Source organism: Loxodonta africana, chromosome 2 (genome assembly GCF_030014295.1).
Source record: "Loxodonta africana isolate mLoxAfr1 chromosome 2, mLoxAfr1.hap2, whole genome shotgun sequence".
Classification (NCBI taxonomy): domain Eukaryota; kingdom Metazoa; phylum Chordata; class Mammalia; order Proboscidea; family Elephantidae; genus Loxodonta; species Loxodonta africana.
This window is the reverse complement of record NC_087343.1, coordinates 12238581-12382759: the sequence shown is the minus strand read 5'-3', so window position 1 is coordinate 12382759 and position 144179 is coordinate 12238581. Positions and strand designations below refer to the sequence as shown.

At 46.7% G+C, this 144179-nt stretch overlaps 2 protein-coding genes and 1 pseudogene across 3 annotated transcripts in view; all 3 read right to left on the bottom strand.

Annotated features, from left to right (window-relative positions):
- CLPTM1L (CLPTM1 like) overlaps positions 1-17550 on the bottom strand; it is a 24853-nt gene extending 7303 nt beyond the window's left edge. Inside the window, exons 1-12 of the mRNA XM_010588069.3 lie at positions 17359-17550; positions 16327-16427; positions 14140-14329; positions 12881-13026; positions 11369-11447; positions 9184-9301; positions 8644-8738; positions 7515-7599; positions 4980-5083; positions 3450-3515; positions 2012-2062; positions 900-982 (exon numbers count right to left, since the gene is read on the bottom strand). Coding sequence (XP_010586371.3) covers positions 900-982; positions 2012-2062; positions 3450-3515; positions 4980-5083; positions 7515-7599; positions 8644-8738; positions 9184-9301; positions 11369-11447; positions 12881-13026; positions 14140-14329; positions 16327-16427; positions 17359-17520 — 1280 coding nt within the window. The 5' untranslated portion in view covers positions 17521-17550. The remainder of the gene's footprint in view (positions 1-899; positions 983-2011; positions 2063-3449; positions 3516-4979; positions 5084-7514; positions 7600-8643; positions 8739-9183; positions 9302-11368; positions 11448-12880; positions 13027-14139; positions 14330-16326; positions 16428-17358) is intronic.
- On the bottom strand, positions 10511-10629 carry LOC111750020 (5S ribosomal RNA; annotated as a pseudogene).
- A 67321-nt stretch (positions 17551-84871) lies between the features above and the next one.
- Positions 84872-141542, bottom strand: SLC6A3 (solute carrier family 6 member 3). 2 transcript variants are annotated; one of them, XM_064270569.1, is made up of 14 exons: positions 141197-141542; positions 139452-139583; positions 131580-131811; positions 114206-114344; positions 112660-112794; positions 110122-110225; positions 106257-106381; positions 100658-100770; positions 99119-99247; positions 98384-98483; positions 95282-95382; positions 90575-90742; positions 88573-88644; positions 84872-84895 (listed from the first exon to the last, which is right to left on the bottom strand). In XM_064270569.1, exons 1-14 carry the CDS (start codon positions 141480-141482, stop codon positions 84872-84874), a joined length of 1860 nt encoding a protein of 619 aa, XP_064126639.1. In that variant the 5' UTR covers positions 141483-141542. The 2 variants fall into 2 exon arrangements, with proteins under 2 accessions (XP_064126639.1, XP_064126633.1); XM_064270563.1 differs by lacking the exon at positions 84872-84895 and having other exon boundaries at positions 88469-88644.
- Between the last annotated feature and the right edge of the window lie 2637 nt (positions 141543-144179).

The following is a 144179-nucleotide window of genomic DNA, read 5'->3' as shown; positions in this document are numbered from 1 at the left end:
ACATCCAAGAACTCTAGCACAGCCAGGGAAGCAAAGAACATCCTGTTTAACAAGAGGGGTGGTGTCTGAACACTGGGGAAACACCAGGGACTGCCAGTGAAATGCTGGGGGAGCAAGCCCTCCCTCGTTTAGTTCTGCCCGCTGCCACAATGGCACCCCCAGGAGGCCTGGCAGGATCAAGGTAACCCTGGACAGACAACCATGCCACCAGGAAGGGCCGGCCCCAGGACAGCCCACTTTGCAGGGCACTGCTTTCTCTACAACAAGGTCAGCAGACTCCAGAGCAGCAGCTGAATGTGCCCAGCCATCAAAGCCGGACTCCCTGACTTAACCGAGACCATGCTGCCAGCACTGCACCCTCGTCCCTGTCCAAGTTCACTCCCTTGCTGGTGCCCTGGAACAAGGCAGCTGCACTGTTAGTTACCAACCTTTTCCCTTTTCAAGGTCTATCTGACCCCACCCTGCAAACTCGTCCTGTAGTAGGAGAAAGCCTGCAGCACCCAGGCTGGATGATGTGACCACATGCTCACTGCATGGGGAGCAGCAGGCAAAGGGAGGTAGACCTCGGCCGAGCTCAAGGTCGTCAGTTAGCATAACTGCGTCCTCAGCTCAGAGCTGGGCTACTGCAGAGACCACGCCTCTGACTACCCACCATCCTCACGACCACGGCGAACTGCTATTACAGAGACTGCCTTACCCAAAGCCCGATGGGCAGCCGCAGGTGGCAGGGCCAAGACCGAAACCGGCGCAGCGGGAGCACGGCACCGCCGGGCCCAGCCTCCCCTCGAGGTGTGGCCTGCTTCACGCCCACACACTAAACTTCACCGGCCGGTCAGTAACTCCGAACATATTCTTCCAAGGAAAAGCATAACAGGCGTTATGTCTTCACAGCCTCCTACCTTTTATACTTGATGTTTAGGAGTGAATAGACGGCGCCACCGATGCAGAGAGGGTACAGCAGGTAAGACAGGTATTTCATGGCCTGCAGGAAACAAAATTAATTTCCAGTTAAATATTCCAAGCATCACAACTCTGTAAGTAAGTGTACTTCAGGGAACCCATCTCAATGGAAAACAAACAAAAAGGACACAGAACCTACGACTCATCAATGAATGAACAAACTGGAAAGAGACTCCCCAAGAATCATATATTCAGACAGCCTTCCAAGTGATGCACTAATATCCCTGTTTTATCCTGATGTCAAGTTCTGCATAATTTCAATAAACGCTGGAGTGTATACTGGTGCCTTGTTGTTGTTGCTGTAAGGTGCTGTTGAGTCGATATGCCTACTCGGCTATAAAACAGACCATTCCTTTGTAGGAAATGCCATATTAAATCCAACTCAAAATTCCAGCCCCCCCAAAACAGAGTGCTTTGCACAGCACACCGTGAAGCCTGGCTGGTCCACAGCCCTGCCCACAAGGTGAGACCCTGCACAGTGACCGTCACAGTGGACACACTGCGAGGAGCGGCCCGGGTGGAGAGAATCTGTTACAGGGAAAACGAATGCTTCCCAACCATGATGGATGGCGCAGCCTGGTTTACCGGCAAGGACTGGAAAACCAGGGAGAATCTTTCACTACCCCTTTCCCAGGCCTGAAATTCACGTTCGACGTGCTCATACACTTGGAATCACTGCCGAGACAGTGCCAGTCACCATGCCACGGAAGCAATTATTTTCCCCCACACTGTACAGTTAAAGTAGTCCCTGGGTGGTGCAAAAGACTAAGTGCTCAGCTGCTAACCAAAAGGCTGGCTGTTTAAGTCCGCCCTGAGGCATCTTGGAACAAAAAAAATCAGCCACTGAAAACCCTACGGAGGACAGTTCTACTCTGACACACCTGGGGGCGCCCTGAGTCAGAATCAACAGCACAGCAACTGGTTTGTTCGTTGTTGTTTTTTATAGTTACAGTAAAAAAAAAAAAAAAACAACAGGATGTTATTTCCCAGGATATTAGACTATCTTTGTTTGCATAACATGCACACTCCGCCCTGAATGACCCAGGCTTACCTGAGTATCGTATTCCTCAGTTTTCCTTTCCGATTCACTGTAAGTGCCAAACTGTTTTAAAATTCAACAAGACGATTTTAATTAATTAATTTAAGGAAGGAATACGACACAGCTTAGTTATGTTACAGACCTAGTAATACTTATGACAGAAGAAACGAAGGGTTTCATGCACGGCTGCGAAGCTAACGAACATAACTGCCCAGTGCCCGTCTGCGATCAGGAACTGCCGATGAAGGCAGAACCACAGGGACTCTCCTCCTTTGAGCCTCCACCAGAGCCTTCGTGTCGCCAATGGAAGCACCTTCCCTCGGTCCCTTCACGGAGCCACGGAGGACCTCTCAGGCTGGACAAAACATGTCTCCTACCCTGGACAGCAGAGTGACCCTGGCGGGAAGCATTCTGGCTGCCCTTTCGTACAGGGTCATCCAGCCTTCACTCTGGCACCTGGGTTTCCACCAAGCCACACCACGTGTTACGTGTGGGTAGGATCATGGCCCACTAGTGTGTGTTTTACTGACCTGAGCTGCTTGGCTTTCCAAAGTCTGTTAGTTTCCTACAGTGGCAAGACTTCCTTTCTACAGATGGATTGTTGACACTGCTCTGAATTACAGACAGCACTACAAACCACTGCACGTGAATTCACTGGGCTGTTGCTGGAACTGAATAGACTATGTCGTACTTTCTGAACTTTCTGTCCTTGGTCTACTCAGTAACTGCAACACCTGGAACACCATGAAGTTGCGAGGTTCTAACTCAATGAACGCACATCGCAGAAAGTAGACTGTTTCATGACTGTAAATCTCAAACTGACGTCTTACTCTCAGCCTTTAACGACCTAGGAAATCAATCGACACTTAGTCACTGGAACAACTACAGCCTTAAAAGCCGGAACTGTCTTTTTGGGAACTGGGCCTGAGCTTTATTGCTCAATAGTATTATTCCACCTACAGAAGCGTTGGGTAAGTGAAGGCTTGGATGCACAACAGGGACCAGCTTTCAGCAGGTTCTGTCAGAACGGCTAACTCTCGCTTTGAGTGGGGTCAAAAACAGATTGTGTGCCTGGAGAATCTATAGTGACCAGAGAAGAGCTAGCTGGGACAAGAAAGCCAACATGAACCCTACAGTGGAGCTCCGTCAGCAAGAGAACTAAAGAGCGACTGCACGGCCTGGCCAGACTCTGCTCTAGCTCTCCACGGAGGCCTCTGGTATCTTCATCAACTCGTCCGCTAATAGGAAACACTGCTCTGCATGCCATGAGCTAAACGGACAAGATTACCAACCACCCTCAGTGACTGTATTACCTACTAGGAGCGCAAAAGTGACACATAAAGACTCTGTACATATGAAGAGAAGGGCAGGATGGATGCAGGCAGGATAGAAAAGGTCATAGACCCTTCGGAGAGGACATGGGGTTAGTCATCTTAACAGAAAAGCTTACCTGAAATTCAGGCCTGAGACCTCTCCAAACAATAGTCATTTTCAATGCCTTTTTCACTTTCCATAGCTAAGAAAAAAAAATGAAAAAATTATGAATCTAAGACACCAAGACTCAAGACAGGCCAAAATTAAATGCTTGAGCAAGAGATGGAGGACTCCAACTGTGAGACCCGGTTCCTTCACGGCAGGCCCCCCAGCCTGGCCACTGTTGCCTTCTGTACTACTCCTGCAGTTTAGACACTGCCCTGGGCCTCGGGCCCCCAGCCTGACCACTCCTGCCTTCTGTACTACTCCTGCAGTTTAGACACTGCCCTGGGCCTCGGGCTCCCAGCCTGACCACTCTTGCCTTCTGTACTACTCCTGCAGTTCGGACACTGCCCTGGGCCTCGGGCCCTGGCTCTCCACGTGCGTGCTCAGTGAGCTTATCTGCTCACGTGGACTGTGCAATCATCTCTCTGGGAATCTCAGGCCTGCCCGCTCTCACTTCCAGCTCTCCTGCAGACAGGCGCACTCAGATAACTCACTTGCCCCCACCGGCCTCCAGGTCAGCCTTCCCCACCACTCCGTGGGGAAGACTAGGATGAGACCCTTGACCCCGGGCTCCAAGTCCTGCCAGTTCTCATTCTCTCTGGGATTCACGCCTCACTCACTGTCCTCATGGCCGCGCTCCGGCCCACATCACTGACGTTGGCATCACTATGACTGCCTTCCAGATCGGTTTTCACACGGTGACTTTCAACCCACAGGCTGCCACAGCATCACTTAGCGCCTGCTCTCCCTTGGCAGGCACTGCAGCTGTGGTCCTTGTCTGACAGCACACCCCCAGCACCGCTGGCAGGCCTGAAGGAAGCGCTGCCTGTCCCAGCATGCAGGGTGTCCCATGCCTGCTCACTGTCAAAGGGGCAGTGCACAGACAGCCGCCCTCATCCGCCCTCTGCCTCCTCATTCCCAGACCCCATTACCTCCTTCAAGCTTGCCCCCTAGCCTGGCCTGTCCCATGGAGTTCCCCCTTTTCTGAGCCCCCACAGCCAGGGCTACATCACGTGGTGCCTAGTGACTTCAACTACTGTCATGAAACCGTCTCAAATCTCCACTCACACTGTACGTGCTCTGAGTGCAGAGCCACGTCCTGTATGTGCTTCGCTACGGTGCCCAGTGCAGCGCACACAGGGGGGGTTTGTCAAGCATGTTACACACACCCAGCCTGACCACTGCAATCTCACTCAGCTTACACTTATAAGAAACAAAAAGGCCCATCAACAACCACCTTTTCCTGCTCTCAATTTGTTGACTCTTTATAGTAGCTGCCTACCTTTCCTGATGATCTTTTAAGACCCGCACCATCGGCACGGACACAACTGCTCAGATGAGAGCGTGGCTATTCCTCAGGTGAAAGCATGCATGTTTCAATTAAGGGTCTCGTATTTTAGGATTCAGAGAGCTTCAGTGAATGCCTCGAGGTCCCCGAGACTGCAGCAAACAAAATGTGAGCTCTCTGCCCGTGGCCTCTGGGGCTCTCTGGGACACTCACTTCAATGGCTGCTCCGATGCCCGCTGGGATCAGCACTAGTAGACTGGTCTGCTCATCCAGAAGGAAAAGGAATATCACCACGGTGCTGAAGCAGCGCCAGAGCACTGGGGGGAAAGACGGTAGCGTGTCACAATTCGCGGGAGCCTCGGAAAGAGCCACTGCATTTTGGAGTCTGGCATTTCTGTCTCCTAGTTCATCCGGGTGCCTCACTCATCGCTAAGTTATAACTCAAGCCACAGCTGACGTGTAGAGAACAGCAGGGCTTTTAAACCCACGGAGTCTGAGGGTGGTGCAGACAGTTAACGCGCTCAGCTGCTAACCGAAAGGGTAGAGGTTCGAGTCCACCCAGAGGCGTCTCAGAAGAGAGGCCTGGTGATCTGCTTTTGAAAAATCAGCCACTGAGAGCCTCACGAGCATAGTTCTGCTCTGACACACACGGAGTGTCATTAGTCAGATGCGACTACTTTGAACCTAGGTAGGCAACTTTAAGAGGAAAAAAAAAACGCAAAATGAGCCACAGAAATACCTTTCCTCATGAAATACACTCAACAAAGGAAAGAAAAAACCTAAGTAGACTATAGAGAACATGTTTTGAGACAAAACACATTGTAACTCTTCAGGAAAAAAGCCAATTTGAGTCAAAGGGCACATACTTTACGGAACCACTTTCATTAGGGTTCTAACTTTATCCATTTTCATTTTTTTCGACGTATGCTGTGAAATGCACACTCACCAAGGAACCACTAAAGCGCCGTGTGCTTCCACCGGGGCTGGGCCTGGGGTGAGGGAGGGAAGCACTCATCTCCCAAAAGAGGAGGAATACTGTGCTGCAAAGGTCAAACCCTGCCCCTGACCAGCCCGTCTGAGCTCAGCCCGCCATGAACTAACTTGCCCTTGCGTTTGGCCTCAGGCCCCCGCCTCCCCAACCCAGCTATAAAGTACTCACGGCAGCAAAGACCCCAAGGATCCCTGAGGCTACCTCCTGCTCTAAAACTCCCGGCACTACAACACTATGTCACAGGCTCCCCTAGGAGAACACACACAGGCACATACAGCCCTCCTCCCCCTCCGGTGTCCCCCAAACTCCCGTCTTCCCAAAATCTCAAAACGTGACCTTATTTGGCAATAGGGTCTTTGCAGTCATAATGAGCTAAGAGGAGGCCATACTGGAGTGGGGTGGACCCTGATGCAGAGTGCACGTGTTCTCGCGAGGAGGAGAGACACAGACATGTGAAGACGGACGCAGGTGGAGTCAAGGAGGCCAAGAACTGCTGCAAACCAGTGGAAGCCAGGAAAGGGGCAAGGAATGGACTCTGCCTCATAGCCTCCAGGAGGAATCAACTCTGCCAACACCTTGATCCTGGACTTCCAGCCCCCAGAACTGTTATTTTAAGCCACCCAGTTTGTGGTACTGTTACAACAGCCCTAGGAAACTCATACACATGGTAACACTGTACTTACATAAACACGTGTGTAACTTATCTTTGTAAATATTTGTACACAGATAAATGCGCATAAGAAAAAACACCGAGAAAAATCATTCTTGACTATGGGGTTAGAATGATTTTTGTTTTCCCTGTAATCTTTCTGCACTCACACCACTTCTACGGTAAATGTCTATTTCTTTCAAAAAAGGTGTAATTTAAAAACCCACCCTCTAGCGTATTCGTGCCTCTCTGCCACCATCGCTGCTGCTGTAGCTGCACTCCGTACAAGACCTGAGCAGCGCACGTGGTGTGCTCACTGAGCGGGAACACGGAGCACCACAGGACACGTGCAGCAAAGTCCCAGGGAGCCTCGGCAGGGGGTGGAGGGACTCACGACTCCTTTCACGGATGCAGAATGGTCTGGCCCCCGTGGCCAGTCTCCCTTTGCCGGGAACATGGGTCCCCAGGTCTCGATGTGACCCCCATATCCCTTTCTCTGGAGACGCCTTCCTGACCGCCCTAAAGGGGTGCCATTCACTCTTTGGTAGACCTTGCTCAGCTTCACCTTCCCACACACAACAGGTACTGCCTGCTGGTGTCTGATCTGCCTCCCCCACCATGCAGATGTGGCCTAGGCTCTGAGGGTTGGCTGCTGCGGCCCTGGTGCCTAGGACAGTGGCCCCGTGGACACCCAGGTGTTTCTGGAAGAATGCCACGACGCATGCAGTAACATACACACACAATGCCTTTTATGTTATTTCCTTTGATTCTTTAAAATGCACTATGACAAAAAATTATCACTTCCATTTTATGGAGATAGTTTTAGAATCCTAAATAAATGTCCAGGACACAAGGTCAGTGGGGTTGGAATTCCACCTCAGGCCACCTGTCTCCAGCAACGGAGCCTCCCTCCACCAGGAGGCCCTCCCAGTAGGTGCTGTTGATGCAAAGGATCAAAGAGCATTTGGAGGACAGCTTCCTGGCACCCACCTCAGGGTTCCTCGACTTCCTCCTAAGCTTTCCTGTGACCCAATGCACAGGCTGGCTACCCGGTACAGCTAAAAATCTCCGGAGTTTGGCACTAATAGTAACAGCCAACAGTACCTACCTGCTTTGGTGGACATTCCAATCATGCTCTTCTTTTTCTTCCAGAAACTGATGTCGTTTTTAAATGCCAGGAAATCAAAGAGGAGCTGGAAATAACAAACAGGCCCGCAGTTTACGTCTCGGGTTGGTTCTCTCGCCTGTGTTCCCCAAATGAAATGTAGCCTGAACCCAAATCCCAAGGACATCCCAGAACCTGCCAGACCCTTCAGCTGGGCTTTTCTGCCCACATCAGAATGATGGTGTTCAGAGGTGTATTTTAGCAGGGGCACTTTTTAAAATAAGCACTTTTGACTCAGCACGTAGGGAAAACGCCCACAGGAACGCTGGATGCCTTCTTTTCCCACTGTGAATTCCCCTCAAGCTTGCACTGCTCTGGGAGATCAAATGGCTGGGTGCTCGGCTTCTGCTGAAGCACAAAGACCTGCTCCCTGGGGCCACTGCTTCCTCAGCATGGACAGCTTCACCCTCACTACCTTAACAAATGCATGAGCTAGTTCTCATCGACACTGGCCTTTTAATAAAAAACATCGTTTAACTTCCCAGGACAGTTCTGGAAAGCTGTAGCTTGGTAAGGAGCCCTGGAAGCGCAGTGGTTACGTGCTTGGCTGCTAACTGAAACATCAGCAGTTCAAACCCACCAGTCTCGTCATAAGAAAAAAGACCAAGCAATCTGCTCCTGTAAAGATCAGAGCCTTTACAGGAAACCCTATCCGGGCAGTTCTGTTCTGTCTATAGGGTCGCTTAGTGAGAACTAACTCAACGGCACACAACAGTAGCACTGTGACTGGTGGCCACATGCAAAGGCACTCAGCACTGGCTTTAATACTAGTTCCACACATCTTCCCAACCAGCAGACAAAGCACAAGGCATGCAGGTTGTGGCACAGTGTTCCTGGGTCCACACTGTCACGCCTCCCTGGTCTGGGTTAGGAGAAAGCAGAGGAGGAAGGCCACAGTTTCAGGGCCACTGGCTACTGAAGAGCTAGAAGGGACACCAAGAAACCACATGGCCGAGCGGCACCACACTAACCGCCCCAAGTAAGCTGACCTCAGCTGAGGAGAGCTGGGAGCCCAGGATGCTCCCCAGGCCTGCAACTACTGTTCCCCGACAACAGGCCGTGACCCACTCACGTGAAATGCTGCAACAAAGAAGGTCAAAGCTAGGAAATACAAGTTGGTGTCTACAAAAATTCCTTTCACTTCATCAGCATCTTTCTCTGAAAACCCTGCAAAGGGAAAAGAAAACACACTGTAGTGTGAAACAGGCAATTTTACCTATTACCACAAAAACACGTTAGCATGTAAAAATTATTTAAATCTGGTCAAAAGTCCATTCGACCAAGACCGTGGCATTCCAACTATTACGTTCCGAATAAAAACAAATTTCAGATAATCGCCAAGCATATGTTCCAAGAGGAAAACGGAAGCCAGATCCTACTGGTCTCTTTGATTAGAATCACGTGGAGGATGCTGCACTGACATACACAGGCCACTCCAGTGTGTGGAGAAGTAAATACAGGTCGGGCCTGGATGAATTCTCAGTAAATAAAATGAAACTAAAGGACAGCTTTCATCTGTCAGTGTCCGGTTTAAACAAAGGTTCCCCATAAAGCCGACCCTGAAGCAGCCGACTCAGGCTGGGAGGCCGTGCCAGGCACGCGGTGGACGCACCAAACTGCTGCAGGGAGTAGACAGCGTCCTGCATGTGGATCCAGAAGCGCAGCTTGCCCAGTGAGATCTTGTCGTAGGACACCGTGAGCGGCAGCTCCGTGGTCGAGCGGTTTATAACCTCAAGTGAAGAAAAACAAACATCAGGAAATGCAACTGCCAGTCCTAAAACCACCACTGAAGCCTCTCGGGGGACAGCACGTGTCCCCTGCGGTCACCCTCAACAGCCCTCACCCTGAGAGTTTGACAGACGGCGGTCACCACCTCAGGGGCTTCACCACGGCTCTGCCTGGCTCACAGAAAGTCTGCTCATGGGTCACGTTTACGTTCCAGGCCCTTCACAGTCAGACCTCAGAGGGCATTTCCTTCCCACCCCCAGGCACTCAGTGTCACCTCAGAGGGGCAGATGTCAGTCACCTCCATAAACACTCATAGCTTTTCTCCTAAAGGAAACACTCTCCCTCCTCCTCCCCACTTCCCTGAACCCTACGCGTCTCTTCAGGCCCATAGCCCCCTTTGAGCTCATCATTCCTCTGCCAGTTCTTCCTGGTGTCACTCCTGGCACCAACGGCGAGCCCTGCATGGCCAGGAGATGTGCTCATCAGCCGGCATTTGCTAAGAACCTGCTGTGTGCAATGTGCCGAGCTGCAGGGCAGGAGCTGAGCTCGAGCTCACAGGAGAGGCTGCACCTTTCCTGAAAGAGCTACAGCCTGAACGGGGGTGGTGGTGGCTGAGGAGAACAATTCTTGCTCTCTACAAGGGAGACCCAGGCTCGACTCTGGGCCTCCGTACCTCATGCACGGCAACGTCTGTCAGAAGAGGCTTGTATGTTGTTATGATGCTGAACAGGTTTCAGTGGCATTTCTAGACTAAGAAAGATTAGGAAGAAAGGCCTGGAGGCCTCCAAAAATCAGCCAGTGAAAACCCTATGGATCACAACGGTCCAATCCACAACTGATCATGGGCATCCCACAGGACCAGGCCTATTTTGTTCTACTGTGCACGGGGGTCACCGTGAGTCGGGGCAGACTTGAAGGCAGCTACCATCAACAACAAAACCTGAACAATCACACTTGTCAAAAAAGGGCAATAATGACACCATGACACCACAGGACCGGTAGCAGGACTTTCAAAAAATGTTTGTAAGGTACTTAGTATAGGAAAAAACAAAAAAACCCACTGCTATTGAGTTGATTTGGACTCATAGTGAACCCATAGACAGAGCAGAACTACCCACAGGGTTTCCAAGGAGTGGCTGGTGGATTCAAAGTGCCAACCTCTTGGTTGGCGGCCGTAGCTCTTAACAACTATGCCAGCAGGGTTTCCAAAAAGCCTACAGCACCTGGTATTCTGAGGTGGTCTCCAATCCAAGTATTAACCACACCCGACCCTGCTTAGCTTCCAAGATCAGATGTGATCTGGTGCATTCACAGTGGTGTGGCCACAGACTAGTACACGTATAAGTGATTACTATATGTTAACCAGTATTATCATTACTACTCATTTCATTTACCCTCCAACAACCCTGGGGAGAGCTGGGGCTGTTGCACCACTGCAGAAACAAGAACAGCAGAGCCTATAGCAGGGCTGCAGCTGTGAGCCAGGAATGGTGCCCTCCGTCCCCAGCACATCCCGGCCACGCCCAGGGGCCACACTCAGGAGTCACGGGCCTGCCAGGCTCCAGCGCTGCACTCTGCATGCTTCGGGCAGGGCCAGTGACTCTATTCTGGCCCCTGGGGGGAAGCAGACACTTGCTCAAGATATTGCTGAATTAATCTGTGCCTTTTGTCCAGGGATGGAAGATTAAATCAGATAAATATTCATAAGCTGTTTCTAACAGTACACTGCCCCTTCCGTGAGATCTCTGTGTCCAGCTGCCCAAATAATAAAGTATTTTTCAGGTACATTTTATCCCCGAGGATGCTGAGGCTGACGGGGGAGGGGGTTAGTGGCTGGTCAAGCTAGACCACAACGAGGTCCTCCAATAGCCCACCCAGCACAGCCCTCTCACATTCTAAAAGCAGCACGTTCCACCCTATGGAAAAGACATGTACTAAATTTTAGAAACAATCATACGAATCATTCATGCCAGGACAAAGGCAAAGGCCACACACCCAAGTCAATATTATCACTGATACACTGCAGACCACAGTATTTTAAAATGACCTAAAATGGGAGACTCACTTACCATCAAATCCTTCACTCGGTTGCTCAGCTGATCGATGAACAGGATGGGGAGGTAGTGGACAGTCTTTCCTAACTGGATCCTATGGTATTAAACAATTTAAGTCAATATGAATACTGTTACCTTGGATGAACAAATGTCCCCAAGGGGATGGCTTCACCTAGGAGAAATCCGCCCCGCCCCCCCCACCCCCATCATTATCTTGAATTGCCTCTCAGTCACAATCATCCCAGTCATAACCTTTCCATACTGAGGAAGGAGAATCTAATAACACACCCTGGTCAGAAACATCCCTCGTTCGCTAGAACAGCTGCAGCAAAAGATACAGGAATAACCTAAATGGCCACGAGGAGGTGAGAGGGTAAATCAACTGTGAGACAGTTTTACAATGGAAAATCATTAAGGCTGTTAAAAACAAACATAAAAATAAACAAGGAACCTATTTGTGTACCAATATGGAATGATCACCTGTGGAAATGGCAGTCAAGAAATCAAATGACATATTGTGTTGGGCAAATCTGCTGCAAAAGACCTCTTTAAAGTGTTCAAAGTCAAAGATGTCACCTTGAGGACTAAAGTGTGCCTGACTCAAGCCATGGTCTTTTCAGTCATCTCATAGGCATGCAAAAGCTGGACAATGAAAAAGGAAGACAGAAAAAGAACCGACGCATTTGAGCTGTAGTGCTGGCAAGGACATTGAATAAACTTGTACTGCCAGAAGAACAAACAAATCAGTCTCAGAAGAAATATAAACAGAACGTTCCTTAAACGCAAGGATGGCGAGTCTCCGGCTCACTTACTTTAGGCAGATCATCAGGAGAGACCCACGAATATAATTCAGCCTAAGGCTACCCCACAAGTATGGAAAACAAAGGGTAATTTAAGCTGGTCAAACGTTTTAATCTTAATAGTTATTTTAAACGATGACAAGTGATACTAAAGTCATGATCTAAAGATAAACTTTTAAGTACATTTAAATGAGTCAAGTTCAAAAAGAAAACATCATGCTCATACACAGAACTGTTTGCACAAGCGGGGTCTGAAGTGATTCAAGTTTGCAAAACTATGATCTACTCAGTACTTTCCATTTTCACCGCCATGGAAACTTTTACCAAGAGCAAAGGGTAAAGTTTATCAGTTTCAAATTTCATTCTCTTTCCCCTCCCAATTCTTTGGTGGCAATCTTTACTAGGTCACCTGCCAAGAAGAGGTTTCAAACAGAGGCAGGGGGGAAAAGAGCTGTGAGCACTCTGTGCACCCGCCTTCGGCCCTCTGCCTTAGAACCTGAACCACAGTTCCAAATGACTGATACAGATGTGACCCAACCACCTCTGACTTTTGGCCAGGTGTAATTCCAGCTGGCTTCCCGCTCCGATCCAGGGGAGGGGTCACCTCCCTGTGCTATCAGTTCAGGGAATTATTGCAATGATGCTTGAGGCTTGGCAGCCAACCCTTTCTCCAGAATCTCGTTTCCACAGTGCTGGTCGGTCATGGCCCATGACAGGCGACACTTACATCTTCATGTATCGATGCACATCAGCAGGGAGAGAGGACCCGTCAAAGACAAAGTCATCCACCATCACGTTCAGCGTCAGCCGTGGCCGCCAGTGAGAAACGGGCTCATCCAAGGCATTGGTCTGCTTCTTTTCAGCTTCGATTTGCTGTCATATGAAGTGAATGACTTATTAGGAACAATACAGAAACCGTATGAAAGGGCAGCAGGTCAGCACCTTTACTGTGGACCAGGCTGAGTGCCCTGACCAGCATTAACTAGGGAAAGGGGGCGGGGGGGTGGTGACACAGGCAGCCCTGTGGCTGCCAGTTACCCCCAGACTCTTACCACACACACCCGTCATTTCCTTCTCTGCACAGGAAATAGAAGTGGTGCTGTTCCTGTCACAGAGTCCCTTTTCCGAATCCTCCCCCGAAGCAGGCCCACTTCTCAGGAATCCTGACGGGGCCCAAGAGCTCTGTGACGTTTAGTGACTTCACAAGTCTGGACTTAAAACACCACTGTGATTTGTAACGTCACCGGGAAGACTGCTTCTAAACCAAGTACGTTGTCTATAAGGAAATGAGTCAATGCCTGGGCACCGACTCTCAATAAAATTAAATCCAAAAAAGAACACCCTAGTTTATTTTAGATCTAGTTATGGTATCTGTGAAATGGTCTCGTTTTAACGATCTCCTACTGACAACTCAGTAGGTACAACTCAGCTACAATAATTCTCAGGATGTGAACACCGCAATTCCCTTCTCTGACCCATGGCCCCATAAAAATCACTTACGTGATTTCCAGTTTTGCTTTGTACATACAGCTTTTTCATAATTTGAAATTCTATTCTCAGGGTAAACATTCAAGAACTGTCCAGCCCTCTACATAACTCACTGTGAGCCCACCAACTCTAAGAGACAACTCTGACGAGAAGAAGTAGGTGACCTGCACAGACAGAGCTGCCCCGAGCACCCACAGCGCTCCCCTGGGGTAGGGAGCGACTGTGGGGGTGAGAATGAATGTGGTAAAGAACACTAGTTGATTTCCTCAACTGCACGTCACTGCTGAAGTTACTAATTTGACACAAAAATTACCTGTAAAGACACTGAAACTAGTTAACTGAAAGGTAAACATCTATGCCAATAACATTCAAATGCTTTACTTCCCAATAAAGTCCCAACGGCCCGGAACTGGGTGATGCACTCACAGACACACATGTACACTTAAAGTGCAAGCAAAGAAACTTCACTCTGGTCAGGAATCTACCTGAGGCACTCACCTGCGTAGCAGATTCCCCGGTGAGGAGATTGATCTCTTCGGGTTTGGGGACCATGTAGGTGGTGAGAGGACTTACTAGGTGCACCTGCTTCCCATCGTGCCAAGGCAGAATCCCAGCATGATGGAGGAAGATGTAGGCATACAGTGTCCCATTATTCCTTGTTTTCTTTGGTACAGAAACATTAACTGTCCTAAAACCACACGAATTACAATGTCAGCCACATACATATTACAGTCTAATCGGAGCAGACAACAGAAACCATGCAAATGGTTTACACCCAATGCTGTTTCAAACCAACCAAGTTTAGCTCAGAAGTACTAAGAATGAAACTCACCTGCCTATGACTTCCTGAAGTACTAACATTGTGTTCACGGGGCAGGTGGTTTCTATGGCACACTAAGTCACACAATTGAAGATGCACAGAGACAAAGCTCAGACCCAGACATCTGGTGCAGTAAAGCCACAACCTCTGGGCCCTGCTTTTACACTAGTGGAAATGCTCAGAAATAGTGAGGGTAGGTTTTTGGTGTTTTGCTGGTTAAAAAAAAACAGATAGACTTCCAGGTCTCAGATGACTCCTGCCTGTGTGAGCATCACAGGGTCAAACCGAGCAGAGGCCCGGCAGGCCAGTGCTGCCCTCCGGCCTCAGATCACGAACGGACAGTCCATGCACCAGCTCTGTGCTAGATCCCCGCAGAAAAGCAACACATTCCACCTATTAATGATTGTATCAGGTCTTCCTCCTCCCTTTTTAAAAAATGTTAAGGCCAAAGTTCCAAGTAATTGCTGCTATCATGAGAGACAAAAGGAAATACATGACTCCTCAGCATCAAACAGAAACACTGTCTCTCTACCCCGAGTATCTGGGCAGCCCTCCTCGCTCTCCACACGCAGCGTTTGTAGAGCGTGGCGGTGGCACCTGTGGCCTGTGCTGTACAGTAGCATTCCTGCTACTGTGAAGAGAGACCACTGAAGGAAGATGGTATCAGGAGCGCTCCTTCTACTCTTTCCCTCTTGTCTCAGCAAGATACAGCCAGAAGAAACAAAAACCTCCTTATCTCTCCTTGGTAACTAGTTCAGTGCCTGGCATAGACGAGGCAGTGCTCAGGTCTGTGAAATTAAACTGAACATTTTCTAAAAGTGTGGACAGCTATACCAAAAAGCTGAAACAGCCTCCGTTTCCTGGAAGCTCAGAGAGGTCAGCTACTTGTTCCAGGTCACAGAGCTAAGATGGCCAAGCAGAAACTGGCCCCTGGGCCTGGTCAGTGTTAAGCCTGTGTGCTTCCCCCACCCCCGTGCTGCCTCTCTGGTACCCAACAGGGGCCAGCTGATGGAGTACATTTACTCCAGGCACAATATCACATATTGTAATTACTGCCTTTTCTGATACCTCCCAGATAATATAGAGAAGGTAAAATCTTGAAAAGCAAATCATTTTTTTAATTACTTGTTGACTGCTTTGTAGTTGGACCATGTTAAACATTACTTTAAAAAGTTATGCTACATACTTACATGTATTCTATATTGTCTGACCTGCTCTAACGTCACATTTCACTCGATTATGATTTTCTGTCAATATCCTTCCCTCCATCCCCCATCTCTCTTCCCTTACAGGTAACTTAAGCAAACTACATCCACTAAGGAGAAACAACTTCCTCACTGTTACGAGTACCAGAAGCTACCTGTTCTCTCCCAGGTCATCCCCACCACGATGCCTGCTCTTTTAAAACTCTCCGGCTGCTGTTTGTCACGCTGCGATCAAATCCTCCACTTCTGAAAGGAGCCCTGGTGGCACAGTGGTTAAGAGCTCGGCTGCTCACCAAAAGCTCAGCAGTTCAAATCCTCCAGCTGCTCCTTGGAAATCCTATGGGGCAGTTCTACTCTGTCTTATAGGGTCAGTATGAGTTGGAATCGACTGGATGGCAACAGGCTTTTTTCAAGCTTGAACAGTATATTCTAGTTACAGCCATTTCCTAAATGACAAATTCATAGTCTGCTACTTGGAAGTAAAACAAAAGTTTGATTGTTTACACATCACACACAGGTCTCTAGTTAAATAAAATATGCTACCATTTACAAGAGAACAGTACCCTTATCCTGAACATGTAAACAACATTTCTCAAGGGTTCTTCATCTAAACACTAGTAACACTGCTTCTATCATTGGCACTTTGACTCATAACCATACCTTTCAAATTTGGACTCCACATCAAAGTCTTCCACATTTAACACCAGGTCGATGTTGTTCTCAGCACCGAGGTTGGACCGTGTGGTGGTATACACACTCAGCTACAAAGGGACGTAAAGGGAGTCAGTTCTGCAAGGCCCCTGGCAGAAGGCACATACCAAAGGGCTACCCCAGAGGACAAAATGACCACCAAGTAAATGGGAAATGGTTTCCTTTCAACTCCCAAAGGGAAAGCAGATGATGATTAGATCTGCTGAAGTCTGTAGCTAACAGGGGCACAGGGTGAACTGTCTAGGGGGCCTCCTGGTCGGGGTGACAAGGGGTAGCACCTGGAGCCCTTGACGGGTCATGATTCAAACACAGCTTTTAAGAAATGAGGTTTGCAGAGGAGAGCCCTCACCACAGTCCTGGGGTCCTTGCTCTCTTGAAGGGAGCCCTAATCCAGCCATGGAGTCACAGCTAAGGGGAGGAGGGCCCCAGCCTAGCCAGGTGGTCACAGCTCAGGAGGAGAGTCCCCCAGCCCAGACCAGCCCAAGGTGTCTGCTCCCGAGAACCAGAACCAGACCCAAAACCAAACCCAGTGCCGTCGAGTCGATTCCGACGCATAGGACAAGGGTAGCACCTGGAGCCTGTGCCGGGTCATGATTCAAACACAACCTTTAAGAAATGAGGTCTGCAGAGGAGAGCCCTCATCCCAGTCCTGGGGTCCCTGCTCCGGAGATGGGAGCCCTAATCCAGCCCTCTGGTCATGGCTCAGGGGAGTGGAGTCCCAGTCCCAGGCTTATGGCTCAGTAGGGGGTTGCTCTAACCCAGTTCCGGGTTCATGGCTCAGGCTGAGGCAAGGGGTGCCCCGGCCCAGTTCAGGGGTCACGGCTTAGGGGAGGAAAGTCCCAGCCCAGGCCAAGCGTCACAGCTCACGAAACAGAGGCCCCGAGGAGAGCCCGAGGGGACCAAGCTCGGGCGTCAGGCGACGAAGGGCGCCGAGGGTCCCCGGGAACCGCGGGCGGCTCGCAGGCCCCGCCCGGCGCTCACCTGCAGCTTGGGCCTCCGCGCCAGGTAGGGCTGGATGCAGTGGCCGTCGTCGGCGCACGGGCGGGTGTACACGATGCCGTACATGACCCAGCAGGTGTGCACCACATACACCACGAACACGCCCACCACCAGGCTCGTGAAGGAGCTGCGGCCGCTCCACATGGTGCCGCCGCCCCCCGCCCGGCTCAGGGAGGCGCCGACCCCGGCCCGCCGCGCTGCCGCGGGCCCCCGCCCGCCCGGCGCCCTCGGGGACGCTCCGGCCGCCGCCGCTCACGCGAGAGCCGCCGCGCGCCGCCGCCAGCGCCGCGGGGGAACGAAAGCGCCGCGCGCCGCGGGTCGCGGGCCGCACTGCATGCTCCCGGCTGGCTGCCAACCTCCGACCTGTCGCCGCCGGATTCGCCCGGCGCCCCCGCTGCCGCTTCCGGGGCCGGCACAGCCGGCCGGAAGTGACTGCCGCCGCGCTGCCTCCTGGGAAGCGTAGTCTCGGCCGCCGGCGCACCCGCTCGCGTCAGGGGTGCGGCGCCCGGCAGTGACGTCTTCTGTCCTCGCCCCGCGCTTCCGGCGTTCACGAAGCGGTTGTAGGTGCTGCTGCTGGTTGGGGTCACCTGGGCGCAATCTTTGACTTGCGAGTCTCGGAGGCGCCAGCCTTCCATGATTGGGTCCTCACCGCTTTCTCCGTACCCCCACCTAGAGCGGGAGGGAGAGAAGTAAATGTAAATGTTTAGCATTTGAGGAATGGGGTTGAAGGGAAATCTGAAATTGTGTAAAAATAGAGTTAAAAGAAAAAAATACTCAATAAACTCACAAATGTTAAAGACATGATTTCATGTCTTCCCCTCTTCCCCGCCCTGTATAAACCCCATTGGAGGCACTTTTAAAGAAAAACAAAATTACTAGAATAACGTTGCCCCTTTCAGAGCCCTAGGAGGAGCCAGGGTTAGTGAGGACTTTCGAAACTAGTCCTCGTTTGCTTCATGTTAAAGCCACCGTTGCCCACATGTCCTCCAGGAAGGCGGGGAGTGAGAAGTGGTAGTGTAGCCAATTTCCAATACTGGACAGCACGTTACAGTTGTCAATGGAGAGCCACACAGTTTAGCTCTTTAGTGTGTGTGTGTGCTTCTGTCGGAGGACAGCCCCAGCAAGGGAAAGACCCTCGCTGTGTGTCGTGGCAGATAATCCGAAGAACTGACACATAGTCCTTTCCAGATTCATAGTTCAGGGAAACTGACTGACACGGGCAAGCAGCTGCTCTTTGCAGTGGCGGCTGGCTGGAGTGTTTTCCACAACCACCTAGCAAGGGACCCAAGCTTATATACCATCCTGGTTGGGACCAAGGCTCATTGCTTTTCTCCCACATCCCTGGGTAATCAGTTTTCCCAGGGACTTCACATCCAGGCCCAAATGTTTTCCTTCTTGTTGCTAAGACATTCTTCGGCCTTGGCCACTGGCCCTGACATGCCACTCCTGGCCTTGTACCTTAGCCCGAGTCCATCCTGAATTCATCTCCAGCATGCTTCGGGGAAGAGCAAAGCTGGCTCCATTAGGGAGAGGATGTGTATAGCTGAATACCATTACGCTGACCAGAACCAGAACAGCTCCCTTTTTCCATCAAAAGGAAAACAAACCTACTGCTGCAGAGTCAATTCTGACTCACAGCAACACTAAAGGACAGAGGATAACCGCCCCATAGGGTTTCCAAGGCTATGATCTTTAAAGAAGCAAACTGACACATCTTTCTCCAGAGGAGTGGCTATTGGTTTTGAACTGTTGACTTTTCAGTTAGCAGCCAAGTGCTTAACCACTGCATCACTAGTGCTCCTTTTTTCTATCAAAAGATTTCATTTTATTAAGACTCTTAATTAGAGCTTTTCTTGCTGTTGAAGTCCCTGGGTGGTGCAAACTGTTAATGAGCTCAGCTGTTAACCCAAAGATTGGAGGTTCCAGTCCACCCAGAGGTGCCTTGGCAGAAAGGCCTATGATTCTACTTTCAAAAAATCAGCACAGTTCTACTCTGACACACGTGGGGTTGCCATGAGTTGGAATGGTCTCAGGGGCAACTGGTAGTCTTGCCTTTGGCTCCCTTTCTGTAATGGCATTCTGCCATATTTATTCTGAGTGTGTATGTGTGTCTGACACGTACACACAATCCAAAAAAATTTTTTTAACTTTTTTAAATTGTACTTTAGATGAAGGTTTATAGAACAAACCAGTTTCTCATCGAACAGTTAGTACACACATTGTTGTACAACATTGGTTAACAACCCCACCACGCATCAACACTCTCCCTTCTCAACCCTGAGTTCCTTATTACCAGCTTTCCTTTTCCCTCCTACCTTCCAGTCCCTGCTCCAGGGGTGATGCTCCCCTTTAGTCTTGTCTTGTTCAATGGGCCTGTTCAGTCTTTGGCTGAAGGGTGAACCTCAGAAGTGGCCTCTTTACTGAGCTGAAAGGGTGTCTGGGGGCCATACTCTCAGGGTTTCTCCAGTCTCTGTCAGGCCAGGAAGTCTGGTCTTTCTTTTTGAGTTAGAATTTTGTTGTACATTTTTCTTCAGCTCTGTTCAGGAACCTCTATTGTGATCCCTGTCAGAGCAGTCAGTGGTGGTAGCTGGGCACGATCTAGTTGTACTGGACTCAGTCTGGCGGAGACTATGGTAGCTATGGTCCATTAGTCCTTTGGACTAATCTTTCCCTTTTATCTTTAGTTTTCTTCATTCTTCCTTGCTCCCGAAAGGGTAAGACCAGTGGAGTATCCTAGATGGCCGCTCACAGGCTTTTAAGACCCCAGACGCTACTCACCAAAGTAGAATGTAGAACATTTTCTTCATAAGCTATGTTATGCTGATTGAGCTAGATGCTCCCTGAGACCATGGTTCCCTCAGCCCCCAGCCTAGCAATTTGGTGCCTCAGGGAGTTTGGCTGTGTCTGCGGAGCTACCATGACCTTGCCTTGCACAGGTTGTGCTGGCTTCCCCAGTATTGTGTACTCTCTTACCCTTCACCAAAGTTACCCCTTATCTATTGTTTACTTACTGTTTTTCCATCTCCATCTCTCCCCTCTCTCATAACCGTCAAAGATTGTTTCTTTTTGTGCATAAAACTTCTCGTGAGTTTTTACAGTAGTGGTCTCATACAATGTTTGTCCCTTTGTGACACAATCAAAAATATTGTTAGGCATTTATAGAAATGTTATTAAAGACACCAATAAGTTGCTGAGGTTTTTCAAAGGTGGGCCCAATTGCTTCAGGATGGGGAGCTCAAGGAGGAGCTCACAGAGGAACTGGCTCTCCATGAGTAGGTGGGACAGAGAGTCTGATTTGTTGTCGCAGAAACCTCAGGGGAAGGGGCCCTGCCAGGAGCAAGACACCTGGAAGCAGAGTACAGGGGCGATTCTGTCACTAACCCCCAGGAGCTGGGGCAGAAACTTTGGGTCCCCCTCACTTTTCCTTGACCCTTATCTGCTTAGTTACCCTCATCCATAGAACCTACACATTACCTTGTTTGGCCCTGGTCATCTCTTGCTTGAGCCATTATAATGGTGTCTAACTGCGTCTGTCCGCATCCTTCACACTCCAGTCTGTTCTTCCTGCTTAGCAGACCTGGGCTCCTTCCCTGAGTAAAAAGTCCATCCTCCTCAGCAGGCTTACAAAGCCCTTCGGAGGTGGCCCTGCCTATGTCTGCAGGGTCGTCTTTGGCCATCCAGTCACTCACGCCCTGACCTGCAGCCACACCTGGAGAGCCTTGGCAGGGCCAGGTGTTCCACACCACGCAGCTTTGCTCTTGCTGTTCCAATCTGTGGAGAATGTATGAATGAAGGCTATTAGGCCCTGAGTTTGCCAGAAACAGAGAACTCCAGCCACTTAAGCATAAGAGGAGATAGCAGGATACGGGGGTGGGGTGAGGGGGGTGGGTGGTTGGGTTGGTACCCAAAGACAGAGATGCAGCCAGGCCTCAGAAAGGACTGCATGACTTCAGCTCTCTCACTCTCACCAGCCCCCCTCTTCTACCCGTCTATCAATTCATCTCTTGCTCTCTCTCTATGTATGTGTGTCTCTTCCTGTCTATGTATCTGTCTGTCTTGCTCCCTATCTTGATCTCTATCTCTATATATCTCTCTAACTTTATGTATCTACCTTTCCGTGTATCTCTCTCTCCATATCTTTGTGTATCTGTCTCTCTCTCTGTGTAGCTGTCTTTCCCTATCTCTCTGTGTATCTTTTTCTCTCCATGTCTCTTATATCTCTCTATCTCTATGTATCTGTCTCTCCCTGTCTAGATCTCTCTCCCTATATCTGTCTCTGTCTGTCTCTCTGTCCTTGTCTCTTTTTCTCTCTGCCCCTGTCTCTACCTCTGTCTCTATGTATCTCTCCCCATCTGTATCTCTATGTGTCTCTCTCTCCCTGTCTCTGTCTCTCTGCTCCAGACCTCTCCTGAACGGGAGAATGTGGCTTCCATGCAGCTGGGCACTCCTCATTTTCCTGTCCAGTACCAGTCCAGTTCGGGGAGCTGGCTTCGGAGCGTGTGGTTGGATCAGTGTCCTCTCCTAATGTCACCCACGGTGATAGGGCAATTCCCAGAGAAAGGAAGAGAACCTCACTGAGGAGACCTCTTGCTAGATGCCTGCTACAACGAGTCTCAGTTCTGAAAGCACTGGCCTGGGCAATATCTCACCTGCACTTCAGCCTCTGCTCACCCAGGGACCATGTTCAAGTGCCAGCTGACAAAAAGGGCACCCTGCATTTATCTCTGCATGACTCTGTGTGACCTGCTGAGGCCAGGCTGCTGCTGAGCCACCCAGCACATGGCAGCATTTGAAAGAAGGATCACTGAAAAGAATGACTTCTTAGAAAACCAATTGTCTTTGAATGGATGATAACTCATGGCACCCTGCTATGTGTCAGAGTAGAACTGCACTCCATAGGGTTTTCAATTTCTGGTTTTTCAGAAGTAGATGGCCAGGGGAGCCCTGGTAGTACAGTGGTTAAGAGCTCAGCTCCTAACCAAAAGGTTGGCAGTTCAAATTCACCAGCTGCTCCTTGCAAACCCTCTGGGGCAGTTATACTCTGTCCTATAGGGTCTATTTGAGTCAGAATCGACTCGACAGCAATGGGTTTGGGGTTTTTTGTTTGTTTAGATTGCTAAGTCTTTCTTCTAGGTGTCTCTGAGTGGACTTGAACTACCAACCTCTTGATTAACAGCCAAGCACATTAACTGTTTGCATCAACCAGGAACTCTGACTCCTCTCAAAAATTCCTTGAAACACCTTCAAAAGTAGTCTTATTTAGTGTCCAGCAGAATTCCTTCAAAATGCCCTCTTCACCACTCTCAAGACTTCCCCAGCATAGCAGTTGCTTCCCACTGGAGCTCTGTAAAACCTCTCCTCAAGCTTAGCTACCCTGGTCCTGTTTCCTCCCCTCCCGCCTCTCTGAACACATTCTCTTCTCACCCAGCTGTGTAATGCAGGTCAGCCCACCAGCCCAGGTGCCATTAGCTCTCCTGTCCAGGGGCCAGATAGATTGATGCATTACGGCCAGGTCAGGTAGCTGTGAGTGCTCAGGGACTGGGAACACTGGGTCCTCGTTATCTGCAAGGTTTGCCCTGCTTCTGTGCGTACGTGGTGTGAGTTGACACTGGCCTCTCTCCAACAGCTCTTGGAGGGATCCAAGGATCAACCCATCTCTGTGGCAGAGACTAAGAATCTGGCTGTCTAGGAAGAGGGGACCTATATCTTGCATTTGTCATCACTTATAAGGAGCCCCGGTGGTGCATTGCTTAAGTGCTTGGCTGTTAACCAAAAGGTTGGCGGTTTGAACCCACCCAGCGGCTCCTCCAGGAGAAAGGCATGTTGAGCTACTTCTGTAAAGATTAAAAACCTACTGCTGTCAAGTCGATTCTAACTCATAGTTCCCTATAGGACAGAGTAGAACTGCCCCCATATGGTTTCCAAAGCTGCTGTCTTTACAGAATCAGGCTGCGACATCTTTTCCCCTCAGAGCCACTGGTGGATTCGAACTGCCGACCTTTTGGTTAGCAGTCAAATGCTTAAGCGCTGCCCCACCGGGGCTCCTTATAAGTGATTACAAATGCAAAATATGTATCCCCTAGGCCTAAAGAAGAAGTCGTTGGTCTTGCAAAATTCTGTCTTGTGATCCCTGGCATTGTTTCTATCACCAAGGCCATATTTTCCAAATACCAATCCTTCTTTGTTCCCAACTTTCACTTTCCAATGACCAATAATTACCAGTGCATCTTGACTGCATGTTCAATCAATTTCAGACTGCAGAAGCTGATAAAAATCTTTAGTTTCCTCATCTTTGGCATTAGCGGTTGGTGCATAAATTTCAATAACAGTCGTATCAACTGATCTTTCTTGTAGGCATATGTATATTATCGTATCACTGACAGCATTGTACTTCAGGGTAGATCTTGAAATGTTCTTTTTGATGATGAATGCAATGCCATTCCTGTTCAAGTTGTGATTCCCAGCATAGGAGACCATATGATTGTCCAATTCAAAATGGCCAATGCCAGTTCATTTCAGCTCACAAATGTCTAGGATATCGCTGTTTATGCATTCCATTTCATTTCTGATGACTTCCAATTTTCCTAGATTCATACTTTGTACATTCCATGTTCTGATTATTAATGGATGTTTGCAGCTGTTTCTTCTCATTTTGAGTTGTGCCACATCAGCAAACGAAGGTTCTGAAAGCTTGACTCCATCACATCATTAAGGTTGACTCTACTTTGAGAAGACAGCTCTTTCCCAGTCATATTTTTGAAGTCTCTGCTGAGGCTTCCTCCTCTTCTGCCATGGTTCCCCATCCCCGCTCACAGCCCACCAAGCCATAGCTTCTAACTGTGGTTTGGCCCAACCATGCTGTGACCATAACCACAGTTTGAATTTGGTGCCAGAATCCTGTGCATGTGCAAACCAAGATTTTGGCACATGCGTAGGACCTGAAGAGCTGTGTCCTCAGTCTGTCCTTGGACCTGAACATCACTGACATGATTCAACATCCGGACCCCCAAATGTGGACATGGGAGGGCTAACGGTGGAGAGTTCTGGGCACCAAATCCAACCCCCAGACACCACTGGAAATAAAATCTCCCCAACCCCCTCAGACAGCGAGCACATGGCCTTAGGGTCACTAGACCCCGCGTTGCTCCTTGTCTGCGTAGACAATAAATTTCCACTTTCTGTTTCCCTTATAACTGGTGGTGTGGTGTCCATCTTATTTCGATCGGCTAGTAAGACAGGACAAGAACCCTCGTTTGGTTACATTTTGAGTGACTTCCAACCTGTGGATCTCGCCAAATGGAATATACATGAATCAAATTGACTACATCTGTGGAAACGAATGTTGGAAAAGCTCAATATCATCAGTCAGAACAAGGCCGGGGGCCGACTGTGGAAGAGGCCCCAAGTTTAAATTGAAGCTGAAGAAAATTAGAACAAGTCCATGAGAGCCAAAGTATGACCTTGAATATATTCCACCTGAATTTAGAAGCCATCTCAAAAAATAGATTTGACTCCTTAAACACTAATGACGGAAGACCAGATGCGTCATGGAATGATGTCAAGGACATGAAGAAAGCAAGAGGTCATTAAAAAGGCAGGAAAAAAAAAAAAAGAAAAGACCAATATGGATGTCAGAAGAAACTTGGAAACTTGCTTTTGAAAGTCAAATAACTAAAGTGAACAGAGGGAATAATGAAGTAAAAGAGCTGAACAGAATATTTCAAAGGGCAGCTTAAGAAGACAAAGAATTGTAATGATATGTATAAAGACCTAGACTTAGAAAACCAAAAGGGAAGAATACAGACAGCATTTCTCAAGCTAAAAGAACTGAAGAGAAAATTCAAGAGTCATTTTGCAACACTGAAGGATACAAAGATGTTTACCTGCCTTATTGACTATGGTAAGACATTTGACTGTGTGGATCATAACAAATTATGGATAACATTTCAAAGAACGGGAATTTCAGAACACTTAATTGTGCTCATGAGGAACCTGTACAAAGACCAAGAGGTAATCGTTCAAACAGAACAAGGGGATACTGCCTGGTTTAAAGTCAGGAAAAGTGTGTGTCAGGGTTGTATCCTTTCACAATACCTATTTGGTCTGTATGCTGAGCAAATAATCTGGGAAGCTGGACTATATGAAGAAGAACAGGGCACCAGGATTGGCGGAGGACTCATTAACAGCCTGTGTTATCCAGATGGCACAACCTTGCTTGCTGAAAGTGAAGAGGACTTGAAGTACTTACTGATGAAGATCAAACATCACAGCCTTCAGTACAGATTACACCTCAACATAAAGAAAACGAGAATCCTCACAAGTGGACCAATAAGCAATATCATGATAAATGGAGAAAACGTTGAGGTTGTCAAGAATTTCATTTTACTTGGATTCACAATCAACACCCGTGGAAGCAGCAGTCAAGAAATTAGAAAATGCATTTCCTTGGCAAATCTGCTGCAAAAGACCTCTTTAAAGTGTTGAAAAGCGAAGGTGTCACTTTGAGGACTAAGGTGTGTCTGACCCAAGCGATGATATTTTCAATCATCTCATGTGCATGCGAAAGCTGGACAATGGAATAAGGAAGACCAAAGAAGAATTAATGCCTTTGAATTATGGTGTTGGCGGAGAATACTGAATTTACCAGGGACTGCCAGAAGAATGAACAAGCCTGTCTTGGAAGAAATACAGCCAGAGTGCTCCTTGGAAGGGAGTATGGCGAGACTTCTTGCATAGTTTGGACATGTTATCAGGAGGCACCAGTCCCTGGAGCAGGATATCATGTTTGGTAGAGGGTCACCAAAAAGGAGGAAGACCCTTGATGAACTGGATTGACACAGTGGCCATAACAACAGGCTCCAACATGGCAGGAATTGTAAGGATGGCTCAGACTGGCCAGTATTTCTTTCTATTGTACATAGGGTCACTATGAGTTGGCACCACCTCAACGGCACCTAAGAACAGGCCTAGAGAGACAGATTCTTACTCTCTGCCACAGAGATGGGTTGATCCTCAGGTCCCCCCAGGAGCCGTTGGAGAGAGGCCAGTGTCGACTCACCAGGCACATGGAAGAGCAGAGCAGAGCTTGCAGGTAACGAGGACCCAGTGTTCACAATCCCTAGCACTCATGGCTACCTGGCCTGGCCGTAATGTATCAATCTACCTGGCCCCTGGACAGGAGAGCTAATGACATCTGGGCTGGCAGGCTGACATGCATTACACAGCTGGGTGAGAAGAGAATGTGTTCAGAGAGGTGGGAGGAGAGGAAACAGTACCAGGGTAGCTAAGCTTGAGGAGAGGTTTTACAGAGCTCCAACAGGAAGCAGCTGCAATGTTGGGGGAAGTCTTGAGAGTGGCGAAGAGGGCACTTTGAAGGAATTCTGCTGTACACTAAATGAGACTACTTCTGAAGGTGTTTCAAGGGATTTTTGAGAAGCGTCAGAGTCCCTGGTTGATGCAAACAGTTAACGTGCTTGGCTGTTAACCAAGAGGTTGGCAGTTCAAGTCCACTCAGAGGCACCTCTACCTCTGAAAAATCACCCGCCGAAAACTCCATGGAGTGTATTTCTACTCTGACACATGGGGGGTGCCATGACTCAACGTTTACTCAATGACAACTGGCTTTTTGTGAAAAGTCACACTCTTCAGTGATCCTTCTTCCGAATGCAGCCATGTGCTGGGTGGCCCAGCAGTAGCTCGGCCTCAGCAGGTCACACAGAGTCATGCAGAGACAGATGCAGGGTGCCCCTTTCATCAGCTGGTACGGGGACAGCCTAGAAAACCCTAAGGGGCAGCTCTACTCTGCACCCAGCAACAATAGCACCACACTAATAACTGAATACTATATGAATGTTTTCAATGGTCTCCCCATTGCAAACTTTGAAGGCCCTTGGGGAAAGCAGTGTCTTCGCATGTGGGACACTCAGAATGTGTTTCTGTAGCTCTGTGTCAGGGAGCTGGTGGCGTAGTCTTCTAGTGCTGCTGTAACACAAGTACCACAAGTGGGTGGCTTTAGTGGACAGAAATTTATTTTTTCATAGTTAGGAGGCGGGAAGTCAGAATTCAGGACACCAGCTCTAGGGGAAGGCTCTCTCTGTTGGCTCTGGGGGAAGGTCTTTGTCTGTTTTCAGCTTCTGTTTCCCAGTTCCTTGGCAATATTTATGTGGTGTGGCATCTATCTTTCCTGTTTGTCCTCGCTTCTGTGCCTAATCTCTTCCTTTTTATCTCAAAAGTCATTAGGTTTAAGACACACCCTACACCAATATGACCTTATTAACATAACAAAAACCCTATTCCCTAATGGGATTACCTGCACTGGTATGTTGTTGTGTGCCAATTTTGACTCACAGTGACCCTATAGAACAGAGTAGAACTGCCTCTATAGGGTTTCCTAGGCTCTAATCTTTTTTTTGTTTTCTTCTTTTAATCTTTGCAGAAGTAGATCATTGGGTCTTTGTCCCAAGAATCCGCTTCGACTCACCCCCCTTTTGGTTAGCAGCTGATTGCTTAACATTGTGCCACCAGGGCTCCTTTCCACAAGTATGTCATTGTTGTTAGGTACCATCCAGTCGGTTCTGACTCATGGTGACCCTATCTATGTACAATAGAACGAAACACTGTCTGGTCCTGTGCCATCCTTACAATCGTTGTGCTTGAGCCCATTGTTGCAGGCACTGTGTCAATCCATCTCAATGAGGGTCTTCCTCTTTTTCGCTGACCCTCTACCAAGCATGATATCCTTCTCCAGGAGCTGATCCCTCCTGATAAAAAAAACGTGAGACGAAATCTCGCCATCCTCGCTTTCTAAGGAGCTTCCACAGAAATATGGGTTAGGATTCCCACACGTTTTCTGGGGGACACAATGTAATCCATAGCAGCTGGTAACTCAGGATAACTGGGGAATGCAGACTCCAGGAGAATCAGTTCCGTGGTCAAATCCCATGGGTCAGAACATTAGGGAGTAGGAAAAGTACCACAAAACATGCCTCTCCCTATGGGTTGCAGCTGCCTGTCCATTCAGCCCTGGAAAGGAACGAGGAGCTAGGAAGGGGAAAAGGAAGACAGGCAAAGAGAAGGAAGAGCATGAAGGGCAGTGTGGATCATGCAAACATGTCTGAAAGCTAGCGGGACCTTTGAGGGCTGGAGCCCAGTCCCTCAAGCCAGCCAGCCCTGGGGGCTTCCAGGATCTTGTGCTGCGTGTGGGAAGCTGCTGGAACTTCTGTTTCTCTTTGTTCTCATCTCATGATTGGATTTCTCCCTCTTGCATGCTTCCTGGAATCTTCAGGATTTATGGACTCAGCAGCACAGGTCCATCTTCTGTCATGTTCTAGGGCGGTGGTACCCTGCCCTGGCCAATTGGCTCTGACCATCACTGGGCAGTTGACTGGCTCTGAATTATGGGCTGTGGGAGCTCCTGTCTCCTCCCATCCAATCCTTCACCCAGGGGTTATATTTCAAAAAAAGCAAGTCTCAGACTGAAGTTTAATCCATTTTGAGTTCTGCACCAGGTACAAATGTTTATTGGCAAGTAGGGACAAGATCTGTCATGCCAAGCCGGGTGTCCCTGATCCTTGTACATTTAGAAACTATAGTGCCTTGGCACGAGAGCATCACCTTGAGGCAGAGGGAGCAGCACTCAGATGCAACTCAGCTGACATTCTAGCTGATTGGGCGACACAGCCTCAGGGAGCCAGCACTTGGAATCTACTTGATTTCAGACCCCAGCTGCTTCCCCAGGTGTTGGATGGCTGGACCTGCCGGATGCTGGCCCCTCATCTTGGAAGGACAAGCTTCCCCTGAGGTTTTCTAGCCAACCAAAGTTATTCCACCAATGAACAATTACTGTTAACACCTGTTATGTTTTTAAGCAATCCACCTAGTGCTGGTTTGTAAAGTGATGTTTGTGGAAATTACCTTTTGAAGGTGGGCATCTGGTTACCCATTGCCTTCGAGTCAATTCTGACTCATAGTGACCCTATAAGACAGAGTAGAACTGCCCCGTAGGGCTTCCAAGGAGTGCCTGGTGGATTCGAACTGCTGACCTTTTGGTTAGCAGCCGTAGCTCTTAACTACTGTGCCACCAGGATTTCCTGGTTTCCAGGGCATCTGGTTAAAAAAAAAAAAAATGCATCTGGTTAGGGTCCCTCAAATGAGAGCTATCCACCCAAAGTGAGGATACGATTCTTATCTGTTGCCCTCGAGTCGGCTCCAACTCATAATGACCCTTTGTACAACAAAATGAAATGTTGCCCAGGACTGTGCCACCTTCATGATCACTGGTACGCTCGAGTCCATTGTTGCGGCCCCTGTGTATTTTGAGTGACTTCCAACCTAGGGGGCTCATCTTTAAGCACTGTATCTGACAAAATTCTGTTGTGACCCACAGAGTTTTCATGAGCTAATTTTCAGAAGCAGATTACCAGGGCTTTCTTCATAGTCTGTATTAGTCTGGAAGCTCTGCTGAAACCTGTCCACCATGGGTGACCCTGCTGGTATTCGAAATACCAGTGGCATGGCTCCCAGCATCATAACAACATGCAAGCCACAACACTACAACAAACTGACATTTTGTCAAAGACATTGAGGGCCCCTGAAACGTTAGTTGGCTGATGCTTGATGGTGCACTACACAGACCATATGCCAGAGCTGAGAGCTTGACATCATTTCCTGGGGGCAGGGGGTGGGGAGGGACCTAGAAAAGGGTGGACACTGCTGTCCAGGGCCCAAGGGAATCCAGGACACTTTGTCCTGTGCCTCCCCCAGCCGCTCCCTTTCTCCTTCTCCGTACTTCATCTGTGATAAGCTGCAGGCCAAAAGGACTCTTTGTTGGATCCCAAGTTTAGTATCTACATTTTTGGCCTTTTCCTAGGGCTTCTGTAACAAAGTATCACAAACTACGTGGCTTAAAACAACAGAAATTTATTCTCTCATAATTCTGGAGGCAGAAGTCTGGAGTCAAGGCATCAGTAGGGTTGGTTCCTTCTTGGGAGATTACAGAGAGAATCTTTACTGTGCCTCTCCCTTAGCTTCTGGTCCTGTCAGCAATCCTTGGCGTTCCTTGTCTTGTGACAGCGAAACTCCAATATCCACCTCCAACTTCACATGGCTTTTGCTCCCTATGTGTCTCTGTTTCCAAATTTCCTTCTTATAGGTACTTCAGGTTTTGGATTAGGGTCCATCCTAATCCGGCATGACCTCATCTTGATCACACCTGCAAAGGTCCTGTTTCCAAGTAAGGTCATATTCACAGGTTCTGGAGGGTAGGACTTCAAGAAATCTTTTGAGTGCACACGATTCAACCCATAACGGCCTCCAAGACAAAGAACTACTCACCATCTTGTGTTTGCACGGCCTCTGTGGAACTCACCACCTTGTGTTTGCACAATCTTTGTGGAACTCACCACCTTGTGTTTCCATGGCCCCTGTGGAAGAAAAGCTATGGGCTGCTCTGAATGAACATTGTGAATCTGGGCATTCAAGAGAAGAAATAGAACCTTGGTTCTCTGAGTGTGATGCTTACAAAAAACGAGGAGAATAATGATTCTCTGAGTGGTTTGGTATCCCGTATTTATTTACAATGATATTTGGTTGTTAGCTTTCTTCTTTTAAATAAAATTTGCTGAGGCATAATTTATATACAACAAAATCCATTCTAAGTGTGCACTTGGATGACTTTTAACAAATGTCAAACCCCTGTTACAATGAAAATGTAGAACATTTCCGTCACTTAAAAAAAACTTAAAACAAAAACAAAAACTTCTTCATGCCACTTTGTAATCAATGCCTACCTCCACCCATAACCCCAGGTTACACTCATCTGTTTTCTGTTACTGCAGATTACTGTTGATGTGTGCTGTCAAGTTGATTCAGACTCACAGTGACCCTACAGCACAAAGTAGAACTGCCCCATAGGGTTTCCTACACTGTAATCTTTACAGGCACAGATTGCTAGGTCTTTTCTCCCATGAAGTTGCTGGTGGGTTTGAACCACAGACTTTTTGGTTGGCAGCCAAGGGCTTAATCACTGCAGTGAGAGAGTTACTGTGGGTTAGTTGAGCCTATTCTAGAACTTTACATGAATAGAATCATTCAGTCTTTTGTGTCTGGCTTTTTAACTTAGCACAGTGTTTGTGAAACTTACCTTTGTTGTTGCATTCAACAGTAGTTTGTTTCTTTTAATTGATTCGTAGAATCTCACAGCTAACCATTTAACTGTTTATGGACGTTTGAGATGTTCTTGTTTTTAGATTCTCTGAATAAACCTGCCATGAACGTATTTGAGTACAATTCTTTTGTGGTCACATATTTTTATTTCTTTTGAGTAAATACTAAGGAGTAGAATTGCTGGGTCATATGCTAAGTGTATATTTAACATCTTAAGAAACTGCCAAAAAATTTCTACAACATAGTTGTATCAATCTGTATTGCTGTTAGCAACTTTTGAGAGTTTGGATTGCTCTAAATCCAACATTTGTTATTTTCTGTCTTTTAAATTTTACCACTGCTAGTGGGTGTATCATGATATCTCATTTTCATTTTAATTAGCCTGTTTCTGCTGCCTAATGATATTGACTATGCAAAGGCATTTGACTGTGTGGATCATAAGATGTTATGGATAACATTGTGAAGAGTGGGAATCCCAGAACATTTAATTGTGCTCATGAGGAGCCTATACATAGATCAAGAGGCAGTTGTTCAGAGAGAACAAGGGGATACTGATTGGTGTAAAATCAGGGTTGTATCCTTTCACCATACCTATTCAATCTGTGTGCTGAGCAAATAATCCGAGAAGCTGGACTGTATCAAGAAGAATGGGGCATCAGGATTGGAGGAAGACTCATTAACAACCTGTGTTATGCAGATGACACAGTCTTCCTTGCTGAAAGTGAAGAGGGCTTGAAGCACTTACTGATGAAGATCAAAGACCACAGCCTTCTGCATGGATTACACCTCAACATAAAGAAAACAAAAATCCTCACCACTGGACCAATAAGGAACATCATGATAAATGGAGAAAAGTTGTTCAGGATTTCATTTTACTTGGATCCAAAATCAATATCCATGGAAGCGGCAGTCAAGAAATCAAAATACGCATTCCATTGGCAAATCTGCTGCAAAAGACCTCTTTAAAGTGTTAAAAAGCAAAGATGTCACCTTGAAGACTAAGGTGTGCCTGACCCAAGCCGTGGTGTTTTCAATCGTCTTACAGCCATGCGAAAGCTGTACAATGAATAACCAACTCAATGCAACCCTATAGAACAGAGTAGAACTGCCCCACTGAGTTTCTAAGGAGTGCCTGGCAGATTCAAACCGCTGACCTTTTGGTTAGCAGCCATAGCACTTAACCACTACACCACCAGGGTTTCCACGATAAATAAAGAAGACCAAAAGAGAATTGATGCCTTTGAATTATGGTGTTGGCAAGGAATATTGAATATACTATGGACTGCCAAAAGAATGAACAAACCTGTCATGGAAGAAGTACAGCCAGAACACTTTTTAGAAGCACAGATGGTGAGACTATCTCACATACTTTGGACAAGTTATCAGGAAGGATCAGTTCCTGAAAAAGGGCATCATGCTTGGTGAAGTAGAAGGTCAGCAAAAATGAGGAAGACTGTCAACGAGATGGATTGACACAGCCGCTGCAACAATGAGCTCAAGCATAGCAACGACTGTGAAATGGCGCAGGACCAGGTGATGATTAATTGGGTTGTACATAGGGTCGCGATGAGTCGGAACCAAGTCAACAGCACCTAACAAAGACATTGAAGTGCTTGTTGGTCCTATTTTCTTTTCAAATCTTTTGCCATCTTTTATTGATTGTATGCTTTCGTATTATTAAGTTGTGGGAGCTCATTATATATTCTGGATATCAGTGCTGTGTTTGATGTGTGTATTGTGAATATTTTCTTCCACTTTGTTGCTTGTCATTTCATAGTCTTAACAGTGTCTTTTGACGAACAAAAGTTTTAAAAAATTTTGAAGTCCAATTTGTCACATTTTTATGAGAGCGCTCTTTGTGTTCTCTCCTTTGTCAATTTCAGTTGGTGAGTTTTGAAAATGTTATTAGGTGTATACTCATTTAGGGCTGTTATGTCTCTTGATGAACTGACCCCTTTGTCATTATGAAACATCCTTTATCTTTGTTCTGAAGCCTCCTTTGTCTGATAGTTATATAGCTACTTTAGCCTTCCCTTGATTGGTATTTCCCTGGCATATCTTTTTCTGCCCTTTCATTATTAACCTCTCTACATCTTTATATTTAAAAATGGCTTCTTGTGGGCATCATAGAGTTAAGTCTTCCTTTTTTATCCAGTCTGACAGTCTCTGACATTTAATTGGGTGTTAGATTATTTAAAATTTATGTAATTATCAATATGGTTGTTTGGGTTTAAGACTGTTGTTGTTGCCGTTGAGTTGATTGTGACTCGTAGTGACCCCATATGACAGAGCAGAACTGCCCCATAGCATTTCCTAGGCTGTAATCTTTGCTGAAAGTGAAGAGGACTTAAAACACTTGCTGAAGAATATCAAAGACACACAGGGCCTTCAGTACGAATTACACCTAAACATAAAGAAAACAAAAATCCTCACAACTGGACCAATAAGCAACGTCATGATAAATGGAGAAAGTATTGGAGCTGTCAAGGATTTAATTTTACATGGATCCATAATCAACATCCATGGAAACAGAAGTCAATAAATCAAGTGACGCATTGCTTGGGCAAATCTGCTGCAAAAGACCTCTTTAACGTGTTAGAAAGCAAAGATGTCACTTTGAGGACTAAGGTGCACCTGACCCAAGCTGTAGTATTTTCAGTCTTCTCATATGCATGGGAAAGCTGAACAATGAATAAGGAAGACTGAAGAAGAATTAATGCCTTTGATACAATGGCGGACACATTGACCAATGGAACAGAATTGAGAACTAAGATGTAAATCCATCCACCCCTGGTCACCTGATCTTCTACAAAGGCACAAAGCCCATTAAATAGGGAAAAGACAGTCTTTTTAACAAATAGTGCTGGCAAAACTGGGTGTCCATCTGCAAAAAAATGAAACAGGATCCATACTTCACATCATATACAAAAACTAATTAAAAATGGATCAAAGATCTAAATATAAAACCAAGAACGATAAAGATCATAGAAGAAAAAATAGGGTCAATGCTAGAGGCCCTAATATACAGCACAAACAGGATACAAATCTTAACTAACAATAAGCAAACACCAGAATATAAGCTGGATAAATTGGATCTTGTAAGAATTAAATACTTACGCTCATCAAAAGACTTCAACAAAAGGGCAAAAAGAGAACCTACAGACTGGGAAAAAATTTTTGACTATGACAGATTTGACAAAGGTCTTATCTCTAAAATTTATAGGAAAATCCAACACCTGTACTACAAAAAGACAAATAATCCAGTTAAAAAATGAGCAAAGGGTATGGACAGACACTTCACTGAAGAAGACATTCAGGTGGCTAACAGACACATGAGGAAATGCTCTTGATTACTAGTCACTAGAGAAATTCAAATTAAAACTACTTTGAGGTAGCTGTTGTTGTTAGGTACGTTGAGTCAGTTCTGACTCACAGTGACTCATACTACAGAACGAAACACTGTCTGACCCTATGCCATCCTCACCATAGTTGTTATACTTGAGTCCATTGTTGCAGCCACTGTGTCAATCCATCTTGTGGGTCTTCCTCTTTTTCACTTATCCCTTACTTTACCAAGCATGATGTCCTTCTCCAGGGACTGGTCCCTCATGATAACATATACAAAGTATGTGAGATGTAGTCTCACTGTCCTTGCTTCTAATGAACATTCTGGTTGTACTTCTTCCAAGACAGATTTGTTCATTCTTTTGGCAGTCCATGGTATATTCAATATTCTTCACCAACACCACAATTCAAAAGTGTCGATTCTTCTTCAGTCTTCCTTATTTATTGTCTAGCTTTCACATGCGTATGTCTTCTTCAGTCTTCCTTATTCATTGCCTAGCTTTCACATGCATATGAGGCGATTGAAAACACTGTGGCTTCGGCCAGGCACACCTTAGTTTTCAAGGTGACTTTTACTTTTCAACACTTTAAAGAGGTCTTTTGCAGCAGATTTGCCTGCTTGATTTCTTGACTGCTGCTTCCATGGGTGTTGATTGTGGATCCAAGTAAAATGAAATCCCTGACAGCTTCAATCTTTTCTCCATTTATCATGATGTTGCTTATTGGTCCAGTTGTGAGGATTTTTGTTTTCTTTGTGTTGAGGTGTAATCCATACTGAAGGCTGTGATCTTTGATTTTCATGAGTAAGTGCTTCAAGTACTCTCCAGTTTCAATAAGCAAGATTGTGTCATCTGCATAACACGGGTTGTTAATGAGTCTTCCTCCAAACCTGATGCCCTGTTTTTCTTCATATAGTCCAGCTCCTTGGATTATTTGCTCAACATGCAGATTGAATAGATATGGTGAAAGGATACAATCCTGACACACATCATTCCTGACTTTAAAGCACACATTATCCCCTCATTCTATTTGAACAACCTCTTGGTCTGTATGCAAGTTCCTCATGAGCACAATTAGGTGTTCTGGAATTCCCATTTTTCTCAATGTTCTCCATAATTTGTTATGATCCACACAGTCGAATGCCTTTGCATAGTCGATAAAACACAGGTAAACGTCTTTTTGGTATTCTCTGCTATCAACTGGGATCTATTTAACATCAACAATGATATCCCCAGTTCCACATCCTCTTCTGAATTCATCTTGTATTTCTGGAAGTTCCCTGTTGATACACTGCTACAGCCACTTTTGAATGATCTTCAGCAAAATTTTACATGTGTGTGATATTAATAATATTGTTTGATAATTTCCACATTCAGTTGGATCACCTTTCTTGGAAATAGGCATAAATATGGATCTCTTCCAGTTGGTTGCCCATGTAGCTGTCTTCCAAATATCTTGGCATAGATGAGTAAGCATTTCCAGTGCTGCATCCTTTTGTTGAAACATCTAAACTGGTATTCCGTCAGTTCCTGGAGCCTTGTTTTTCTCCTCTGCCTTCAGTGAAACTTGGACTTCTTCCTTCAGTACCGTTGGTTCCTCATCATATACTACCTCCTGAAATGGTTGAACATCGACCAATTATTTTTGGTGTGGTGATTCTCTATCCTTTCCGTATTCCTTTAATGTTTCCTGCATCATTTAATATTTTCCCCCTAAGGACCAGGCAGTGTTTTGTTCTGTTGTGCATAGGGTCACTATGAGTGGGAACTGCCTCAATGGCACCTAACAGCAACAACAAGGAGTAAAAAAAACCCAGAAAATAACAAATTTTGGAGCGGCTGTGGGGAGATTGGAACCCTTATGCACTTCTGGTGGGAATGTAGAACGGTACAGCCACTTCGGAAAATGATACGGTGCTTCCTTAAAAAGCTAGAAATAGAAATACCATATAATTCAGCAACCCCACTCCTAGGAGTATATCCAAGAGAAATAAGAGCCATCACACAAATAAACATATACACACCCACGTTCATTGCAGCATTTTTCACAATAGCAAAACAATCTAAGTGCCGTCCACAGATGAATGGATAAACAAACTTTGGTACGTATACTCAATGGAATACTACACAACGATAAAGAACAATGATGAGTCTGTGAAATATCTCACAACGTGGATGAATCTGGAGGGCATTATGCTGAGCAAAATAAGTCAATCACAAAAGGATAAACATTGTATGAGACTGCTATTATAAAAATGCATGAAAAGGTTTGTACACATAAAGAAACAATCTTTGATGGTTATGAGGAAAGAGAGGGGTGGGGAGGGAAAAACACTAAATAGACAATAGGTAAGTGGTAACTTTGGTGTCGGATACTGCATTGCACTTGGTGTTATTCATGAGTTCAAGGGATAATGGCAACCATAGTTGATTCATCTGTGGTTGTCAGCACTGGAGACAAGCTCTGCAGAATTCATAAAAAGCCCTGGCGGTGCGGTGGTAAAGAGCTCAGCTACTAACCAAAAAAGGTCAGCAGTTTGAATCCACCAGCCGTTCCTCGGAAACCCTGTGGGCGGTCCTACTCTGTTCTATAGGGTCGCTATGAGTCAGAATCAACTTGACAGCAACGGTTTTTTTTATGTGGTGGTGCGGTGGTTAAAACGGTTGGCCACTAACTGGAGGGTCAACAGTTCGAACCCACCAGCTGCTCCATGGGAGAAAAATGTGGCAGTCTGCTTCCATAAAAATTTCATCCTTGGAAACCCTATGAGGCAGTTCTACTCTGTCCTGCAGGGTCACTATGAGTTGGAATCAGCTCAAGGGCAATAGGTTTTTGTTTTGTTTTGTTTTTGGTTAACGAGAATTTAAGTTTGGGAAGCTGCGTGAAAGATGCAGTTTGGGCGCCACCTAGGTAAAAATACACAAAACAACAACAACAGGCACCAGAGGCAATTAGGAGTGAGAGCCTAGCAGCTTTGTATCTTACTTCTGTTTCTTGTAATGGAGCCTACGCTGTGTTTCTAAACGTTGCAAAAGAGTGAAGGAAGCAGCAGTTACTAAGGAGTCAATAAGTGGTCAGACCCCCTTGCTGTACTAAGTTTCCAGATGAGATACTGTTAACAGATAGAACAGTGTTTCCTCAAAATGATAGGTTCAAGTCCTAATCCCTTGTCATGGATTGAATTGTGTCCCACAAAAATTTGTGTATGAATCTGGGTAGGCCATGATTCCCAGTATTGTATGATTGTCCACCATTGTGTCATCAGATGTGATTTTCCCATACGTTGTAAATCCTACCTCTATGATGTTAATGGGGTGGGATAGGTGGCAGTTATGTTAATGACAAAAACCAAAACCAAACCCCCTGCCCTCCAGTTGATTCTGACTCTGTGTCCCTAGAGGATGGAGTAGAACTGCCCCACAGGGTTTCCAAGGAGCACCTGGTGGATTTGAACTGCTGACCTTTTGGTTAGCAGCCATAGCTCTTAACCATTATGCCGCCAGGATTTACTATGTTAATGACTCAGGACTCAGTCTACAAGGTTGGAGCCAATCTCTTTTGAGACGTAAAAGAGAGAATCGAGGAGAGAGATAGGGAGACCTCATACCACCAAGAAAGCAGAGCCAGGAGCAGAGTGTGTCCTTCGGACTTGGGGTTCCTGCACCAAGAAGCTCCTAATCCACCAGAAGGTTGATGACAAGGACCTTCCTCCAGAGCCAACAGAGAGAGAAAGCCTTCCCCTGGAGCTAATGCCCTGAACTTGGACTTTTAGGCTACTAGACTGTGAGAAAATTAATTTCTGTTTGTTAAAGTCATCCACTTGTGGTATTTCTGTTATAGCAGCACTAGATAACCAAGATAGCCCTGTACTTGTGAGAGTGACCTTGTTTGGATATAGAGGTTGTCAGTTAGGCTAACATGAGGTCACACTGGGGTAGGGTGGATCCTAATTCTATGGGACTGGTAACTTTGTAAAGGAGGAGTCGTGACACAGAGACAGGGATACAGAGGAATGATGCCACGTGTTGCTGCAGCTGTAAGCCAAGGACAGGCCAGAAGCTAGGTGAGAGCCTCGGACCAGATTTCTCTCAGAGCTCTCAGAAGATATCAACACAGTCGATACCAGGATTTGGGCTTCTAGTTGCCAGAATGGAGACAATAATGATTTGTCCTTATAAGCAATGAAATTCGTGATATTTTATTACGGCAGCCCTAGGAAACTAATACAGATATGTGCTGTCTTAACATCACATTCTGTGAAATCAGGAAAATGTGCCAATTCATAGAGTCTTCGTGAAGAGTATAATGATGTAAAAACCCATTGAACAGTGTCTGCACAGAAGAGCCATACGATTAGCCATTGTTTTGCTATTTGTTAGTATGACTGGTGTTGGCAAGGTGTCCAGGTGGGCTGGAGGTAAAGAATAAAGAAAGGCCTAGCACTGGTCACCCTCCTCCAATTTCTTTGCGAATACTCCCCAAAGTGTCACCATAATCTCTGCTTTTTTAAATTTATTGTGATTTAGATGAAAACCTCTGCTATTTTGAGCTTCAGGGGAGATGAGGAGTAGAGGGGATGAAGAGGAAGAGAAAGAAGAGAACAGAGAGGAAGAAGAGGGAGGGTGCTGTAGACAAGCAAAGGAAGTGGGCAGCTATCATCTGCTCAGTTAGGAACTGTCCTTTGCTTCTCTGGCTATTCGCTCAGCACCAGCCCAGAAGATGATCTCTATTTCCTCAGGAAGGAGTACAGGGAGGAGCCCACAGGGAGGAGCCTGCTGGGAGGAGCCCACAGGGAGGAGCCTGCTGGGAGGAGCATGCAGGAAGGAGCCCACAGGGAGGAGTCTGCTGGGAGGAGCCCACAGGGAGGAGCCTGCTGGGAGGAGCATGCAGGAAGGAGCCCACAGGGAGGAAGAAGAGGAGCCTGCATGAAGAAGCCTGCTGGGAGGAGAACAGGGAGGAGCCCATGGGGAGAAGCCTGCACAAAGGAGCCTGCTGGGAGAAGCAGTGTGTGTCAGCCTTGGCTGATTTTAAGAGTCCCTGGGTGGTGCAGATGGTTAACAAGTTCTGCTGCTAACCTAAAAGTTGGAGGTTTGGGTCCACCCAGAGGTGCCTTGGAAGAGGGGTCTGGCAATCTACTTCCAAAAAAGTCAGCCATCGAAAGCCTTACTGAACAAAGTCCTACTCTGACACACGTGGGGTTGCATAAGTTTGAATTGACTCAACGGCAACAGGTTTCTGGAGTTAGCGAGATAGGGAGTCTAGCTTCTCCCCTATAGGGTGATGGTGCTGGGTAGAGGTGGGGTCAGCATGGGAGGTGAGGGGGTGAGTGCTCACAGCTGGGGTACTTGTGGCTTCTCCAAGGTCACATTTGGATCCGTTCTGATTCCATTGCTTAAGCATTAAGTGCGGCGGGGATGCGGCCAATCCACAAGGGCCATTGCCATAATCAGCAGCTCAGTTTCCCTGGAGGGAAACCGATGAGATTCCAGGTCCCAGCCTTAGCATACAAGCCCTGTTATTATCTTACAAAAGGCCAGGCTGGCCTTCCACAGAGCTTTTAATATGGCTTAGTGTCAATATGGTGGGGGGGGGAGGGGGTTGGTAGTTACCTCAGGAAACCTTTTTCTTTTTTTTAACAAATAACAGATTATATTCCCTGAAACACACGAGGAGCTAAACAGCCTTTGGAAGCGAACAAGCTTGTGGAAACAGCCTTTTTATTGACAGGAAGACATCATTTGATGTGGCCACGGCTGATGTTTTATCAAACCTCCCTCGTGTCTGTACTGATGTTTTCCCTGAGTTCCAGCCCTCGGCTCTGGCTGTGGGAATAACTGACCCCTTGACTGAGCAGTAATGACAGTTCTGGGTTCACCACGTTGAAATCCGAGTGCAAGCGCAGGGAGACTTCACAGCAGTAAGAAAACCCCAGCCGCGGGCTCAGGGAGGACCCACGCCACTGGGGGGCGCCCTCGGGGCTTCATAGACACCAGGTATGTGTGCAGGCTCGGAGCCTCCAAGACACAGAACAAGCTGCTCCAATAACAAGTACCCCCAAGAGGCACTTGACAAGACGCCTTGTCAGATGATTGAAAAAGAATAAATGTCACATGGCTGGTACTGTTCTAGACCAGTCCACATATTAACTCGACCCAATGCTCACCCCGAGGTAGCTGATATCATCACAACCATTTCACAGATGAGGAAACTGAGGCACAGAGAGGATTTTCCGCCCAGACATCTGGGGCTGGGGTCAGTGTTCATGATCATTCCACTGAGCTGCCCCACTTGGCCCAGCATGGTCCCATAGCTTTTGGGCTCACCCACAGCAAGGGTATGTAAGCGTTGGGTGGCAAGATGGACGGAGGTTTGGGTAGAGGTTTTCTCGGGAGAACTCTTGATGTGCTACGGGTCTCATCTCCATCCAAGGGGAAGGGGGGTGGGGAGCGGCATTGCTGGGAGTGGGGAGCGGACAGCGCCCAGTGACGCTATCAGAGGCGGGGAACCGAAGGGACTGTCTATAAAATTTTTGTGTATGTTTCAGCAGAAATTTATTATTTTTAATAAAAATATCCCTGGAGTTAGCTGTAACAACAAAAACATTTTTTGTAAGCCCAGCTTAGGTGTATCAATATACCACAAGGTAAAACTCTATGCTAATTTACTTTTTCAACCTTCTAGTGCGCTCTGGTCAGAGTTGTCTTTATTACCCAACTACAGTGACGCGTTGAAGCACGTGGTTTCATCCTCACGAGCTACAAGCAGGCACTGTGGTTTTCATTACTGCAGGTGTTTTTATAGTCTCAGATATTATCCAATTTTCAGGTGTTTTGGCTACAATATTGTGGTAAGTAGTATCTGTGAACCTATACCGATAATTTTTCTTTGAGAATGAAGTAGTAACTAAAGGAAAAGGAGAAAAAATTTTTAAAAGCTTCCGCTAAGTTACCAATAATGTTGTAATTCAATGTAGAAAGATTTTATAAAACAATTTTGTTGTTAGTATTCATATAATCTAAAAAATAATATATTTAATCAATTTACAATTATATTTATCACATATTATTTTAGGATTAAAATTGATAAACTAAATAGAGACACTGACAATTTAAAACATTAAGTGGGGGAAATGCTGTGTTTTGTGATACATGTTTAGCAATATAAATTAAATCTTAAATTCATTTTTTTAAAAAAATTTTTAAGTCTTTTTAAAATTTTCTTTAAAAATATCACTGTCTTGCAAATGTATATCTGATTCTAATGAAATTTTCAGATACATATTTGACCCTCTACTTTACCAAGCATGATGTCCTTCTCCAGGGACTGATCCCTCCTGACAACATGCCCAAAGTATGAGAGACGTAGTCTCTCCATCCTTGCCTCTAAGGAGCACGCTGGTTGTACTTGTTCTAAGACAGATTTGTTCGTTCTTTTGGCAGTCCACAGTATATTCAATATTCTTCACCAACACCACAATTCAAAGCTGTCAATTCTTCTTGGTCTTCCTTATTCATCATCTTGCTTTTGCATAAATGAGAGACGATTGAAAATACCATGGCTTGGGTCAGGCGCACCTTAGTCTTCGAGGTGACATCTTTGCTTTTAAACACTTAAAAGAGGTGTTTTGCAGCAGATTTTCCCAATGCAATGCATCTTTTGATTTCTTGACTGCTCCTTCCATGGATGTTGATGGTGGATCCAAGTAAAATGAAACCCTTGACAACATCAGTATTTTCTCCATTTATCATAATTTTCTTATTGGTCCAGTTGTGAGGATTTTTGTTTTCTTCATGTGGAGGTGTAATCCGTACTGAAGGCTGTGGTCTTTGATCTTCATCAGTAAGTGCTTCAAGTCCTCTTCACTTTCAGCAAGCAAGGTTGTGTCATCTGCATAACGCAGGTTGTTAATGAGTCTTCCTCCAATCCTGATGCCCGGTTCTTCTTCATGTAGTCCAGCACCTTGGATTATTTGCTCAGCATACAGTTTGAATAGGTATGGTGAAAAGATACAACCCTGACACACATCTTTCCTGACTTTAAACCAGGCTGTATCCCCTCGTTCTGTTCAAATGACTGCCTCTTGATCCATGTACAGATTCCTCATGAGCATGGTGTTCCAGTGTTCTCATTCTCCACAATGTTATCCATAATTAGTTATGATCCTCACAGTTGTATGCATTAGCATAGTCAATAAAACACAGATAAATATCTTTTCGGTATTCTCTGCTTTCACCTAGGATCCATCTGACACCAGCAATGATATCCTTGGTTCCATGTCCTCTTCTAAATCTGGCTTGAATTTTTGGAAGTTCCCTGTCAATATACTGCTGCAGTCACTTTTGAATGCTCTTCAGCAAAGTTTAACTTGCATGTGATATTAATGATATTGTTCAATCATTTCCACACTTGGTTAGATCACCTTTCTTGGGAATAGGCATAAATATGGATCTCTTCCAGTAGGTTGGCCAGGTAACTGTCTTCCAAATTTCTTGGCATAGACAAGTGAACACTTCCAGTGCTGCAACCATTTGTTGAAACACCTCAGTTGATGTTCTATCAAATCCCGGAGCCTTGTTTTTTGCCAATAGCTTCAGTGCAGCTTGGACTTCTTCCTTCAGTACTATCAGTTCCCGATCATATGCTAGCTCTTGAAATGGCCGAACATTGACCAATTCTTTTTGGTATAGTGACTCTGCGTATTCCTTCCATCTTTTTTTGATGTTTCTTGTGTCGTTTAATATTTTCCCCACAGAATCCTTCAGTATTGCAACTCAAGGCTTAAATTTTTCCTTCGGTTCTTTTGGCTTGAGAAATGCTGAATGTGTTATTCCCTTTTAGTTTTCTATCTCTAGGTCTTTGCACATGTCATCATAACACTTTGTCTTCTCCAGCTGCCCTTTGAAGTCTGTTCAGCTCTTTTACTTCATCTTTTTTCCTTTTGCTTTAGCTACTCAACGTTCAAGGACAACTTCCAGAGTCTCTTCTGACATCCATTTAGGTCTTTTTTTCTCTCTTGTCTTTTTAATGACTTCTTGTTTTCTTCATGTATGATGTCCTTGACGTCATTCCACGACTGGTCTGGTCTTCGGTCATTAGTGTTCAACAGGTCAAACCTATTCTTGAGATGGTCTCTAAATTCAGGTGGGATATGTTCAAGGTTTCGTACTTTGGTTCTCGTGGACTTGTTCTAATATTCTTCGGTTTTAACCTGAACTTGCATATAAGTAACTTATGTTTTGGTCCATAGTTGGCCCCTGGCCTTGTTCTGACTGATGATATTGAGCTTTTCTATCATCTCTTTCCACAGATGTAGTCGATTTTTTCCCAGTGTATTCCATCTAGTGAGGACCATGTGTATAGTCGCCATTTATGTTGGTGAAAAAAGATATTTGCAATGAAGAAGTGGTTGATCTTGCAAAATTCTATCAGGCGATCTCTGGCATCATTTCTATCACCAAGGCCATGTTTTCTAATTACCGATCCTCCTTCTTTGCTTCCAACTTTCACATTCCAATCACCCATAATTATCAGTGAATCCTGATTGCACGTTTGATCAATTCCAGACTGCAGAAGTTAGTAAAAATCTTCAAATTCTTCATCTTTGGCCTTAGTGGTTGGTGGGTAAATTTGAATAGTTGTCATATTAACTGGTCTTGCTTGTAAGTGTATGGATATTATCCTATAACTGACAGTATTGTACTTCAGAATAGATCTTGAAATGTTCCTTTTAACAATGAATGCACTGCCATTCTTCTTCAAGTTGTCATTCCTAGCATAGTAGACTATACGATTGTCTGATTCAAAATGATCAACACCAGTGCATTTCAGCTTACTAATGCCTAGGATATCGATGTTTATGCACTCCGTTTCATTTTTAACGATTTCCAGTTTTCTTAGATTCCTACTCCGTACATTCCAGGTTCTGATTTTTAATGGATGTTTGCAGCTGTTTCTTCTCATTTTGAATCATGCCACATAAGCAAATGAAGGTCCCGAAAGCTCGACTCCATCCATGTCATTAAGGTCAACTCTACTTTGAGGAGGCCACTCTTCCCCAGTCATCTTTTGAGTGCCTCCCAGCCTGAGGGGCTCATCTTCCAGCACTATCGGACAATGTTCCATTGGTATTCATAAGGTTTTCACTGGCTAAAGCTTTTCAGAAGTAGACTGCCAGGTCCTTCTTCCTAGTCACGGACAGCCTTACCACTCACATGGGCAGTACCACCTGCATCGTCTGCGATGATTCTGTGTGACATGGATGGTACCACCTGTATCATCTGTGATGATTCTATGTGTTCAGCAGGACTCTGGTCCCATCATCATGTTTTCCAGCATAGGTCTATTGGTTTATTTGGATATCAAAGTGTGTATTGAGTATTAATGAAATTAATCACTGTAGCCTTTTACGTCTCCTTTGGTGATAGGCCATTAAATTGATTTGTTAGCAAGTACATGTACAGATAAACAAACAAAAACCACACCAAACCCATTGCCATCAAGTTGATTCTGACTCATAGCGACCCTATAGGACAGAGTAGAATTACCCTATATGGTTTCCAAGGAGCGACTGGTGGAATCAAACTGCTGGTCTTTTGGTTGGCAGCTTGAGGTCTTAAACACTGTGCCACCAGGGCTCCAACAAGGTAAGTAATATTATCCATGAATTTCATTTCAGGGGAATAAAATGGAATTAGAAGATATTTGTTATAAAAGGTGGGTAGAGGGGAGCATTGAGTTTGATGAGATGGAGAATCACTGTTACCCAGTAAAAAAAAAAAAATCAATGGATAGTTTTTGTGTGGACTTTTTTGATATGGTCCTGTAACTCCCACTCATGTGATTGGATGAGACTATATGAATAAGGTAATTGTGGCCTACCAAGGGGATTGGTAGGTTTGCCATTCTTCTAGTCTTAAAAAGAGCCATCCCAGAGGCAGGGAAGAGAGGATCTCACCATCACCAAGAAAGAAGAGCCAAGAGCAGAGCATGTCCTTTGGACTTGGGGTCCCTGCTCTGAGAAGCTCCTGGAACCAGGAGGCTGAGAAAGAGAGACAGAGAGAGAATAGAAGAGAGAAAGAGCTGTAGCACTGAAGACAGCAAGAAGCGGTGGCAGGAGATAGCACATTGGGCTTCACAGCCCACAGAGAAAGAAAGCTGAGTGCCTTTGGGTAGAGGGCTTGCTGAAGGAGTAGGATGCCTCTGGGGACTTGATGGAGCTAAGTTTGCTGAGCCACGGAGCTCAAGCTGAGTGCTTACAGGCCGAGGCTTACTGGCCAAGTGGGGTGCCTGGACACTTATCAGTGGAGCTAAAAGAACTTTGCCTGAGTAGGGCAGAGGCCGGGGGCAGGCGGGCACAGCTGAGAAGAACTGTATCCTAAGCATTCCTGAACCTGAATTGTAACCTGTTACTTCCCTAATAAACCCGATAATTGTGAGTATGGTCTGTGAGTTTCTGTGTGGCCGCTGCAATAAATTATTGAACTCAGCCGAGAGGTAGAAAGTGCCATGGCAGGGATGATTGGTGTCAGAATTGGTAAAGATGGCAGAGGGAGGAGGCACATCTGACCTCTGCCTCATAGGAGTCAGGCTTGGGCTGTTGATCTTGGTTCTCCCTCCCCCTTTGTGAAGTTAGAGGTCAGATGCCTCCCCTACACCATTTTTATATCTGGCTGCCAGCTGACAAAAAAGGTATTACTCTATTGACAGGCCCGTATACCACACCCCAAAAGGAATGCCCTAAAGGCAGCACTTGGCTCCTTCTCACCGCATTATTTAACTCAGGGAAACCAGAGGGAGAAACTGCTGTTAGAAGAAAAGTGCCTGGAGTGAAAGTCAGAAAATTTTGTTAGAATTCTTCTCTCTTCCAACCAGGGCATTACTACCTTCCCTAGAATGTTGTGGTTGTTGTTAACTACTGTGGAGTCAATTCCAATGCATGGCGACTCCATGTGTGCAGAGTAGAGCTGTGCTCCACAGGGCTTTCAAGGCTGTGATCTTTTGGAAGCAGATTGCCAGGCCTGTTTTCTGAGGCATTTCTGGGTGGGTTTGAAATAACCAAAACCCAAAAACCAAACCTGTTGCCATTGAGTCAATTCTGACTCATAGTGACCCTATAAGACAGGGTAGAACTGCCCCATATGGTTTCCAAGGAGCAGCTGGTAGATCCAAACTGCTGACCTTTTGGTTAGCAGCTGAACCCTTAACCACTGTGCCACCCAAAAACCAAACTTGTTACCACTGAGTCAATTCTGACTCCTAGTGACTCTCTAGGATGGAGCAGAACTGCCCCATAGAGTTTCCAAAGAGCACCTGGCAGATTTGAACTGCCAACACTTTGGTCAGCAGCTGTAGCACTTAACCACTATGCCACCAGGGTTTCCACTGTGCCAACAGGGGTAAATAAAGCATATCTTGAACCTGAACTTTTGTTGGAGGTCTAATCCATTCAAGTTTAATGGAGTCAGGTTAACTGTAAAGATAATCTCCTTGGAGAAGAGAAGCAGTGGCCTGGGTGACACTTGGCAAAAGTGACAAATCTAAAATAATGACTTAAAAGAGGTTCAGGGAGTCTGTTTAGTGCTGACCCCATGCAAAATAAGGGCTTTGTTGATTACCACTGATGAGATTTGCTAGTTGGGCTTGGGAAGCAATGGAGTTCCCATTTTCTAAATTGCATCCTTGACTTTGAACATATTCATTATGTCTGGTGCATTCGGCTCTGTCTGTGTCTTCATTTTCTGTTCAGTAGAGAAAGAAGGTGGTGCAGATGGCAGAGTCCATTTCACAGGATACTTTGTACCAACCGAATGACAAGAGAAATATGCTAGAGATTAAATCTTTCTTCATCTTCTTTTTTTTTTCCCAAAAAACTTTTTGAAAACTCATCTATGGGTCTAAACTTTAAAAATTTTATTTCTAAACAAACAAAACCAACTCATTGCCATCGAGCCGATTCCAACTCATAACAACCCCATAGGATGGAGTAGAACTGCCCCCACAGGGTTTCCAAAGAGTGCCTGGATGGATTTGAACTGCTGACCTTTTGGTTAGCAGCCAAACGCTTAACCACTGCACCACCAGGAGACTCACTAGTTCTAAACAGGGCAATGCAATAGAATAGAAAGTCCAGACATAGAATTAAATACATATCACAATTTTGATAAGTGGGAAAAGACAGACTTTTGATAATTTTTTGAGACAACTAAATAGCCATTTGGAAAAAGATAAAATTGAATCCTGACTTCATACTCTACACCAGAATAAACTCCCAAGGACCAGGGCTCTACAGGTAAAATTGAAGCAAGTGAGCTCTAGACGGAAACGTGAGTGAATTCTTTTAAATCACAGGAATGGGAAAAAGCCCTTCTAATTATAATTTACAATTCATAGGCAGTAAATAAAAGGTTGGTAAATTTTATCACTTAAAATGAAATAAAAGCTTTTGCAAGGAAAAAAGTACCATGCACAAAATCAGACAAGTGTCTGTAACTGTATCACGAAGGGCTAATCTACCTTATTTATGATGATCTAAATGTCACAATGAAATGACCAGCTATCTATTGGGAAAATGGGCAACAGGTAGTGAAGGGCTGGAGAAAGAAAGGCAAAGGGCCCTTTCTAGATGAAAACTGCCCAACCTCAAGTACAGTAAGAGAAATGCACTTGGAACTCCCCCTGAGGTACCATTTCTCACCTATCAAATCAGCAGAAACCCACAGGCTTGACGACATACCCTGTGGCACCCTGTGAGAAAACGGGAAAGTCCCTAGGGAAGGGGGATGGTGAGAGCTACACGTTGCATAGATGATTACCCAACAATGTCACTGAGGGCAATCTATCCTGTTGTTGCTGTTGTTATGTGCCATCAAGCTGATTCCGACTCATAGCAACCCTATAGGACAGAGTAGAACGGCCCCATGGGGCTTCCTAGGCTGTAATCCATATGGGAGCAGATAGCCAGGTCTTTTCTCCCACAGAGCCACTGCGTAGGTTTGAACCACCTACCTTTCTGTTAGCAGCTGAGCACCTAACCATTGAGCCACCAGGGCTCCCGACAATATATCTTAGAGACAGAAAATACACAACAAGGTGTATCCCTTCACCTGTTTAAGGTGATTTTCTGTGGCAGTATTTTCAGAAGCAAAAGATTAGAAACAGCCCAAATACCAAAGAGTAGGAGACTTGACTAAACTGAGATACATTCACCAAACGCAGCTGCAAAAGTGGATGAAAAAGCTGTCTTTGTGCTAATATGCAGTTATTTCTGGATATGATATCAGGTGAAAAGAGAAAGGGACAGAAAAGGATCTAAAGTATGTTACCATGTGTCTGAGTCACCTAGTGCTGCTGTAGCCCAAATACCACAAGTGGGTGGCTTTATAGAACAGAAAGTTATTCTCTCACAGTTCTGGAGGCTGAAGTCCTAATCAAGGTCTCCGCTGTGTGGACTCCTTCCTTGTGGGTAGCCTCAGACTTTCCTTGGTTCCTTGACTTGTAGCAATCCTCACCTGGCGTCTGTCTTCCCACTGTATGTCTCTCTGTGTCTATTCTGTTCTTTTTATAACTCAGAAGTGATTGGATTTAGAACCCATCCTGCTCAGGTAAGACCTTATTAACATAACAAAGAAAAACCCTTTCCCCAAACAGGGCCACATTTGCAGGTTTGTTATTAGCTGTTGTGGAGCACAGGCTTCATCCACCACGTATGTGGCCCAGCTGCCTACTCCATGCTCAGGGCAAGCCCATCCGCTGCTTCCTTAGTGATTCTACCCAAGAAAAAGTGGGGCACCAGCCCTTGAAACCCTACTTGGCACAGAGATTTCCATCCCAACTATGAGACGTGCACCTGGCCCCAAGCTTGCTGTGCTACATCAATTACGACAACACAGAGCCATCATCATTAACACCGTCTGTACGACACTGACCTTTATTTCATCTTTTGGCACATCCTTTAAAAAGTCCTACTGTGGGGTGGTTTATCCTATCCTCACACGCTGTGGCGGTGGAGAGTACTTGTGTGCGCTCTAGACCTAAACATGCGATGCTGCGTGGAGGACTGTGGTCCCATTTCTCCTCCTAGGGCACTATCATGGAAGTCCTGGAGTGCCATGCAGGAGGATGTGAATGTTGGATTTGCTCTTTGACGCTGGAGGGAAGGGGAAGTGAAGAAAATTTAGCCCAGAGCCAGGGTAAGCTCCTGGTCTCATAGAAGTCCTGGCTTGCCTGGCTCGTGTGGGGCCTCAGCAAAGGTGGTCTTGACACCCAGGCCTTGGGGGCATGTGGCACCATCCTTGGTGGAGGCTCCTGGGTGGGAGCAGAAGGCTGTATGAGCTGCCAGGAGGGTATGGCCTTTTCTTTGTGTTTTAAGTGTGCCTTCTTGCATCCAGCCTCTTAGTTGCACCATGGCCCTGTCCATCTCTAATTGCTATGCTCCCTGGTGCGTAATCATGCTGATTTAGCCTTCAGCCAACTCTGGTTTTCCTCCAGATTTCACATGCTAAATGATGGTTAAATTTCCACTGTGGACAGCTCCGTGGACTTCTCTCTCCCTGGCTTCTATTCCCCAGTCCCTTGTGGAGAGTAGAAAGGACTCTAGGCAGGAGTTTCAGGAGACTTTCGCCCTAACTAGGTACCAAACATGTTGCCATCCAGGAGATTTCGAGTTAGAGTGACCCTGTAGGACAGAGTAGAACTGCCCCATAGGGTTTACAAGGATGCAATCCTTATGGAAGCAGACTGCCACATCTTTCTCCAGCAGATGGGCTAGTGGGTTCAAACTGCAGACCTTACGGATAACAGCCAAGTGCTTAACAACTGTGCCACTAGGACCCTTTTAACCAAGTGCAGGATACTGCAATAACACACATGCATGTGCACACACGTGTGAACACACACACACATGCACACACTTAAACCACTCCCTTGCCTCTGTTGCGGGAAGCTGTCCTGTGTATTGCAGGATATTCCTGGAAGCTACTAGAAGCTGAAAGAGACAAGGACCCAGCCCTAGAGCTAATGCCCTGATTTGGACTTCTAGCCTCCGAAACTATGAGAAAGTCAATGTCTGTTCTGTAAAGCCACCCATATGTGGTACTTCTACTATGGCAGCCCTAGGAAACTAAGACACCTTGACAATGGAGACCATGGGGGCTCTAAGCTCCACCTGGTTCCTCAACTGAGCTTCAGAGGTAACCGGAGCTCACTAGCAGCCACGAGAAGATGGCAATCTCAGCCTCACCTCTCTTACCAAGGAGTGTTGAAAGTCAATGATGTATTTTATGCTGACACTTGTCGCTCCTGGGGGCTCCCAGCTGGGGTTTGCTCCTGTCCACAGATGTGCCCTGGAATTCAATGCTGACTTCATTAAGGGGCAGATGAGGTTTTATTTCCCAAGGCGTCATTTCTATTGAAGGCACTTCTATCTCTTGATTCAACTGTCATCGTGTTGCTTTTGCATTCCTTTTAGAAGCACAAATGACAACAACACAAATCTTCCCCACCAGCTCTCCGTGCTCCTGCCATTGGGCTGGCAGGAGAGAGACAGCACTGTCCCCATGTTGTTGTTGTTAGGTGCCGTCGAGTCGGTTCCGACTCATAGCGACCCTATGCACAACAGAACGAAACATTGCCTGGTCCTGCACCATCCTTACAACCGTTGTTGTGCTTGAGCTCATTGTTGCAGCCACTGTGTCACTCCACCTCATTGAGGGTCTTCCTCTTTTCCGCTGACGCTGTACTCTGCCAACCATGATGTCCTTCTCCAGGGACTGATCCCTTCTGACGACACGTCCAAAGTTTGTAAGACACAGTCTCGCCATCCTTGCTTCTAAGGAGCATTCTGGTTGTGCTTCTTCCAAGACAGATTTGTTCGTTCTTTTGGCAGTCCATGGTATATTCAATATTCTTTGCCAACACCTCAATTCAAAGGCATCAACTCTCTTCGGTCTTCCTTATTCATCGTCTAGCTTTCACATGCATATGATGCAGTTGAAAATACCATGGCTTGGGTCAGGTGCACCTTAGTCTTCAAGGTAACATCTTTGCTCTTCAACACTTTGAAGAGGTACTTTGCAGCAGATTTGCCCAATGCAATGCGTCTTTTGATTTCTTGACTGCTGCTTCCATGGCTGTTGATTGTGGATCCAAGTAAAATGAAATCCTTGACAACTTCAATCTTTTCTCAGTTTATCATGATGTTGCTCATTGGTCCAGTTGTGAGGATTTTTGTTTTCTTTATGTTGGGGTGTAATCCATACTGAAGGCTGTGGTCTTTGATCTTCATTAGCAAGTGCTTCAAGTCCTCTTCACTTTCAGCAAGCAAGGTTGTGTCATCTGCATAATGCAGGTTGTTAATGAGTCTTCCTCCAATCCTGATGCCACATTCTTCTTCATATAGTCCAGCCTCTCGTATTATTTGTTCAGCATACTTTTTTTTTTTACAGATTAAATAGGTATGGTAAAAGAATACAACCCTAATGCACACCTTTCCTGACTTTAAACCAATCAGTATCCCCTTGTTCTGTCCGAACAACTGCCTCTTGATCTATGTAAAGGTTCCTCATGAGCACAATTAAGTGTTCTGGAATTCCCATTCTTTGCAGTGTTATCCATAGTTTGTTATGATCCACACAGTTGAATGCCTTTGCATAATCAATAAAACACAGGTAAACATCCTTCTGGTATTCTCTGCTTTCAGCCAGGATCCATCTGACATCAGCAATGATATCCCTGGTTCCATGTCCTCTTCTGAAACCGGCCTGAATTTCTGGCAGTTCCCTGTCAATATACTGCTGCAGCCGTTTTTGAATGATCTTCAGCAGAATTTTGCTTGCGTGTGATATTAATGATATTGTTCTGTAATTTCCACATTCAGTTGGATCACCTTTCTTGGGAATAGGCATAAATATGGATCTCTTCCAGTCAGTTGGCCAGGAAGCTGTCTTCCATATTTCTTGGCATAGACGAGTGAGCACCTCCAGCACTGCATCGGTTTGTTGAAACATCTCAATTGATATTCCATCAATTCCTGGAGCCTTGTTTTTCGCCAATGCCTTCAGAGCAGCTTGGACTTCTTCCTTTAGTACCATCGGTTCCTGATCATATACCACCTCTTGAAATGGTTGAACATTGACTAATTCTTTTTGGTATAATGACTCTGTGTATTCCTTCCATCTTCTTTTGATGCTTCCTGTCCCCACGTTAGCACAGTTGAATCTCAATATGCCGACCCAGTGGCATTTGCACAGGTCCATGAGCCCCAAGTAAATGCTCCCTACCGAGGCCTGAGGCATTCTGAATTCCTGTCAGAATCTGAAAACTATATTTACAATAATAAGGGAGTCAGTTTCCAATAAGAAGGGAGCAAAGGAACAATCTAGAGTGCTTGGACAGGCAACAATGCCTTGCAAACAGCAACAGCAGAGCCAACTTACCATTTGCCTAAGTTTGCTTTCTAAGTAGAAAACCGGACAAAAATTCATTAAAAAAACTAAACTGGATTAAAAAACAACTTTCCTATGTACGAGAAATGATCAGTTACTAAGTATTAAGTGTATTATTTCATTAATAAGAATTAGCACAAAGCTGGTTCCTGAGGTGGAGGTTAAACATGTCTCAGGCTTCCAATTTCTCCACCTGCTGTACCACCTCATCATCTCTGACATCGACAGTTCTCCCTCCCCTCAGCTCTTTCCTTCTCTCTCTGTTGGATTTGGTAATTTGCTGCCGCATCTCACAGAACTCATGAACTGTACTTACAGTGACATGGTTTATTAGGGAAGTAACAGGCTACCACTCGGGATCAGGATCAAGTTGGAAGTGACAAGAACAGGGTCAACTTGGAAGTAACAGGTTAAAATTCAGGATGAGCATCAGGAAACACACAGCAGTGCTGGATTACCCAACAAGTAAGGTAAGCACAGGTTTACTTGTGCTTATTACTTACTAATCTGTGGTGAACAATTTCACATTTTTTCACCACATCAAAGATTCTCCTTCTAGGTATGGCTGGCATCTGTCTCTCTCCCAACCCCACAGCACCTTCCTGCACAATCAAAGCCTCTTCAAATTTACAATCCCTGACAGGGGTGGAGTATCCAGTAAGCAAGGTGTCCTAGTTATCTACTGATGCTATAACAGAAATACCACAAGTGGATGGCTTTAAGAAACAGAAGTTTATTCTCTCACAGTTTAGGAGGCTGGAATTCCAAATTCAGGGCATCAGCTCCAGGGGAAGTCTTTCTCTCTTTTTCAGCTCTGGAGGAAGGTCCTTGTCATCAATCCTCCCCTGGACTAGGAGCTTTTCAGTGCAGGGACTCTGGGTCCAAAAGATGTGATCCTGGTTCTGCTTTCTTGGTGGTATGAGGCCCCCATATCTCTCTGCTCACTTCTCTTTTTCATGTCTCAAGAGACATTGACTTAAGATACAACCTAATCTTGCAGATTGAGTCCTGCCTCATTAACATAACTGCCTGGAATCCTGCCTCATTAACATTACAGAGGTAGGATTTACCACACATAGGAAAATCACATCAGATGTCAAAATGGTGGACAACCACACAATACTGGGAATCATGGCCTAGCCAAGTTGACACACATTTTCGGAGGACACAATTCAATCCATAACATTCCGTCTTTTGGTCCCCCAAAGTTCATGTCCGTATCACATGTAAAACCTATTCACCCCCATCATATTACAGCAAAGCCTTAATTCAACTCCAAGCCCAAAATCCAAAACTTCCTCTTCATCTGTGAAATCTAGAATACAAGTTATCTGCTTCTGAAGTACAATGGTGGAACAGGCACAAGCTAGACATTTCCATTAGAAATGGGAGAAATTGGAGGGAAAGAAGAGATAACAGGCACCAAGAAAGTCAGCAGAACACATTACATTAGCCCTCAAGGCTTGAAAATAACCCTCTGTTCTCTGAGACCATTTTATACAACGGCTCTGCCCTTTCTACCCTCTAGACTCTAGGTACTGGCCACACTCTCCGGATTCTGAGTGGAGGCCCCTTGCTCCTGGGCTTCAGCTCTGCCTTCCAGACCCACTGGAACAGCAACTCTGCTCCCTCAAATTTGGGGAGACCCATTCTCCTAGTCCATCTGAGTGGCGACTCCACCCTTTGAGACCCTAGAGGACATGGCCCTCCCCTTTAAGACTGAGGTAGCTCTGCTTCCTGTGTTCCTTGTCCCTTCAGCTTCTGATTCTTGGTTCCTTGGTCCCTCTGCCATTTGGGACTCACCATCCACATCTGCCCTGCTGGGGCAAGTGTTCCAAAGCTCTTTATCTCTACTGATAAGTGCCTGGAGGCACCCTACTCCACCAGGAAGCCTCCTGACAAAGGCACTCATCTCTCTTATCCTGTGGGTCGGCTCCAGTGCTGCTGTCTCTTGCTGGTCTCCTGGTTCTGCTACTGGTGTTTCTCTGCTGCTGCCTTTTGCCATCTGGGTCATCTCCAGTGTAACAGCTCTCCTCACTTTCTCTTGAGTCCTCACCAGAATTGTCTTTGATGTCCATAATCCCACCAACAGTCTCTTCAAGGCAATCTAGGCTTTTACTCTTAGGCACAAAGAGAAATTTGTTCTCTCACAGTCTAGGAGGCTAGAAATCTGAATTCAGGATACTAGCTCCAGGGGAAGAAGGCTTTCTCTGTTGGCTCCGGAGGAAAGTCCTTGTCATCAGCCTTTCCCTGGTCTAGGAGCTTCTCCATGCAGGAACTCTGGGTCCAAAGGACACACTCTGCTCCTGGCACTGCTTTCTTGGTGGTATGAGGTCCCCATGTCTCTCTGCTCACTTCTCTTTTATATCTCAAAAGACATTGACTTAAGACACAACCTAATCTTGTAGTTTGAGTCCTGCCTCAATAACATAATTGCTTCTAATCCTGTGTCATTAATGTCACAGAGGTAGACTTACAACATATAGGAAACTCACATCAGATGACAAAATGGTGAACAATCATACAATACTGAGTATCATGGCCTAGCCAAGTTGACACATATTTTGGGGGGACACAATTTAATCCATAACACCAGGTAAGCACAGGCTTAGTTGTACTTAATAACCTGTAGTGAAGAGCTTTACACGTACCAAACATGTGAAACTGTTCACTATAGATTAATAAATAAGCACAAATAAGCCCATGCTTACCTTGCTTATTGGATAATCTGCCCTGCACACAGTCAAGGTCTAGAAGTCTCTTCCAAAGTGAAGAGTACATCCCTCCCTTCTTCAGTGTAGGACAGCTCTGTCTCACCCTTGCACACCCACTCTTGGCCACACACGCCACTTGACTCTGTCTTGGGCCTCTGGCAGTCCTCAGTGTTACAGCCGGTGACTCACATTATGGTACTTTTAGCTCCACTGTCAAGCCTTCTGTCCGAAGGTGCTCAGCTCTCTCTTTCCCTCTCTGCTTCTTCTCTCTCCTCTCTTTACCTCTGAACATCTCTGTGGGGTTGGCTTCTTATATAGGCAAGTGGCTCAATCATATTATTCACGTTTTCAAGCCATTATTTTCATAATAACTGACCAAACCCTTCACTGGACCACAGTGATTCCATCTATTTGCATGATATCTGACATTTTCTGCCAGCAAGGACTGACTTCTTCTCTGGGGAAAAGTAACAAGTTTCTCCAAAGAACTAGGGCAACTGAAGCAAGGGCAACTGGAACAACTCCTCAGGGACCAGGAGGAAAATCTCCCAAACTGTTTTTTATTTTCCTACAGAACAATGGCAAAAGGCCACATAAGGGAGCTAATTTCATTGCAGTAAACTAAAAAATTATATTCTATTAAACAAAATATTGGCAAGAAAATATTGGCAAGAGCTGATAAAAATAGTAAAATACCAACTCATTCATATTCATAACAGGAAATGTAGAGACCTATATAAAGGAAAACTTTAATAAAAACAAACAAAAAAAACCCCATTGCTGTCGATTACAATTCATAGCAACCCTATAGGACAAAATAGAACTGCCCCCGTAGGTTTCCAAGGAGTGGCTGGTGGATTCAAACTACTGACCTTTTGTTTAGCAGCCAAGCTCTTAACCACTGTGCAACCAGGTCTCCAGATCTTTGATAGTACCTTTAAAAGAATGGAATAAATGGAGATAATTATAAATGCTTTGCACTGGTGGGTCAAGCCTACCCAGCAGTGCCATGGAAAAAAGGCCTAGAAATCTGCTTTCATAAAGATTACAGTCAAGAAAACCCTATGGAGCAGTTCTACTCTGTAACACATGGGGTCGCTGTGAGTTGGAATCGACTTGACACCATCAGGCTTTTTTCCGGTTATGGTTAGAGAAATGAAATATTGTAAAGATATCAATTCTTTATTTTATATTTGGAAAGCAATTGCATGCAAAATACCTATATAACTAAATTTGGAACTTGGCAAATCAATTCTGAACTTTGCAGAAATTTAAATACTTTGATTAGAAAAATCATTCTGAAAAAGAATAATAATGGGGTAGGATTAATCCAGCAGTATGCTGGATAGAGCTGGTTTGAGCTGGCTCATATTAGTCCATGAGAGCTGATTATTACATTTTCAGGAGTTTTGAGAGCCGATTATTAAACACGGCCATTATTAAAAATTAAATTTTCTAAACATGCAATTAGTTTATATTACAAATAAAGATAATAAATACGCAAAACACTTCATGTCCTAATTATTTTGCTACATTTTAGTATCATCTATGCTCTTGTCTGCTGGGTCTGTGTGGTGAATAACCTATGGACTGGTGTGCTGCTGTGCACCTCTTCCCATCTCTGATCTGGTGACATCACAATGGCAGCTTGGAATTGTCTACAGTGGGAGTGTTTACACCACAAAAATTGGCAGATGCTATGGGCTTATTTATTATTCTGTTGTTTACTTAGAGTTAAGAAAGCAGTGGAGAAAATATAATGATGCAGATTAAGCATAAAATATTGTTATGGATTAAATTGTATCCCCCCAAAAATGTGTGTCAGCTTGGCTAGTCCATGATTCCCAGTACCATGTGATTGTTCACCATTGTGTCATCTGACGTGAGTTTGCTATGTGTTGTAAATCCCACCTCTCTGATGTTAATGAGGTGGGATTCGTGGCAGTTACGTTAATGGGACAGGACTCAATCTACACAGTTAGGTTGTGTCTTAAGTCAATCTCTTTTGAGATGTAAATGAGAGAAGCAAGCAGAGAGACAGGAGGACTTTATACCACCAAGAAACAAGAGCCAGGAGACTAGCTCTTCCTTTGGACCTGGGGCCATTGCACTGAGAAGATCCCAGACCAGGAGAAGACTGATGACAAGGACCTTCCCCCAAAGCCAACAGAGAGAAAGCCTTGCCCTGTTTATTGTTTTAATGTTGTCTACTTTTACACACTAACATTGCTGTTACTCTAAGTGTTTTTTTTTTTTTAATCTTGATTTATTTTTGTGATTTCCCTGTCTGGGTTGACTTCTGATTGCTCTGCCCAGTGTTCTAGTCTTGGGTTGATACCTGATATTATTGATTTTCTAACCAAAGAACTCCCTTTAGTATTTCTTGTAGTTTTGGTTTGGTTTCTACAAATTCCGTAAATTTCTGTTTATCTGGAAATGTCCTAATTTCACCTTTGTATTTGAGAGACAGTTCTGCTGGATGTATGATTCTTGGCAGGCAATTTTTTTCCTTCAGTTTTTTATATATGTCATCTGTTGCCTTCTTGCCTGCATGGTTTCTGCCAAGTACTCCAAGTTTATTTATTTATTTTTTATATATTAACTTTTATTGAGCTTCAAGTGAACGTTTACAAATCAAGTCAAATTGTCACATATAAGTTTATATACATCTTACTCAGTACTCCCACTTGCTCTCCCCCTAATGAGTCAGCCCTTCCAGTCTCTCGTGACAATTTTGCCAGCTTCCAACTCTCTCTATCCTCCCATCCTTCTTCCAGACAGGAGATGCCAACACAGTCTCAAGTGTCCACCTGATACAAATAGCTCACTCTTCATCAGCATCTCTCTCCTACCCACTGTCCAGTCCCTTCCATGTCTGATGAGTTATCTTCAGGAATGATTCCTCTCCTGGGCCAACAGAAGGTTTGGGGACCATGATCACCGGGGTCCTTCTAGTCTCAGTCAGACCATTAAGTATGGTCTTTTTGTGAGAATTTGGGGTCTGCATCCCACTGATCTCCTGCTCCCTCAGGGGTTCTCTGTTGAGCTCCCTGTCAGGGCAGTCATCGGTTGTGGCTGGGCACCAACTAGCTCTTCTGGTCTCTGGATGATGTAGGTCTCTGGTTCATGTGGCCCTTTCTGTCTCTTGGGCTCTTAGTTATCGTGTGACCTTGGTGTTCTTCATTCTCGTTTGATCCTGGTGGGTTGAGACCAATTGACGCCTCTTAGATGGCCGCTTGTTAGCATTTAAGACCCCAGACGCCACATTTCAAAGTGGGATGCAGAATGTTTTCATAATAGAATTTTTTTGCCAATTGACTTAGAAGTCCCCGCAAACCATAGTCCCCAAACCCCCGCCCTTGCTCCGCTGACCTTTGAAGCATTCAGTTTATCCCAGAAACTTCTTTGCCTTTGGTCCAGTCCAGTTGAGCTGACCTTCCATGTATTGAGTATTATCCTTCCATTCACCTAAAGCAGGTCTCATCTACTAACTAATCAGTAAAAAACCCTCTCCCACCCTCTCTTCCTCCCCGCCTCGTAACCACAAAAGTATGAGTTCTTCTCAGTTTATACTATTTCTCAAGATCTTATAATAGTGGTCTTATACAATATTTGTCATTTTGCCTCTGACTAATTTCACTCAGCATAATGCCTTCCAGGTTCCTCCATGTTATGAAATGTTTCACGGATTCGTCACTGTTCTTTATCGATGCATAGTATTCCAGTGTGTGAATATACCACAATTTATTTAACCATTCATCCATTGATGGACACCTTGGTTGCTTCCAGCTTTTTGCTATTGTAAACAGAGCTGCAATAAACATGGGTGTGCATATATCTGTTTGTATGAAGGCTCTTGTATCTCTAGGGTATATTCCTAGGAGTGGGATTTCTGGGTTGCATGGTAGTTCTATTTCTAACTGTTTAAGATAACGCCAGATAGATTTCCAAAGTGGTTGTACCATTTTACATTCCCACCAGCAGTGTCTAAGAGTTCCAATCTCTCCGCAGCTTCTCCAACATTTATTATTTTGTGTTTTTTGGATTAATGCCAGCCTTGTTGGAGTGAGATGGAATCTCTTCGTAGTTTTAATTTGCATTTCTCTAATGGCTAATGATCAAGAGCATTTTCTCATGTATCTGTTAGCTGCCTGAATATCTTCTTTAGTGAAGTGCGTGTTCATATCCTTTGCCCACTTCTTGATTGGGTTGTTTGTCTGTTTGTGGTTGAGTTTTGACAGAATCATATAGATTTTAGAGATCAAGAACTGGTCGAAGATGTCATAGCTGAAAATTCTTTCCCAGTCTGTCGGTGGTCTTTTTACTCTTTTGGTGAAGTCTTTAGATGAGCATAGGTGTTTGATTTTTAGGAGCTCCCAGTTATCTGGTTTCTCTTTGTCATTTTTGGTAATGTTTTGTATTCTGTTTATGCCCTGTATTAGGGCTCCTAGGGTTGTCCCTATTTTTTCTTCCATGATCTTTATCGTTTTAGTCTTTATGTTTAGGTCTTTGATCCACTTGGAGTTAGTTTTTGTGCATGGTGTGAGGTATGGGTCCTGTTTCATTTTTTTTGCAAATGGATATCCAGTTATGCCAGCACCATGTGTTAAAAAGACTATCTTTTCCCCAAATAACTGACACTGGGCCTTTGTCAAATATCAGCTGCTCATATGTGGATGGATTTATATCTGGGTTCTCAATTGTGTTCCATTGGTCTATGTGCCTGTTGTTGTACCAGTACCAGGCTGTTTTGACTACTGTGGCTGAATAATAGGTTCTGAAATCAGGTAAAGTGAGGCCTCTCACTTTCTTCTCCTTTTTCAGTAATGCTTTGCTTATCCGAGGATTCTTTCCCTTCCATATGAAGTTGGTGATTTGTTTCTCCATCACATTAAAAAATGACATTGGAATTTGGATCGGAAGTGCATTGTATGTATAGATGGCGTTTGGTAGAATAGACATTTTTACTATGTTAAGTCTTCCTATCCATGAGCAAGGTATGTTTTTCCACTTAAGTAGGTCCTTTTTAGTTTCTTGTAGTAGAGCTTCGTAGTTTTCTTTGTATAGGTCTTTTACATCTTTGGTGAGATTTATTCCTAAGTATTTTATCTTCTTGGGGGCTACTGTGAATGGTGCTGATTTGGTTATTTCCTCTTCGATGTTCTTTTTGTTGATGTAGAGGAATCCAAGTGATTTTTGTATGTTTACCTTATAACCTGAGACTCTGCCAAACTCTTCTATTAGTTTCAGTAGTTTTCTGGAGGATTCCTTAGGGTTTTCTGTGTATAAGATCATGTCATCTGCAAATAGAGATAATTTTACTTCCTCCTTGCCAATCCGGATGCCCTTTATTTCTTTGTTTAGCCTAATTGCTCTGGCTAGGACCTCTAGCACAATGTTGAATAAGAGCAGTGATAAAGGGCATCCTTGTCTGGTTCCCGTTCTTAAGGGAAATGCTTTCAGGCTCTCTCCATTTAGAGTGATGTTGGCTGTTGGCTTTGTATAGATGCCCTTTATTATGTTGAGGAATTTTCCTTCAATTCCTATTTTGGTAAGAGTTTTTATCATAAATGGGTGTTGCACTTTGTCAAATGCTTTTTCTGCATCAATTGATAAGATTATGTGGTTTTTGTCTTTTGTTTTATTTATATGGTAGATTACATTAATGGTTTTTCTAATATTAAACCAGCCTTGCATGCCTGGTATAAATCCCACTTGGTCATGGAGGATTAATTTTTTGATATGTTGTTGATTTCTATTGGCTAGAATTTTGTTGAGGATTTTTGCGTCTATGTTCATGAGGGATATAGGTCTGTAATTTTCTTTTTTTGTGATGTCTTTACTTGGTTTTGGTACCAGGGAAACGGTGGCTTCATAGAATGAGTTAGGTAGTATTCCGTCATTTTCTATGCTTTGAAATACCTTTAGTAGTAGTGGTGTTAACTCTTCTCTGAAAGTTTGGTAGAACTCTGCAGTAAAGCCATCCAGGCCAGGGCTTTTTTTGTTGGGAGTTTTTTGATTACCGTTTCAATCTCTTTTTTTGTTATGGGTCTATTTAGTTGTTCTACTTCTGATGTGTTAGTTTAGGTAGGTAGTGTTTTTCTAGGAATTCATGCATTTCTTCCAAGTTTGCAAATTTGTTAGAGTACAATTTTTCGTAATAATCTGATATGATTCCTTTGATTTCAGTTGGGTCTGTTGTGATGTGGTCCTTCTCGTTTCTTATTCGGGTTATTTGTTTCCTTTCCTGTATTTCTTTAGTCAGTCTAGCCAATGGTTTATCAATTTTGTTAATTTTTTCAAGGAACCAGCTTTTGGCTTTGTTAATTCTTTCAATTGTTTTTCTGTTCTCTAATTCATTTAGTTCAGCTCTAATTTTTATTATTTGTTTTCTTCTGGTGCCTGATGGATTCTTTTGTTGCTCACTTTCTATTTGTTCAAGTTGTAGGGACAGTTCTCTGATTTTGGTTCTTTCTTCTTTTTGTATGTGTGCGTTTATCGATATAAATTGGCCTCTGAGCACTGCTTTTGCTGTGTCCCAGAGGTTTTGATAGGAAGTATTTTCATTCTCATTGCATTCTATGAATTTCCTTATTCCCTCCTTAACGTCTTCTATAACCCAGTCTTTTTTCAGGAGGGTATTGTTCATTTTCCAAGTATTTGATTTCTTTTCCCTAGTTTTTCTGTTATTGATTTCTAGTTTCATTGCCTTGTGGTCTGAGAAGATGCTTTGTAATATTTCGATGTTTTGGACTCTGCAAAGGTTTGTTTTATGACCTAATATGTGGTCTATTCTAGAGAATGTTCCATGTGCGCTAGAAAAAAAAGTATATTTTGCAGCAGTTGGGTGGAGAGTTCTGTAAAAGTCAATGAGGTCAAGTTGGTTGATTGTTGTAATTAGATCTTCCGTGTCTCTGTTGAGCTTCTTACTGGATGTCCTGTCCTTCTCCGAAAGTGGTGTGTTGAAGTCTCCTACTATAGTTGTGGAGGTGTCTATCTCACTTTTCAGTTCTGTTAAAATTTGATTTATGTGTCTTGCAGCCCTGTCATTGGGTGCATAAATATTTAATATGGTTATATCTTCCTGGTCAATTGTCCCTTTTATCATTATGTAGTGTCCTTCTTTATCCTTTGTGGTGGATTTAAGTTTAAAGTCTATTTTGTCAGAAATTAATATTGCTACTCCTGCTCTTTTTTGCTTATTGTTTGCTTGATATATTTTTTTCCATCCTTTGAGTTTTAGTTTGTTTGTGTCTCTAAGTCTAAGGTGTGTCTCTTGTAGTTAGCATATAGACAGATCGTGTTTCTTTATCCAGACTGAGACTCTCTGTCTCTTTATTAGTGCATTTAGTCCATTTACATTCAGCGTAATTATAGATAAGTTATAGGACAGAATACAAGTCAAGATTAGAACCTTGAGAATCAACATCAAAGGTTCCAGATGAGGAAGAAGAGTCAGAGAATGAGGCAAGAGAACAAACAAGGACAGAAGGTTACCATAGTAGTCAAATGAGGGCAGGTTTTAAAAAGGGAGTGATTAATAGTTCGCATACTGCAAATTGTTGCAAGAAGTGGGACGAAAAGTATCCACTGGTCTGGAAACATGGATGGATATCGCTGATGACCTTAGTTAGGATGGTATCTGCACTTGATCACACCACATTGAGGAAGATATAGAGAGTGAGGAAGCAGAGGCAGCCAGGTTAGAAGCTTAGGTGAAACAGGAAGAAAAGAAAGAAGAATAACCTATAGGGACCATGGTTACAATTTGTATAAGATGAGAGAGGCTGAACTAGTACAAGAAAGTATTGTTCTATTAGACGTGTTGTAGAAGATATTTTTTTGTATGTGCTTAGTGTTGTCATTTTGATTCCTTTTTATGTGTGTTGTAGACAATTTCAATTTTCCACTTACTTTTTTGTGCTGAGACGTTTTTCTTCGTAAATTGTGTGTTCCTCATTTTCATAGTATTTGACTTTATGCTTGCTGAGTCGTTACTTTTTTCTTGGTTCTTATTTTGAGTTATGGAGTTGTTATACCTCTTTGTGGTTACCTTAATATTTACCCCTATTTTTCTAAGTAAAAACCTAACTTGTATTGTCCTATATCGCCTTGTATCCCTCTCCATATGGCAGTTCTATGCCACCTGTATTTAGTCCCTCTTTTTGATTATTGTGATCTTTTACATATTGACTTCAATGATTCCCTGTTTTGAGCATTTTTTTTTTAATTAATCTTAATTTGTTTTTGTGATTTCCCTATTTGAGTTGATATCAGGATGTTCTGTTCTGTGACCTTGTGTTGTGCTGGTATCTGATATTATTGGTTTTCTGACCAAACAATTTCCTTTAGTATTTCTTGTAGCTTTGGTTTGGTTTTTGCAACTTCTCTAAGCTTGTGTTTATCTGTAAATATCTTAATTTCCCCTTCATATTTCAGAGAGAGTTTTGCTGTTTATATGATCCTTGGCTGGCAGTTTTTCTCCTTCAGTGCTCTGTGTATGTCAATTCTGTTCCATTGTTCCATGTGTCTGTTGTTGTACCAGTACCAGGCTGTTTTGACTACTGCGGTGGTGTAATAGGTACTAAAATCAGGTAAAGTAAGGCCTCCCACTTTGTTCTTCTTTTTCAGTAATGCTTTATTTATCCTGGGCCTCTTTCCCTTCCATATGAAGTTCGTGATTTGTTTCTCCATTCTCATTAAAGAATGTCATTGGGATTTGGATCGGAATTGCATTAAATGTATAGATCGCTTTTGGTAGAATAGACATTTTTATAATGTTAAGTCTTCCTATCCATGAGCAAGGTATGTTCTTCCACTTATGTAAGTCTCTTTTGGCTTCTTGCAGGAGTGTACTGTAGTTTTCTTTGTATAAGTCTTTTACATCTCTGGTGAGATTTATTCCTAAGTATTTTATCTTCTTGGAGGCTACTGTCAATGGCGTTGATTTGGTGATTTCCTCTTCAATGTTCTTTTTGTTGGTGTAGAGGAATTCAACTGAATTTGTATGTTTATCTTGTATCCTGATACTCTGCTGAACTCTTCTACTAGTTTCTGGAGGATTCCTTAGGGTTTTCTGTGTATAAGATCATGTCAACTGCAAATAGAAATACTTTTACTTCTTCCTTTCCAATCTGTGTGCCCTTTATTTCTTTATCTAGCCTAATTGCTCTGGCTAGGACCTCCAACACAATGTTGAATAAGAGAGGTGATAAAGGGCATCTTTGTCTGGTTCCCGATCTCAAACGGAATGCTTTCAAACTCTCCATTTAGGGTGATGTTGGCGGTTGGCTTTGTGTAAATGCCCTTGATTATGTTGAGGAATTTTCCTTCTATTCCTATTTTGCTGAGAGCTCTTATCATGAATGAGTGTTGAGCTTTGTCAAATGCCTTTTCTGCATCAATAGATAAAATCGTGTGATTCTTGTCTTTTATTTATGTAGTGGATTACATTAATTGTTTTTCTGATGTTGAACCATCCCTGCATACCTGGTATGAATCCCACTTGGTCATGGTGAATTATTTTTTTGAAAAGTTGTTGAATTCTATTGGCTAGAATTTTTTGAGGATTTTTGCATCTACATTCATAAGGGATATAGGTCTATAATTTTCTTTTCTTGTGGTGTCTTTACCTGGTTTTGGTATCAGGGATATGGTGGCTTCATAGAAAGAGTTAGGTAGTATTCCGTCCTTTTCTTTGCTCTGAAATACCTTTAGTAGTAGTGGTGTTAACTCTTCTCTGAAAGTTTGGTAGAACTCTGCAGTGAAGCTGTATGCACCGGGGCTTTTTTTGTTGGGAGTTTTTTCATTACCTTTTCAATCTCTTCTTTTGTTATGGGTCTATTTAGTTCTACCTCTGTTTGTGTTAGTTTAGGTAGGTAGTGTGTTTCTAGGAATTCATCCATTTCTTCTAGGTTTTCAAATGTGTTTGAGTATAGTTTTTTAATCTAATATGATTCTTTTAATTTCAGTTGAGTCTGTTGTAATATCGCCCCTCTCATTTCTTATTCAGGTTATTTGCTTGCTATCCTGTTTTTCTTTGTGAGTTTGGCCAGTGGTTTATCAATTTTTTTGAGTTTTTTTAAAAAAACAGCTTTTGGTCTTGTTAATTCTTTCAATTGTTTTTCTGTTTTCTATTTCATTTAGTTCAGCTCTAATTTTAATTATTTGTTGTCTTCTGGTGCCTGAGGGTTTCTTTTGTTGCTCTCTTTCTATTTGTTCAAGTTGTAGGGATAATTCTTTGATTTTGGCCCTTTCTTCTTTTTGGATGTGTGTGTTTATTGATATAAATTGGCCTCTGAGCACCGCTTTTGCTGTGTCCCAAAGGTTCTGATACGAAGTGTTTTGATTCTCATTGGATTCTCTGAATTTCTTTATTCCACCCGTAATGTCTTCTATAATCCAGTCTTTTTTGAGCAGGGTATTGCTCAGTTTCCAAGTGTTTGATTTCTTTTCCCTGCTTTTCCTGTCATTGATTTCCAGTTTTATGGCCTTAGGGTAAGAGAAGATGCTTTGTAATATTTCACTGTTTTGGGTTCTGCTAAGGCTTGCTTTATGACTTAATATGTGGCCTATTCTAGAGAATGTTCCATGTGCACTAGAAAAGAAAGCATACATGGTTGCTGTTGGGTGGCATGTTCTGTGTATGTCTACGAGGTCAAGTTGGTTGATTGTGGCATTTAGATCTTCTGTGTCTTTATTGAGCTTCTTTCTGGATGTCCTGTCCTTCACCGAAAGTGGTGTGTTGAAGTCTCCTACTATTATTGTGGAGCTGTCTATCTCACTTTTCAATGCTGATAGAGTTGGTTTTACGTATCTTGCAGCCCTGTCACTGGGTGCATAAATATTTAATATGGTTATATCTTCTTGGTGTGTTGTCCCTTTAATCATTATATAGTGTCCTTCCTTATCCTTTTGATGGATTTAACTTTAAAGTCTATTTTGTCAGAGATTAATATTGCCACTCCTGCTCTTTTTTGATTGTTGTTTTCTTGGTATATTTTTTTCCGTCCTTTGAGTTTTAGTTTGTTTGTGTCTCTAAGTCTAAGGTGTTTCTCTTGTAGGCAGCATATAGACAGATCTTGTTTTTGAATCCATTCTGCCACTCTCTGTCTCTCTATTGGTGCATTTAGTCCATTTACGTTCAGGGTAATTATGGATAGGTATGAATTTAGTGCTATCATTGTGATGTCTTTTTTTGTGTGTTGACAGTTTCTTTTTCCCACTTGATATTATGTGGTGAGTAGATTTTCTTTATATATTGTCCTTTCCTCATATTTGTTGTTGTTGATTTTGTTTCTGGTGAGTCTATTTTTCCCTTGTTTTTTATTTTGATGAGTAGGATAGTTTGTCTCCTTTGTGGTTACCTTATTATTTATCCCTATTTTTCTAAATTTAAAACTAACTTTTATCTCTTTGTATCACCGTATCTTCCTCTCCATATGGAAGGTGTATGGTTACATTTCTTAGTCCCTCTTTATTATTTTAATGTTGCCCTTTTTGGGGCTTTTTTTTTTAATAATCTTGCTTTGTTGTTTTTTTTTTTTGGATTTCCCTGTCTGGGTTGACTTCCGATTGCTCTGCCCAGTGTTCTAGTCTTGGGTTGATACCTGATATTATTGATTTTCTAACCAAAGAACTCCCTTTAGTATTTCTTGTAGTTTTGGTTTGGTTTTTATGAATCCCCTCAACTTGTGTTTATCTGGAAATGTCTTAATTTCACCTTCATATTTAAGAGACAGTTTTGCTGGATATATGATTCTTGGCAGGCAATTTTTTTCCTTTAGTTTTTTAAATATGTCATTCCATTGTCTTCTTGCCTACATGGTTTCTGCCGAGCATTCCGAGGTTATTCTTATTGGCTCTACTTTGTAGGTGACTTTTTGTTTATCCCTCGCTGCTCTTATAATTCTCTCTTTATCTTTGGTTTTGGCAAGTTTGATTATAATATGTCTCGGTGGCTTTCTTTTAACATCTACCTTATGTGGAGTTCGATGAGCATCTTGGATAGATATCTCCTCATCTTTCACCGTATCAGGGAAGTTTTCTGCCAATAAATCATCAACAATTTCTCTGTATTTTCTGTTATCTCTCCCTCTTCTGGTACTCCAATCACTAATAGGTTATTTCTCTTGATAGAGTCCTACATGATTCTTAAGGTTTCTTCATTTTTTTAAATTCTTTTATCTGATTTTTCTTCAAATATATTAGTGCCAAGTGATTTATCTTTACGTTCAGAAATTCTAGCTTCTACTTGCTCAATTCTGCTCCTCTGACTTTCTATCGAGTTGTCTAATTCTGTAATTTTATTGTTAATCTTCTGAATTTCTGATTGCTGTCTATCTATGGATTTTTCCAGCTTATTAAACTTTTCATTATGTTCCTGAATAATCTTTCTAATTTCTTCAGTTGCTTTATCTGTGTGTTCCTTGGCTTGTTCTGCATATTGTCTCATTTCCTTCCTGATGTCTTGAAGGGTTCCGTATATTAAACTTTTGTATTCTGCATCTGGTAATTCCAGAAATGCACTTTCATCTAGAAGATCCCTGGATTCTTTGTTTTGAGAGCCTGTTGAGGTGATCATGGTCTGTTTCTTTATATGACTTGATATTGACTGTTGTCTCCAAGCCATCTATAAGTTATTGTATTAGTTTATGCTTGGTGACTGTGTCATAGCTGCTTGCTTTGTTTTGTTTTGGTATATCCCTATGGGTTGCTTGAGTGAGCTAGCTTGATTATTTTTGCCTTTGGAGCTCTGGTGTCCTGTCCCCACCTGGCTAGAGCTGTTATCAGGTGTATCAGTCTAGGAGTCCATTCAGTTTTCTTGTATGAATTCAGCTCAGGTTTCCAGATAGGTGATATCAAGTGTGTGGTACGGGCTCTGTCCTACAGTCTTAGAGGGGCAGGGGTGATTGGCATATATACCAGTATCTGATTGCAGCAGGGGGTCATGCTCTGAACAAGGCAGGGGGCTGAGAACCGACCCCCAAGTATCTCTGAGGAAAACGCATCTCTGTTCCCTAGAGCGTGCTGGTGGGTGGGCTCTGCAGAGGGACCATGGGCACCCAAAGTTTTTATTGTAAGGACTGGGAGGTACCAGTTATCCCTGGACCCCTGTCGCAGGTGGTTGGGTGACCCAAGTGGAGCAACTAGTCCTTAGGTACCTGTTGTGGGTAGGTGAGGACCTTGTTTAATAGGCAAAGCAATGTCAAATGTCAAACACCCACCTCTCCACCTCACTGCTGAAATGGTTGGAGTTTGCCAACAAGGACCTATTCTCCCGAAATAGGCCCATACAGGTCCATGCAGAAGGGAAATGTACTCAAGGACCATGGACAGTTTATGCCTGCACAGGAGCTGCTTCTGTCCTGAGCTCCCCCAGTTAATGGAGCTAGCAAATTATCTTTTCCCCCCAGTTGCAAATTTTTTCCTTCCCCAAGGCTGGGAGGATGGCTCCAGGTGTTCACCAGGGTCTATCTCAGGCCCAGGGACTCAGCCTCTGAAGCTGGGTTGAGGGGGGTGGGGCGCTGCAAAATATACGCAAGTACTTAGCTTTTGCTGAGAGCGCCCTTCTCCTCAGGTTCCGGAGGTGTGAGTGGGCTGTGTGGCTGCTGCTTCTCTCTGAGGAAACTGTGGCCGAATGCTAGGACCAGCCCGCCGCCGCCGCTCCGGGAATGGTGCCTGAGGCCTCCCCACGATTCAGGTCCGGTAACTCCTCTCCACTTCTGAATGGTCTCTTCCTCCCCCTGCCCCTCAGTTCATTTTCTAAGCTTGCCTTTGATGCTCAGAGATCCCAGCTTGTCACAAATATACTCCTTCCACTTGTTTTTTCAGGTCTTTTTTGTAAAGAGGGCTCACCGGATGCATCTGTCTATTCCGCCATCTTGGCTCTGCCCCCTCGGGAAAGCCTTTCCCTGGAGCTGACACCCTGAATTAGGACTTCTAGCCTCCTAGTCTGTGAGAGAATAATTTTTTTTTTTGTTAAAGCTGTGCACTTGTGGTATTTCTGTTATAGTAGCACTAGATAACTCAGACATATGTCATGTGTGTAGTTGTTACATTGTAAATAATAAACTTATGTACACACACACACTTTTTTTAGAGAGCCAGTTGTTAAATATTTACCAGCACACCACTGCCTTAGCCGTTCAAGATAATCAAATGTATCTAAAGTTGTAGTTGCATAAGGATAGTTATGAACCCAGGAGTAGGTACATCAGTTATGTGAAATAAATAGCACAGACACAAACCCTAGTATATTTAAGAATTTAATATATGTTAAAGGAGATACACAAGTCAAGCTTGAAAGGCAAACTATTCAATAGCTGTTTCCAGGATAATTCGCTCTTTGGGGAAAACATACAAACAAACAAAAACAGTTCACACCTTTATTAGTTTCCTAGAGCCCTGGAAGGAATACACAGAGTCATTATACTAAAGGGAATTGGTTGACGTTTAACCACTTCGAGAGGTAGCCTATGATCAGGAGCTGATGATACTGAAGGAAGAAGTCCAAGCTGCACTGAAGGCATTGGAAAAAAAAAAAAAAAAACAAAACAAGGCTCCAGGAATTGATGGAATATTGATTGAGATGTTTAACAAATGGACGCAGTGCTGAAAGTGCTCCCTCATCTACGCCAAGAAATTTGGAAGACAGCTACCTGGCCAAGTGACTGGAAGAAATCCGTATTTATGTGGATCTTAAGAAAGGTGATCCAACTGAAGGTGGAAATTATCAAACAATATCATTAATATCACATGCAAGTAAAATTTTGCTGAAGATCATTCAAAATGGCTGCAGCAGTGTATCGACAGGGAACTGCCAGAAATTCAGGCCAGATTCAGAAGAGGACGTGGAACCAGGGATATCATTGCTGATGCCAGATGGATCCCAGCTGAAAACAGAGAATACCAGAAGGATGTTTACCTGTGTTTTTTTGACTATGAAAAGGCATTCGACTACGGGAATCATAACAAATTATGGATAACATTGGGAAGGATGGGAATTCCAGAACACTTAATTGTGCTTGTGAGGAACCTTTACATAGATCAAGAAGCAGTTGTTCAAACAGAACAAGGGGATGCTGCATGGTTTAAAGTCAGGGAAGATGTGCATCAGGGATTAGTGGCAGTTACGTTAATGGGGCAGGACTCAATCACCATACTTATTCAATCTGTATGCTGAGCAAATAATACAACAAGCTGGATTGTATGAAGAAGAACGGGGCATCAAGATTGGAGGAAGACCCATTAACAGCCTGCAATATGCAGATGACACAACCTTGCTTGCTGAAAGTGAAGAGGACTTGAAGCACTTAATGATGAAGATCAAAGACCACAGCCTTCAGTATGGATTACACCTCAACATAAAGAAAACAAAACTCCTCACAACTGGACCAATAAGCAACACCATGAAAATTCAGAAAAGATTGAAATTGTCAAGGATTTCATTTACTTGGATCCACAATCAACACCCATGGAAGCAGCAGTCAAGAAATCAAAAGACGCATTGCATTGGGTAAATCTGCTGCAAAGGACCTCTTTAAGGTGTTGGAAAGCAAAGATGTCACCTTGAAGACTAAGGTGCGCCTGACCCAAGCCATGGTACTTTCAGTTGCATCATATGCATGCGAAAGCTGGACAATGTACAAGGAGACAGAAGAAGAATTGATGCCTTTGAACTGTGGTGTTGAGAGAACAACCAAATCTGTCTCGGAAGAAGTACAATCAGAATGCTCCTTAGAAGCAAGGCTGGCAAGACTACATCTAACATACTTTGGACATGTTATCAGGAGGAATCAGTCCCTGGAGAAGAACATCATGCTTGGTCAAGTAGAGGGTCAGCAAAAAAGGAAAGACCCTCAATGAGATGGATTGACACAGTGGCTGCAACAATGGGCTCAAGCATATTAACGATTGAGAGCATGGTGCAGGACCAGGCAGTGTTTCATTTTGTAGTACCTAGGGTCAGTATGGGTTGGAACCAACACAACAGCACATAACAACAGCAAGAGTCCTGGTGGTGTGGTGATTAAGAGCTAGGGTGGTAAGCAAAAGGGTGGCAGTTTGAATCCTCTAGCTAGTCCTTGGGAACCCTATGGGGCAGTTATAGCCTATCTGGCAATGGGCTTGGTTTTTTGGTTTGGCTGGCTTAAAGAAACAGAAATTTATTTTCTCAAAGTTCTGGAGGCTAGAAGTTTGAAATCAAGGTGTTAGAAGAGACAATCCCTCTGGAGGCTCTGGGAAAGCATCCTTCTTCGTCTCTTCTGGCTCCTGGTGGCCCCTGGCATTCCTTGGCTTGTGGCAGCATTACTTCATCTCTGCCTCCGTCTTCACATGGCCGTCTTCTGTGTCCTCTCTACTAAAGATACCAGCCATTGGGTTTAGGGTCCATCCTAAATCCAGGATGATCTCCTCATGTCAGAATCCTTAACTACATCTCCAAAGATTCTTTTTCCAAATAAGATCTCATTTTGAGGTTCCAGGTAGACATGAATTTTGGGGGGACACTACTCAACCTACTGTAGTACCTTAAGCCAAAATAAATAGCAGGAAGATTAAAAAGTTAAGTTAAAAAAACAAATCAAATCCCAGGAACCTGGGTAAATACAGAAGTGGAGAAGTCGCACAATGGAATGTGACACAGCAGAGACGATGAGCAGTCCACAGCCAAACCCATAGCACAGAGGAGTCCTGTGTCTCCTGCTGGGTGGGAAAAGCAGGCCCCAGAGACTTTGTGTAGACTCAACATCGATGAAAGCAGTGAAAACGTACACTTTGGGCTGGTGTATATCTGTGGAGGGACTTCTTACCAATATATCTAAGGTGTCTGCATGAGTGATACCTGCAAGAGAGAGGAGGCAGGTAGGGAAGGGCACAGGTGAGTCAATGTGCTAGTGCTCTGAGGGGGTGTGGGTTCCCCAAGGGCTCCCTATGAATATGTCTGCAGTGATCATGTTGCTGTCATGAAGCAAGGGATTTGTTCCACCTAATCTGAGCACTTGAGTTCACTGAAAAGCAAAATAGGAAGGAAGGAAGAGAGGGAGAGAGGGAGGGACAGAAGAGGGAGGAAGGGGGAGGGAGAGAGGAGCGAAGGGAAGGAGAGGGGGAGGAAGAAAGGGAAGGAGGGAAGGAGAGAAGGAGGCAAGGACAGAGGGAAGGAGGCAGGGAGGGGGAAGGAAAGGAGGGAGGGAGGGAGGCAGAGAGGAAACAAATGCATGGACAAAAGGAGGGGGGAAGAAAGGAAAGACCAAGTGGATGATAGAGCAAAAATACATTGTGATGTACAGCTTTGGGGCGCTCCAATCCAGATGGGATGAACCTTGCCCATTTCCTTGGCCAAGGGACAGTGAAGGTTCAGCTGGAGCTCTGGGGCGGAAGATGAAGCCACCTCGCTCAAGTCCTGGGATGGGACTGGGAATACCGAGGGGCTCCGGAGGGTTCCTGGAACCTAGGGTGAGCATGAGGGCCACCCAACATTTCCCTTGGGAGCACATGCTCCAAAATTAGCATTGGGTTCTGGGGAGATTCCTTGCTGTACTTGTCTAATAAACAAGGACTAAAAACAGGGCAGGGACAGGGGAGGCCGGAGGGGAGAACATTTGCTGACCTTCCACAGGGCATTGTGGATCCACAGGCTTCCAGACTCCTCTCACCTGCACTTGCCCAGGGCTCAGCATCACGCTGCAGAAAAAGTCTCCCAATGAAAGGACCCTAAAGAAGTCCAAAGTGTGTGCAGAGGAAGCTTTGTGCCTGCCATGGGCACCATAGCACCATGCTTATGACCAAGTGGTCTATCGATAGGTACATTAATCCAGGCCTCACCCACAGCCAGGCGCACTACCACGCACTTCACCTATTTTAATTCATTTACTCCTTTCAACAGCCTTAAAATGTGGGCAGGATTACATGTCTCCCCCATTTACAGATGGGTAAAATGAGGTGCAGGGCAGTTAGAAGCCTCGAAGCCTTCACTAGCAAAGGCTCGGGATGTATGTGAAGGGCGAACATGTCACTTGCTGTCCTTAGCTAATGGGTCAACAGGTAATTTTCCTCCTTTTCCTTCTAAAAAGGAGCTGGGGTGGCACAGTGGTTAAGTGCTCGGCTGCCAACCAAAAGGTCAGCAGTTCAAACACCGGATTTGTGGAACTGGAATGGGCGGCCGACACCCCAGCAGTTGCTAGAGCACAATTTACAGGGGGTGTTTTTGTCTCCTTGACACAGTGTGACTACGTATACCACGCAAATCCTAATCAAATAAAATGCCGTCTGATGGAACCCTTCGACCAGATGACAAATAGCTTTAAGGAAAGAACAGCTTAGCTCCCGGAAGAAAGTTATAAGGAGAAGCAAAATTATTTAAATTCTAGACAAATACCTCCAATACTGGCTTGGTTTCTAAAGTTCAGTTATATAAACGAAAATTTTGCGTTCAATTTGGAAGAACGACTTTTTTAAGCAAACAGGGTGTGAGCTATTTTCTTTTCATGTACTCTGTTTTCTAGCCCGTAGGGAACCGCTGGTGTTTTATCGTCCCCAGTACTCAGAGGACGTCTGTGGGCTGGTCTTCTCGAAGAAGCAGCCTCCCCGGAGTACCCCTCCTATCCCAAGAGGCGGAATATTCTAGTATCATGAGGCTCCTCCTTTACTAATTTAAACCCTCCAAGACAATAAAGGAGTCCCTAGGTGACGAAATGGTTCTTGTGCTTGCCTGCTAACCAAAAGGTTGGTTGTTCGAGCCCACCCAGAGGTGCCTCAAAAGAAAGGCCTGGCATTCTACTTCCAAAAAATCAGCCATTGAAAACCCTATGGAGCACAGTTATATTCTGACACAATGGGTTTGCCCTGAGTCAGCGCCAACTCGATGGCAGCTGGGTTTTGTGTTAAGACGGTAGGGAGATGAGGTAGGGAAAAGGAGACGAATGTGCATTGCTTTAGTTGGATGTTGAGTGGGCATTTTGTGGCTTGGAGATGGTCTGAGCATCTGAGAGTCACGATATCGATCACGTTCTTCTTGCCAATTCCTCTGGGTCTCAGATTCAAAACCTATGCAACAAACAGCTCTGTGTTTCCAGGGTGGCCCTTTACCTGGAAGATACTAGAAAGTGAAGCCGTGACTGCTGGGTCTACGAACCCCCCCGTTGTGACCCCCCCGACCCCGACCCTCAGCACCAGCGCCCAGCTAGCCTCTGTTTGTCCCTGGTCAGCACTTCCCAAAGTGTGTCCTGCAGAGCCCTGCCCAGGACCGGAGCTGTGGCCAGTAAGTTTGTTTGGATAGCGCTGCCTCTGGCTGCACAAAAGACATCACGGAGTGGCTGCTGTGTGGACATTCGAGTCCTTCTAACACTTGCCTGTGTTTACTGTCCAGGCTGGCTAGGCGGCAGCGCCACTGCTGGCAGCAATGATGACACATGGCCTCCCCTGCAGTGAGGGTGGTAACACGTTGCTGAGGGCCCACCAACCCTCAGTGCAGGACAGGTCTCAGTGGTGGTGGCTGCTGGGGAAGGATGCCTGGGGACCAGGGCAGAAGCAGTCCTGACAAGGCTGCCAGCCGCTTCCGCTGTGGTTGGCATGCAGGACCAGCAGGGCACACGCTGCCTTGGCCAAGCTGGTGCCTACGCTCCTGCGCAGCCTCCGAGCCGGCCCTGGTACCTCCTGCGAGCGTCCCTTGGGACCTTCCAGCCATGACCTCCTCTGCTTTAACCAGGGAGAGTCGGCTGCTGCTGTTGCCACCAAGAATCCTGAGGGATACCATGCCGATACCTAAACATTGGAATATTTCATCTAAAGATATAAGTCTACTTTTTGGCTTCTCAAAAAATAAACAATTTTATTTATCTGTCCAATGCTAGGCTTGCATCCCACGTGATTTAACAGTTGTTTAAACTAGCAGCTCCGCTGCTGGGCCCCACCTGTGCCAGTCCACTGGATTACCTGTTCATACCTTCACAGTCTGCACTGGTTTACCTGTCCACACCTGTGAGGTCTGCACTGGTTTGTTACCTGTCCTCACCTCTGTAGTCTGCAGTAGTCTACCTGTTCACACCTGTGTGGTTTGCACTGGTCTACCTGTCCACACCTGCAAGGCCTGCACGGGTTTCTGTTACCTGTCCACACCTGTGTGGTCTGCACTGGTTTACCTGTCCACACCTGTGTGGTCTGCACTGGTTTACCTGTCCACACCTGTGTGGTCTGCAGTGGTTTCTGTTACTGGTCCACACCTGCATGGTCTCCAGTGGTTTCTGTTACCTGGCCATACCTGCGTGGTCTGCACTCGTTTATGTTACTCCCTGGTTGTGGCCCATGGTCTCCCGCTAGGGAGATGGATACACCTTAGCACATTCACACCATGGGGCATCCTGCATAGGGAAAGGGGGTGACTTAGCATCCCAGCGTTTCCCAAGCTCAGTCCACAGGGCAACACTGTTGCTCTTCTGTTTTATGTACAAACAGCTACTGGTGTCTCTGATGGGGGCAGTGGTGGTTCAGTGGCAGAATTCTCGCCTTCCAGGTTCGACTCCTGGCTGATGCACCTCACACGCAGCCACCACCCCTCCGTCAGTGGAGGCCTGCATGTTGCTATGATGCTGAACAGGTTTTAGCAGAGCTTCCAGACTAAGAAGAAAGGCCTGGAGATCTACTTCTGAGAATTAGCCAACAAAAATCCCGTGGATCACCACAGTCTGATCTGCGACCAATTATGGGGATGGTGCAGGATCAGGCAGTGTTTTGGTCCATTGTGCATGGGGTCGCTATGAGTTGGGGCTGACTTGATGGCAGCTAACAACTCCCTCTAGCTCCCAGAAGCATTGTTTAAGTGCTCCCTGCTCCCCTCAAATTCCCATCTCTGCCGCCCTGCTACCCATGTGACAACTCCTCTGTTTAGCTGCCCTGGGGCTCCCTCCTTCAAACCTGGGCCCCATCCCATCCACCTGCGCAGGGACCTCAGCTTTCTGCCACCTTCTCCTTCTTCTGTGCAGTTTCTTTCCTGTCCATTTTTAAAGGGTTGAAATCCCTCCCGTCTGAACAGGAGCCTCTTCATACCACCTGGCCTCATTGCCCTGCCACCACCCCCAAACAAACAAACGTGGCTGGTGGAGTCAGTGATGGCCTCAGCCACTCATTTAACAGCCCGACAGGAGCCCCACACAGGAGCCCCATGAGGAAGGCGCTGAATGGTCAGGACAGACAGCCCGGCGCCACAAGGAGCATTGGAGAGGGATACCCATTAAGCTGCTGATTTGGGCAGAAACAGCATGGGGTCTGACTTCAGCCTGTTGAAGGACAGTGGGCTCCCTGAGGCAGCTAGGATACGGAAGGCTGCCCCTTCTTAGGACCCTCAGCCATGCCTTCACGTGGGGAGAGGCCAGCCCAGGTTCAGCAGGGGCACACAGCACTGTCCTGGCTGGATGGTCAGCCTCCTGGGGCACCACAGGGGCATGTCACAGCTGGGAATCAGCCACAAGGGTTGGGATGGGATAGGACCTCAACTTTCCAAGATGCTGCCAGGAGTGAGGGGCCAGAGATCACACTGTCTGGGATTCACAGGGTGGGGGCTACTCCAGGGACCAGAGACCCCAGTGAGAGCTGAAGGAGGTGGGCAGAGCAGGGTTAGCCAGGAAAAGTCCTGCATCCCAGGAGACCCCTCAGCCCTGGGCAAGCCAGGATGGCTGGTCACCTTGCCAAGGGCAAGCCATCCTTGACCTTGATCCACATAACCCGTCGTTACCCAGTTCCCTCTGTCTGTTTGCCTGCCTCTGTCTCTCTCACACTCACACATACACTGAAGCATGGGTTTTACAAAACAGACCTTGCTCTTCTCTGTCGGGCAGGCTGTCCTCTGATATTTTCCACTTTGTTAAATTAAAAGCACATTCGAGCCAGATCCACTGAACTGACGTCTGCTGACATTTCCCGTTCTATTTAATATCATTAAAAACTGCCAGTCCTGACCCTCGGTGCAGGGGTCTCGTCCTTGGCTGCACTGGAATCCCCTGGGAGGCATAGAAAAGATAGCCAAGTCTGCCCTCACCCAGACCCATTCAATAATGGGGTGGCGGGGGTGGAGAATGGGGGAAGAGCCAGCATGACCATTGACTTTTTCTCGGTCCTCTGTGCAGCCCAAGTTAAGGACATGCAACATTGGGTTTGCTCGTGCCATGCTGATCTGAAGAAAGGCGCAGGCAGGGTTCCTTAGCTCCTTTCCCCCTGGGGATCTGAGGATCCTTGGTGTTGCCTGTGTCTGCAGGCTCTGGCTGGGAACACTGGCTGGTTGTTGGGGAGGAGGATGTGGGCACTCAGGTCACCTGGGGTTGGCCATTGCTCCAAGAACTTGCTGATTAACTCTCTCTCTCCTTTTTTCTCTTGTCAGTAATCAGGAGGCAGGTGAAGGTCATGACCTTTGGGCTGGCCAGGTGAGTGTACAGAGATTAAAGGAGGATTCCAGAGTAAAAATAAGAAAAGCTGAACACACAGGAATCCATTTACCCTTTAAGCCACCTATTTCACTGTTGCCAAACCATTATTAAAATGGCTTCTCTCAAAGGAAATATCACCCGGCTCTCGGGTTTTTAACACCCAGACTGCGTGTCTAAAGGTCACTCGGCTGAGAGCGCTAAACCCCGGGGCAAAGTGCAGCGTGGTGGGAGGGACGGAGACCCTCCACCCACAGAGTGCAGGGGACCAGGCCAGCTCTCCCCACAGACTGAATTTGTTTCTGCACCAGGCTTAGTGAGAAAAGAAAACACTTTTCCAGGTGTTTTGAAATAAACATGTTTCATTTATGTTGGAGAGCAAGTGCAGCCTTCACGTGTCTAGCTCCAGAGGGTATTTTGAGATTGGACCAGAAGGACAGACTGAGATGTAGCACAGGCCTTTCAAACCATCCATCCACCCACCTGTCTGTCCCTTCATTCTTCCCTCTCTCTTTCCATTCTTTCTTCCTCCCTCTATCTGTTCACCAACCCATCCATCCATCCACCCATCCATCCATCCATCCTTTCTTCTCTCCATCCTCCCATCCCTTCATCCTTCCCTCTCTCTCCATTATTTTCTTCTTCCCTCTATCTGTCCACCCATCCATTCATCCACCCACCCACCCCACCACCCAACTATCCCTCTATCATCCATCCATCCACTTAACCACCCACCCACCCACCCATCCAACCATCCATCCATCCATCCATCCATCCATCCATCCATCCATCCATCCATCCATCCATCCATCCATCCATCCATCCATCCATCCATCTATCCCTCTACCCATGCATTCATTCATCCATTTGTAAATATGTATTAAGTGCCACTGTCTACCATTGTCTATTCAAGACACTGGCTGAAGTGAATGAGACCAACCCAGTCCCTGCTCCCAGCCAAACTGGGAGAGGAGATAATGAGCAATGTCCCTTCCACAAGACACGTGCTGGGGGGAGAATGGAGGGTTCAAGGAGCACTGACCAGGGCTCGGAATTTAGAAGTTGGGAGTAAGGAAATTCTTCCAAAGCGATGTTCAAGGGCAGCTGGGAGGAGGTTAGGAATCATCAGATAAGGGAGGAAAGAAGGGTCTGGGCAGAGAGGGAAGAGAGCCTAGACAGAGCGAAAGAAGCAGTAGGTGCCGTAGAAGCAGTAGGAAGGAGGGTGCAAAATCCTGACAGGTGTGCACTTTGGCTGTAGCTCAGAGTGTGGTCCGAGGAACCTGAATTCCCATGTAAGGTCGACCAGCTCTCTCTAACATCCGAGGGAAGCTCACCACCCCAATGCCATGTGCTAAAAGGATCTTCCTCCTCTTGTGCTGAAATGGATTTACGGTAAAGTTGATGAACAAGACTGTGGTTTCCCAGCTTGGGCTTTTAGGAATCGTGTTGCTATGAACACTCTGGCAAATACGTGTGTCAGTACACACATGCACACATTTCTGTTGGACATACATTTAGTGGTAGGATTGCTGCATTTGGGAATTTACAGATATCTCAGGTTAAACTGCCTGAACAGCAGAGCCCTGGCACTGTCAGTCTGAAAGGCCTTATATGAGCATGGCCCTGCCCCTGTCAGGCTCCCCAGGGCTGCGGCAGAGAGGGTGAGAGGGTGGAAGGTGGGTGGGCACAGGGACAGAGTGGAAATGGTGTGCAGTTTCCCAGAAGGAGACCACAGAACAGCCACAGGGAAGCAGCACATGGCAGAGGACGGGGGAGGGACGTGGGCATGGCCATGGTCAGGTTGTGGAGGCGGCTACAAGCCTGAGGCTCTAGTGGACACTGTGCTCTCTGCCCAGCTGCCCACTGTTTTGCACCTGCCGGCCACTCCTCCCACCTCCCCCCCCCACCCCAGTTTCTAGTGCCCATACCTGGGACTTTCTTTGGAGCCATCTGTGGTTGATTGAGGAGCCCTGGTGACACAGTGGCTGAAGCGCTTGGCTGCTAACTGAAAAGTCAGTGGTTGCAACCCACCAGCTGCTACATGGGAGAAAGGTGTGGCAGTCTGCTTCTGTAAAGATTTACAGCCTTGGAAACCCTCTGGGGCAGTTCTACTCTGTCCTAGAAGGTTGCTATGAGTAGAATCGACTCGACAGCAGTGGATTTTTTGGTCGGTGGACGACTGAGCTGCTTTGCACACCTGGGCAGTGCTGGACATTCCTGGGAGTGTGTGGTATCCATCTGGACTGGCAACACAGGTGGAGCTCTGCTCTTTGTCTTGAGCTGGGACAAACTCTGGGGTTTAAGCTCCACCCTGGGGCTTCTAGCTGGCTCAGGCTCAGGCTCAGGATAGGACTTTGCATCCTTACTTGGCTTCCTACCTGTCTCCCGTTCTGCTCCCCCCATTCCCACCCACTCCCTTGCTGACTCCTCCTGGTGTGTTGCCAGGACCAAGGGTCCCGTGTCTACCTTGGACCCACAGCTGGGGGCAATGCTGTTTTGCACCCTCTTCCTATTTTTGGTTGTCTCTAGAACTGGTGAGCAGCCAGCACAAGTGGGATCTGGCACCCTGTGGGGATATGCAATAGCCGCCTTCGCCCTGGGGGCTGGGGGTCTGAGGCTGGCACATGGCCTGTGACTTCTGTGTCCTTCTGGGTGCAGGCTCCACCTCTCACTTCTCAGAGTTTAGAGCCCATGCCATGGTTGGGCCTTTGCTCCCATTCTCTGCTTGTCCCTTTTGATGTTCAGGGATTGGTCTGCCTTTTGTTTGCTGGGGGACCAAGACGAGGGGCCCTTGTGGTTTTAGCTAGTTCTTTCCCAGTCCAGTGTCCAGCCTGTCTCTATGACTTTCTCACCCACTTTCATGTAAGGGGACGGTGTGGCGGGTATTCTTGGGACTGTGATTCCCTAGGCAAAGCACTGTCGTCTCTTGGCTGCTGGCCTTCCTGTCCTCCCTGCTGCGGGCCGCTGGGGCTACAGGCGGAGGAGGCCTCTGTGGCCAGCGGCTGCCCAGGTGAGTTGCTGTGCAGCCAGCTCCAGGGGCAGCAGGAAAGGCGCCTAGGAGCTGCCGGGGGCCCAAGCCCTGGGGATGTTAGGAAGTGGGCTCAGTCAGATCCCTGCTCACTGTTGTGGGTCTGGGGTCAGGAAAGGTGCCGAGACAAGGTGTCCCCTGTTGAGGCTTGGAGGAAGTAGGGTGAGTATCTTTGGGAGACGTGGGGTCAGGAGGCAGGAAGCCCTGACATGGGGTGCCGTGAGATATATGCCCAGCACGTGCGGTACGCTGGGACACGTGCTCAGCAAGTGGGGCATCCTGGGATGAATGCTTAGCATGTGGGGTGCCCTGGGATGCATGTTCAGTGTGGAATCCCACTGCCAGGGAGTGGGGCTGAGGCAGAGCCTGGTGGAGGGACCCACTGTCCAGTGGCACAGTCATGTATAGGTATTAGCATTTATTCCAAGCCTGGGGGTATACCAGAAATCCTGGTGGTGTAATGGTTAAGTGCTATGGCTGCTAACCAAAAGGCTGGCAGTTTGAATCTACCAGGCACTCTGTAGAAACCCTATGGGGCAGTTCTACTCTGCCCTATAGGGTTGCTCTGAGTCAAAATCGACTCGATGACAATGAGTTTGGGTTTTTTGGGGGGATATACCAGGGGGCATCCTCTGGGTTGTGACCTGACCAACTGATGTCCACAAGGATCCCTTTGGCCACAGCATGGACAAGCAACCCTCAGGGACCAAGGGCTAGAGCAGGAGCCACTTAGGGGCTCTGTGGCATGTTCCAGGAACAGACTCTGGGGTTGGGCAGTGGCGGTGGTCAGGTGGTATTGCTGGAGTCAGGGCACGTGGAGAGGACCCAGGCTGGTGAGGGACTCAGGAAACACAGGCATCCAGGATGGCACTAGAGTTCGGCCTGACCAGGAGGGCATAGGCAGGTGCCACTGAGTCTGAGGGCGATATTTGCAGGAAGGTGGGCCTGGGGTGAGGTCAAGTGTTAGCTGAGGAGACCTGTATGATAGCCCTGGGATGCACTCACTCTTGGGGTTTGGGAGAGGCGAGGATGGAGAGCTCAGCTGGGGTGGTGTTGGTGTTAATGAGGACCAATGACTCAGCTGGGCATGAGCGCAGACAGGAAGGACAGCTGTGAGTCACGAGGCAGCTGACCCTCGGTGTAGGCACGTGTAAGGGCTAATTTCATGTGTCGACTTGGATGGGCTATGGTTCCCAGTGGCTTAGCCAAACATTAGTTGTTGTCACGGAGTAGTTACATGCGATTAAATCAATTGACCTTGGGTAGAGCAGGTTGCCTTCCATGCCATTATTATTGTTTGGTGCCATCGAGTTTGTTCTGACTCATAGGGACCCCATGTACAATAGAACAAACACTGTCCAGTCCTGTGCCATCCTCACAATTGTTGCTATTTTTGAGCCCATTGTTGTAGCCACTGTGTCAGTCCATCTTGTTGAGGGACCTTATACTTTACCAAGCATGATGTCCTTCTCCAGGGATTCATCCCTCCTGATAACATGTCCAAAGTATGTGAGACAAAGCCTGGCCAACCTCGCTTCCATAATATAACCTTCCGTAATGTAATGTAGTCTGCAATTAACTTACATCTAATGTAACATAATGTAATCATCTTTATATGTAAGGTAAGGTAATGTGATCATCTTTCATAAAGTAATCTGATATAATGTAATCACCTTCCACCCATCAGTTGAGGTTATACGAGTATAAGGTGGATTCTAAACCTAATCACTTCTGAGTTATATAAAAAGCAGATTAGACACAGGGACAGACACACAGGGAGGATAAACAGTCCCTAATTCAGACTTCTAGTTTCTAGAACTGTGAGAAAATAGGTTTGCTCTTTAAAGCCCTCCACTTGTGGTACTCGTGTCACGGCAGCACTAGGAAATGAGACAGCAAGTGGCCCAGAGCCCAGGGAAAATGACAGGGCCATGCACACAGAGGCACTGTGTCAGGTCATTTTTACAACATTTTTTTTTTAATTGTTTCTGCTGATTCACACAAGATACTGACTCTGGAGACATGGACACACAGTGATGGTGCTTGGATTTCTACGTGCAGTGCACAGGCGCAGCTCTGAAAGCAGTACACACACTGGTGCCTCTCAGCCATGACTGCAAATCAACTCGTGCGTCCCACTGAGCAGCAAATCCACCTTCACTGCGGTGAGACAAGGGGCCTGCAGGCGCAGAGCACATGGCTCTACGCGGCTGCAACTGCGCCTAAGACTCGGTGTATTTCCTCGACCGGGCTCACCTGCTCTGTGGCGGTGGCCCACAGCAGGGCTCAGAAGCCCCAGGCTTGCATTTCAATGATGACATACACTTTTCCCTTTGGGCTGATGCTGAGTGTGCTGTGGAAAAGCAGTCCTTGCCAACACGCTTATAAGTAAAATCCAGAACATCAGCAAATGCATTTTCAGAAACCAACCTTACATTCTGAGTCTGAACTTTGATTCACAGGCAAATATAATTTTGGAAGCCCATTCCCTAACATAAAAAAGTATTGTTATTGATGTATGTAGAAGAGAAATACTACTCTGGGGTGGTCTTCTTCCTGTGGTGCAAGGCCCTGCAGGATGGGGTCCCTAAACATGTCTGCCTCTGGGGGCTCAGGACATTCCAGGTGTCCACAGGGATGGGGACGGCATGCCTGCCTGTGGGACCAGCACTGAGCTGACTGGGCCCACAGCACACAGGGGGGTGGTAGCCCAAACTGACTCCCTGGAGTCTTATTTTCCCCAGAAAACAAATGAAACCCCCCAATCACACATCCTGGGAGCCCGCCACCTCCAATAGACACCATGTGTGATATAGAAACATGATGCTCACATTGTGACCTTTGCTGGGACTAGGTATTTGGAAAGGGCTTTGCAATTGTGAGCAGTCTCTCCAGCTCCACGTTCTGCACAACCAGATGCAATATGACACTTGGCTTTTTAATACGAACAAATATGGCCGAGGAAGCTCACGTAAGCCCTAAATTTTTAGCACAGTGTGTCTGTAGTGACCATATTTCTTCTCCTCAAAGCACACAAATGACAATTGGACAGTCACTGGAAGTCAGGGACAGTTGGGGAGGCAACCAGTTTTACATGAATACAACATGGAGTTAGATGTTTTCTACCCTATGGGGTCTGGGGCTGGGGCCTGAATCTCACCACCCAGATCTATGCTAAGTTACTCTACCAACACACGACAAACACAGTGAGTAATGTCTCCCTTGGCACAGTGTGTAAACATTCAAGGTAAAAGCCTTTTTCCCCCCAGAAATGTAGCATTAAATGGTAAAAGTATTCTTCCTCTCTCTTGAAACTTCCCCGTGCCTTCTCTACTGGCATCTCACTCGTAGTTGGAGATGAGCTCCTCGTGGGCTCTCCTTTCTCTGTCCACTCTACACCATCAGCCAGTGGCGGAGCTGGAATTAAAACAGGGGTTATTCAGGAGTGAAGGGAGGAGTTCCTTGGATAAAGGGGGCCCCTAGGCTGACAATCTGCACCCCTCTCTGGTCCAGACACCTTGGCCAGGCAGATGGCCATGGACCTGATTGTGGCTAGTCCCTGGGGGATGCCCATCGGGACCAACGATGCTCTTGAGGCAGCACCCAAGACCCAACAACTTTTTAAAATATATGTAAATAAGTTATTACTTGATAAAGAAAAGTCAGAGTACAGCTTCCCATGGACCAGAGGCCTTTGGGGTCTTGAGGACAGCTGCTGGGCTGGACAGACAACTGGGTACCCACCCACTTGCTGTGTGACTTAGTGATGCCCTCTCCTTCCACTTTCTTGGGGTCCCTGGTCCCCCGTCCAGAAAAAGAGGACATTGTGCTTTTCTGTCTTGCTTTCCGTGACCCCAGAACAGGTGTGAGAGCAGGCCTCAGACAATCCCCCTGCTCATTCTCCGCCTCATTACCGCTCAGGAATCGAAGAGATAGACGGGGACTGCTATTTAGACTTTCCATAGAATGTCATCATCTGTGATTATGCAGCTGTTAGTTCAGCCCAATTCTGAGCATAAGTCATTATGCATAACTGCAAGAGCCATGGTGTAAACATTTCCACAAGAGCATGCGGAGTTTGCTTTTGATACAGCCACATTTTGGGTGGAAGATGCTAAGCAACTGCAGATGACATGTCAGGGATCTTCTGTTGTTCCATTGGGAGAACTCTGGAGGGTGCTACCTCAGCAGCCTCGTTAGGTTCCAGGGGAGCTCTAGGGTGCCTGGAGGAATCAGCAGGTAAGGCCAGTGTAGCAAAGCCCAGGTGTGGTAGGGAGCCTGGAGGAATCAGCAGGTAAGGTCAGTGTAGCAAAGTCCAGGTGTGATGGGGAGCCTGGAGGGGCCAGAAGGTAAGGCCAGTGTAGCAGAGCCCAGGTATAGTATGGGACTCAGTGATGGGTCCCAGTGTGGCTAGGAGCCACCCTGACCAGGGATGCAATCAGGAGGGGACCTGCAGCCAGACTCCTAGAGAAGCAGCTCTGGTGATGACTCCACTTCAGACCAGAAGTGAGGGTGGGGAGCTGTGCCTGGGACTCCAGCTCTGAGGCCCAACCCTGAAAGTGAAGCGTGCCTCTGTCCTGGCTACTGGCAAAAGTAGAAGGTGGCAGAGTAGGAAGACGTGCTGCGGGGGGGGGGGGGATGTCTTTTAGAATCCTCACAGATTAAATCAAGTTATAAGTTCACAAACAATAAAGAAGACCAGAAGCACAAGACAGCAACCTATTATGAGTGTGAGTTAGCACAAACCAGAAACCTCAGACTGAGATCCCCAAAATGAGGGATGTTAGACTCATCAAATACAGACTATAGGGCAGCTATGTATGAAATGTTTTTTAAAATTTTGTACACAATTACCACCACAAACATTTCACAAGAAACAAACAGACCAAATGTGACTTCTGGAAACGAAATATAACTCTGAACTAGAATACAATAAAGGGAGATGTGAGGTGGAAAATTGATAACTAAATTGAGGTATATCTACATAATGGAATATTATGCCATAGTCAAAATGAATGAACCATAGCTATATACAAAGATACTACTTCTGGCCAAAATGAAGTTGAACGGACAAAATTTACCCTCCCACCTTAAACAATGAGCAAAATATATGTAGCAGTGGTTTTCCAGACCCTGGGCATCAGACACAAAAGACAGTGATCCCTAAGAAACAGGAAGCAATCACAGTGAGCCTTCCAATGCCTCAGCTCACTGTCCTGAAGGAATTTCCAGATGTAGCAGAAGGGAGGGGAAACCCAGGAGGAGACCAAAAGACCCCCTGAGGAGATGGAGCTGAGAGTCTGTGATGACCAAGAGGACAGAATGTGTAGAAGCAAGTGCAAGACAGGAGAGAGCTTTCCAGAGACAGAACCCTGGAGATCAAGTACTAGGGCACAGAGAAGTCTCACTCCTTTCAAAGACTAGGTATTACCACGCCTGAGCACAATGCAATTTATTTAGAAATTAATAAAAAGATAAAACATCTCCATATATTTGAGAATTAAAAGAAAAGACTTCTAAACAACTTACAGGTTGAAAAAAAATCTTAGTGGAAATTAAAATATACTTAGAACTAAATAATAAACAAAATATGTTAAAAATTGTGAAATGCAGCCAATGGGGTATTTTGAGGCAGATTCATAGCCTTAAAATGGTTCTATCAGAAAAGAATGTTGAAAACTAATGATTAAAGGCCCAAATTAAGGAGTTAGAAAAATATAGCTGAGTAAGCCCAAAGAAAGTAGGAAAAAAAACAAACAAACCATTGTCATCAAGTCGATTCCAACTCATAACAACTCTATAGGACAGAATAGAACTGCCCCATAGCGTTTCCAAGGAGCACCTGGTGAATCTGAACTGCTGACCTTTTGGTTAGCAGTTAACAACTATACCACCAGGGTTTCCAAAGAGAGTGGAAGGAAGAAATAATAAACACAAGAGTTGAAATTAATGGGGTAGACAGCAAAGCTACAGTAGAGTATCTCCAATAAAGTCAACTTCGTTATTTGAAAAGACCATAACATACCATGCAAAGAGTTAAACCCTGTGTGAGGAACACTCTGAAGAGAGAGGCTCTGACTGGGCAGGAGGCTAGTGGGGAAGGCAGAGGACACCCAAGTAGAGAAGGTCAAGAACCAAGGTGCCCAGGCCTGGATGTTTTTCTTGTGTTTAGATCAGGTGAGTAAATTTGAAGACAGAGAAAAAGGGGCCCAAGGGAGTGAGGAAAGAGGGAAGCTGGGGCTATGGGATCAGACCAATTTGCAACCAGAACCTGGACTGGGAAGGAAGAACAAAGAAATGAAATGCAAGTGTGGGGAGGGGATCAGAAATGGTTGAGTCTCATAAAAAATTGCAGCTTCTCAACCCTTGCCTTACTGCTCCTGTCTACCATAGAGCAGGGACAGAAAAATAATAGCTCATGGTTTCAAATGAGTTCCTGAATGGTACAAATGGTTAAGCACTTGACCGCTAACTAAAAGGTTGGCAATTTGAACCTACCCAGAGGTGCTTTGGAAGAAAAGCCTGGTGATCTGCTTCTGAAAGGTCACATCCATGAAAACCCTATGGAAGAGTTCTACTCTGTACACACGGGATTGCCATGAGTTGGAATGGACTCAACAGTGACTAACAACAGTTTTGAGAGCCCAGAGTAAACATTTGGCACATTTTAACTCTATGTTAGTATCTGTACACAAAAGAGGTCCCTGAAGCACAGAGAGGTTCAGTAACTTGGCCACAGTCACACAGCTGGTTTGCGGGAATTGGACCTGGGTGGGTGCTCTTGATGCCTCTCTTTTAGCACATCTCTTCCACAGCTCGATGAAACTTCCTTACTTAGAGCGAGCGGCTGGATTTTTAGGACACCAACATCCACTGCGACTACTGGATGTCCTTCTCTTAGTCCTCCAGGGCCAGGGGCACAGCGACTCAAAGACCATGTAACGGCACGGTTTTAGGCAGAGGTGGGTTGGGGTAGGGGAGTGCTCATTTGGACAGAGAACTTTCTCTTAAAGCTTGAAGTCCAGTGCTGAACAAAAGGGCAGGTCATTCTGGATCCTCTGCTGGAGGGGCCCAAGAGCATTGGTGGCACTTACCGTGAACTGGCGGACTTCCCCTCTGACTATCAGCTCATGCTCCTTCTCGGGTGTGATGGCGTAAGCCAGTTTCTGCAAGAAAACACAAGACCATCAGTCCCAGCACATCCTCACCAAGGGAGACAGGCTCCCTTCCATCTGTCACATGGTCAGTTTCCTGAGTTGATGGTCCCCTCTGGTCTCCTTAATCTCCAGAACAAGGCAGAAGATCCACTGATCAAGCCTCAACTTGAAACAGGAACCACCTTGGAGGCAGATTCCGTGCTAAATCAGTGTGTGGTGGGTTCTTGTGACCCACAAGCCCACATCCCCAGCACCTCCAAGCCCAGGTGTGTACACTCAGAACTCACATATGCAAGGAGGTGCTTGCTTTGTGCCACATTAATCCATGGCCAACTGTGCAGCCTGGTTGAAGAGCCAGAGGTGGTGTTCATCCTTACGGCCTCCAAAAGCAGGCAGGCATCTCAGCCTTTCTCATTCCCAGGGGCCCTTCTCTTGGACCCTCTGAGGGTCAGCTTCCTTCGCACCCCCCAGGTGTCCTGGGCTCCCAGGGATTTGTAGCTGCTGCCCCATCCTTGATGGTCTCTGTGGTTCTCTGTGTCAGCTACTGAGATCTGAGTTTCTCCATTGTCAGATCTGGGCTGTTCAAGAAGCTAGGACATCAGCTCTTCAAGCAGCTGGGCTGCGGCCTTCTTCCTCCAGGCTCCCAAGCTAACCAGACCCCTTCCTCCCGAGTCAGACCTAGAGACCCAGAGGGTCAGCTCCCCCAGGCACTGCCTGGCTGCTCTTGGTCCCCTGTGGAAGGTCCTCAAGGATCAGCGACAGTCAGGGAGTAGGGGCTGAGGAGGGGCGGCCCACAGTGGGAGGCCATGTGGTCCACTGCAGGCCTGGTCTCATTGGACTCAAGATGGAGGGGGCCAGTCACTCAGGTGTGGGACACCCGCCACTGTGTCTGAGACCAGGGTCACCATTTAGCCCTGAGGTGGATCCTTGGATCCAGGTGGGGTGGAGTCACAAGGCTTTCTTTCCAAGAAAGACTGTGGAATGAGAGCACAGAGCTGTTCCCATGAGTCCCTAACTGTAGGCCCTTGCATGGGCAGGGTCCCTGCAAGGAGAGCCAGGCTTCCTTTCATCTTCCAGGAGATCACAGTACAGCCATGGTCAAAGGTGGGACCTTTGCACTGTTTCACCGCCCCCTCCTTTATAGGTGACAAAACTGAGGCAGAGAAAAGGGAAGTGCTGTGCTCTGAGGCCCCAGGGTGCCCTCATGGTTCAAGGGAAGGGGAGGGGGGACAGTCCCTGGCTTCCCCTGGTGGCCCACGGGTGTGAATGGTGGTCTGATTTCACCTCCACCATCAGACAGGCTGTCCTTTTCCCCTTCATTAGCACACACTTGTGCACACAAGCAGAAACACATACATTCACACACACAGACACGAACACACACATAAGCATGGGCAGACACACATAGACACACGTAGACACAAGCACAGAACACACAGACACACAAGCATAGACACAGACACACACACAGACATACACAGGTACATGCACAGACACACACACAGGCATAGACATGTGGACACAGACACATGGATATAGACCCGGATACACAGACACACATACTGACATGCACAGAGCACATGGACACGCAAGCATAAACACAGACACATGGACATAGACATGAACGTGCACACAGACAAAAGCACAGACACACACACACACACAGACACCCACAGATACATGGACACACAGAAACACAAGCACACACACACACACGCACACGGACACACATGCATGCACGCAGTTTGAGGTCCTTCTCACCAGCACACACCAGTCAGCCTCTGTCTCGTCTCTCCACCAAGGCCACATATCCAGCCTTCCTCCCCCTGGTCAGAGCAGGAGCAGAAACCAGAGATGTGCAGGCCCACCTGGACCTTGCTGAGTGACCTCACAACTGGGAAAAAGGCCAGAGTGGAGGAGCCTCCATTCCAATACCCACCTCTCGGAAGGACCCGGGCAAGCTGTAGAACTTGTAGGTGGCGTAGATAGGCACCATGGACATGGAGGATGTGGCAATGACCCAGCCCAGCACATTGGCCCAGTCAGGGAAGATGTAGGCTCCATAGTGTGGAGGCCTGAAGGTCACGATGCTCACCACAACCACAAACTGAAACCAAGGGACACAGATGTCAATGCCTCACCTCTTGGCTGGCAGGCCTCTAGGAGGAAGGTGGAAAATCAAGCAAGATTTCATGGTAGAGGGTCACTCAGCCACACCTCTGAGAGCCAGGCCCTGCCAACGTGAGGCAAATGCCAGGGACGGTCCTGTTCCGCTTGTGTGGGGGGGGAGCAGCTGGCCTGAAAGCCTGGAGTGGTTGTGCTGGGACAGTACTCATTATGGCATGCAGGTCCTTTCAGGTCATGTTTGGTGACTGATAATTCTCCTAAATGTCCTCCGTAAGACCTGTGGTGCAGGCAAGCTCAAGCATACGCACTTATCTAGAAGTTACCCCTGTAACCACCTCAGCCAATGGGACTGCACCCGAGGCACTGCTGTTAGGAGGCTTGTGAATGCTTGGGCATGGCCCCCAATAAGAAGTACCTTTTCTATAGAGAACCACACTCCAACCTCCTTCTATCTTTATGTGAAATAAGTATTCCCAGAAACACTGTCTTCCTGAGGCATGATTTATCCTGCCCTATTCCATTCCATTCCATTCTAAAACCTCAGCACACTGATTTCATGACCCCCAGTTTGAACACACAATTGTAACTCCATGTGAGACCACCCTGGGGCAGCGGGGGTTCAGAAGACTCTCTACTTATTCTGGAAACAAGCCTGATAAACTCACAGATCTTATCTTGGAACCACCACCGTGATGGTAAACTGCTGCAAACTGCCGCAAAAGTGGGCTTGGGGCTGGGACCAGTTCCCATTCTCCGGAGGGTTCTCTTGAGGCAGCTCATTCATTCATTCAACAAACATGTATTGTATACCTAAGCATGTGCTGTGTACCTGAAAGGGATGGATCCTTCCCAAGGAAACGCAGGCAGTTCTATCAGATACGATTTACGATGTAGCTTAAAATGCAAATTCTTACTCATTGTCAATTCTCAATTTCACAAAAGCTAGTGTTCAAACACTCAAGCTGAGAAAGGCTATTTGGACACACGTATCTTGCACCAGTCTGGACAACCTCTTACTCTGTTGCTTCAAGTCAACTCTAGGTTTGGCACCAAGTAGCAGAAGTGGTTAATACTGTGACAAAATGTAACCAGAGCAAGGGCCTGTGGGCTATTATTCTGAGTGAAGCGCACGCCTGTGAGGGCCGCAGACTGGGAACTTCAGTCTTGGCCGCTCAGGTAGTTTCGTCTCTACTTCAGAGAGCTACATTTTCCTAGATATATAAGTTTGGGATGAATGACATGTTGGTATTGCTACGATATGTTTTCTTATTTTGTATCACTTCTTATTAGCCACCACATTTCTTAGGAAGAACAGTGCCTACAACAAGGGCCACGTGCTAACATGTAAGTTGACTTTGGATCAGTATTATTTCTTTCTTGGAAAGGTTGTATTATGCGCCTGCTAATGAAATCATATAAAAGTAGAATCCTGTACCATTCTTCATACAACCAGATGTTGTTGTGATTGTCGTCGTTAGGTGCCGTCGAGTCAGTTCCAACTCACAGTGATCCTATGTACAGCATAAGGAAACACTGCCCCGTCCTGTGCCATCCTCACAATTGTTGCTATGCTTGAGCCCACTGTTGCAGCCACTGTGCCAATCCATCTCATTGAGGGTCTTCCTCTTTTAAGCTGACTCTCTACTTGACCAAGCATGATGTCTTTCTCCAGGGACTGGTCCCTCCTGACAACAGGTTCAAAATGTGTGAGATGAAGTCTCGCCATCCTCGTGTCTAAGGAGCACTCTGGTTGTACTTCTTCCAAGACAGATGTTAACATGTGTTAAAGAACAGGTGACTATACAATAACTTAACAAACATATGATGATACGGAAATTGTTTTTTCTGTCAAAATCATTATGACTTGCTGGGAAGCAGATTCTAAATTAAACATACAATGATATAAAGCAACAAGACTACCAAGTTTCTGTCTAGTTGGCAAAATAAAGTGTTGTTGTATATAAAACCATACCTGTTGCTGTCGATTCTGACTCCTAGTGACCCTATACAACAGAGTAGAACGGCCCCATAGGGTTTCCAAGGAGCTGTTGGTGGATTTGAACCACTGACCTTTTGGTTAGCAGCCAAGCTCTTAACCACCGCACCATTAGGGCGGATTGTTTAGTATAGTTGGTGAGTTTTGCCTAAAAGCTTAGAAAGCATGTTTTCTGTATAAAGTTCAAAAGATTTAGTCTGATCATTGGTGGAGCTTTATCTCCTAAGGTCAAAGGTCAGTTCCTTGAGTGTTAAGAAGGGGGGTGTGCACCAATAGGGGAGCAGACTCCCTGATGCACGACGGCCCACATGAAAATTAAGGTTGAATAATTGAGCAAGGATATGCTATACCGAATGGGAAAACGAAGAGGTAAACACTGTGGTGGGTTTCCTAGGAGGGCTTCCCCCAGCTTTTCTTGCTGACCACCAGGGTAATCTGTGTTCTATTTAAGGGCTATACCATCAAGTGCAAGAGCCTTCAAGTGGGGCTGTGCTGAGTACCCATCTCAGAAGCACAGTTGACTGGACTTGCAATTCTTATTGAGTGCAGAATGAGGCTGTTGTGTACTCTCTACCAAGATGCCAGGTAGGTTCTCTAATGTCGTTTCAAGCTCCTCCAGGACAGAAGCGCCATCTCTCACTTCTTTCCTACATCCCAGGCACCTGCCATGAACTCAAAAATAAAAACAAGCCAGTGGCCATCAAGTCGATCTGACTCATGGCGACCCCATGTGTGTCAGAGTAGAAATGTGCCCCATACAGTTTCTGATGGCTCATTTTTTGGAAGCAGATTGCCCGTCCTTTCTTCCAAGGTGCCTCCAGGTGGACTCAAACCACCAATCTTCTGGTTAGCAGCCAAGCATCTTAACCGTCTGCACTACCCAGGGACTCCACTGTGAACTCAGGTGCTCAGAATCCTTCCACATACACCTACTGGGTTATTCCAGCCACCATGTGTAGATGGGGGGGGGGTCTTCCCAGATGTGGAACCCCTGCTGGTCCCTGGGACTAGCCCTTCAGTTGGTCTATGATGGGGGTCTGGCCCGAGCTACCCCCCCAGTTCCAGGCATGCACCTCCTGACCACTAGGCTGGCCAGGGCGGGAAAAGAGCCAGGGGTCAGGGAGATGCTTTTCTTTGTAACTAGCTCATGGGGCTTTCTGCTCACACCTGGAGGTTACCTGTCTAAGGTTACCTGCCTGGACTGGGCTGAGCAATTTCAGCTTTGTGAGTCATTGAGTCTCACTCTCAACTACTTGACTCTGTTGTTGTAGTCAGGAAGCAGCCACAGATAATATGTAAATGAACGGGCATGGCTGTGTCCCAATAAAACTTTATTTACAAAAACAAACTGTCAGCAGGTTTTGCCTGTGGGGAGTAGTTTGCCAGTCCCCAGCCCAAGCAATAAAAGACAGGTAACTATTGAATGTGTTAGCAATGACTGGGAGTCCTGGTTGCACAGTGGTTAAAACGCTCAGCTGCTAACCAAAAGATTAGTGGTTTGAACCCACTCAGTGGCTCCATGAGAGAAAAGCCCTGGCGATCTGTTCCGTAAAGATTACAGCCTAGGAAACCCTATGGGGCAGTTCTACTCTGTCCTGTAGGGTTTCTAGGAGTCAGAATTGACTTGATGGCACAACAACAACAGAGGCGTCACTGTCTGAGGAAGGACACCTAAGGGCAGTGAGCTGTGACAGAGTCTAAGCCACAATTCTGTCCTTGGGCTTCGAGTACTTGCTGCCCTTCCTTAAAACCGACTGCCACCACGTCAATTCCGACTCATAGAGACCCTGTAGGACAGAGTAGAACTGCCCCATAGGGCTTCCAAGGAGCACTTGGTGGATTCCAACTGCTGACCTTTTGGTTAGTAGCCGAACTCTTAACTACTATGCCTCCAGGGCTTCCATCTTAAAAAAAAAAAAAATTTTTTTCCATCTCGATTCTAAAGGCAGAGGTAGGTTGATGGGACCACTCGTCTTGGGCGACTTCCTCAACACAGTGGGTGCAGCGAAACTGAAATCGGGTTGGAGGGCCCTTTGAGACTTGAGTGGAAGTTATTCTCTGGTGCAAACGGTTAACACACTTGGCTGCTAACTGAAAGGTTGGTGGTTTGAGTCCACCTAGAGGTGCCTTGGCAGAATGTCCTAGTGATCTACTCCCCAAAAATTATCCACTGAGAATCCCGTGGATCATAGCTCTTCTCTGACACACAGGGGGTCACCATGAGTCGGAGTCGACTCCATGGCAACGGGTAATAGAGAGAAAAGGGGGAGAAACACCTTCAGAGGAGACCAAAGATGATTTCAGGGACCAGGCACACCTTCCTAGGCTGAGTCCAAGACTCTCACCAATTCCAGTCTAGTGCCCCTTATCTCCAAGCGGGGTCTAGCGCCCCCCCGCACCTCGGGCACATTCACCTCATCACCTGGAAACTCAAGTGCAGCTGCAGCTGGACCACAGGGCGGATGCCAGAGAGGGGGCAGAGGGCAGAGGAGAAGGGCCACGTGGCCCCCCTCCATCCCTTACCAGGAGGAAGCAGGGGCTGACGAACTTCCAGCACAGACGCCAGTACAGGCCAGGCCGCCGTCCGATCATCTGCTTGATGTCATCGCTGAACTGCCCGACGCCTGGGGAGAAATCAGCAGCAGACACAGCACAGTGAGGATGGCCACGCCACCTCCCTGCAGCTCCGGCACCTGCTGGGGTCCTCGCTGCCCCCTGAGGTCCCACCCCTAAGGACTCCAAGCTCGGGCTGCAAGCTGCCTCCCAGCCTTCTCCAGAGGGGCCAGACTCCACTCCAGCTCACACAGTGGTCTAGAGCTGCCCGAGGGGCCCCACAGGAGTCCTCTGTGGGTAGGCCCAGGCCTGAGGCTGTGCTGGTGGCATGCCCTCCTCATCTCCAATGGCCACAAAGGGGGGCCTGCCTGTCTGAGAGCCACAGCCGAACTGCCACCAGGTGGTGGGCCACCAGCAATACCCTTTGCCCCCCTTCACCCTTTGTCACCTCCACATCCCTCCTGTGTCCCAGCTCCCCTCCATGATCCTTATTTGTTAAGAAAGGCCATTTCTAGGAAAGTAATGAATTGGTATTTCTTCTACCAGTGGTTCACCTTAGGAAGATGCATGTTTCTCCCAGTGGTATCCTCTAACTCCCTTAAAACCCATTGCCATCGAGTCGATTCCGACTCATAGCGACCCTATAGTGCTGACAAGAGATGCTAGAAGTGGTTTCTCCTGCCTGAAATCTGGGCACGCCCTCTGAATGGGGACACCTGTGCTGGTCTGCGTGTCTTTTGGTAAGTCTTTGGGGTGTCACACGTGGGGAACACATCAGAAAGAAGTCTTCATTCAGAATTCCCTCTTCACACCCCAATCTCTACTGTAAGAACTTGAGGCAGAAGCAGAGAGACGCATCAGAGACAAAGGAACGGAGAAGGAGCGATCCCAAAGGCCAGAAAAGAGGGCAGTATCCACGGGAGCCGCCTTGCTCCCCTCTGGACTCCATCTCCCTGGAGGCAGCAGTGGTACTGGGGTCAAGAGCGCTAAGACCCAAAGGGACTCTCAGGTGCACTGAAATCCTGGTGTATTCTGATGCAATCTTACTAGAAACACAGATTTTGTTTCATTTAGGTTTAAACCCCAAGCCAAACCAGTTGCCATTGAGTCGACCCCAACTTGTTTTGAACCCACGCGTGTCAGAGTAGAACTGTGCGCCAAAAGAGTTTTTAAGGGCTGAATTTTTGGAAGTAGGTTGCCAGGACTTTCTTCCAACATGCCTCTGAGTGGACTCGAACCACCGACCTTTCAGTTAGCAGCCAAGTGTTTAACTGTTGGTGCCACCCAGGACTCCTTCATTTAGGTTGGAGGGTTACAAATCGTGGTTTGGAGACATAAAATAGATTTCTGTCCTCTGAGGCTCTGGCAGAAATGCAGATGTGATATTACGTGGCTGACGGGCAGGGCTGCTTCTCTCCAGCCTTGCAAAGCACAGAACTCGTGGCAGGGAGATGTGTTTGAGGAGCTTTTTCTTTCTTTGTGAGTTCTTTTTGGGAGGCAGTGGGGTGGTAAGATTACAATTTAAGTTGACAAAGCACTAATCCCAGGTACCAATGAAAGAGTTTGCTTTTTCCCTTTTCCCATTTCCTTGGACTATGACCTACGTGTCAGGTTAAGCCTTGCAAAGCCACAGTGGTGTTTTTAGGTTATAATTTCCAAAGCTCTGAGGCGGGGAATGTGACCCTTGTATGTAAGTGACTCTGGGAGTCTCCTGAATTTTGGGGTCCTGCAGCACCAAGGCTGTTAGCTCTTGACCAGACACGACGCATATGCATTTATAGAGGAACACACACTTTACACAGACCTGGCAAGGAAGACTGAGTTGGCAGCATACACCCATTTTACAGAAAACAGAGAGAAAGTGAGGTGTGACCACTTGCCCAGGTCAGGACAACTGGCTGAGAGAGGACTAACCTGCATCCAATGTAGGTGTTCTGTTGCTGGTTGAACTACCCTCAGCCGCCCCAGGAGACGGTGGTCAGCATCCCCAGGGCTGGGCAGCCCAGAAGCGGCAGTGCGCCAGCAGGGGGAGCTCTGACAGCTGATTGGTCCCTGACCTCTGAGGGCATACAGTCATGATGAATGAATGAGGGGCAGGGCTTGGAGGGGTTTGGAGTCCTCGTCAGCAATGAAAGCCCATGAGCAGTAGCACGAGAAGCCACACCTTTGGGAACACCTGTCGCTCCATTAAAGCAGGCAGCGTTTATTCATGGTGCTCACTCATAGGGGCCAGTCTCAGCTGCTTCTCTAATAGGGAAGCGCCTAACACCATCTTAGCCCTCGTCAGCAGGGACTCCTGGTTGTCCAAACGTGGAAACTCCTTGTTATGGATTGATATGTGCCCCCCAAAGGTTATGTGGAAGTCCTAACCCCCGTGTCTGTGAATGTGACCCTGTTTGGAAAGAGGGGTTTTCTTTTGTTATGTTAATGAGGTCACACCAGAGTAGGGTGGGTCCTAAACCAAATCGGTTCTGAGAGGTGTCTTACAAAAAGAACAAAGTAGATGCAAAGACACACATGGGGAGCACAGACTCCAAGGAACATCAAGGAATGCCAAGGAACTACCATGGCTACTGACAAGGAAGGACCCTCCCCTAGACCCAGCATCCTAATTTGGACTTCTGGCCTCCAAAACTGTGAGACAATAAATCCCTGCTCTTTCAAGCCACCTTCTGGTGTATCTGTGTAAGAGACTAAGACGCCCCTCTACCTCTACCACCAGTTCTAAGGGTCCCAATGTCCCAACTAACCACACTTTCTCAAGAATTAATTAGGATATTGACATCACACCATCAATTAACCACATTGAGCGACTACGACTACAGGATGGGTTTTTGGCTGCTGTCCAGGCTAACTGTCTTCATTGATCCAGCGGAGCCAGATAACTGCCAATCCTCCCCTCCTTTGTGATGCTGGAGCAGCCACAACATAAACTTTTGTTTTCAAACCAGAAAGAATGTAACATGGTGACAAAGCAAGGGGATGCAGGCTCAGTTGGCTACCAACACAGCAGAGCACTGGGTCTTCCCCCGTGTATGCACTCCAGCCCCCGGGCCCAGGCTCTGTCCTTACCATAGAACCAGGCCACCCCGATGGCTTCGATGAGCACCCCAAAGAGGATGGATGTGCCAGCTGCGAAGTGATCCAGCAGTGTGAAGACGTAGATGCCTCCCTGGAAGAAAGAGAGAGCCTCCTGAACTTGGTGCCCACCTGGCAGCATCCCCACCATGAGAAGGCTTTTCCTACGAGGTAAACTAGGGCTTGGATTTGCCTTACAGAGGGACTCTATTTTATGTTTATTTATGTCACTAACAGCACTCTTGCAGGTTCTTATGGACAACTCCACTACGCAAAAATGAAAGAAAAAAAAAAAAAAGACCTCTCTGATCCTTTCCTTGAGTCTCCAGTGTGGTTAGAGATGGGACCAAACAAACGCCACACTTAACAGTGCCTCCCTTGGGAGGGAAGTTGACCCCGGCCACCCCAGCCCCTATGGCCACCCTTCCTTTGCCCTCCAGCTCCACAAACCCATCAGGGAGGCCACTTCAGCCAAGTGCCTTTCTGAAGGAGCTGTCCAGGTGCTAAAGAAACTCAGAGACCAAGATGTAGACATTCTTACCGTTACCCTACATATTCTTAAAATTCACTGGCTTTTTTAGGAGAGGCAGCTTTGTAGAAATGCTGTGGTTTTTTTGGACCTGACAGTATCAACCATGCCCAATAGCATCAACTAGTGCTGAGTGCTGATGAAGATTTTACCTTCACAAAGCTCCCCACACACCCAAGACAGTTGGCAATTTTACATACGTTGGTGACGCAGAAGAGGGAGAGGAGGAAGGTAGCCAGGACGATGAAGAGGGTGAAGAGCTCACGGTGCCTATGCAGCAGCTGGAACTCATCGGTGAGTCCGGTGATGACCGACTCCATGCCGCCCATCTGCAGTGACATACAGAGCACAGAGTGCATCAGGGTGGGGTGGCATTGCACTGTGCCCCAGGCCCAGTCATCCCACGGACTTAGGTCTGGGAATGGGCACGGAATCGGGGAAGTGCAGGACTCGTGATGTGGCTGTGGGAGAGAGAGGACCCTGGGTGGATGCCCTGCTGTTGATGGTGATTTACTTTGAAATAACTGGTCTGGCAGAAGGTCTCATGGCTGAAATAATAAGATCTACCACCACTGTGGCCCACGGAAGGGTGAGCAGGTCACAGAGGCTCAGCGCTGCCGGGTTTTTCTAAGCAAAATGTCTCTCCCACAAACCGCTTTATTTTGCTTCCTAGGGCGAACCTGGCCTGGTCATTGGCTGTGTTCTCCCTGACAAGCCTTATTGACTCCCAAATATTATCATAACGGAATATCACCCTAGGAGCCCCGACACTTGAGAAATGGCCTCTTTGCACTGCTGTGTCAAACAAGCTGCTTTCTCCAATAAGTGCTGTTCATGGAATTCACCTCTTCCAGGTGGCGGGCTCATCTCACCAGACATGCTGTCCAGGGAACCCCAGAGGCCTGTGGTCTACCCCACAGGCCAGGGGCCAAGCCAGATTGTGGCTGGAAGCTGAAGACAAAAGGCAACAACCCAGGGAAGGTTTCCCAGCAAACACGTGGGAATCCCCCAACATTCACAGGGAAATGGAATCATGATTCGCTGTCTTTCTAGGAAGTGAGCCTGGAGCCCATCAGGGTCAGCAAACACCCTGGGGTGGGTGAACAAGAAGCCCACAGCCAACAGTGTGCAACACGGTGGTCTTAGCTGTTGGTCCCTGGACAGTGATACAAGAAGGAGCAGAGAAACTGAAACTCCTGGAGGCCCGGGGCTGAGCAAGGGCTAGCCTGCTGCCTCCGGACTGCAGGGTAAACCCAGGGGTATACACAAAGCACCCAGTGGTCAGTGCTCAGCTGAGGGCCTTCTGCAGCCCTGCCCCCAGGACACACCTGTTCCTCATGGGGAAGGAAGCTAAGGGGCTCAAAGGGGCTTGCTTTTTCCACTCTGTAGCCCCACCACCCCATTATTCTGTTTGGAGCCTTGCTGCTGCGCCCTTCGGTGTGTGTTTAGAATTTGCAGGTGGCTCAGCACAGAGGACACTTTGATGCCCAAGAGTGGGAAGATGGAAGGGAAGGGTCAGTTGTACCAGTCGCCCCAGCCCCAGGAAACAGGTTTCTGGAATATCCATGGGTCTTGCACAGTCCCACCAGGGGCTCTGGGCCAACAGGAAGGGTGGGCTTCATGATGGCAGTGTTGAGTAACCCCAGGGACATTCAAGGAGTATCAGTGGGCTCGTCTGGTCTCTCAAGGGCAGTGTCCCCCGAGGAGTGGACTTGGGGGGCCCGCAGGCATGTACTCACCGCGCTGTCGATGCCCAAGGTGAGCAGCATGATGAAGAACACCACGGCCCAGGCGGAGGACAGGGGCAGCGTGGCAATGGCTTCAGGGTAGATGATGAAGATCAGTCCGGGCCCTGGAATCACAATGCCACTCCGCTGCCCCAGCTGCTCCCCTCCCACTGACTGGACCCCGCCTCAAAGGCCAGCAGCACCCCTTCCAAATGCCTCCCGTGGGACTGCTCCAGCATCTTTCCTGTCTCTGTCTCTCCTTTTCTCCAGGAGAGTGCCCCCAGTTCCCCCAATAAATTTGGCAGACACTTGGCCCAGGGCTGTAGAAAAGAGAAACCTAGGACCACTCGAAGGACTCCTAACTGTCACCACCAGCCCCGGCAACCTCGTTCCTCTGAACCACTCTGGTCTGTGATGGGCTATGGGGCTGCTGGGAGAGAAAAAGGGGGGAGCAAAATCAAAAGAAGGAAGTGGAAAAAAGAAGGCGGGGGGCCTTCCAGGGTGGTTTTGCCCCTGCTTATCTGTTACGGTTTGCTGACATTTTTTTGGTTCATTTCCCTGTGCACATGATAGCTCTGTCTCTCTCTCTCTGTCCTTATTCCATCTCTAAACACACATACACACACACACATACACACACACAATTTGATGGTCTTCATCTTGCACTTAGCAAAGCGATACCATAAATATTTTTGGTGCCAGTGAATTATATTAGGCATTAATTTTTTTAAAACACATAATGAACACAGAGGTGCTATGTGGTGCAGGGAAACCCTGGTGGCATAGTTTAAAAGCCACGGTTGCTAACCAAAAGGTTGGCAGTTCGAATCCACCAGGTGCTTCTTGGAAACCCTGTAGGGCAGTTCTACTCTGTCCTATAGGGTTGCTAGGAGTCGGAATCGACTCGATGGCAATGGGTTTTGGGTTTATGTTGTGCAACGGTTAAGTGTTTGGCTGCTAACCAAAAGGTTGGCAGTTCAAACCCACCCAGTGGATCCACGGGACAAAGATTTGGTGATGTGCTCCTGTAAAGCTTACAGCCTAGGAAACCCTATGGGGCAGTTCTACTCTGTACATGGGGTCACTATGAGTTGAAACAGACTTGACAGCACCCAACAACAAGAATAACTAAATGTTTTCCAGCGTGTTTATCTTAAAGGCCGTGTACACATCTGTTCACACGTGAGCACACTCCTCTGGTCACCTCTGATAAATTCCTAAGAGCAGAATTCCTGGTGGAGGGACAAGTGGGCCTTCAGGCTGGTGGGGGTTGGGGGGAAGGCCTGGGCCACCAGGAGTAGGGGGGAAGGGCTAGGCCAGTGGGGGTGGGGGGAAAAGCCTGGGGCAGCGGGGGTCGGGGGGAAGGCCTGGGCCAGCAGTGGTGTAGGGGAAGGGCTGTGGAGTCTAGGGGGAGAGATCAAAGGTGAGCCAGCCTTTCTAACCCAAGGCAGGAAGCAGAGCATGCACCGGGAGTGGGGCAGCCAGCACCTGCCCCAGCGGGGCTCGGAGAAGATGTCTGTGGTTCTTCAGACAGTCCTGACCTCCACCCTTCAGGCACAGGAGATAACTGGGCTTCTCCACCTGCTTTGAGTTTACGTATGGCCGTGGACTCCCTCTGGCCAATCCACGCGGACATGAGGGGCATCAACTTGCCCTACAGGTATGTGTGTGACTCACTCAGATCACTGCCCCTGCTGCGGGGGTCTTCCTGGAAGCCCACACCAAGAGGGGCTCCATCAAAGAGAACACCCCACCCATTCTCAGCAGGCTTGCTGCCAAGGGTGGAAATAAACTTTGGTGGACCATTATGTTTTCAAAATAGTTGCGTTTGGTTAATAAATATCCCTGCAAAATTTTAACGGGATATAGTTTATAATAATAATGAACTTACACTTAAATTTCAATGTTTACCTCAGCAAGTCAAGTCTTCTGCTATCATGACTTGTTCCCCCTTTGATTCAAGTCTTTTATGTGTTTTTTGTTGTTACTGTCAGCTAGCGTCAAGTCAGCCCCCAGCTCGTGGCAAACCCCATACACAGCGGAACAAAACACTGCTGGTCTATGCCGTCCCCATGATCAGTTGTGGATCGGACCCCTGTGATCCACAGGGTTTTCCCTAACTGGTTTTTGGAAGTAGATTGCCAGGCCTTTCTTCTTAGTCAGTCTTAGTCTGTAAGCTCCACTGAAACCTGCTGATCATGAAAGCAACACCCAAGCCTCCGCTGACACCGACAGGTGAGGCTCACTGGCCGGGAATCAGACCCAGGTCTTCCACCTGGAGGGTGAGAAACACCACCGAACCACCCCTGCCCCCTTCATGCTTTGGCAGAGCTTTAATACGTGTGGGTGGAGTGCATAGGAACCACACATGCACAAAATTGGGTTATAAAGAAATACACTTTATATTTCTCAGATTTGGAGACTGTTCATCGCTGCAGCCTAACCCTCCCACCCTGACTGATATAGGATCTGAAGCCAGAAGGGCCTAAGTGGAGGCTGACATAATACAAGCTAAATCAGCTAAGCGGTTATTCCAACACGCAGAGGGTGCTCCAGGCTGAGGGGCAGCACTGGTGAAGGCCAAAGAGTCTCTACCAAGTGGTGCCCGTGGGGAGCCGCTCGAGCAGGTAAGGGCGTGAGTGTGGGAGGAGGTGGGAGTGGTGCTCTGCAGACTCAACCAAGAATCAATGAACTCTGGACTCAAATGATCCCAAAGTAAAAAAAAATTCCAACCATTTTCATGATTCATTTGAAAAGACAGGCTTACGTAACTCAGTAGCATGGGCTCCTAAATCTTCCTTCACAGAGAAGTAACGTAATCTGCACCAGGACACACGTCTGGCAGCACCCCAAAAGAACGGGGCAGTTACTGATCGCCTTAAAGCACTGATCAAGAACCAGAGCCAGGAGCCACTCCCAGGGCCCTTTCACAGGGTCCCATTGTCAGCCAGGGGGGCAGTGTTGGTTCTGAGGCAGAATTCTCACCTTCCATGCCGGAGACCGGGGTTTGAGACCCACCAATGCATCTCGAGTGCAGCACCACCCGTCTGTCAGTGGAGACTTGTGCGTTGCTGGGATGCTGAACAGGTTTTGGCAGAGCTTCCAGACTAAGACAGACTAGGAAGAAAGGCCTGGCAATCTACTTGTGAAAATCTGCCAACGAGAATCCTATGGATCACAACAGTCAGCGTTCCATTGTGCCTGGGGTCGCCATGAGTTGGGGCTCGACATGGCAGCAGCTAACAACAGTATCAGCCAAGCAGCAGAGGTGGGCTGGCGTTCTCCGCCAGATTCCCAAGGCCGTGATCCAACGTGGGGGTGGGGGTAGATGCTCTAAAGTCTAAATGCCATAAGCCATGGACCTGGGAAGATAGTCGTGAGCTTAGCTGAGCATACTGTCAACATCCTCACCTTTCATTTCTATACTACGTTAACATTTCGCCGTTTTCTTGAGAATTAGAGCTATAAATGACATTTACTTTGCTTGTCACAGAAATGCATAGAAGACATTAAGCTTTACTGTCGGGCTAATCGGGATTCTGCGAGCTATTACTGGTTATCATAATAAAGGGCAAAAAGAACGAGAAAATGCATAAATGCAACCGTGAGTAAATTTCACTGCTCGGTATTTATTGGCATTATGCTTCCTTTCTCCTGCCTTTATTGGATTTTTTTTTTTTTTCCAAGGAGAAAGGATATGGACTTGGGAAACACAACACCTGAACTTTAGCACCAGACCTCGGCTTTCTCTGGCTCATCTCAGGGTATCTCTAAGAATCAAGTGCATAATGAAGGCAACCCCCCAGCTCAGTGCTCAGGGGACAGGTGATGTTACCCACTGCTCTCCGGGTCTTACTCCCTGGATCTGCAGCCGGATCCGTGAGCACAGAGAAGACCCGGGAAGAGACCAGGCAGTAGTAACACTCTGCCCTGGATGGGGCCTTGCTGGGCTTGAGAGCAGCGATTATCTCCAGCCCAGCAGGAGAAAAGTGCCCAGAGGAAGCCAAGGCTTTCGTATCTGGGCAGACAGCCCACCCCTGAGCCCTGGGGACAGTCTCCAGTCTCTGTATTGCTCACTGTCAGAACAATCCAGAAGGCAGGTGAGGGATGCTGCAGGCTGCCAGGACGCCCAGCAAGCTTCAGAAACTCTGGACACAACTTAAGCCTGCCTATGCCATGACCTTCCATCCCATGTGCTAGAACCAAGCAGATGCCTCCAATGTCCAGGAGGTCTGATCACCTCCCTTGGCCTACCCCCGCATCTGTGCCCAGCTTCCTGGCTCACTCCTGCCTGGAACACTTTCTCCTGGGGCTGATGCCTCCTACCTGTGTTACCTGCACCTGCCCATGTCCTCTTCCCCTCTCTGCTTCTGGGGCCACCGGCTTCCCCGTGTGCAGACACACCCGCAGCACACGCTGTTGGGTAGGTTGGGGGTCTCCATTGCCTCTGTGTGCCAGAGACTTCTCAGGTTTCTCTACTTATTATCCAGGTCCCATCTAAGTATGTCCTGGTCTCCAGAATCAAGCTTTGGAGTAGGTTAATTGTTCCTTACCAATGCAACCCAACTTCTTTTTGGTAAAACATGGTGAAGTCCAGACCTCTTGCTTTCTGAGCCTGCAGTCATATATTGCGTAAATGGGTCAGTTCTGCCATCTGCCACCCGGAGCCGCATGTCCGCTGCCCCCCCACCACCATGGCATAAAAAAGAGCCAGAGTGGCAGCATCCACTCCAAAGATCAGAACTATAGCACCTGAAGAAACAGACTCTCGTCCTGTAGGCCAACGTGGCTTCTGAAAGGAGGGCGTGGCTGGGGGACAAGTGTCCTGGTGCTATGTGATAGTGCCATCCAGCACATTTGGCCTCAATGTACTCCATGCCCATTGGCTGCGTGGACCCAACACACCCGAATGAAAAGGAGCAGGGGCAGGGGCCTGGAGAAGGTTGGGGAAGGCGAACTCGGTTGTTTCTAACATTCTGTCCTTCAGACCATCAGTTTGCTGCGCCTCCAACACATGCTATGGTTGCAGTCGATCAAATAACTGTGTCTTATTTTTTTTTAAAAGTTGCCAATGAGTTGATTCCAACTTGTGAAGACCCGATGCGTGTCAGAGCAGAACTGAGCTCCATAGGGTTTTCAATGGCTGAGTTTTTGGAAGCAGATTGCCTGGTCTTTCTTCCCTAATTGTCTCTGGGTGTTCTCGAACCCCCAACCTTTCGGTTAGCAGCCTTGTGCTTAACTGTTTGCACCACCCACTCTGTCTTACGAGCACTACTTAACTCCTTTTGCAGCCCCTGGGTGATGCGAAAGGTTAACGCACTAGGATGCTAACAGAAATGTTGGGAGTTAGAGTCTACTCAGAAGAGAGCCTTGGGAGAAAGGCCTCGGGCTCTCCTTGTGAGAAATCAGCCACTGAAAACCCTGTGGAGCACAGCTCTCTGACACACATGGAGTTGCCATGAGTCCAAATCAACTCAACGGCAACTGCTTTAGTTTTTTGGTTCTTAACTCCGTCCGCATTTCCCTCCCATTTTGAAGTGAAGACACTTCACTGAGAGCACCATGGCCAGGGCCACACGGAGCAGGGTGAAATGACAGCACAGGCACTCACCGTCCTTGGCCACATCCCCAATGGGCACACTGTGCTTCTGGGCCATGTACCCCAGGAAGGAGAAGATGACGAAGCCTGAGAAGAAGCTTGTCAGGGAGTTGATGGACGTGGTGATGATTGCGTCTCTGAAAAACAAAACAAGCCATCCTGGGCAGAGGACGGGCCTAGGGAACAGCTGCAATTTCTAAGTCATTATTCTTAATCTGCTGTGTCTGGTGCGGGAGACGGGGCTGCGGGGCCGGGTTACCAGGAGGAGCACGAACAGCCCTGCAATTTAGGGAGCCGCGTCTTAAGGCCTTTTCTGCAGGGGCAGAGCCTGTCCCCTCTGCACAGCCTGTCCTCACTGCTCAGCCTGTCCTCACTGCAGGGCCTGTCCTCACTGCACAGCCTGTCCTCACTGCAGGGCCTGTCCTCACTGCACAGCCTGTCCCCTCTGCTCAGCCTGTCCTCACTACACAGCCTGTCCTCTCTGCAGGGCCTGTCCTCACTGAACAGCCTGTCCTCTCTGCAGGGCCTGTCCTCACTGCACAGCCTGTCCCCTCTGCTCAGCCTGTCCTCACTACACAGCCTGTCCTCTCTGCAGGGCCTGTCCTCACTGCACAGCCTGTCCCCTCTGCTCAGCCTGTCCTCACTACACAGCCTGTCCTCTCTGCAGGGACTGTCCTCACTGCTCAGCCTGTCCTCACTGCACAGCCTGTGCCCTCTGCACAGCCTGTCCCCTCTGCAAAGCCTGTCCCCTTTGTTCAGCCTGTCCTCACTGCACAGCCTGTCCCCACTGCACAACCTGTCCCCACTGCACAGCCTGTCCCCTTTGTTCAGCCTGTCCTCACGCACAGCCTGTCCCCTTTGTTCAGCCTGTCCTCACTGCACAGCCTGTCCTCGCTGCACAGCCTATCCTCACTGCACAGCCTGTCCCCTCTGCACAGCCAGTCCTCACTGCACAGCCTGTCCTCACTGCACAGCCTGTCCCCACTGCACAACCTGTCCTCACTGCACAGCCTGTCCCCTTTGTTCAGCCTGTTCTCACTGCACAGCCTGTCCTCACTGCATAGCCTGTCCTCACTGCACAATCTGTCTCCTCTGCACAGCCTGTCCTCACTGCATAGCCTGTACCCCTGCACAGCCTGTCCTCACTGCGCAGTCTTTCCCCTCTGCACAGCCTGTCCTCACTGCACAGCCTATCCTCACTGCACAGCCTATCCTCACTGCACAGCCTGTCCCCTCTGCACAGCCTGTCTCCTCTGCACAGCCTGTCCCCTCTGCACAGCCTGTCCTCACTGCACAGCCTATCCTCACTGCACAGCCTATCCTCACTGCACAGCCTGTCCCCTCTGCACAGCCTGTCTCCTCTGCACAGCCTGTCCCCTCTGCACAGCCTGTCCTCACTGCACAGCCTGTTCCCTCTGCACAGCCTGTCTCCTCTGCACAGCCTGTCCCCTCTGCACAGCCTGTCCCCTCTGCACAGCCTGTCCCCTCTGCTCAGACTGTCCCCTCTGCACAGCCTGTCCTCACTGCACAGCCTGTCCCCTCTGCACAGCCTGTCCCCTCTGCTCAGACTGTCCCCTCTGCACAGCCTGTCCTCACTGCACAGCCTGTCCCCTCTGCACAGCCTGTCCCCTCTGCACAGCCTGTCCTCACTGCACAGCCTGTCCCCTCTGCACAGCCTGTCCTCACTGCACAGCCTGTCCCCTCTGCACAGCCTGTCCCCTCTGCAGTCTGTCCCCTCTACACAGCCTGTCCCCTCTGCACAGCCTGTCCCCTCTGCACAGCCTGTCCCCTCTGCACAGCCTGTCCCCTCTACACAGCCTGTCCCCTCTGCACAGCCTCTCCTCTCTGCTCAGACTGTCCCCTCTACACAGCCTGTCCTTACTGCACTGCCTGTCCTCACTGCAGTGTCTTTCTCCTCTGCACAGCCTGTCCCCTCTGCACAGTCTGTCCCCTCTGCACAGCCTGTCCCCTCTACACAGCCTGTCCCCTCTGCACAGCCTCTCCTCTCTGCTCAGACTGTCCCCTCTACACAGCCTGTCCTTACTGCACTGCCTGTCCTCACTGCAGTGTCTTTCTCCTCTGCACAGCCTGTCCCCTCTGCTCAGCCTGTCCTCACTGCACTGCCTGTCCTCACTGCAGGGTCTATCTTCTCTGTTTAGCCTATCCCCACTGCACAGCCTGTCCTCACTGCAGGGCCTGTCCTTACTGCTGTGTGGGACACATTTCCCTCACAGCAGAAAGGGCCCTCCCACCTTGGCCTCCTGGCAGAGCTGCTGCAGCTCCTAGGCATTGCTCCCTGACCATCAGCCATGAACCTCCAGCCCTGGCACCAAGGATTCTGAGGGTGAACAACTGCCCTGGTTTGCCTGGGAGTGGGGGGCTCCTGAGAGGCATGACTCTCAGTGCTGAAGCTGGTACAGTCCCCAGCAGCCCCATGGGGCCCAGGGTGGGCAGAGGAGACTACCACAGGCAAGCTGCCAGCCCTACCACGGTTCCCCCCACACACAATAAGGGCTCCATCCCTGCTCCACAGGCCCACCCACACTCCACAGCCCACCCACACTTCACAGCCCACCCATCCTCCTTTCACAGCCCACCCACCCACCCTTCACAGCCCACCCACCCACACTCCATGGCCCACCTACCCATGCTCCATGGCCCACCCACCCTTCACAGCCCACCCACACTCCACAGCCCACCTACACTCCATGGTGAAGGGGAGCTTCTAGGCAGGGCTCCTTCAGCTGTGGGGACCTTGTTAAAATGCAGATTCTAACTGGGCCAGTGCACTGGGTTCCTAGTCTCTGCAATTCCTAGGAGCAGGGAGGAGGGTGCTGCTGGTTTGGGGACCCCACTCTAAATGGTGAGAAATCAGGGGGCTGGAGGAAAGTAAGGGGAGGGCAGAGAGGGCGGGATTCAGCCACAGACCAGGGCCTCCTGCTGGAGCACCACATGGCTGCATGGTTCGTGTCCTTCTCAGAGTGCCTGCCCCAGGTGAGCACAGTGGGGGCTGGTGTGGCTGTCTGGGGACTTGCCTTCCAGCAAGAACCCTCTATGGGCCTCCCAGGAGCAGCCTGTCCAACCATTTTGCAGAGCACACAACCTGTGTATTTTTACTGCATTTTTCCCACATGATATAAAAGAAAGCAAACAAGCTCTTAAATGTCAAAGAAAGCAGGTCCCCAGATTAAATTCTGTTTCTATTTTTAGAAAGATCTGGGGTCCAGCATGTGGCTGTGGGTGGTCACCGACTGAGGGCCCCCCTCTCATGCTGAGGCTCCCATCCCTGAGCTGGGGGCCCCTGGGGCCCAGGGGCCACCTGGGCTCCTTTGCACAGTCCTTGGGAGCTGGTCTACACAGGCAGAGGGTAGAAGACTGCTCTTCAAGCTGGCCGGTTCTCTGCGGGGGAAATCTTTGGGGTGAAGCCTGACCCTGAGCTCAGGTAGGAGAGAGACTAGGTGGGGTCTGGTGTGGGACAGAGGTGGAGGGGAGAGATGGGACACTCCTACAGAGTGGGCTGGTGGCTATGCTCTTTAGGAGTAGTCCTTGGTTGCGCATCAAATCTAGGAAGACTCCTCATAGAAGGCAGTAAACATCTTCACGTTTCAATACCTTCCTTAAAGTGAGGATCAGAATTTCTCCTGTAGCTTCCACAATTTAATTTCCATCTAAAAAGGCATTTTGGCTTAGTGGCTTTATAAGCATTGTTTATTTCCTCCTTTCTTCATCCAAGGGCACATTATTTCCAAATGTCAATGAACTTCCCCGAACATCATCCCTTGATCATGCAGAACCTGGGAGCCCAGGGCCCCCCATCAGCGAGAACTCCCTCAATCGTACAGAGGCTCTCAGGCTGTGGTGGGGATGCAGGGCTTACCTATAGCAGTTGTTGGTGAATTTATTGTAACTGGAGAAGGCAATCAGCACCCCAAACCCAACGCCCAGAGAGAAGCATATCTGGGTGGCAGCATCTATCCAAACCTGCAGCAGAGCCAGAGAGAGAGAGAGAGAGACATGGGTGGGGGGGGGCAGGGGAGACAGAGAGGCAGAGAAGGAGGGATGGAGGGGGGGAAGAAGACAAGGAAGGAAAGAGATAGCAAGGAGAGAGGGAGGGAGGGAAGGAGAGAGATGGAGGGGAGGACAGAGAGACAGGGAGGGGGAGAGAAAGACAAGGAGAGAGGGAGGCAATTAAAGATAATTGAGGGAAACACATTCAACCCAAAGATGAAAGCCAGAGTGTGCACAGGTAATTGTGCCCATCAATGCTGCCTGCACGTTCACATCCCCACTCCTGGGATTGCTGTTTGCAGTGAAGATGCCCTGGGCTCTATGGACCACAACTGTGTCTCCATGGGATCTGTTTTTATGAAAATGGCACGAGTTTAAACTCAATATCACCAACAAGCAAATGGCATTCACAGCGTGGTTGGTGGCAGGTGATCTCAGGGAGTGGCCATTTCCTGTGCCACTAGACTGAAGAAGCTTCGTGAAAAGAGGTGGCTTTCTTTGCATGTTAGTTGCAATTTCCCCTTGGCATACCAATAGTTATTCCACACATCAGCTGAAGAGCTAATATGGCTCTAACCCTTGCAACAGTGTTAATTCACTAAAATGCTGTTTAATGGTGAGACGTTGACTAGACATATGCTCACTAATGTCTGTCTTGTATTTTCCCACAGCATTTAAAACAATAGACAGCAAAATACATAGAAACATAGCTGTGACATGGAGGTCATACTTGCTGAGCTTAGTACACATGGCATCCCGACCACTTTGAATCCATCCATCCACCCATCCATCCATCCATCCACCCATCCATCCATCCATCCACCCATCCACCCACCCACCCACCCACCCACCCACCCATCCATCCATCCATCCATCCATCCATCCATCCATCCATCCATCCATCCATCCATCCATCCATCCATCCACCCACTCACCCATCCATCCATCATCTATCTACCTACCTACCTGTTGTGTTGTTGTTAGGGGCCTTCGAGTTGATTTTTGACTCATAACAGAGTATAACTGCCTCATGGGGTTTTCTAGGCTGTAATCTTCGTGGGAGCAAATCACCAAGTCTTTCTTCCACAGAGGCACTGGGTGGTCTGAACCACCAACCTTTTTGTTAGCAGCCAAGCACTTAACCATTGTGCTGGCAGGGGTCCTTATCTACCCACCTACCTATGACAATCATCTATCTACACCCATCTATCTGTCTGTCTATCTGCCCACCTATCCACCTATGCACCCACCTACCTATTTATCTATCTTCACCATCATCTATCTAATTTTTGACAACTTCTCTTCTATTTTTCTGCCAGTCTCAGATTTCAGGGTGGCTCCTCCTTTCATTTTGCTCTTCTCTGCTTCTTAGGTGAGCAGATTTTCACATGGACAGTGTCTGTTTTGCCTCATCTTGAGAGCTGCCTGTTCTTATTCCTCCTGAAGCATTGGTCTCTTGTTTATCCTCATGTTATTGTTCTCCTTTGATCTCTGTAAACGGCCCATCTGGGCCTGTGACGTACCCACAATCACGTCCCCTGCAAGCACATCCCCCGGTCTCCTTTCTGGCCTCTCCAGAGCACTGGTGGTCTGCTGGCTTCCGTGGCTTCTCCTGCTGTGGCTCTGTAGAGGTCCCCTGGGCACTCTGCTGAATTCACTCCCCAGTTCCCAAAGCCAGCCAAGCCTTCTCTCCTCCATAAGGTTTTCCCCAAATATTTTAACCCAGAATTATTTCTACCTTTTCTGAAGAAAACTATAGTTCAACTTTAGACTTAGTTTTTGTTATAATCTGATTTAAATCACTCTATTTTTTTTTTTTCCACTTACTGTGTCATGGGCATTAAGAGTGTTTCACATTGAGCCTTTAGGTTTCCTGCAGAGGGGACCCTGGTTTGTGCAACTCTGATACATCTTAGCCTTGTTCTGACGATGAACATGACAACCGAAGCTCATAGGTACTATCCAGGTGAGTAGCAAATGCTCCCTAGTGCAGGCTGGACAGCTCCATCAGTACTAATCAGAGAAAACCCAAGAGCATTCCTCAAGGAAGCTGGGTGGGTTGGTGGGAAGCAGGTCAAGGTAAAATTCAGATGGCTGTGATTGACAGCAGCCTTCTCTTGCTGGAGACAGGGGAGTAGGTGACCCTGCTCCCTTGATTCTTTATTCTCCATTCACTCAGGCTTCCTGCTGACCACGCCCGTCTACTTCCTAACCAGGGTCAGGTGTGCAGGTTCCCTCCTGCACAGCTCAACGCACAGGTCAACCTGCACTTGCTGAATTGATAGGCGAGTCAGGAATTCCTGCAGGGCTGCTTCTTTGGGACTCTCCTGCCCCTGGCACGTAGGAGCCCTGCCCCATCACACTGCATCTGCCTGGGCTGCACGGGATGAGCAGGGAGCATACTCACGGATGCTTCACAGAGCCGGTAGAAGTCAACACTCAGGTATGCTCGGATGCCGTCGATGGCTCCAGGAAGGGTGACCCCACGCAGAAGCAGGGCAGTGAGGACCATGTATGGCATGGTGGCTGTGATCCACACAACCTGGGGGAGAGGACAACGTCACCAGGCTCACCAACCACAAGCAGCGGGGCCTCAGCTGCAGAGGGTGCTGGTAGGAAGTGCACACAAGGGTCACCAGGATGCTTTATAACTAAAGAGAGAGGTGGCCTTTGATTAGGGAGCCCAACCTCCAAACAACATTTCACAGGAGGTCAGCTTAGCAAGTGCTCCTTGTGGTGCCTTCTATCTCAAACAGTTTTCCCAGAGATTAACAAAGGGAAGAACCACTGGGCAAGAAAGGAACATTGCTCTTCTGCATTTGGTCTGTCCCACTAGGTGGCAGTGGCTGAATTCCTGAGTGACATTCCCATTGATTGTGTGATGGTGCATCTTAATTGGGCATAAAAAGGTGGATTCTGGGGTGCAAGGGGAGGAGGAAAAGAGGAGCCCATCATTATGGAAAAGTTCCCAAGTGTTGGCCCTTTCCTATGAGTATTATCACAAGTGATGGACACATTTTGGTCAAAATTGCTTTCAGTGCCCAGATATAACAAATATAATATCAGCAGTGAGAAGTAAGTCATGTTGTGCTTGTCTTAGTCCTGAAAGCACTCTGCTGTAGGCACTTTTCTCTTTGAGGCCTCTGCAACCATGGCCCATGTGTCCACTAAACAAACTAACCAAGTTCCATGTGTCCAAGTTCACTTCCTAACCCCAGCATGCTCCATATGTCCACTCCCAGACCAAACCATGGACGATGTGTTCAGCCCCTGACCTAGGCACAGCTCACATGTCCACTCCTCAGCTCACCCAGGATCCATGAGTCCACTCCCAATCCAACCACAGCTCATGAGTCCACTTCCTAACCCAACCACAACCCAAGTGTCTACTTCCCAACCCAACTAAGGTCCAGGTGTCCAAGTACACTCCCCAATCCAACAAAATACCACATGTCCACTCCCCAAATGACCCATGGCCCATATGTCCACTGCCCAACCTACCCGTTGCCCGTGTGTTCACTTGTCAACCCAATCAGAGCCCACATGTTCACTCCTCTACCTAACCATGGCCCACATGTCCACTCTCCAACCCAACTATGGCCCATCTGTCTACTCCCCAACTCAGTCATAGCCTATGTTTCCACTCCCTGATCCAATCATGGCACATGTGTCCATCCCCTTACCCAACCATGGCCCACGTGTCTACTCCTCCACACAAATACAGCCTATGTGTCTACTCCCTTATACAGCCACAGCCCAAGTGTCTACTCTTCTACACAAATGCAGCCTATGTGTCCACTCCCCAACCCAACCACGGCCCACATGTCAACTCCTCAACCCAAACACAGCCCTCATGTCCATTCCCCAACCCAGTCAAAGCCTATGTTTCTACGCCCCAACCCAACCACAGGCCATATAACCATTCCCCAAAAGCAAAGGCCTAGTCATCTCACCTTCCCAGAAGTTTTTACTCCCTTCCACAAGCTGAAGTAGAGCAACACGATGACCAGCACTAGGCAGGATGTGAGCTGCCACCGGGGAGCGCCCAGGTCACCAATGCCACGGCTCTGGTGGAGGTGCAACACACCACGCCTGGAGAGAGAATGCAGAGGGCCAGGGTATCACCAAGGTTCTAGAGGGGAGTCATCTTCCCACCTAGGACTGGGACTGAGTAGTTGAACTTACCTAAAGAGACTCCCCTCCCTCAAATCAGCATGGCAGAAAGTACTCATCCTGACCAAACCAGAGTCACCCATCCGAAAGGTCTGGTCCACCAGCCCCAAGCTTTTGCTGCCCTAGAGGTGGGCAGAGAAGATGGGCCATACGCATGCTGGGAGGCTCTGCAAGGAAGCCCAGGCCTTTGTCTCTCACCTTAAGGTACCCCTGCTCTTTGGGGCTGGGGAACGGAACAGATACCTGAGGTTTTTGAAGGAAAGGTGCCATAGAAACCAGAGGGAATATGCTCAATGATGTGGGTGTGCCTGCTGCTGCCCTTGGGAAGGTCCAGGTTCCCTTTGTAGGGGTAAGGGCTGAGTGGATTCTGAGCAATCACGCAGGACACACAGGCAACTGCCTGCTTTCTGAGGGTCATGGTTCATAGCACAGCTCACACCGCTACTGCTGCTTGAAGAGGCACCTCAAGTAACAGACTCTTGCATGACATTGCTCCAAGTTTAATCAAGAACTACACATGAAGAGGCGGAGCCAACATGGCTCTATAGAAAGAACACCATGCTGCCCTTCTGCAGCAAAGACCCTAAAAACTAAGTAAAACAGATACAAATGTTAATCCTGGAACCATAAGCATGAAGGGATAAAGAACTAGATCAAGGACTGAATGGAAGAAGAAACTTACGAGAACCAAAGAATGAGGAGAGCTATAGAGTAAAGGTCACCTGCCACCTAACATGGCACAGATTCACCACCTTGGAGAACAGCCAGCAATGATCCTGGACAGAAAGGCAACTTCACAGAGCTCCCAACAGGAGACAGAGCATCTGGAAACCTGGGAAACACGTTTTCCCACCCCTCACCCTTCTGCCTTGTATGCTGCCTCTGTTGTTTTCCAATGGACCATAGTTGCTCAGCCAGAGAGATACAGGCTCGCTGCCTGCCCTGGGTCCACCCTGCCTCCAGGGGCTGGCTCCTACTGAGCCATTTTTTTTCTTTCCCTTTCTTCCTTTTCTTTTTCCCTCCCACCTAGCTCCCTGAGCCACCTCTGCCCATTACTGACAGGCCATGCCATGCCACTCAGCTGGAGAGGCACCGGTTCATCACCATGCCTAGTCTGCCCCACTCCCACTAGCTGGCTCCCTCAGCACCATTTTTTCCTTCTCTCTTTCTCACCCTTCCTTTTCTTTCTCCCTCCCACCTAGCTTTGTGTGCTGCCTCCACCCTTTCCCTACAAGCTGCACTGTGCCCCCCGGTAAGAGAGACACCAGCTTGCTATTACCCTGGCTCTGCCCCACTCCCACCAGCCAGTTCCTTCAGCACCACATTTTTTTCTCTCACTTTGCCTTCCTTCCTTTTCTTTCTCCCTCCCATCTAGCCCTGTGTGCCACCTCTCCCCTTTTTCAATGGGCTGTGCCATACCACTTGGCTAGAGAGGCACTGGCACATGGGCTCCCTGGGTCTCCCCACCCCCGTCTGCTGGCTCCTGCCACGTCACCGTTTTTTTCTCTTTCCTTTTCTTTCTCCCTCTCTCCTAGCTGCTTGTGCTGCCTCTGCCCCTTACCAATAGGCAGTGCTGTGTTCTCAGCTGGAGAGGCACCAACTTGTTGCCACCCTGGGCCTGCCCCTCTCCCACTGACCAAACTCCCTCAGCGCCATGTTATTTATTTAATTTTTTTCTTTTTTCCCTTTCTCCTTCATCTTTTTCTTTCTCTCTCCCATTTAGCCCTGTGCACTGCCTCTGCCTTTTCCTGACAGGCCATGCCTTGCTGCTCAGTGAGACATCAGCTCACAATAACCCCTGGTTCATACCACCACCACCGGCCAGCACCCTCAGCGCCATTTTTTCCCTCTGTCTTTCTTTGTTTTCTTTCTTCCTCTCACTTAGCCCCATGAGGTGCCTTTGCCCCTTCTTGATGGGCTGTGCCACATTGCTCAGCTAGAAAGCCACTGGTACATGGCTTCCCCAGGTCTGGCCCACCCCCAACTGCCGGTTCCTGCCACACTGTCTTTTTTTTTCTTCTTTTCTCTGTTTTCTTTTCTTTCTTTTCCTCACCTAGCCCCTTATGCCACCTCTACCTATCCTAGTGCGCCATGGCTCACCATCTCAGCTAGACAGCCACCAGCCCACGGCTGCCCTGGGTCTGCCCTGCCCCTACACACTGGCTCCCGCTGCATTGCCATTTTTTTTTTTTTTTGCTTTCGTTTCTCTCTCTTCTTTCTCCCTTCTACCTAGCTCTATACATCACATCCTCTCCCTTCCAACTGGCCCTCAAGTCCAACCCACCCCTATTCACTGGCCTCCACTGCACTGCCATTTTTTTTTTCTTTTCTCTCTCTGTCTTTTCCTTCTTCCTTGGACTCAGCCCTGTATGCCACCTCCCCCACCACCAACAAACTCTGCCACACTGCTGCTGCTAGAGAGCCACTAGCTCACCGTTGTCCTGGATCCACCCCACCCCCACTGTGCCACCACTGATTTTTTTCTTTTCTTTTTTAAATTTTCTTTCTTTTGTTTTTACCTCCCACCTAGCCTCATGTGCCACCGACCCCCCTTTCCCTCCTGCCCCCAGTTCTGTCCAGCTCCCACCCACTGGCTACTTTCTAAAAATCTTTCTTTTTTCTTTCTCCCCCTCCCACCTAGCCCCACACACCAACCCCCTTCCTGCCAGCCCCCGATGTGATATCACAGCTAGAACACCCCTGGTGCACAGGCTAGCAACCACACCAGGCCCGCACTGTCTCACTCCTGCCACTTGACCATCTGTTGAATGGTGGGAAGCAAGCACACACCACTCTCCATCCAAAACCCCTGCCTATCTGGCAAGAGACTGGAAAAGCTCCCATACCACTGGACTAAAATCAGGAGACAGTCCCTTCCCAGTCTACCCTCAGCCACCTCACCAAACCAGTGTACAGCAAAGTGGGCTCACTCTGCCTGTTGCTGCCCTGCCTCCCCAGACAAGGTGGCAACTATCATGCCCACAGATGAGCATGCAGCAAAACATGCCTGGTTTCCCTGCCCTGGCATATCAAAACAAAACAAAACAGAAAAGTAGGATGAAACAAACGAACGTACAATCAATAAATAAAGAAAATAATACCGTAATGTCTCAGAGAGAGAAGACAATATCAAAACATATAAAAAAGCAGGACAAGATGTCTCCTACAAATGACCAAAATAGTCAGATGACCTTTCAGTAGAAGAAAAGGAGTGAAACTACCTGATATGGAATTCAAAAGACTGATATTTAGGGCTCTCTAAGAGATAAGGAAACAGATCAAGGAAAACACAGATGAAGCCAGTGAAAAATAGCCGAAATCAAGGAAAAGTGATAGAAAAGCTCAGGAAAATAATACAAGAATAAAATGTCAAAATAAATAATTAGAAATCATACAAAAACAGCAATTAGAAATCCAAAAGATAAACAACAAAATCTTAGAAATGGACAACTCAATAGAAAGTGTTAGGAACAAATTTGAAACAATGGAAGACAGAATCAGTAAGACTGAAGACAAATCCATGGATGGCACTTTGAAGAAAAAATCAGAGGAAGGAATTCAGAAAATATAAGAATTATATGGGCACAATCTAGAGCAAAAATCTGCATGTGATCCGAGTTTTAGGTCAAGAGGAAAAAATGGAAAACACAGTGAAGATTGTTGAAGATTTGATGGCAGAAAGCTTCCCAAATACCATGAAAGATGAAAAGCTGACCATCCAAGAAACTCAATGAACTACACATATAGGATAGACCCTAAAAGAAAGTCACCAAGACACATCATAATCATACTTGACAAAACCAAAGACAAAGGAAGAATCTTGAGAGCAGCTTGAGAAAAACATAAAGTCACTTACAAAGAGGAAGCAGTAAGACTATACTCTGACTACTTGGCAGAAACTATGCAGGCAAGAAGGCAGTGGGATGATATATATATATATATATATATATATATATATATATATATATATATATATATATATATATATAAAACCTTGAAAGAAAAAACTGCCAATCAAGAATAATATATCCTGCAAAATTCTGTCTCAAATGCTATGGCATAGTTAGGGCATTTTCAGACAAACAGAAATTAAGAGAATTCACAAAAACCAAACCAAACTTACAAGAAATATTAAAGGGAGTCCTCCAGTTAGAGAACCAACAAGATCAGACAACAACTGGAGTCTAAGACACAGGACAACATCAGCCAGACAACAACCTAGATAAAGAATTCTCAGTAATGAAACAAAGCTAAAAGACTTAAAGCAGGGAAACAGAGATGTTAATCTGTAAATAACAACAACGTTAAAACAATAAAATGGGGAATAAACAGAGTTGGTATAGAACTTTCAAATGGACAGGAAGTCAAGGTGATATCAAATAATAAAAGACTGGTTCAAACTTAGGAAGATAAGGATAAATTTCAAGGTAACTACAAAGAAAGTTAACAAGCCTACTCTTGAGAAAAAAAAGAAGAAGAAAAATCTAACAATTCAGTAGATACGAAATCTACAATAATGAAAGAAAAGAAAATCCACAAACAAAAAGAACTCAGCACAGGACAGTACGAGGAACAAAGAAAACATCAGGACCACACACACACATACACACACACACACGCACGCACACACACGCAACAATATGACAGCAATAAGTTCATACTTATCAATAATCACACTGAATGTAAATGGTTTAAATGTGCCTGTAAAGAGACAGAGAATGGCAGAATGCATTAAAAAAAAAAAAAAAAGACCCATCAATATGCTGTCTACAAGAGACATATCTTAGATACAAAGACATAAATTTATCAAAATCAAAGGATGGAAAAAAATATATCAAGCAAGCAGTAACCATAAAAGAGCAGGAGTGGCAATACTAATCTCAGAAAAAATTGACTTTATGGCAAAAACAATAAAAGGCAAGGAAGGGCATTATATAATGATTAAAGGGACAATACACCAAGAAGACATAACCTTAATTAACATCTACACACTCAATGACAGGGCCCCAAAATATATAAAACAAACTCTAACAGCACTGAAAAGAGAAATAGACAGTTCCACAATAATAGTAGGAGACTTTAACACTTCACTCTCAGTAAAGGACGGAACATCTAGAAAGGAAGTCAACAGAGATACAGAAGATCGAAAGGCCAAAATCAACTAACTGGGCCTCACAGACATATATAGAACACTCTACCCAACAGCAGAAAACTTTACATTCTTTTCCAATGCACATGGAACATTCTCCAGAATAGACCACATTTTAGGCCACAAAGCAACCCTGAATAAAATCCAAAACATTGGAATAATACAAAGTATTCTCTGATCACAATGCCATAAAAACCAAACCAAGCCTGTTGCCATCAAGTTGATTCCAATTCATAGCAACAGTATGCCATAAAAGTAGAAACCAATAACAGGAAGAGCAAAGATAAAAAAATCAAATACATGGAAACTGAACAACACTTTGCTTAAAAACAACTAGGTAATAGAAGAAATCAAAGGAGGAATAAAAAAAATTCCTAGAATCAAATGAGAATGAAAACACATCATATCAAAACTTTTGGGACACAGCAAAGGCAGTGCTCAGAGATCAATTTATAGCAATAATCGCATACGTCAAAAAAGAGTGGGCCAAAATCAAAACATTAGCCTTACAACTAGAAAAAACTAGAGAGAAAAAATTGAGAGAAAATAGCAAAAGAAGCCCACAGCCACCAGAAAAAGGAAATAATAAAGATTAGAACAGAAATAAATGAACAGAAAAAGAATAGAAAGAATCAACAAGACCCGAAGTTGGTTCTTTGAAAAGCAACAAAATCGACAAACTGTTAACAAAATTGACAAAAGAAAAACAGGAAAGGATGTAAATAACCCAAACAGAAATGAAATGGGGGACATTACAACAGACATAGCCAAAATAGAAAGGATCAGAATATTATGAAAAACTTTACTCCAACAAATTTGAGACCCTAGAAGAAATGGACAAATTTCTAGAAACACGCTACCTACCTAAACTAACACAAACTGAGATAGAAAATCTGAACAGACCCATAACAAGAGAAGAGATTGAAGAGGTTAAAAAAAACAAACAAAACCAACAACAACAACAAAAAAAGCCCTGGCCTGGATGGTTTTACTGAAGAATTCTACCAAAAATTCAGAAACAGCTCACAATGTACTACTCAAACTTTCAGAGCATAGAAAAGGAAGGAATATTCCTGAATTCATTCTATGAAACCATCATAACCCGGATACCAAAGCCAGGCAAAGACACCACAAAAAAAGAAAATCACAAATTAATATCTCTCGTGAACATAGATGCAAAAATTCTTAACAAAATTCTAGCCAATAGAATTCAGTATCATATCAAAAAAATAATATACCATGACCAAGTGAGATTCATACCAGGTATGCAACGATGGTTCCACATTAGAAAATCAATCAGCATAATTCACCATATAAATAAAACAAAAGAATCACGTGATCATCTCAATTGACACAGAAAAGGCATTTGATAAAGTCCAGTGCCCATTCCTGATAAAAACTGTCAGCAAAATAGGAATAGAAGATGTGATGTTCAAGGTTGTGTGTCAGCTTGGCTTGGCTATGATTCTCAGTGGATTGGCAGTTACAGGATGTTGTGATGACTTCCATGATGAGATTTGCTGTGAGTAGCCAATCAGTTGAAACGGAGTTTCCTTGGGTGTGTGGCCTGCATCAAATACAAGTGGGCATTCTGGCAAGGTTCATGGGCTTTTTGTTCGCACTGAATCCTGCAGCTGGCTCCTGTTTGTCTGACCTCTGGTTCTTGGGACATGAGCCAGCAGCTTACCTGAGGTCTTCCCCGCCGATCTGGGACTTGCCAGTCCCTGAATCAGGAGAAGCCTCTGTCCTGACCCATGGACTTGGGACATTCCAGCCTCTATAACCATGTGAGCCATCTCCTTGATAGAAATATCTCTGTATATATAATTATATGCTTCACTGATTTTGCTTCTCTAGAGAACCCAACCTAAGACAATGTATCTCAAACAACCAGAAAACTGGACAAAGTACACAAAATGAGTGTTTTTAGGCACTCGGCTGGAGGCAATGCAGGGCTGACATCTAAGTATAAGAATGGGGTGAGCCCAATGATGCCCCAGCTTTCTGCCTGGAGGCACATTCCACACTGCAGGGTAGGGGGTGATTCCTAAGCATAGCATGGTGGTCTTGCTAAGTTAAGGAAATAGTAGTCAGAGTTCAGGGAGGATAAGGTGCTGGAAGTTTCAGAGAAGAGCTCTGGAAAGGAGGGGGATATGCTCGAAAGGGTTTTAGATGAACTATAGCCAGAAGAGGGCTTGAAGCACTTATTGCAAGAAATCAAACAACACATTGCATTGGGCAAATCTGCTGCAAAAAAATCTCTATAAAGTGTTAAAAAGCAAAGATGTCACTTTGAGGACTAAGATGTACCTGACCCAAGCCATGGCATTTTCAATCATCTCAAACTCATATGAAAGCTGGACAATGAATAGGGAAAACCAAAGAAGAATTGATGCCTTTGAATTAGGGTGTTGGCAAAGAATATCGAATATATCACGGACTGCCAGAAGAACGAATAAATCCGTCTTGGAAGATGTACAACCAGAATGTTCGTTAGAAGCAAGAATGGCAAGACTTCATCTCATGTACTTTGGACGCGTTATCAGTAGGGACCAGTCTCTGGAGAAGGACATCATGCTTGGTAAAGTAGAGCATCTGTAAAAAAGCAGAAGACCCTCAATGAGATGGATTGACACAGTGGCTGCAACAATGAACTCAAGCATAACAACAATCGTGAGGATGGCACAGAACCAGGCAGTGTTTCGTTCTGTTGTGTATAGGGTCATTATGAGTCAGGACTGACTTGACACCTAACAACATAACCAGAATAGGAGTTATGGCACAGTGGTTTAGAGCTCAGCTGCTAACCAAAAGGTCATTGGTTTGAATCTACCAGCCACTCCGTGGAAACCCTGTGGGGCAGTTATACTCTGTCCTATAGGGTTGGTATGAGTCAGAATCAGCTGGATGGCAATGAGTTTGGTTTTTTGGTTTGGATAACCCGAATGTTCCTTAGTAGTGAGGATAGTGAGACTTCAACTTGCTTAATTTGGATACATCATCAGGAAAGATCAATCACTAGAGAAGGACGTCATGTTTGGTAGAGGGTCAGCGAAAATGAGGAAAACCCTCAGTGAGATGTACTGACACATAGCTGCAACAATGAACTCAAGTATACCAATGATCAGGAAGATAATATAGGACCGGGCAACATTTTGTTATGTTGCATATAAGGTCACCATGAGTCGGTGCCAACTCAATGGCAAGTAACAACAGCAACAACATGTTGAAAAGGATCTCCCTTCTATACATCTGTACAAGGACACATTGAGTCTTTGCTGAATACTAAGATCTTAGCTGGAAAACCTGGTGGCATAGTTGTTAAGAGCTACAGCTGTTAACCAAAAGGTTGGCAGTTTGAATCCACCAGATGCTCCTTGGAAACCCTATGGGGCGGTTCTACTCTATCCTATAGGGTTGCTATGAGTTGGAATTGACTCAGTGCCAATGGGTTTAATTTTTTTGGTTTAAGATCTCAATCAGGAGTCCTGGATAGTACAAACCGTTAACATGATTGGCTGCTAACCAAAAGGTTGGTGGTTCAAGTCCACCCAGAGGCACCTTGGTAGAAAGGTCTGGTGATTCACTTCCAAAAAATTGGCCATTGAAAACTCTATGGAACACAGTTCTACTCTGACACACATGGGGTCTCCATGAGTTGGAATAAACCCAAAAGCAACTAGTTATTGGTTAAGACCTCAGTCATAAAGTGAAACATCATAAGGCCAGGCAATATAGTGGCCAGGGAACTGTGAGCTGAATGGTTCCCTGAGCTCACACAGGGCTGTGAGTCATTTGTGTTCCCACTAGCTGAGAAGAGTACTTGTTGACCACTTGGGGAGTTCTGACTCTAGAAGGGCCACACTTTAACAGAGGCAATAACCTATTCTTGAAGTAAAGGCCACACTAGAAGGACTTTAATGAACCTTAAAAATAAGCTTTAAAAGGATGAAATTGAACCACAAGTAACTTAACTTCCCACCAGGACAAGTCTAACACTTTTTAAAGGAAGACAATGGAATTTAAACACCAACTATGTAAAATTCACAAAGTCCAACATCTAACAAAAAAATGACTAGACATGACAAGAAGCAATAAAATGAGATCTTATAACAAGGAGAAAAATTAGCCAACAGAACCAGATTCAGAATTAACAGACAGACATGTTAAAACAGCTATTATAATTATTTTCAAGTATTTAAAGGAAAACATGAATAGAAGGAGAGAAGTAGAAGGTAGAAAAAGAACCAAACGGAGCTTTTGGAGACAAAAAGTACAATGCCTGAGATGAAAAATTCAAAGCTTGGGATTAGTAGTAGATTAGACACAGAGGAATTAAGGATTCATGAATTAAAAACACAGCAATGGAAACTATCCAAAATGAAACATAAAAAAGACAAAGATTGAAAAAAAAAAAAAGAGCCTCAATGACTTAGACTTGTCAATATCAACATATTATGTTGTGTCTTAGTGTGGTGTTCTTTGTATTTACCCTGTTTGGGATTTGTTGGAATTCGTGGACCTGTGAGTTTGAAAATACATGAAGCAAAAATGGATAGAATTCTGAAATTCTAAGAAATATATAAGTCCATCATTATAGTTGAAGATTTTGCACCTCTCTCTTACTAATTGATAGAACAAGTAAACAGAAATTCAGTAAAGATACAGAGGACCTAAACGATGCCATCAACCAATAAGAATCAATTCCCATTTATACACCACTGAGACTTTGTTGGGGCAACATCAACATTTTGTCTAACATATGTGTAATTGGAGTCTCAGAAAGAGAGGCAAGAGGGAGACACAAAAAACACTTGGGTAAATAATCCATTTATGGATTTTTTCATATATGTTGGAATTGTCCATATATGTTAGAGACTATAAACCCATAGATCCAAGAATATCAACAAATCCCAAAGAGGATAAGCACAAAGAAAGCCACACCAAGACTCACCATAATCAAATTCCTGAAAATCACTGATAAAGAGAAAAATCTTAAAAGCAGTCAGAGAGTGGAAAAGGCTTATTACACAGACAGCAACAAGGTTAATTTCCTATAGCCTTCTCACCAGAAACTAGGCAAGCCAGAAGGTAAGAGAATAACATCTTCAAAGTAGTAACAAAACATTAAATGACAACCTAGGAGTCTATACGAGCAAAAAACCTTTCAAAAATGAAGGTAAAATAAAGACTTCTCAGGAAAAAAAAAAAAAAGGGAAGAAAACTCAGCTTTAGAATTCAGTAGGCTTGCACTACAAGAGGTGGCACAAACAGTTCAGTGCTCAACTACTAACTGAAAGGTCGGCAGTCCAAAATCACCCAGAGGCACCTTGGAAGCAAGGCCTGGTGATCTGCTTCCAATAGGTCACATCCTTGAAAACCCTATGGTGCACAGCTTTACTCTGACATATGCAGGCTTGCCATGAGTCAGAATTGACAGGATGGCAACGTTTTTTGGTTCTTTACACTAAAAGAAACGTTAAAAAGGAATGGAAACTTGAGTCTACCTAAAGGGCAGAAGCACACTAGAAATGGTGAATATGTAAGTAAATATAAAATCACTTTTCTCAGTTTCAAATTTATGTGTAATTGACTGTTTAAAGCAAAAATAATAACAATGTATGTAGAGTTTATAACATACAGAGACGAGATCTGTGACATCAATTGTTTAAAGAGCATGATGGAAAAAAATGGGAGAAGATTACAGGCGGTCCCTGGGTTACGAATGTCCAACTTATATACAACCCGTAGTTATGAACCAACCCCTGTAAGCCCTGTTATATTAAAAATTCAAGGTACATACAGTGGTTCATGATAACAAATGGGCATACATTGTGACATGCATCAAAACATTATTATTACTGTATTATTATGTTAAGGATGTTTTAGTGTATCTGGAAGTGTTTCTTTAATGTTTTTTATACATAGAAAGGTATATTACATACTAAGACAAACATGTCACTGATGTTAGATATGAACCGTACCTAACTGTTCCAACTCAAGTACAAATTTGACTTAAAGACAGACTTAGGAAGAAAACTCGTCTGTAATTTGGACACTGCCTGTATTGTAAAGTTCTTACCTTATACACGAAGTGGTATAATGTCAGTTGAAGGTTGTTGTTAGGTGCCATTGAGTCAGCTCTGACTCATAGCGACCCTACGCACAACAGAACGAAACACTGCCCGATCCTGCACTGTCTCACAATTGTTGTTATGCTTGAGCCGTTGTTGCAGCCACTGCGTCAATCCACCTTATTAAGGATCTTCCTCTTTTTTGCTGACCCTCTACTTTACCAAGCATGATGTCCTTCTTCAGGGACTGATTCCTCTTGACTGCATGTCCAAAGTATGCGAGATGCAGTCTCGCCATCCTTGCTTCCAGGAAGCACTCTGGTTCCATTTCTTCCAAGTCAGGTTTGCTCATTCTTCTGGCAGTCCATGGTATATTCAATATTCTTCGCCAACACCACCATTCAATGGCATCAATTCTTCTTCAGTCTTCCTTACTCATTGTCCAGCTTTTGCACGCATACGAGGCGATTGAAAACACCATGGCTTGGGTCAGGCACACCTTAGTTCTCAGGTGACATCTTTGCTTTTTAACACTTTTAAGGAGATCTCTTGCAGCAGATTTGCCAAATGCAATGTGTCGTTTGATTTCTTGACTGGTGCTGATTGTGGATCCAAGTAAAATGAAATCCTTGACAACTTTAATCTTTACCCCTTTTATCATGATGTTACTTGTTGGTCCAGTTGTGAGGATTTTTGTTTTATTTTGAAGCGTAATCCATATTGAAGGCTGTGGTCTTTGATACTCATCAGTAAGTGCTTCAAGTCTTCTTCACTTTCAGCAATCAAGGCTGTGTCATCTGCATAATGCAGGTTATTTAATGAGACTTCCACCAATCCTGATGCCCAGTTCTTCTTTGTATAGTCCAGCTTCTTGGATTATTTGCTCAGCACACAGGTTGAATAGGTATGGTGAAAGAACACCTTTCCTTCAGTGGCCCTCTGCTAAAGAAGGACACCACAGGGAAGGAAGGCTAGCTGGGGCACCTGGGAGCTGGGGTGTAAGTCAGTCTCTGCAGGACCCTTTCCATTTGCCAACACTGACCCAATACGGGGCTTACTATGGGGCGGAGCCCAGCCTGAAACCCAGACAACTCGGCCATCTGTTGGGAATGAGAGTCCAGAGCAAGCAATAGAGGTGAGAGTCAGAGACCCGAGCGCAGTTCCAGTGTTACCAGTAATTGGTTATCTCACCAAGACCTGACCGTTAATCTCTGATGACCTGTCATGAAAATGCGCATGTGGAGATATGTTAAGATCTATTCAGCTAACATTTTAGTTGTCAGATTTATGAGGTGGCATAATTTTACTCTATACTTGGTGTAGGGAATTGGGATCCCTTGTACGATCAATGATGTGATTGTATAGGCCACTTTATGGGATTTATAACTTTATGATTTTAGTGACGATAGTTATCTTGGCCTTTACAACATTTTATGGTGGGTAATGAGGTCTCTAACTACATGTTCATGCAGGAACATGTGATCCTCTTACAATGATCTGCTTTATGCAGCATTCTTAAGTTTCAGAAAACCCCCTGCAGATTTGAAGGCGTGGCTGGGCTGGTCCTCCCCTCTGATAGAGTCACAAAGGCCTGTTTCAGGGAAACCTATTACCACCTTTAGGAAAATAACCTTCAAAGTGTTGGCATGGAGCAACATGTGCCTTGGTACAGTTTAATAATTCACTGTGCCATTAATAATCTATGAATTTATCTTAAACCTTCTTAAAACTTACCACCTTTGTCCTCTAGCTACTGACCGGTCTAGTGTGGCACCAGCTAGGCTAACAGGGCCTTCCCAACTTAAAGGATTGGGGCATCTGTCTGTTTCAGTCTTTCTCTTTCCAGACTGAAGATTACCAAGTAGACTTGACTAGCCCGATCTTTTTTTTTTTAATAGCATATATTCTTTCCTTCTAGCATTCTTAATTATAAATCATTAGACTAATTGTGTTCCCCCACCCCACACTCTAATTTTCTTAACTGAAAATCCCTTAGGTGAATCAACTCTTTTGACACCTCACAAACAAGATGGGGGATTCCAAAGTGGCATCACTCGGCACCTTCCAAAGTCTCTGTACCCTTCTCAAATGCACTGAATTTCATTGAAACCCATTTTTAAATTGTAAAAGATACACTAGTTAAAAAACTTGGCTACCATTTCGTTTTTGTAATAAGAACTAAAACGTCCTTGACCTAAGCCAAGGTGTTTGCAAGTGTCTTATATGCACGTGAAAGCTGGACAATGAATAAGGATGACCAAAGAAGAATTGATGTCTTTGAATTATGGTATTGGCAAAGAGATACTGAATATACCATGGACTGCCAGAAGAACGAACAAATCTGTCTTTGAAGAAGTACAACCAGAATGCTCATTAGAAGCAAGAGTTCATCTCACATACTTTGGACATGCTATCAGGAGGGACCAGTCCCTGGAGAAGGACTTCATGCTTGGTAAAGTAGAGGGTCAGCAAAAAAGAGGAAGATCCTCAATGAGATGAACTGACACAGTGGCTGCAACAATGGGCTCAAGTATAACAACGATTGTGAGGATGGTGCAGGACTGGACAGTGTTTCGTTCTGTCATACATAGGGTCACTATGAATCAGAACTGACTCCTAACAAGACCTAATAACAACAACAAACTAAATTCAGCTCAAATGTGAACTGTCTCATCACAATCTTTATTAGCCAATGAGATGGATTGACACAATAGCCCCACAATGGATTCAAACACACCAATGATCAAGAAGATGGCTCAGAACCAGGAAACATTTTTGTTCTGTTACATATAAGGTCACCATGAGTTGAAGCTGATGGCAACTAACAACAACAATAACAACTTGACAAAGTCCTGTCAATTACTATGAAACTCATAACCTTTGCATCCTCAATGATCTCTACCATCTCCACTTTATTATATGGAGGGTCCCCATCCCTCCTTCTCTCCTTCAGGCCACTCCTCGTTGACCACATGCTAACCCCTGAGGGCTGACAAATACATAGCTCAGGCCTCATTTCCATTAATGAGTAGAATTAGACCCGCGAAATGTAGTAGTGAGCAGGCACAGGACAACGAAGGTGTTGTTTTTCTCTCTCGTTGTTGTCTGGTTCCGTTGAGTCGTTTTCGACCCATAGCAACCCCCTGTGACAGAGTAGAACTGCTCCTAGGGTTTTCTTGTCTGTAATCTTTATGAAAGCAGACTGCCAGCCCTTTCTTCCACAGTACTGTTGAGTGGGCTTGAACTGTCAACCCTTCAGTTAGCAGCTTAACACAAACTGTTTGCACCACCAACAGACCTCACTTTCCTCCCCTGAGACTGCTAAAATCTAATTTGACAAATGAGGTAACTTTTTTTTTAATCTGGGCAATATGATTATTTCTTCATTGTTTGTCATGCTTAATGTTTGTCCTATCCAAACATTCAGATAGCCTTGCCTTTATTCCCGTGTTCTCATGGGATATGCTCACCCAGGTTTTCAGAAAAAATCACGGGGGACAAATCCCAAATGGACTCTACTCTCCCCGCCCATCCCATTCTGTGGACCCAGCCACCCTCCTCCTGAGAGCTCCCTTTAGATGACAGCTGTTGCTATCCTTGGTGCCCAGTGAGCTTGCAATCTCACTCCCCCTGGTGTTCTCCTCTTGTCTGTCCCCTCAGCCCATCTGGTCACTAAGTCCTGTGAGCCCCTTCTCCTGCAGTTTCTTAGCTGGGGGCCCTCCTTTCTTTCCCATCATGGAACTTGTTTCCCTGCCCCCGACCCCAGACATTCTTCACTCCAGTTCAAACCTCAAACCACCAGAAAGGCTGTTTTCTAAAATAATAAAGATGTGCCATCACACACAACCCTCACCCAAATGCATCCACTAACCTTCTAATGCTTTAAGAATACACAGTCCTTATGATGGTCCTTTCAGATGTGTCAAAAGCTGCCTCAATCCACCTTTCCTGACAGCCTACTGTCAATTCCCACACTAGTCAATCCTGGAGGCGTATTTCCCACACAGGATTAGGGATTCTAAAACAAACCCTTTCCATTCTGAGTATCTGAAACTTAAGGCAACTTCAGATTCTAAAGATCTGCAGATTCTAGAAACACTCTACATCTCCTTTCTGGAGGCATCTACCTGGCTTTCCTTATGCAATTGGTCATGAGTTCCCTCTTCCGCACAGGTGAGATGGCTCTCTCATCTCCAGGTGACCCCCAACAGTGGGCAATAGTCCCATCTTCATGGGAAAAGGCCTTCAGTGAACAACGTTATGATGAGAACCATCTGTCTGGGAGGATATTCTCCCTAATGCTTCCTTAGCATACCAAGACCACAGTACCCTTGGGGTGACCCTTCATCCATCCCAGCCAAGGCAGGGTGGGCTTTTCCACTTACCTTCCCGAGCCTGGGCTCCTCCCATGAGCACATTTACCAACTTCAACAGCGAGACATCTAATTTATTTGTTTTAAGCTCTTGGTTTTCTAACTCAAAGCATGTTTTGCAAACATACCTAATTGCTATCGAAACCCAAATTTTATTTTTGTTGGTAGAAGTTCCTTTTGCTAAGTCGTAAGGAGAAGAATTTTTTCATGGAAGCACTAATAAGGTATGTCTTGTGGTTTTGGGTGTATCTAAATAGGCAAGTAAGATTTCAGACAAAAAACAAAGAAAAAGTAGCCTCACAGCTATTGAGTATTTCTGGACTTGACAGGTGTTGCCCTTTCCTCATCTCTGGAGCGCTTTAACAGAAGCCCTTCAGTCAGGATGGGAGGTCCAGCATGAGGTGCTAGTGACCAGGTCAGCGGCCTAGGGTGTGCAGGTAAGCAGGCACTGGTGGCAGGTCCAGGCTGCTCCTCAGAGGCCAGCCAAACTCTGATCCAGGCCATCCCTTTCCCCAAAGCAATTCCGAACTTAAATTTTACCCTGAGTTGAGAAGCAAGTTGGAGTTAAGGAGTCAAATGGGTTTCTAACCAGGTAAGAAGTCTGTCCACTGCACACGTGTCTGGGCTCCAAGCAGAGGTAGGATCAGTGGGAACAGTGGACCCATGTGGGAACAGTGACAGCCCTTCCTAGTCAGGCCACTGGTGAGAGAGGAGGGCAGGGCAGGAGCTGAAGAAGTGCCCAAGAAAAGTAGATTCCAGGAGGGGGGACAGCATGCAGGGTGGTTGGGGTCACATGGCATGGAGAGCTGGGGCCAAGCCTGGTTCCTTGGGAGGAGGAGACTGAGAGAAAGCCCAGAAGGCCCAGCTGGAAGTAGAAATGTGCCAGAGTGGGAGAAGAAGGGTGCTGGGGACTGAGGAGGGATCCAGTAAAAGAACTAAAGTTGTGTTTGTAGAAAAGAAAACCTAATAGAAAGTGAATGCTCAATGAGTTCTTGTAGACCAGGTCTGTTTAGTGATGTGGAAAGGTGTCTTTTCTGGAGAGAGAGCAGGGCCTGGACGAGACCACTCATCCTTAGCCCAGGAGCACAGGAAGGGCAGGGTAGAGAGGGGAAGAGAATCCAGCCAAGGGCTCCCTGAACAGGGTGCTGCAGCCCTGAGGGGCCCAGACACAGGGCTCGCCTTCCTTCCGAGTAGAGTCTGTAGACCCCCTCACCAGCTCTCCTTCTACCCCAAACTGCTGCCTGGGAGCAGAACAGGGCAGTGATGGGACCTGCTCAGTTTTCCATCCCTGCTGAGTACTCACTCGGTGCAAGAGCTTTGCTGAGCTACTGGAGCCTGATTCAGAAATATTCTCACAGGAACCACAGAGGAACAGAATGCAAGGAAGACAGGGGATAACGGGCAGGGGCTGGTCCTCTCCATACCTCGGAGGCACAGGGGTGGGGGTGACTGACTCCCAAGGCCACCACTGAGTGCCTAGCTTTGCTGCTATCCCTCCTCATTCTAGAAGTAGACTTGGCAAGTGATTTTTCAGCAGCCTGGAGGAGCCTCCACTCACTCAAAGTACTCTGCAGCTGGCGTGGTCCTGAAGGTGTCGTTGAAGCTCGAGACATCGCTAGAGTTGCCAGAGTGGGCGTCTGAGCAGTTGGGGCTGTTCCAGGTGTTGTTGCAGTGAATCCACGGCAGCTCCATGGTGAAGGAGGAGAAGAAGTAGTGCAAGGCCCAGGCAATGATGACATTGTAGAAGAAGCCGACGTAGAGCGAAATGAGGATGACTGTGAAGCCCACACCTATGGCAGAGAGGGGACAGCCACTATCAGCAAAACTCTCCTTCTTGCCTTCCCTCACAGGAAACATCTCCATCCTGTGCTGGGAGTTCATTGACATCTTTAGTTCCATGCAACATTTTTAAACAAAGAGGAAGAAGACTAGCAAACAAGGCTGATAACACACTTCATGCTATGACCACAGAGAAAGGGCTGCCTAACTTTCAAGCACGTCCATGGCCATCCAAGGCCACCCAGGGACATGCAGGCCCACCCAGGAACATTCGAGGCCACCCATACACCCAGGATTACTCAGGGGCCCTCAAAGTTATCCCAGGGTCATGCAGGGGCTCCCAAGATCATCCAGGGCAACCCAGGTATACTAGGGCTCACCCACAGCCATGCAGGGTAACTAAGGGTCATCCATGGCCATCCATTGCCATCCACAACCACTCAGGATCCACTAGGGTCAACCAGGGTCATCTAGGGTCACCCAGGATCACCCAGGGCCAGGCATAACCATCCAGGTGTCCTGGGGCCACGCAGGGCCTTGCAGGGTGCCCCCTTTCAGTATCACAACATCTGAAAGGTGGGACCAGCCATTTGAGGGCCTCTTGGTGGCTGGAGCAGAACCCAGAGGTGAGCAGTCTTTGGAGCTGTGTCATCCCAACTATGGTGGGCAGGTGGGTCGGGCAGGTGGGTCTGGCAGTGAGAAGCTCATCCTTCCATTGGTCAAGGAGCCCCTCCTACAAAATGCTGGACGTGCCCAGCCATGTTCTTGGTGTTGTGGCTCACATTACTAAGTTGCATGCAGAGCTCTTTTCATTTCAACATTCCTTCTTCAGTTATGTTAAAACCATTTGTAAAGGGCTATAACTTTAATTTACTTTATTAAACTAGTTAGTTCCAGGTCCTGTCTTGCCTGCTGGGGCTGGGGTTGGAACATGCATTCAAGATGACTTTGGCAGAGAACTGCTTGGGCTTGATTTTTATGGTCTTAACCCTCAAGAGAAGCTGCTTACATACTCAGGGTACCTCATTAAGGGTCCCTTCCTACCCTGGAAGCAAAAAGAGAGCTACAATTTACTTGTGTCTATGTATTAACAGGAAACCCTGGTGGTGTAGTGGTTAAGTGATACAGCTGCTAACCAAAAGGTCGGCAGTGTGAATCCACCAGGTGCTCCTTGGGACCTCTATGGTGCAGTTCTACTCTGTCCTATAGGGTCGCTATGAGTCGGAATTGACTCGATGGCAGTGGGTTTGGTTTTTTTTTTTTTGGTTACTTTTTAACAGGCAGCCCCAGTGGTGCAGTGGTTAAGAGCTCAGGCTGCTAACCAAAATGTCAACAGTTCAAATCCACCAGCTACTCCTTGGAAACCCTCTGGGAGAGTTCTACTCTGTCCTATAGGGTCACTATGAGTTGCAATTGACTTGATGGCAACAGGTTTGGTTTGGCTGGTTTATGTAGTAACAGACCCAGGATCAGGAATGGCCTCAAAGAAAATAGGCCCTGGTATGTAATCCTAAAGGAACATTGGTGGCACAGAGGTTAAAGTGCTCAGCTGCTAACCAAAAGGTCAGAAGTTCAAACCTACTAGCCACTCTACAGGAGAAAGATGTGCTAGTCTGGTTTTGTGAAGATTACAGTCTTGGAAATCCTACGGGGGCAGCTCTACTCTGTCCTATACGGTTGCTATGAGTTGGAATCGACTTGACTGAAATGGGGTATGTAATCCTGACCATCATGGTTGGTAAAGTAGAAGGTTAGCAAAAATGAGGGAAACCCTCAATGAGATGCATTGACACAATGGCCACAACAATGAACTCAAACATACCAACGATCATGAAGATGATGCAAGACTGGGCAACGTTTCATTCTGTTGTACGCAAGGTAACCACAAGTCAGAGCCGATTCTATGGCAACTAAAAACAACAATGTAATCCTGCTTGGAAAACATGTTCAGCAACAGCGGTGATTAACACCAAAATGGTTTCCTTTGAAGGCCTTCTCCAGCGAAGTCAATATTAAACGATTCTATGTATTAACAGTGTGCTCACTAAGTGCCTTAGGAGTGAATTTGCCTAGACAGCCATGTTGGACTTTGTTCAAATCGCATGAACCATCGTGTGCCTCAGAAGGTTTTCCCTGGTAGTGGGGTGGTGTGGATGCCTAATTGGAAAATTTTTCAAGGTTAAAACTTTGTATAGGCCTCAGCCCTAACCTTTGAGAATGCAAAGGAATCCTTGAGAAATGCTAGAATAGATCCAAATCCAGTTTCTGAAGGAAGAGCTGACTTTGCCTTTGGTCTATCCAGAACCCACACAGTGTGGACAGCCCTCTGTCTGGGCAGGCCCAGGCTCTGACCCTTAAAGACAAAGCGACAAAGGCTCCACTGGCTGGTCAGGCCTCCAGAGTAAACGGGCGTGCCTCAATCAGAACCCAGCTCAGCGGTGTCTCCATTCTGGGCACTCTCAGTGGCCTTGGGTGCCCGGGTGATAGAAACAGGTCCCTAGGGGGAGGTTGCAAGTTCAACTCTTTGTTCAGTTCACTCTGAGTTCTGTCCTTCTGGGAAACCAGGGGCCTGGATCACTGAAATGTAGCCCCTCAGTGACCTTGCCTTCAGCAAGTTGCTCCTCAATTTCCCAGACATACAAAACCCGCCATTTTGTTTGCTATAACGATGTTCTTGAGACCATTGTTTATGACTCACTACGTCTTTGAAACAGAACGCCTCTGATGTATATCTCTTATCGTTTAGGCCATGGGAGCTTCCTCCCCCCAGGAGAGTGTAGGCTCACTCCTTTCTAATATTCTCTAATGAAAATTTGACATGATTCTCTTTGTCTGACACTCAGCAATCTCAAGCACTGCTCATGTCAATTTTCCTGAATTTTTATTTTCTTATTAATGATTTTTTATATTAACCTAGTATTTTGTTTTATTCTATCTTAAATTCTTTTTAAAAAGAGGAAAGTTTGATAAATCACACTGAAATATTGGATACAAAATATTATAAATTACCATTCTTCATATGGTGGTGTTCCCATAAAACCCATAACATACATAAAATGAATTTTGTCATTGACAGACAACCTAAAAAGCAGTATCCTGCTAAAAATGGGTACTCAGCTCCTCTCCACCATCCACAGACGGCAGTACTTGCTCTGGGGCATCCACGGAAGCTGGCTTCCAGAGACAGTGTCACAGATGAAATTCCAAGAATACCAGCTGGTGAAACAAATTGATGGTGAGTTGCTGAATCACGCCCACTGGTGGGGCAGCCCTTCCACTCCTTGCATGAATCACGGGAAGAAAGGGAGGAGAGAATTTCTCCTCTGTCAGTCTGGGTACCTTTAGTATCACTGCTTACTCTCTGTGAGTGTGTGTGCACATGTGTTGGTGAGAGAATGTTTTCTCAGGAACTGAGTGATAGAAACACCGTGGTACTTCACGAAGGCCATTTAGAGAATACCTTAGCCCCTGTGATTCACCCTGAGGGTTTTCGGAGAAGATTGTACCTGGTGATCTTGAATGAGTTATGGCCTCTTCGAAGTAGCGCCTCACCACCACTGCCACAGCTACCATTGGCTTGACTATCTGGCTTTCTTAGGCTGAGGGTTAGGAGTGTGTCCTGGGCCCACAGAGAGGAGCGGCAAATGGGCTCCCTGTTTCTGGAGAATCCTCGCAGGGAAGGAAGAAGCCCTCACAGACGCATGCCACACAGGTCACCCAGAAAGGGCATGTGAGCTTTAACTCCATAATAATTATTCTGAGCATTTTAACTGATGTCTTCATTTAGCCATGTGGTACTCCTTCTTAATGAGACACGGACATATGCACAATTATATTAACTAAAGTGGGGGGGGGGGAACAGACAAACAAGAAAAGAGATGATGCATGCATTAGGGTACCCAGGGAAGCCTGGCTTTGACCTCATCTAACTTAAGCTGGACAATGAATAAGGAAGATGGAAGAAGAATTGACAACTTTGAATTATGGTGTTGGTGAAGAATATGGAATATACTATGGACTTCCAGAAGAACGAACAAATCTGTGTTGGAGGAAGTATAGCTATAATGCTCTTTAGAAGCAAAGATGGCGAGACTTCATCTCACATACTTTGGACATGTTATCAGGAGGGACCGGTCCTTCAAGAAGGGCATCATACTTGTCAAAGTAGACGGTCAGTGAAAAAGAGAAAGACCCTCAATGAGATGGATTGACACAATGGCTGCAACAATGGCCTCAACCATAACAATGATTGTGAGGATGGCACAGGACCAGGCAGCATTTTGCTCTGTCGTACATAGGGTTGTTATGAGTTGGAACCGACTCGATGGCACCTAGCAACAACAGCTGGGTGGCACAAATGCTTTGCACTTGACTACTAACTTAAAGGTTAGTGGTTTAAACCCACTCAATGGCACCATGGAAGAAGGGCCTGGCAGTCTGCTTCCATGAAGATGACAGCCAAGAAAACCCTATGTATGAGGCCCATTTCTATTCTGATACGCATGGGCTGCTGTGAGTCAGAATCGACTTGACAGCAACGCGTTTGGTTTGGTTTAACTTATGGAGCAATCACAATCTCCTATCAAATTGCCATCCTATGGATAAACTATAACCTAAACAAATAGAAAATTACCTGTTAGAAATTGCAGTTTTATTGATATTGAAATATTCAAGGTGTCTCCTCTTTAAAAAAGTCTAGTTTTCTGGCACTGATTCATTTCTCTCTTCAATGAACATAGCACCATACTGATTACAAAAAGATACCAAAGCTGAATAGGTCACCTCTGGGGGTTTGCGTTTCTCCTTAATAACCTGCGATGAGATGGGTGTGAATGGACCTGGTACCAGGACTCGATCCCAGATCCCAGGAAGGCTCACTAGGATCTCCTCTGCCCACAGTCCGATGCTGGCACAGCCCTGGAGATAGATGCTAGTTTTCAGACCCAAACAGAAGACAACACACGATCAAAGAGTGTGAATACAGGGCTGCGACATGGAGTAATATTAAATTAGCGATGGTTCTGACCCCATATTACCAGGAACCTGAGGAAATGCCCACCTCTGCTTTCTTAGAGTCTCTATAATGGGGTGATGATGAAAACCAAACCAAACTTACTGCCATTGAGTCAATTCCAACTCATAGTGACCCTGTAGGACACAGTAGAGCTGCCCACAGAGTTTCCAAGGGAGTGGCTAGCAGATTTGAACTGCTGACCTTTTGGTTAGCAGCCATAACTCTTAATCACTATGTCACCAGGGCTCCAGGGGTGGTGATAGTCACGCCGATTTAATTATTATTTTCTGTATCAACCCAAGTTAAGTTACTTAGGATTTAGTTCTTTCAAATTCTTGTAAATCGCTTATTGACATTTTATAAACTGCAATATTAAAGTTCCCTTTGGAGCTTTGTTAGAGAAAGCGCTCTCTTTGTGGTGTGACATGCTCATGGAAAATAGCTTTCATCGGCTGGCCCACAGCTCCTGGCACCTGAATCACCGTCCTCTCCCGCTCCCACAGTCACTAGCCCCTGCCCTGCACTTAGGAAGGGAATTTAATTTGATTCAACATTAGGTTCCCTAGTGGTGGGTGGTGGCACAGGGTTGTGTCATATAAGACACTTATGACACTCTAGACCCCAATGGGGTGATTCTTGAAAGTCCAACCATGCAAAATCTGGCCTTACCATAATCATTGTATGGTGAAGGGCTGGTTGTCTCACAACCTTTCCACCACTATGTTCACCTGAGGATATGCAAGCCTAATCTCTGCTCTTTAAAGCACCTGAACAGGCAGGTGCTATATGAACACAAAGGCATTACATGAATATGCCTACGCTCTTCACAGCTCATGGTCACAGACTCAGAATGGACATCTTCGTCCCTATATGGGGCCAGTGCTAGGAGACAGAGCCTGGGAAAAAAGAGGATGCTACTAACTCATTTGTATCTTGAGTTGTCACTTCTGGTTCACTGACCTTGACCACATCAATACTGGGCCAGTAAATACACAAATAAATGTCCAATTTGACACCCTCATCTGTCTCTAAAGAGAAGCCTGGTGTTTTTCCTTAGTGATTATATTTGTTTGTGGAGGGAGCTGAAATTGAGGACAGAAACGGGTTTCAGGAAGTTCTTTAAAGCTTTGGATTCCCTGGGTAGTGCAAATGGTTAACCAAAAGGTTAGCAGTTTGAGTTCACCCAGAGGCATCTCAAAAGAAAGTCCTGTTAATCTACTTTGAAAAAAATCAGCCTCTGAAAACCCTATGGAGTGAGTACCTTTCTACTCTGACACAGATGGGGTCGCCATGAGCTGGTGTTGACGCAACTGCAACTGGTTTTGTTTTTCTTTTAAGCTTTGCCTTCTACATTCAAATCCTGCAAAGGGGCACCTAGTGCCTGGAATTTGTTTAAGAGTTGTCTGCTCTCTTTCATGCTAAAGATGGAGGGGAAGGGGGAGGTATCCCTTTATGTAGTTTGTTTTAGGGTGGGTCCATGAATAATTTAGTCTAAGAAAAATCTGCTAAAGTGGTAAGAGTCCCCAGGTCGGCCATTAAGGATGAATAATAACTAAATGCCCTGGAAAAGCCTCACGCCTGGCCAGTCTCAGTGTTTCCACAGCTGCAACAGTGCTATTTTCTCCTTGCAGAGACCTCAGCAGCTGTGAAAGCCCCTTTATTTTCACTGCTAAGACTGGACTCTGATTATAAACCCACTGAGCCATTCAAAGTGCTTCCTGGGATACCTACTGGGCTTCTGTGGTCTTCCAAAAGATCAGCTTTTCAAGAACTTCAGAGAAAATCCCCCAACAGTTCTTTTATAGCCATCCTCTTCGTGAGCGTCAACTGTCTAAAGTGGGTGCGCCCCTCATGTCTCTGAGGAAACACTCCTGGGTCCTCCCTGACCACCTGCTCCTAATAGGAGGTGTCCCCTCGATGGGCAGGCGTGACCCACAGGCTGGACCCGGGCATTGCACAGGCTGGGATCAAATCCCACTCTGTCATTGACCAGTTGATCAAGGGCAAGTTACTCAAGACCTGCAATCCTTGGTGCCTGCATCTCTAAAAAGGGAACGACAGCAGGGAATTCCACCACAGGGTGCTCATGAGGATGGGTAAGGGGACACCTGGAAAGGGTGGGCTGCTGAGCAAGTTTCCTAGGCTCAACAGGAGGTATTTTCATTTCACTGTACTGTGGGGTTGCTCTGGAAGTCTTCAGAGTTCAATGAATAAGTAGGGAGGTAGACAGATAGATAGGTAGATAGATAGATAGAAGATAGATGATAATGGATGAATGGATAGTTAGATGATTAATAGAAGATAGATGATAGATAGATGATGGATGGATGGATGGATGGATGGATGGATGGATGGATGGATGGATGGATGGATGCATGGATGGATGCATGGATGCATGGATGGATGGATGCATGGCTGGCTGGCTGGCTGGCTAGATGTTTTATCTCATGTACTATTCAAACACCTTGACAAGATAACACTGCTAATGAATTCATGGCCACTTTACCTGGGGCTAAAGGAACACACCCTTGAAGCCTTGGTCATTACAGATTTTTAAAGTAGAACTAAAACTAAAATGGTACATTCCCGTATGTCTATGCACGACACGAGTGAGGAAGGAGGCGTTCCTGCAAGTACCTTTCAAAATCGGGCAGATTTTCCAGACCCCGGCGGCCCCTTCCCTGTTGAACTGCCCGAGGGCCAGCTCCATGTAGAAGAGTGGCATCCCAGCAATGACCATGAAGAACAGGTAGGGGACCAGGAAGGCACCTGTGGGGACAAGACAGCACACTGAGCGGGGCCTGCACAAAGGGCCACTTATCATCATCAGAGCCATGGCTCAGCATTGGGCCACTTGAGACTTGGGTGCACCTGCTTTCACCTGAGGCTCCTGTCTCTGTTTCAGGTAGGAGGCTCCCTGGAGAGCCACTCTCCAACCAGAAGTCCCAGGTTGGGATGGGTAAGTATCTCACCTCCCAGCCTGTCCCTCACTGTCATCGCTGCCCCATACGCCCTGCTGAAACTCTTAGTTGTCCCCAACCCAGAGCCCTTTAGTGAAGCAGATGAAGTCCCATCCACTTCTCAGCTCTTCTCCTGGGGCTCTCCTTCTCCTCTGCCCAGTAACTCCTCCGGGGAAATGTCTCTCGTCTCTCCGTCTTAATCCTATTGACTTCCTGAGTCATAAATCCTCTGGGATCCCAGCTCTTGCCCTAACCCTCAGTGAGCTCCATCACCCTATGCCTGGCTTCCCTGCCACTATCAGGGCTTAAAACTGCGGTTCTATCTGGCAGGGCCTGCCCCAGAGGCTGTTAGCCTCTCCCAGGTAGTGTCCAGTTCCTCATATGCCTGCATGCCCAGACCTGGGCACAAAGCCCAGCGTCCCACGGGCTCAGCCTTCTGAACCCCAGTTGCTCTTACCTAAGCCATCCTGAGTCAGGGAGGCCTCCGCTATGGCTTTCCTCCAAGGGTGGGAGGGGAAGGCTTGGAGAGCCTACAGCTCTGTCTGAGCAACTTACTATACCTGCTTATGCCTCGGTCTTTTGGTCTTTAAGGTGAGCGTAATAATGCCCGCTTACTCATAGGCGTGCTGTGAAGCCTTCTCCAGGAAACTCTTCTGAAACCCCTCATTGCATAGCACAAAGTAGTCAGTACATTGTGGAGGTGCGGAAGGGCCAATAAAGACTTGTGGAAATGACCACCAATTTAATTGGCTTCTCAGCTTGAAGGTTTTGGGTGGCCCTGCCGTTATTTTAGTCTTCTGATTCAAGTCCAGAAACAGACATGATTGTGTGGCTAGTTGAGTTCAGGAAATGATGGGGGAAAGGAGTGGAAATGGGCACATTTCCAGGGGCATCTCCTGTTGCTTTGAACCCCTCACCCTTTGTCTTCTACCCAGTCTCTTTGCTTGCTTCTTCCTCATTGTCTTCCTCTCTCTGTCTACCCAAAGCCCAGATGATGACTGGGTTAGAGAGTGGGAGAGAAAACACTTCTACCTCCTGATCCAAGTTCAAGGGCCTCCAAATGCTTTGCAAATACATGTATGCAACCAACAATACCAATCTTTGGGCCTTTGAGAATTTTCTTCCCAAAGTGAAAACAACTGCTGGACCTAGGAAGCAGGGCCCAGGTGCCTCTAGCTACTTCCTCCAAGTTCCTTCTTTCCTGGCCTTGAGTTCCTCAAATGCAAAACTCAGAGATGGAGCCAGATTGCTTTGAGCTCGTATTCTATAATTTTGCAAAATCCATCTGGGATACTAAGCCAGTACTCATCCCCACCCAAGAGGACACTATTTTCTTATCAGTGCTTACCCATACTGCCTCTAGCTGCCCCTTGGGCCCTCCAGTATAGCAGCAGCATACGGCAGGGCTGAGATGGGACTTACCACCACCATTTTTGTAGCAAAGGTAGGGAAACCGCCAGACGTTGGCCAAGTCCACTGCGAAGCCAATCACAGAGAGGAGAAAGTCGATTTTCTTGCCCCAGGTCTCCCGCTCTTGGGGCTCTACAGGGGTTTGGGCTGGGTTGATGAGGGTGGAGTTTGTGAGCTGCACTCCATTTTGCTCCTTGACCAGAATAAGCTCCATCTCCTTCGGGCCCATGGCATTGGGCTCCTTAGCTGGAGCCACCATGGAAGACATCAGTCCAATTGAGCATTTGGTTTTACTCATGGGCAGACTTGGAATCTGGAAATTCTACGATTCTTCCCTCTTGGTCTTCAGCCCACATAAAAAATGAACACACACAGGAATGCAATTATTCAACAGATCAAGACTATGTATGTGCTTCCTTTCAAGAGGAGAGATCGTATGCATTGCCATTCATCGTCTTAGGGGTGGAACAGGTGTGTTCCCAGAACCTAAGCACAGCCCAGGTTCAGAATGGTCAGAGGCTGGATCAAAGAGAAGGCCTAGGGAGCCGAGATAAGGAGGTTCTGTTGGTGGGGTTAGGGGAGGGAAAGCCGGTAGGGAGCTCAGGACAGCTTGGCTTTGCTCCCTCTTTCCCCATGCACCTCTCTTCTTCCTTATCAAAGTGCCATGTTTATGTAATCTCTAATTATGCAGTCCAATAATAACATGAAGATGTTACCCCCACCTCGGGCTCCCGCACATTTCCAGGAAGTGATTTTACAATCTTCAAATACCATTCAAGAGCAAATCCTAAAAACAGTCTGCATATGTATTCTTTACATTCAGTAATAAAATTAAGAGTAAACTGTGTATCATGGAAAGCAGCCACAGTAATTGACATTTAAAAAATAACTATGAGAACAGTTTAAGGAATGCCTGTACCGTCCACGTTCACCTGTGGCCCTGGGAGACTTCATGGATTCCACCCAAGAAAGTTGCAGAGATGAACAGAGCACATTAAATTTTACATGAGAAACGGGACAAACTGGTCTACTTATCCACTTTACCAGGGAAGTCCTTTTCAAACTGCTTTCATAAAAGTTTTGAGTAATGAAGCAAAGAGGACTAGGGGAATTTACACACACACTGCCACAGCCAAGGGCGAGGTGGCCCCTCACAGCCTGAGAGCAACTTCAGAGAGGGTTTTTCTTGGGGCGGGGAGACGGTATTTGGATCCAACAGCAGTGTTTCAGTTGCACACACCCACACTGTCCAGTGCCCTCATATGTAGGCAGAGAACAGCATCGCAGAAGCTGGAGTGCCACCATTTTTCTCTGCATCCAAGTCTGTGCAAACACTCACGACCTAAGTTATTTTATTCTCCAGTCTTCAGTGGCCTCTTCACTTCCCAGTGACAAACCTAACAGTCCATTCCTCAGACTTGGAAAAAACGCGTGGAGGAGGGTGCCTAGGCTTTGGGGCGTGGACCGCAATGGGTTTTACCTTGGGACAGAGTGGGAAGCTATTCAGAGTGCAAGACCCAGGTGATCAGATCCTGGACCCCCCTCCCCACGTCCCCGAACCCCACCCCACGCTCAACAGTTAGAGAAAACCAGAGTCCACTCCTGAGCCCTCGGCCTCAGAGACGATGTTTGGGGTATAGGAAGCAAAAGGTGGGTCTCTTATAAAGCGTCTTTCCTCACGGCCCCCAAGACAAGAAGCCGCTTGCTGAGAAATGGTCATTCGCCCCAGTCCTTCCCTGCACCAGCGACCCGCACAGCCCTGCAACTCTCCGCTTGAGGTCTTGAAAATCAAAGACAAAAACACCTCCTTCCAATGCTCCCGGATCGGATCTCAGGGGCCGCGTTATGTGTTTAGAAGAAAGGACCCAGATCAGCTCACCTTCACGTTGTCTATTTCGGTAAAGGGGGAATAGGGATACGAAGCCGCAGCCGCAAACACCCGCGCGCCCCGAGTTTCCGCCACAGGACTGGCGCGAGGGAAGCGCACAGAGATCCCAGTGCCTCCGCCCTGCCCGCGGCGCCCGGGCCAGGCGCTTCGCGGGGGAGGGGGGCCGGGGCCACCCCGGGGCCACCGACCGTCTCCAGGTCGCCATCGCACTGAGGGCGCCCGGCGCGCCCTCGGCCCGGTCCTTACCTGCCCGCCCGACGGCTCCTCGTCGGCCCGCCTGACTGTGCGCAGGTCCCGGCCGCAGCGTCCACGCAGGCTCGGCTCTGGTTCAGCGCTGGGCACCGCGGCCGGCTCTTATGTGGCGCTGGGCGCCCCGCCTGCCAGCCTCGCCTCTGCCCGCCCCGCCCCGCGCCCCCCGCGCCCCAGGAGGCGGCGCCGCGGCTCTCGGCCCGAGGTCGTGCGCGTCACCTCGGGCCGGGGTGTTGCGGGGCCGAGCTCGGCCGGGTTCCCAGCGGGAACAGCCTGGGTCAACTCCCACCCCGGCCACACCTCCCGCAGCTGCCCGGTGGCCTCTTGCTGCTCTTGGGGCTCCTGGAGACCGCCACTTGGCCTCAGCGACGCCGGAGGAGCAGGCACCTGCGGGGAAGGAGCTGGCGGGAGGGTGCGCGGAGCCCCAGATCTCACCGAACACTCCCCCAGACCCCGGAGACCTCCGCGGCCACCTCTCCCGACCCCTCTCGCGGAGTCCCAGCACCGAGCAGTGGGCGACCGCGGGGCGGGGCTCCCTGGTCCGCGGAGGGTATCCACCTCGCTTCCCCAGGCCGGACCGGAGCTGAGCTCGTCAGCACCTTAGCCGGGGTCTCCTCCTTCCCTCCTCGGGCTGCGCGCCCAGATGGCCAGTTGTCCCCTTGCCCGCCCTGGAGCCGCCCAGGCTTGAGCTACCCAGTCGCGAATCCTTCTGTGGCCCCCAGCGCGGGCCTTGCTCGGGGTCCGGTTCCTCGGCGGCGTCGTCGGGGCAAGGGAGCTGAAGCCTCCGCTGAGTGGTGCTGACCTGCCCTTTGCCAGCATCCAGCGCTCATCGATTGGAAGCAAGTGGCTCCAGTTATC

Coding starts and splice junctions, on each gene's coding strand:
- SLC6A3 (XM_064270563.1), bottom strand. CDS start 141,482: ATGAGTAAAACCAAATGCTCAATTGGACTGATGTCTTCCATGGTGGCT. Junction 131,812..139,451: donor AATCTGCCCGATTTTGAAAG/GTACTTGCAGGA, acceptor TCTCTGCCATAG/GTGTGGGCTTCACAGTCATC. Junction 95,383..98,383: donor CGGGGTGGCCTGGTTCTATG/GTAAGGACAGAG, acceptor ATTTCTCCCCAG/GCGTCGGGCAGTTCAGCGAT.